The 144179-nt window shown below is 40.0% G+C and overlaps 2 protein-coding genes, 3 non-coding genes and 1 pseudogene across 5 annotated transcripts; 3 read left to right on the top strand and 3 right to left on the bottom strand.

The window, feature by feature from the left end:
- Positions 1-6012: 6012 nt before the first annotated feature.
- LOC142433632 (uncharacterized) lies at positions 6013-8118 on the bottom strand (the record flags this gene model as incomplete). Its single annotated transcript, XM_075538428.1, has 1 exon — positions 6013-8118. A coding segment is annotated over one exon (1842 nt), but the record flags the coding sequence as incomplete, so codon positions are not given.
- Positions 8119-14938: 6820 nt separating this feature from the next.
- Positions 14939-15072, top strand: LOC142435412 (small nucleolar RNA SNORA42/SNORA80 family). The gene has a single exon (XR_012781473.1). It is a non-coding gene; the product is annotated as a small nucleolar RNA SNORA42/SNORA80 family (small nucleolar RNA).
- Positions 15073-38417: 23345 nt separating this feature from the next.
- On the top strand, positions 38418-38529 carry LOC142435257 (U6 spliceosomal RNA). The gene has a single exon (XR_012781352.1). It is a non-coding gene; the product is annotated as a U6 spliceosomal RNA (small nuclear RNA).
- A 3072-nt stretch (positions 38530-41601) lies between these two features.
- Positions 41602-88886, bottom strand: ZMAT1 (zinc finger matrin-type 1). Its single transcript, XM_075538851.1, is given in 6 exon segments — positions 41602-43516; positions 45388-45487; positions 69633-69807; positions 69885-69985; positions 73920-74030; positions 88589-88886. Coding segments are annotated over 6 exon segments (2094 nt in total). The 3' UTR covers positions 41602-42207.
- LOC142435161 (U2 spliceosomal RNA) lies at positions 72388-72594 on the top strand (annotated as a pseudogene).
- Positions 88887-120080: 31194 nt separating the features above from the next.
- On the bottom strand, positions 120081-120187 carry LOC142435190 (U6 spliceosomal RNA). The gene has a single exon (XR_012781295.1). It is a non-coding gene; the product is annotated as a U6 spliceosomal RNA (small nuclear RNA).
- Positions 120188-144179: the final 23992 nt, after the last annotated feature.

Below are 144179 nucleotides of genomic sequence, written 5' to 3' on the forward strand. Positions count from 1 at the left end.
AAGGGGCAGACAGGGGCAACTGTCCCCTGTGAGTCTGGAGGTGTCCTCTTTGAGGAGAAAAACAATAGGAAAAACCTCCTCCCATTGACAGGTTCCCCACTCTGTATGAGGACCTGTGACAATGTTTCATCTTTCATGGCAACCCAAGAAATAAGTATTCATAGCCCCATTATATTAGGAACCTGAGAGGGTAAACTAATGTCCCAAGGTAGTATAGTGTGGCATAGGGACATGAGTCATCAAAGAAATAGCCTGTGTTCTAATACCTGGTAGGACAGGCAGGAAGGAAAAAAAAACCAGACACAGGTGGGTTGGGGCATGGTGGGATCTTGAGAACACAGAGGGAACAAGAATAGAAAGAATTAGGGAAATCTGGAAAGCTCTGAGAGGGATTAGTGGAAGATATATGGAAGGGACTCTACAGACACTCACCCTCCTTGAACCGACCATTGACAGAAAAGCAGGGCATCTTTTCCTGAAAAAGAAAAACACCTTAAGCTCCCAGGATGCCAATAAACCTCCTACTCACCTTGCTCACTGGGCTTGCCTCAGGGAGCAAACAGATGCTTACTGTCTGGATACATATGTCCACCATGAAGGAGCTGAAGTCATGCTGAGTTTGGGCAACACCCTGAGGAAATTGACAATGTCATGTTTTGTGTGCTTCAGCAGTTGAGCCAGGAGAACTGTGCAGGGAGGAAAAGAGGTCAGGGGCTGCTTAACTCGGTTGGTCTCTATGATTGACCCCTGCATACCTTCTGTCTCACCCAATCATCCCCCTCATACACTTACCATGGTCTTTGCAATTCTTCATATTTCTGTTACTCTTTGAGTACTTGTCCAAGCTTAGTCTAGGAACAAAAGAAGAGCAGGAGGAGAGGGACTGGCTAGTGTTTTCTGGTAAGTCACAGGGCTCAGGGCTGTCACTAGATATTCGATACTCACAGAACCGGTTCCTTGGGGTTGCAGGGCATTGTCAGGGAGAAACAGGCTTCATCATGGTATGCATCAAGGAGACTGTGTCGGTCACCGCAGTCATAGATCGAGTAATATCTATGGTGAATCAAGAGGACTAAAGGAGGTCTGGGTGCCTAAGTGGACTTAAAAACGTTTCCCCACTATGAGGATGCATGTGCCTGAGTGGCCTGTCCTGTCCTGGCTCTTCTTGCCTCTGAGTTCTAGGGGTACTTACTGCTGTAGGAATTGTAGGATTAGATTCTTCAGCATCTCAGATCCTTTATAGTTTTCCTGGAAACAAAAGACCCCTTACAACTATGAGGTTGACCAAGTTTTCCTTGTAACGTGCCAAATCTTGCTTAGCAGTGCTGACCCACCTTGGAGGGTTTCATTATCTCTGCAGCTCCAGTTTCAACATCCATTGATGGGATGACATCCTTGCCATCCTGGACAGTGAAAGAAGTCAGCAGTACAGACCAGTAAAATTAGGGACAGAGAGGAAGTATGAAAAGGCCCTGACAATTCCTATGAGCCAGGCATCACCATACATAGGGCCTAGAAACCGTTACTAGTATATGCAATATGTATGTGTTTGTACATATGTATGTGGTTTGGGGCCAGTTTTCAAGGGAGAATAGCCTTCCATTTTTCAGTATCCCATGTCTTCTAAAACAGGTAACAGTGAATCAAAATATAAGGTAAGCAAGACACAGAGGATTTGAGAGCAGGTGCACAAATCATCTGTGTCAGCAAGAGGAGTGTCAATAATGAAGGTAAGAACTTACCAGGGACAGCAACTTGGGGAAATAATCCAGGATGGCACTGTCCAAAAACAAAAATAAGTGATTGACAGAACAGAGCCTTTTCTGATCTAACAAGCTGATGTCATGAACAGAGACCGGTGTGTCCTGCTCATTCAGCAGCCTCGAGAGCTCGGATACTCAGCTTGAGTTCAAGGGCCTTGGGCCCATTTTCCCTGTGGGACACTGGGCACCCATCCTCCATAAAGACTATATGAAAGGCACAGCTTTTCAGTCATCCTCTTCCCATCCCCTTCCCTGTCTCTTTCTTCCTGGGAAGTTAACATAAGGACGGCCCTGAGCCCCTTCTCCAGTGACATGCGGGGACTTCCGGATTCATTTCCCTCCCTGCTTCACTTACTTCCCTCTCCAAGTCCCCAGGGAAGGCTTTGGAGAGAGCAAGGAATGGAGTGAAACTTGGGTTCTGCAACCTCACCAGGTGTGATCTGCCAGGCCTGGCCCTGGACAACACAGGGACATCCTCCAGGAATGGCCCAGACATGGAGAAGGGTAAAGAAGAATCTGGAGACTGAGAGGGAGTGAGAAGAAAAAGGGAATGAAGATAAGGGAGAGGAGAGCCAGGGAGACAAAGGGGAGTTGGAGACAAAAATAAAGAGAAGACAAGGAGAGGCAAAGGAAAGACATTAGCTGTGGGTGGTGGGGATTAGAGACAAAGAAAGAAGAGAGGGGAAATGACTCCTCTCCTGCCACTGTGTCCGTCCTTCATCTGCCCAGGGAATAGAAAGTGGGTACTTGGTCCCATGTGTCCCCATCTGAGATGGACATGGGAACCAGAGCAGCAGAACCTTCCCCAGGAGGTAAGGCTTAGGTCACTGCAGAGCCGGGGTTGAAGGGTCTGTGACCTCTCTTGAGAACACCACCCCTGCCTCCTCTGGTGGCCCTGTACAACAGTGCCTGTCTTAGTTGGTCCCCTGTCTGAGGGAGGAATCAGACCATCTTGGTATATCAGTGTTCTCCTGAAGGATGATGTTGGGTGGCTCATCGTGGTGGGTGGGTGGGTGGACGGTGCCTCGCCTCACCTCACCTCTCCTCACTTGCCTTCTACCCCCAGCTTTCCAAACACTACACCAGCCGTGGCATATCCTCTGTTTACTGCAGGTGACCCACCTTGATTCGGGCTTCTGGGTGCATCCTGGTGGGTGCCATGGAAGACTAGGATACTGAACCCTGGATATTCAAAGTACACAGCATGTTTCAGAGGCTGCATCATTGAAATATGATGCAGAAACCCCACTGGGTGAACCTGAGCACTTAAGATGGAAAATTCATGGTGTCTGAGAAAGCAGAAGACAGCTGCACCACGATTGTTGAAATGTTGGTAGGTTGACAAACATGGTCTTGCTACATTAGTCTGAGAATGTCTGACTGACATTCTCAGTGAATCCTATTGTGAAAAATTTCCTGAAAATTAGCCCCATTCTTTGTGAAAATAGCGTCCAGTCACGAAAGGATTGATTCTGTACAAATGAATTCAGATAATGTGATATGGAGTTAGCCTACATTGGCCCAATATCCCTCTCTCATTAGGGCTTTAAAAAAATTAGGACCAGGGGCTAATCAAAGACAATATTAACTGGAGATCGTTATTCCCAAGGGGGATGATCAATAAGATTTTCTATTATAAATTAACAAGGAAGTTTCAAAAGGGAGCCAAAAGCAGATTAAAGAACAACAGAAACAACATAGATCCAGGAATGGGTTTGGGGTTCCCATTAAGTCCTAGCTCCAGTTTAATAACAATTAGTTCTTACATCATGGTCCTGCTCAATACTCACCCTCAGGAAGGGAACACATAAGATATGGGTGCTATATCAAAGTGTGGTGAAGAAATCCTATGGTACCCGGTTATCAGATAAATTAGTGCCTGGGGGTCTTAAAGGCTTATTTCTAAACAAGCAGTCAGCTAAGTCAAGTAGGCCCACATGGAAGAAGCACACCATCAGCAGTCACCCAATGATTGTAAATCATATAATTCAAAGTTGAAGGAGAGAATAGTATCAGAGCCTAAATTGCTATGGATGACAGTGAGAACCCAAGATATGTTTGTGGGGATTGCATAGAAAAGAAGTATCTCCTGGTTGCCCTCTATCCACCATTGAGGGATGGGAGAAAAGTGGTTGCTAAACAGAGTGCAATGGAGAGATGAGTACAGAAAATCAATGGGAGAAACCTGACTTGAATAGAAAAAACCTTGTCAATTGATCTCCCCTAGGATGCACATTAGGCCTGATCTGATTTCAACATCGTCTGTTTCTTTGGCTTTTTGTTCATTCATATTGGGGTTTATCTCACATGTGTTATGTACTTTGTGGTAACCCTCTTAAATTTTTGTTACATGGTTTTCTGTTTCTCAGTATATGAAACCCGGTGTTGATGAACCTATAGGGACAGCAAGGAGAATAAGGGTTTCTGGGCAGGGGAAGGGGGTGGTATACAGTGGTGCTCAAGGTGGGGGTGAGTAAAAGGGACCTGATGTCAAGTTCAGGAAGGAAAAGAATGCTTTGAAACTGGTTGTAGTAGCAATTGTAAAATTCTGCATAATGTGATTGAAGTATGGAATGATTTTTAATATCTCTATTAACTCCCAACAAAATGGTTTTGAAGAAAAGGTGTGCTCTGATGTTGTTTGGTTGAGTGTTTTATTTATGTTATTTAGATCCTGTTATTTTTTATAATAACTTTATTGGGGGCTCTTACAACTCTTGTTACAATCCATACATCAATTATATCCAACATATTAGTACATATATTCCGTCGTTCTTTTCTAGACATTTATTTTCCATTCAGCCCTTGGGATCAGCTCCTCTTTATTTCCTCCCTCTTCCCCGCCCCTCCCCCCTCTCTGTTTAGTAATTTTACCACTTACTGGAAGGAGGGGTGTTGAATTCGTTTTCATTTCACCTCCTACAGTTTTTCTTCAAGTATTTCAATAAGTTTTTTGGTGCACACACATTTTGGGATCATTATGTCTTCCTGATAGTTTGTTCTGTTTATCATTGCATAACATTTCTCTTTACCTTTTGTAGTTTTCTTCACTCGGAAGTAGAGCTTATTGGATATTGTTGTCTCGGATGTGCTTATATAAGGTGCCTTTGCTATATTTCACCCTGTATTAATTCCTAAGGAGTTTTGTTTATGTTTCCCATCTCCCTATCCTTCCCCACTCCCTGCTAATATATCTAATTTATTGTGTGGACTGAATTGAAAGTTCTTTGGACATACTCTGACCTTTAAGAAGAACAATATATATGGAATTATATATTGATGTCTGTGATCTCCCTGGAGGCTGTCATGAAAAGATACTTGGGAGGGCTGAGGCTAAGAATGGGTCTCTTGAAGCAGGAAGTGGAGTGACAATCATTTCATATGGACCCTAGAGATCCACCAATCTAGGTCACTCATTTTCTGTTTCATGACTGTTACAGCCTTCCAATTGCCCAGTTGTGGTGAGTCTATCTAAGAAGCATCACTGAGCATTTTTTAAAAAGGGGGCAAAGCAATTACAACATACCACTCTATAATGGTATTCCTGGAAATGCAGACAAGAAACATATGACAGAAGTTATTGCTTTGTAATAATGATGAAAACACAATGAATTGAATTTTTATCGTAGTATTGGATCACAGGGTGAATAACTACTGCAAAGCATGTGTGTGATCATGATAGACATTTAGCCCCATTCTTTTTTTTTCAATAATTACAGTAAAATTTAATTATAGTAAAAACAAAAGGAAGGAAATTAATATAGAATGAGAGTCCTCGTTTGGTGAAGGCAACTTACACATTCTTTGTAATAGCTACAGAAACTAAGAAATAGCTAGCTTATAACTAACCCCCTAAATACACAAGATCATGTTTTTTCTTTGAATAGATTTGTATTAAATTTTCTTGGCATCAATATTGCTTACTAGGAAACATTGTTCTTTAATAAAACAGTTGGTGAGTTACACTTTTAAATTTTAGAACGAAAACATTGTATTTTTTAAATCTACACAGTAAATTCCTAAACATGATGTATATCAGGCCTTATAGTCCTAACACCGCTCTACTGTAAGTTCTGACACAATTCTCCCACATTACTTAGGGCTTCTCCTTCCTGTGAATTTTCCTGTGTTTTCTGAGGTTAGAGGACTGCCTGAGACTTTGCCGCAGTCATCACATTTGTAAGGCATTTCGCCACTGTGCATTCTCAGATGACACCTTAGCATTGAGGAAGAAATGAACACTTTCCCACACGGTTGACATTCATAAGGCTTCTCTCCACTATGGGTTCTTAAATGGACAGTGAGAGCTGAAGACTGAGCAAAGCCTTTGCCACATTGTTTACACTCAAAAGGCTTTTCTCCACTGTGAGTTCTTTTGTGCATAATGAAAGCAGTGGAATCCCGAAAAGCGTTCCCACATTCTTTACACTCATAAGGCCTTTCCCCACTGTGAGTTCTCTTATGTGTAGTTAGGTGTGTGACCTGTCTAAAGGCCTTCCCACAAACACTGCATTTATATGGTTTCTCTCCACTGTGGGTTCTTATGTGTGATTTGAGCACAGGTTGAGAAACAAAGGCCTTCCCACATTCCTTGCATTTGTAAGGCTTCTCCCCACTGTGAATCCGCAAATGTGTGGTAAGAGGTTTTCCCACACTCTTTACATTCATAAAGTCTTCCTCCACTATGAGTTTTTCTGTGTGTCCTGAGACTTGAGGATTGTGTGAAGGCTCTCCCACATTCCTCACACTGATAAGGCCGGACTCCACTGTGAGTTCGCATGTGTGTAGTCAGAGATGCGGAACAAGTAAAAGCGTTCCCACATTCTCTACATTTAAAAGGTTTCTGCCCACTGTGAATTCGTTGATGAATAGTTAGGGCTGAAGAAAAACGAAAGTGCTTCCCACACTGGTTACATTCAAAAGGTTTCTCTTCACTGTGAGTTCTTCTATGTGAATTGAGGTGTGGAGAACCTTTAAAGGTTTTTCCACATTCCTGACACTGATAGGGTCCATCTGCTCTGTGAGTTTTCCTATGTGAAATAATAGCTGAAGAGTCTTTAAAAGCTTTCCCACATTCCTTACATCCATAAAGCTTCTCATCACTGTGAGAACTTAAGTGGCGACAGAGAGATGAGGAATAGTGAAAAGTTTTCCCACATTGTTTACATTCAAAAGGTTTCTCTGCACTGTGAGTTCTTTTATGGTTAATGAGTGTTGAATATAGACTAAACCCTTTCCCGCACTGCTTACATTGATAAGGTTTCTCTCCGCTGTGAGTTTTTTGATGAGAAACAAGGTGTAATGAAATACGAAAGGCTTTCCCACATTCTTTACATTCATAAGGTTTCTCTCCGCTGTGAATTCTTTTATGCACATTCAGAGTTGAGGATTGACTAAACCCTTTCCCGCACTGCTTACATTTATACGGTTTCTCTCCACTGTGTGTCGTTCTATGAGAAGCAATATGTGATGATGCACGAAAAGCTTTCCCACATTCTCTACATTCATAAGGCCTTTCTTCACTGTGGGTTTTCAAATGTTTACTGAGGGCTGAGGAACTTTTGAAGCCTTTCCTACAGTCTTTACATTCATAAGGCCTTTCTTCACTGTGAGTTTTTAAATGTTCACTGTGGGTTGAAGAACTTTTGAAAGCTGCACCACATTCTCCACATTCATAAGGACTTTCTTCACTGTGAGTTTTTAAATGTTCACTGAGGGTGGAAGTACGTTCGAAACCTTTCCCACATTCTTGACACTGATAAAGCCTTTCTGCACTGTGGGATTTTAAATGTGCACTAAGGGCTGAGGAATATCTGAAAGCTTTCCCACAGTGCTTACATTCAAGAGTTTTCTCTGCACTATGAGTTCTTGAGTGTCTGGTGAGGGCTGCGGGAACCCTAAAGACTTTTCCACGTTCTTTACAACCATGCCGTTCCACACCAGTGAGTTCCGTCACAGGAGTTTCATGGGCAGAGAGACAAGGGGCATCCTTCTCCCGATCCTGACATGTAAGAGAGTTCTTTCCTTTAGGAGCACTCACAGGAGTGCTTAAGTGACAAAGGCACCTGCAGGATTCTTGACATTCCTTACACAGACTGGTGGTACATTCAGTGTGACACAGGATGTGCTGGCTATAAGATGCCTGATCCACGAACACTTTTCCACAAGTAGAACATTCAAAATGATTGAGTTGGAGGGCGTTTCTTTGTGGCACATTAAGAAATGGAAGCTGACCAAAGGGTTTCACACAAGGAAAGACTCCATTCACTTCAGCATCGCTCTTTACATTATGGATCCCACTGACTCTAGATGTTGCAAAGTTTGCACCATCACATCTCGGTAGATTTTCTTCTGAGAAGGATCAAGCAGAGCCCACTCTTCCTGGCTGAAGACCACAAGCACATCCTCAATGTCCACTGGGTCCGTATCTTGGCTGCAGTTTTGAGGTGTAAGGGTATGTGGTCTAGACAGTCAACAAAGCCCTTCAGGAGGAGGAATGGAGCGGGATAAAGAGCACAGGGCAGGCTGGAGTCCGATGAGGAATGTTCCGGCCACACACAGGTCAGAGCACTTGAAGTCCTGCCTTGACACTGGTGGATGTGCAAGATGAACACCCAGGTCCCCAGCTGCCTGGTTCTCCTGCACCAGAGGGAGAGCTCAGACGCGCGGGGAGACGCGCGACCAAGCGCGCGGCCTCTCTGGGAAGAGCACTTTCGCTAGCCCCATTCTTTAATAATCTACAGAACATGAATAGAATTATACAATTGATATTTTTAAATGACCATTTGAAATTAGTGGAAAGAGGATACTCAAGTCACTATCACCTTAGCAGAAACTGTAAATTGACTTGTAACATCACTTACTAAACAGAGAAAGGTTCTCTGTCGGGTACTCACATGTCTGAGTAAGAAGAAAGCTAACATTTAACCAATGGCAACCAATATTTGTAAAGTGTGTGGAAAACTCATGAGGTTGCTCTTGTCCTCTCAGAAACCCCATGAGATCATATCCACGCCCCTTTGCAGAGCAGAAAAATTAGGTTCACAGAGATTTAGTACAATTCCCACAATGTCATAGTCAAATAAGCGCCAAAATAGGAATCATGTCTTATATTTTCACCAATGCGTCTATCTTCACATCCCAATACTTCCATAGCTATTTCACAGGTCCCCCTTTAGTGAGTAGCTTTAAACATTCATGGACATATTTCTGTAAAGACGCTGGACATGTTGTTTTGTGCTAGGCACGTCTATTTAAATAGAGACCAGGTATCTGGAATAGATAGAAATGTATGTTTGAACCACAGGGTTGGCAGAACGGGTTGGGGAACTTTACAAAGATTTGGTATGCCAGTGTCTGGCCTGACAGTGAGTGCGGTAAATGGTTAATGTGCTTAAGGGTTAGCTATGTGTTCAGTCTCTCCAGAGGGGCCTCCCAATGAAGACACAACAATGTGTTTTCAAAAAGGGGCCTCTATAGTTACTCTAAGACATACAAGATGGTCATGAATTGGAGTTGGCTCCGCAGCAAATACTTTTAAATTAATAGTTGATAAATGAATCTATGTGTGCTGGTTTGGGCTTGTAAGCAAGATCACTTTTGAGAATGTATCCACTTAATCGTTATCTAAATCTATTTATTCCCGACCCATTTGGACTGCAAAACTTTCTCATAACATGCTTTGTAAAACTAGCATGATTGCATTTACCCTTTCCCAAATGCATACTTTTTTTATTAGGAGACACCTAGAGCAAAGTATCTCACTGCAAATTAAAACTACAAGTACCGCTCTGATGAGCTCAAAGAGCTTTTGCAAACAATGTTCGCAGAAGTGAAAGAGAAGTTTTCCCTGACTCCAGCAGACCTGGCTTTCTAGATATCTGGTACATGTAGCAAGAACGTTCTGGGCATGTAGGCTTGTGACAGGCCAGACATACCATCCCCCTCACAGGAAGGGAGGGCAGGTGTTGATTTTGTGTGTGTGACTATTTTGCATTATAATATTTTATAATTAGACTACAGGTTCACCTATTCAAAAATTTCCTCATAAATGCAATGCACACAAAAGTGGTTTCTACTGCACATTTTCTTTTTATGTGTTGTGCATTATTTGTGATAATTTTTTCCTCTTTATTTTAATGTGCTTTTAAATGCTGCTTCTTTTAATAGATTGGTGCTTGGTACATGGTTTGAAATGAGGTTTAGTAACAAAGTGATAAAGTTGTCTGTATAAAAAATGGAGTAATATTCATGATACAGGATGGTAGTGTTTGCATTGACTATGGTTACAGACCATTCACTGTGGTGGAGGCCACAGCTTGAGCTTTGGGTCCCTGCTCTGCTCTTTTACAGTTGAAGCACGTGGATATTTTCAAATGTGAGAGATTTATTTTTCCCAAAGGATACTTCATAATATCTACACTGCTCAATTTACATTGATTTTCCTACATTGGGCTTAACCATTCAAAAGTCAAGCTTCCTCTTTGTCACAGGCATCTCATTTCATGATTTTGCTTTACAAAAAATTCTCTCCTTAAATATGTATCATATGTCTGTCCTTTGCAGGATTTAGGGGAAAGAAGGAAAATGAGAGCAGCATGGCTGATGTTGTTAGGAGAGGGGAAGACGTAACTGTCTTTAGACTCAAGGACAGATGGTAAAGAAGAAACACATAAGAGTAAAAAGCAAGGGATGCACTAAGAGTAGAATACAATACAAATTGAGACAACTTCTGAGGGAGCAGGGCACTAATCCACCCAGGGGAAGAGTACTGGTCTTGCCTCCACAGAACCTGGAAGGGGCATGCAGACCCTACCATGAAGCACCAAACCATGAGGACAGCGTGGTCACATGGAAGAATGCATGAAAAGAGAGAGCTACAGCCAGAGCCAAACTGACCCCTCCTTCGAAGTGGGTGTTGTGGAGATCAGGTTGGGGAGAGGGGCCAGCATGCCAGCAGGCTGGGAGGGAGAACGAGAAAGAGAGTAACACTGGGCCCCATGCTGGCACATGATGTTCAGAGGATGGCATTCCTGCGGGAGTTAGTGGCATACAGAGGGGACTGGGAAAATGACAACAGCACCTATCATGCTGTCCCCTTACTGGAGCAGACTGTGACAGAGGACATTTCTGGGGTCACATGGTAAGGAAGTAGTGTGGTTTGAACCACCAAAACGGAGCGAATCAAAAAGGGAGTATGCCTGGATAAACAATCTGGAGGAGAAAACAATGGGGCTGACTGTTCAGGGGGATAAGGAAGAGGGGGAGTGGGGGTGGGAGGGAAGAAAGTGGTGTTAACAAACTCAGGGACAAGGGAACAACAAGTGGTCCAAAATCGGTGGTGAGGAGGGTGTAGGAGACCTGGTAGGGCATGAGAAAGGGTAATGTAGCTGAGAGAAAATGCTGAATCCCAAATGAAGGCTGAACATAATAGTGGGACAAGAGGAAAGTAAAAGGAAAAAGAGGGAAGGACTAGGAGGTAAAGGGCATTTGTAATGGTCTAAATACAGGCGTGTACATATGTAAATATAATTACTTATGATGATGAGGAAACAAATCTACGTGCATATATTTATAGGTTTAGTACTAAGGTACCAGTTGGACATTGGGCCTCCACTCAAGTACTCCTTCAACGCAAGAACACTTTGTTCTATTAAACTGGCATTCCATGATGCTTACCTTCCCGACATGATCGCTGAAGACAAATGAGTGCATAAGCAAATGTGAAGAAAGCTGGGGGTGCCCAGCTATGAAAAGATATAGCGTCTGGAGTCTTAAAGGCTTGAAGATAAACAAGCGGCCATGTAGCTGAGAAGCAACCAAGCCCACACAGAAGAAGCAAATCAGGCTGTGTGATCACAAGGTGTTGAAGGGATCAGTTATCAGGCGTCAAAGAAGGAATAATCATATCATTGCATGTTCTCCTTCCTGATAATATTGCTGTGGACAAATGGGGGCATAAGCAAGTGTGGTGAAGAAAGCTAATGTTTCCCAGCTCTCAAATGATATAACATCTGGGGTCTTAAAGGCTTGATGGTAAACAAGTGGCCATCTAACACAGAAGCATCAAAGCCCACATTGAAGAAGCACAAAAGCCAGTGTGACCATGAGATATCAAAAGGATCAGGTATTAAGGAGCAAGGAACAAAATCACATCATTGTGAATGAGGGGAAGTGTAGTGTGAGGATCCGAAGGCCTTTTGTGGGCAATTGTACACCCCCTTACAGAAGGGTCTCAGGGAAGAGACAAACCCGTCAGGGGACAGTGTAGCAACGATGAAACATACAACTTTCCTCTAGTTCTTAAATGCTTCATCCCCCCAATTATCATGATCCCAATTCTACCTTACAAATCCAGCTGGACTGGAGGACATACACTGGTACAGATTGGAACTGGAAACATAGGGAATCCAGGACAGAAGAACCCCTTGGGTCCAGTGGTGAGAGTGGTGATACTGGGTGGATGGAGGAAAGGTAGAGTAGAAAGGGAGAAAGGATTACAAGGATCTACATGTAACCTCCTCTCTGGATGTTGGTCAACTGAAAAGTGGGTGAAGGGAGACATTAGACAGTGTAAGATTATGAAGAAACAGTAATGACTTGTAAATTATCAAGGGTTCAAGAGGGAGGAGGGAACAGGAAGGGATGGAAAACATGAGGCGCTGATGCCAGGGGCTTGAGTGGAAAGCAGATGATGATGGCAACAAATGTGCACATGTGCTTGACACAATGGATGGATGGATGGATAAGCATTGTATGAGCCCACAATAAAATATTTTTTTAAAGAGGTTACGAAACAGATCAGAATTTCAGCTTATAAATTTCAGCATTTATAAATCAGTGGTTGGCACGCTGAGCACTTATACTTTTGTGCCCGTGCTTCCTTGTGAAAATGATGGGTATGGCTGGGTTGGGGTTTGTCATGTACTTGGAGAGAATGATTATTTCCATGGGTTTGTTACACAGCAGAAGAAAACAGTTTATATTGGTAACCCAATATGGACAACGTCTCTCTGATCAATTTGCAATTTCACATGAAGTGATTCACTCACACTTTCTTGATTCCAGATTCCTTGTAGATAAAAATTAGTGATAAGAAACAATTACAGCTTCATCGAGACATAAAATGAGTATACAAGTTTAGTTTCCCTTTCTTTTCCGTGACTCCAAACAATCCTTATCTGCCTTCTATCACCAGGTTTTTTAGCCTGTTCTATACTTTTTAAAAATTACATTTCTCTAAGGAACTAATATTTTAAAGTCCTCCCAGCCTTTTCTTTCTTTCTTTCTTTTTATACTTTACAAACTTTCTTTCATTTAAGTCATTAGGACATACTCTACTTTGAAAAATAGGCTCTTCTTCAGTTATATTTTCATACCTTACAACCTGAAGAGCTCATCATCTGGTGTTATCTCTGTGTTTTGTTTTTTTGTTTGTTTTTTAAAATACTTTTATTGGGGGCTCTCACAATCCATACATTCCTCCAATGTGTCAAGTACATTTGCACATATGCCACCATCATCGTTGTCAAAGCATTGTCTTCACCAACCCTCCCTCACAAACCCTTGATAAGTTATAGATTATTTTTTCCACATCTTACATCGTCTTCTGTCACCCCTCACCCACTTTTCTCTTATTTGTTCTCAGGGAGAGGGTTCTAGACAGATCCTTGTGATTGATTCCCCTGTTTTTCTATCCCCTCACTATAAAGCATTCCATTTGCTGTGTCTTTTCCTTGCTTAATTTGGGTTGTGACTGTTTTCTATAGTGTTTCCCTCTTGAATCAATTCTGAGCTCATGGAAGCTTGGCTTTAATCCATATCTGATTGAGACCCTGCCAGCAGTGCAACTTCATCACAGACCCAACCACAGTGGTCCCTGCTTTACCATTGTTCCTCACTTCCTTATTTTTTACAAAAGAGATTCTTCTCAATTCCTCACATGACTATTTCTTATATTTTCCAGTACAGCTAAGATCATGGTTGTAATTTTTAATAGAATCTTGTACCATACTTGAATTCTCATTTAAATTGATCAAGTTGTTCTCCACTTTGATTGCACATCAGAAGATTTTTGGGGAAAGAAATAATTATGGCTAGGCTGCCCCTGAAACAATTAAAGCAAGACCTGGGGTCAGACTCAGTTACCAACAGTTTTAAAACTATCCCCACAATCCAAGAGTGAAACCATGGTTGAAAACATTGCACTATGGCACCAGTTTGGGGTTTATGCTTGTAAAAGATCCTAGTAATGGCTGTCATGCCATTTTACTGAATTTCCACTTGAGTGGTGTCTGTTTGGGGGACCTACTGATTCTATTAGCATAGAGCCAAAATGTGGCTTGGTTTGTATGGCCTGCAAGTTGCGAATGATTTTTCCATATTTAAATCGCCAAAAAAAAAAGAAAAAGAGAAATCTAAGGAAGAATGTCTCCTGACACGCGAAAACTGTTTGAATTCACATTTCAGCACCAATAAAACTTTATTGGAACACAGCCATGCCATGTCTGCAGTTTTCTCAATACTACAGTAGCATTGAACAGTTACAACAGAGACTGAATGGTGTGCAAAGTTTACCTATATAATCTGGCCCTTTTCATAAAAATAACAGTTTAACTCTGATTTACAGCAATTGTCCAATCATCACTAAACATCTGATCATACACACAAACACATACAGAATTTTTACTTATTTTTGTCCCTTTTTTTATATCGTTTTCTAGCCTATAGTAGGAGCCCTGGTGGTGCTGTTGGGTGAGCATTGGGCTGCTAAAGACAACGTCGGCTGTTCAAACTCACCAGTCACTCCTCAGGATAAAGAGGAGACTATCTGCATCTATAAAGATTTACCAAGTCTCAGAAACCCTATACAGAAACTCTTACAAAGCCTGGTGAGGGACTGGATTAATATTGACCTGCTAGTTGAAAATTTGTTGCAATTTCCTGTTGATTCTCTTGAGTTTTAGTGAAGACGTATATCATACTAGCAACATTGTTTACGTTTCATATATTTACTTATGCATTTGAGCTTTTACTAAACTGCTTAGGAGAGTCAGCATGCTCCAGAAATAAGTTATCCTTATCTCTTTTTATTTTAAAGGAATGCTTTAGATGATTCAATATTAAGTATGATGCTTGATATAATTTTCTAAATACTTTTAAGTTTAAAGAAGTGTACATGGGTTTGGGTTTGTGGCAGGTCTGAATCCATGCGCCTCTCACAGTGTCCCCTGCGAAAGCAAACTGTCACCCCGAACCATTTTCTAGCTTTACCCCATGGGGTTTAGGCACTGAAGCGGAATGCACAGTGAAAAGAAAAAGGGAAAAAGTATCTTTGTATTCTTTGATAAGCTATTGTTGCTGTTCTTTGAATCATGTTTCTATTCTAAATAGATATGAGCTTCATTTAATAAAATAGCATTCGGTGTAGAAAGGAGTAGAAGTAAAAAGGAGATGGGCTTTGGAATCATGCGTATTTGTATTGACATTCTGGCTTTTTCACTTATTACCCATATAACATTAGGCAAGTACTTAGCAGCTTTGAGCCTCAATGCCTTCATGTCAGAATAGTATTTGCCAAGTATTCCCATTTCTCTCCTGTTTCAGATATCTGGCAAAAATGCCCTTCTGTAACTCCCCTGTCCCCAGTTTGGGCGGGGAATGTCTGTGATTAGTTGCAACCAGTGAGTTGAAAGTGGTCATCCATGGCTTCTCTGTGGCAACCTGATGGTGGTGGTTCTGCCAGTTCAGGTCTCTGAATCACCCCAGTGAGAATCCCGGTGATTCACAGCATCTATCATCCCGAGATGGGTATGTGTCTGCCATGGACATGCAGTGGGAGTGAGAAATACACCTGGGTTGTTTTAAACCATTGATATTTCAGCCATATTAGTGCAATCTTTCATTTATAGGTTAAATAGCACCCGCTCAGAAAATTTTAGGGTAAAAGATAATTTATATGATGAGATTATCATCTAAGGCTGAGTTCGAGAGAACCAAAACTACTGATGTTAATATACAGAGAGATTTATCTCAAGGAAATGGCTCACACAATTGTAGAGACTGGCAAATTCAAAACCCATGGTCAGAGATCAGTCTGGAAGTTTCTCTTAACTCACATAACTGTAGGAGCCGACAAACCACGATTGACAAATTAGACAGAAAATTGACTGCTGGTTTACAGTCTGCAGGCGCTGGCGGATTGCTGAGAACAGCAGGCACCATTGCAATCCTGGCTCAAGTCCTAAGAGCCAGAGGTCAGATGATGAAAGCCAGAGAAAAAGGCTACAGCGATTTGTCGGACTGTCCATATATGTATATTTAATGCAAGCTATACCTTTGAAGAAGTTCCCTTTCAACTGATTGGCTGCCCACAGCTGATATTCCCATGTAACTATAAAAACAGATATTCATGGTCCAGCAAAGTTGACACACAATCTTAACCATCACAACATATAGCACGTAATCATGAAACCTATTGCTGTGGTGTTCTGACGCATAGCAGCCCTAAAGGAATGTATACAATTGTCCCATACGGTTTGCAAGACCCTTATCTTTACAGAAGCAAACTGCCTCATTTTTCTTTTTTACGGTTGATGGGTTCAAACCACTGAGTTTTCAGTTATCAGACATGCACTCAACAACAGCCCCACCTCTAACATATTATAGGAACTCAAAAGTTGCAGCCAGTTATTAAATAAACGCCATACTTTGAAAAATTGTAGAAATGTGTGTACAGTAAGAGTATAAATTCTGCTCATCCTAAAAGCTATATTGTATCTGACTTTCAAAAGTGGACCCTTCATTTGTTGATATAGATAAAACTTCCTAATGACTTATATGCATGCACTTATTTTTGCCATCATTATATTAAAAGGAAGCTTCATTGGAGCTATCTCTGAATAATTAAAAAGTGGAAAAATTAAAGTAGAAAACTAATCAATAAAATAAGATAAAATTAATTAAAGGATAATGCATAATTTATTCATGCAAATAGCAAATTATAATTATTAGTAAACCTATAGTCCATCATTGTTAGTGAACAAAGGCTCAAGGTAGAACAAGGCTTCCCCAAATATTTTTTTTGAAGAACCCTACTACTTCAAATGCTCTTGGGGAAACTACACTTCCTTTGAGATTCATGTTGAAAACTAACATATTATTTAAAATTTCAACAGTGTATATGTCCTTTTACCTTCAGTTCTGTATGTCCTGAATTTCTTTGCTGTTGAGTACAATTTTGTTGTGGTGTTATCTCAGACCCAGAGTTTTATAGAACAAATCTGCAAATGCTGAAATGAGAGAAAACAAAGTGGATAATGTAAATTGCATATAGTATAAATGATCACAAGTGACAATCTTCTTTAACCAGCTATCAAGCACTATTTACAGTCCTCATAAATGCAAATATAATCATATTTATTAAATTTTGTTCACTCAGAACTATTTCCATGATGTTAAAAATATGAGCATCATATATTTACTTAATAGATTTTCTGAAATTAGTTAATTATAATTTTCCACTTGAAGCAAAGCAGGAAGGTTTCAAAGAGGTCCAAGAAAGCACGCTTAGAAAATCACTGCAGGGTGGGGTTGGGGAGGGGCCACAGTCAGTGTCTGGGGGGGCGCTAATTTCTAATTTAGGCTATTTGAATTCTGAAACACAAATTTGAAGCACAAAAATATTATGGTGACACTAAAAACCTCAAATTAAATGTAAAAAATTGGAATCTGCATTAGTTTACTTTAACTGTTTTATGAAACATTAAATACAAGTGCTTTCTGTCAACTTTCTGATTTCCGTAAGTTTAGAATGCTTCCTGGGAAAGGAAAGGAAGGAGAATTTCTGTAGAATAGATAAAGTCACAGAGATTAAAATTAAGTTTGAAATTTTTTCTGGTGCTCTTAACAAAAATTTGACCAGAGAAGGGGGGGTGGTGGCGGAAATGGTCATCATGTGCACCACACAATCTGACAGGGTGATAGTCAAGGGTAGATTTTTATTGTGAGGGCAAGAAAGAGAGGTCTTCTCCTCACACATGACCCATGACAAAGATCTACAAATTCAGGAACCACATGCCTCCTCTTGTGGGTCTTTTTCTTCTTCCACGTTTCTCTCTACCAATAAGAGCGCCTGCGAAGCTGGGCTTGGGTTATACACATCTACCGGTTTTCTCTACCAGGCGAACAAAATTTCACCACATTCGGAAGGCTTGCAACTTCCACCCAATCTCCTCAGGCTCTTTCCTGTCAGCCCTGATCTCGTCCTCAGCGGCCTATGCCCACCCGCCTTTGCGCCCCTCCTTAGCTCCCTCACGCCCAATGCCCAATTCTGTGTGGAAACTACAGGTGCGCGCCTTCATCCCTCTGACAGCCGACTCACAACAGTAAGATGTACAAGTTGATTGGAAAGATCAGGATTGGAGCCAATCTGATCAAAATACGGCCTCAAGCGACGCATGGAACCCTCCGGAGGAGGCTTTCCCCAGAACCTTTGAATCGTTCAATGGGGGCGTGGCCTAACACAGTACCAACAGAGATCACGTGACTGCTGGATTTCTGGCTTCCCCCCTCTCTGACCCACCCCTGGCCCTGCCCTCGCCGCCACCACTCCCCCCACCACCCGCCGCGCCTATGCCCTGTGGCCCCCTAGGGAAAATTCACTTCAGGATTCTTGAGTTCTCAGTCTTCATATTCTGAAAGAACTGAGCCAATTTTATAACCATAGGATGTCATATAACCCACACAGTACACTAAGCAAATTTGAGCACTGAGCCTTCCACACGCCAGAAGCCAGTGGGGGCCGCCTGAGGGAAGGAGTCAAGTAACCAACAAGGGTCAGGAGTCTGAAATGCCTTCTTAACCAGAATGACTGAGTCCATAGAGTAGAAGGACCATGTGCTCCAGGGCTTTACAAATCAGTAATGTGGATTTGACCAGCATTGTGCTTCCCATTCGGCCAAAACATCCACAAAAAGATAGGATCTCCTTACTCACAGTGTTCAACTCCACAGTGTTCAGAGAGGAGTCTAGGGATTGTAAATTTTTAGTAATCTGCATGATTCAGGAAACCCTAGTGTTTGTGGGATTTAGCCTTTTGAGATTACTCATGTTACTGGATTCCTTCGTGATAGAGGTACCTCTCCGCACCTTCCACAGCACACAAATTTGGCTTTTACCCCATCTCTCCATATTTTATCTGGTATTATTTGTATGTAATAACTCTTTGAATTTAATACAAAGAAATTACTGCACAACAGTAAAATATATTCTCCAGGAAGCCGTAACTATCATCATACTGTAAGAAGCATTGCAAGACCCTAAGTAGTGTATACAGGGAAGCACTGATGAGTTCACTCACAGTGTTCTAGCGGAAGAGTGGTTTTCCATCGTGCTGCCCTAACAACAAGGGCAGCAGTTGGGAATGACTAGCCACGCCTCAAAAGAAAGATGGGGCTTTCCACTTCGGTTCAGAGTTAACAGCTGCGCACCCCCATGCGGGCTATTCTCCACTGTCCTGCAGAGTTTTGAGTTTGAATAAATTAATTTTAGTTGTTAATTATGAAAAATGTGTATAGCGATTACTATTGTGACTGACAGACACTTTAAAAGGTTGATTCATTTCATACTAGAATATTTTTTCAGGATGTACTATAAGTACTCATATTTTACACATGAAGAACTTGAAGTTCAGAGTGGGTACATTACTTTCTGAAGAAGTCATGAAGCTTATACACAGTGAACTCAGGATTTGCCCTTAGGCCGTTTGGCTCTAGTCTCTGTGTTCTAATCGCCCACCTGATTCCCCAAAGAAAATGAAGATTTATTCAACCGTACTTCTTCTGACAAACTGGAAAGCCAGGTTCAGTTACTGAAAAGTGGAGCTTTTGGAAGTTCTCTTTGAAAGATACTTTAAATGCTTTCGAGTACCAACTGAAATTACTAGTATGCCTGTTATTAGAACCACAGTTGAATCTAATTTAGGACCTTAGGAGATTCATTTTAATGTTTAGAAATAATTTCCCATTAATATATGAAATATTTGTGTGTAGAAGGGGTTAAAAATGTTAGTAGATAAAAATGTTTGTAGATAGTAAAATTTCCTTCTTGTAAATGAACGCTAAACAGAGAAATACTGAAAAATTTAAACACATACCTACTTTTCTCTGAATTACATAAATTACAAAGGAGTACAATGTAAATTAATTCAATTTTACTGTCTTTCTATTCTATAGGCACCTCTTTAAAAGAACAGATCAAGAAAAGGGAGACCATACATTGTCACTCTCTAACTGTATCTCACAGCACCGCATTTGCTAATCTATGTGGGGAATCAGTGTTCTCTGCATGTCCAAAATAAATTTGATGTGATATTTCTGCTGTGTTGACTTAGAGGACTTTATATGTACACAAGTGGTGAGATTAGTTTTGCCAGATCCCTGAAATCTGGCCAGACTGCAAAAATAAGAAAACTCAATAACCTAAGTTTTTTCATTGTGGTTAAAATGGAAAATACTAGTCAAAACCCCAGATTGTGCCCTTGTTTTAGAATAAAGAAGAGATTTGGGTAAATCTGTTGACCTCAGATAATTTGGGGTAAAACTTTTTAGACACGTGTGAATGCAAGGTATAAACATGCTCCCAGCGGTTCTCCCACCCACTGCTCCTAGCAGCCCCGGCTGCCAGCAGAGCTGCAGCGGCCAGGCCACCTAATTTCCAGAAAGCTCTCTGGACCCTTCGATCCCCAAGCTTTAGGCAAACGCCCTCCCCAGTCAAGATGCCCAAAAGGGAAGTCAATTCAGCAGCCACCAAAGGGGGCAGTGAAGGAGGAGCCCAAGAGGAGATCAGCGGGGTTGTCAGCAAAACCTGTGCCTGCAAAACTGGAAATGAAGCCCCAAAAGGCAGCAGGAAAGGATAAATCTTCAGACCGAAAAAGTACCAACAAAAGGGGAAAGGGGAGGAAAGGTAAAACAGGCTGAAACCAACTAACCAAGAAACTAAAGAAGATTTACCTGCTGACATGGAGAAGCGAAAAACGAAGAGTCTAGCCTCTGATGAAGCCAGAGACAACGAAGCCAAGTCTGATGAAAGTTTATCTACCATGCCTTATCAGTGGGCCTGTTTTCTATCTCCCTTCCTGTACAATCCAGAGGAATACTTGTATCAACTATTTTGTAAATGCAACTATTTTAGTAACTCTGGAAACATTTTAAAGGCAGAAATCCCACTTCATCCCAATTTTATTTTATTTTTAGTGTAAATGTCTATTTGTTTTTAAGACGTGAAATCACTGGTTGTTTATTTTTGGTACAGCTAGAAAAGAGTGGGGTGTTTTAGTGTAGGAAGAGCTGTTTGGGACGCCAAAATACCATTCCCCATGGGGACAGTTTGGGGATTTTTTTCATGCAAAAGACTCAAGGGCAATTTGGAGTCACTGTCATGCATTGGTATGACATGAAGATTTAAAATTTTGTTTCAATATTTAAAAAAATGGAATTGTGTCTCAAAACCACTCTGTCATCATGGCTTTCTTCTCAGAAGTGTGTGCATTCTGTATCAACTTTGGTCAGGGTAGTCCAGTTTTCCTGATCACTTTGTTATGAGCTGTGAAGGATTGAACATTTGTGTGTGTGAGACATTAAATTGTCTATTAGAGTAACAGCTTATCTACATTTGAAGATAATGGTACATAATAACCTCCTTTAAAACATTGCCTCCACACTTACAGCTGGAAAGTCAATGGAATTAAGAAATGAATTGTATATACATGTCATTTTAGGATATTGGCACATGCATTAAGAATTGTGTACAGATGGCTTATAATATCTCTGTACTGACCTCAAAACACCAATGAAATGCCAGTTACACAAGAAAGAGGGAAAAAAAAGAGTTACCGTCTCAGACACCCACAGGGACAGTTCTAATCTGTCCTATAGGGTTGCGATGTGTCATAATCCATTCAATAGCACGAGTCTTTTTTAATATATGTCATTGGTTTGGCTTCTCTAGAGAACCCAGCCTAAGACAACGTCATAGTAGAGTAAATGGATATCTCATTGCAGTTCCATTTGCGTTTCCTTAATGAATCTATTTAAATATCTTTTCATTTGGCCACTGGTATATCTCTTGAGGTCAAATGTTTACTCAAATTCTTTCAACAGTTTTTTATCCGTTGATTGATTTGTTTTTATTGCTGTTAATGTTTAGGGGTTCTTCATATATTATGGATACCAAACCTTTATTCCAAACATTTTCTCTGAATATGAAGATCTTTTCTTCACTTTGTTGATAAAGTTCTTTGATAAGCAAAAATTTGTTTGCTTTTATGAAGTCCAATTTAACTATTTTGTCTCTTGTCCATACTTTTCCCATTTTCTCTAAGAATTTATTGTTTAAAACCTAGCTTCCAAAGTATTACACCTATGTTTTTGTCTAAAACTTTTACTGTTTCAGTTATTTTGGTTAGATCCTAAGGGTTACCAAGAGGCATGAGGAGACTTTTCTGGCTAACAGATGTGATCATTACCTTAATTATACACACAGCGTGTGTGCAAAAGTTAAACTATATTATATACCTTAAATATGTACAGCTTACTACATGTTAATTATACCGCAGCAACAGTGTTAAATAACTAGTGGTTGAATGGATTCATACAAATTGTTCTCAGTAAACCTACCTCAAATGTATGATTTCTGTTCCACATCTCACAATCCAGGAACTAGTCTTGGAATGATTACTCTCTTGAGGTCCTAGAAACAGGCTAAAGACATATGCAGTTTTATGGACAAGCAGATCTTATCTGGTTAAGACTAGGCAGCAATAAACATTCTTGACAAAAAAGATCTTGAGTTTTCATAGAAAAAAAAAGGGATATTTAAAGTCATACTATCTGTGCCCAAAGTGGGAGAAGATGGAGAATAGCAAGCATGTGAGGAATGCATAAAAATGGAGCACGAGGGAAAACGGCTGGCATTTAGTGATAGTAAGTTTTCAGGTAGAAGTTCAGCTGGGCTTTTTGCCATATTGTCTTAGTTTCCCACTGGTACCTTCAGAGTGGGTCCTCACAGCATGGCAGCTGAGTTACAGGGAGTGTTCTAAGCTCAGGACAACAAATGCAGGAGCAAATCCCAGGGCCGATACTCAACTTTATCTCTCAATAGGAGAACTGACACAGGTATTGTAGCCATCTCTAACCCATCACAGGAGCCCTAGGGACATAGTGGGTTCTGAGTAGGGATGCTGGCTGCAAGGCCAGCTGTTTAAACCCAGTCACTCCACTGGAGAAAGATGAACCTTCCGCTGAAGATGTAAAGCCTGAGGAATTCAAAGGGGACAGTTCTACTTGGTCCTATAAGGTTGTTATGACTCAGAATCATCTTGATGGCAGTAAGGTGTTTTTGTTTTCATTTCATTCCATCATAGACTAGTATCTTAGCTGAAAAATTGACACATGTTTTAGTTGAACTGGATGTAGCACTTAGAAATACACTAAAAATGTGCAAGATTCTAAATGGATTAGATGTAGTTTTCAAAGTGTGAGAGTATTGCTCAGTGCCAGCGTTTACAAATCAACAGAAATAAAATTACTGCAAAAGAAATACACTTTGTTCAACCTGGTCAAGTATTTAATCCAGTTTTCATAATATTTTTGGAAGCAATATTTCGTGTTTTCATAGATGTAAATATAAAGACTGTTTTTAATCTCTAACATCAGTCTTTTTTCACACTGGGTGTGATTTTTCATTTTTTTAAAAGTTATTATTGAGTCAATATATATCACATCATTCTGTGGCTCAGTCATGTCAAGCAGTATTGTACAATTGCTGCTACAATCAGTTTCCAAACATTCTTTTTCCTCCCTGGACTTTTTGACATCAGCTCCTTCCCCCACTCCCTCTGACCCCCGCCACCACCACTCTACCCGCCCCCCATCCCCTCCAAAACCCTTGTTTTTCTTGCTGTCCCTCTAGATTAATCAATCTTGTGTTTTATATACCAAAAAACAGAAAAACACGTAACACAACTTCAAGAGGGTGACCCCCAAGGACATAATACCTCTGAGATACACTCTAATGTAAACAAACAGAACACAATACACACCAAGAATACAGAAGAATTTGTAAATCCAATCAGGTCCAGCCTGCATAAGAGGGAGGGACCTACTGACAAAGTTGTAACTGTTCAAGTCAGATTTATGCCTTTGATCTTCTTTACTCCTCTCTCCCAAGCTCTGTTTAGTGACTGCTTTCTTCACATCCCTCAAATTTAGATAGGAGTAGTTCTCCGGAGGCTTATTTCGTATGTAGTCTCACAAATGAGTCTCGGGCTCCCACTGTCATCCATTGCCTTCTGCACACCAGATTCTCACAGTTTAGGGTCTGATACTGATCCCTCCTTCTACTTCAGATTATATGGATTCTAATCTTTCCATTACTGATGATGATGTGCTTCTTCCATGTAGACTTAGTGGACATCTATCTTAGATTACTGCTTGTTTTGGAGACAAGGCTTTAAGACCCCAGACGCTATTTTATTGGATAGCCGCCCACCATCGAACTACTTTGCCACATTTTCCTATAGCAACCATATCTTCTGTGTTCCTTTCTTGAGGTCTCGTATGAAGCAGGGCCAAGAATTACCATAATTTTTCTTGAGTTGGAACTAGGATTTAGTGGGAGCCCCAAACCCATTCTTGGATCAATGTTTTGTTCGTTTGTTTTTAATCTGCGTCTGACTTCCTTTAAAAACCTCCTCGTTAATTTATGGTAGGGTCTTATTGATCTGAAGCATAACAATCTTCGGTTAATATTGTCTTTGATTAGCACTTGGTGCTAATTTTTAAAAGTTCTGTGTAGAGGAATATTGGGCAAATGTACACTAACTCCATATCAGATTACCTGAATCATTCACTAGTACAGAATCAATCCATTAATGACTAGACGCTATATACACAAACAATGGGGTTAATTGCCAGGGGAAATTTACAGTAACCATCACTGAGAATGTCACAGGTTTGCCAGAGAAACACACATCTTAGCACAGCATCTTGTATTGATAAAGCTTTAATGTTGCAACACAATGTTTGTCTACCTACCAAAAGTTTAACAATCTTGGTACAGCTGTCTTCTGCTTCTCAGACACCTTGTATTTTCCAATTTAAGACCTCAAGTAACAAATGTATCTGAGGTAGAATGCAGTTCAGCCAGTGGGGTTTCTACAATAGATCTCATCGACACAGCCTCTGGAGCATGCCATGCACCTTGAAGATCCAGATTCAGTGTCCAATCATTCCACAGCACCCGGTCTGGGTCTCCAGGATGCACTCAGAAGTCTGGGTCAAGGTGTCTCATTTGGTGCATATCACCAAAGACACGACTCTCTAGGGTCCCCAAAAGCATTTCCAGTCATTTTTTCCCCAGCTAGAGGTCAGTCCTCCCTCTTTTCCTAACAAGAGGCATGCATCTGTTTCCCCCCAGACGTGTTTGCACCCTTTCTCCTCTCCTGTCTTGGTTTTCCCATCTGTATCCCTCATCCCTCTGATAGGGCAGACCTGTCCCGGGGGGACCTCATAATAGATTTACATGGCAGTCACTCAGTAGACAACATTCCCTTCTCCTCCCTTGATCATTTGATCCCAGCTGATGTGAGGTGCCATCTGGCAAAGTGACCTTCAAAATACTTATCTAGAGTGGATGGTGTATAGTTCACTGGCACCGGTCAGGCTCTCTACAAGGCTGTCTGCCCCCCTGGCCAGCAGACTGGGTGCCCTACAAGCCTGAACTTGTGCCACTCCTGCTGCTTGTTCCTACAGCAGTGGACTTGTACAGTAGTTGCCCGTTTATGATTGACTAACTTCACTCAGCATAAAGCCTTCCAGGTCCCTCCACATCTTGAGATGTTTCAGAGTGTCATCGTTGTTTTTAAAGATGTGTAGTATTCCAGTGTGTGTATCCACCAGATTCTTGTTATCCACTCTTCTCCTGGGGGGAATTTAGACTGTTTCCAGCTTCTTGCTGTTGTTAAGTGTGCTGCATTGAACACGGGGGAGCAAACATCTGTTCGTGATCAGTTTCTTTGTGGTATATCCCCAGTAATGGCATTGCTAGATCGCATAGTATTTTAATTGCCATCTGTTTTAGGTATTGCCATAATGCTTTCCACAGTGGCTATTCATATATACAAACCCACCAGCAGTGAATAAGAGTTCCAATCTCCCTACAACCTCTCCAGCATTTGTTGCTCTAAGGTTTTTAGAATTGGGCTATGTTTATGGGTGCTAGATGGTATCTCATGGTTGTTTTTGACTTGAATTTTCCAGATGGCTAGTGAATGGGAGCATTTCCTCATGTGTTTATTAGCCATTCGAGTAGCATCCTTGGTGAATTGTCTGTTCTGTTCCCTTGCCCATCTTCTCAGACGGTTATTGGGTTTTTCTTGTTGTAGGCTTGTAATATCCTATAGAATTTAGTAATTATGCCTTTGTCTGTTATGTCATTGCTAAATACCTTTTCCCTACTGTTGGGCTCTCTTTTTACTCTTTTAATTAAGTATTTCAATGTACACAAGTGTTTCGTTTTTAATGGGTCTAACTCATCTATTTTGTTTTCTATGGAGTGTTTTTACTTTGTTAATCTGATAGCTCATCTATTCCCTGCACTAGGCCACTTAGATTTATACATTATTCTTTTGAAAGAGGAAAAATTCTTTTGCAAGAGGAAAAGGGATTCCCATTTCCCCCAAATACGGATGAATACAGGGATACATTGAAATTGTGTCAGGCCTATACCTGTTTTGTGATTAAAAAAAACCGCATTTCCAGTCTTTACATTACCTTAATTTACTGAATCTGTTTTGTTCACTTTTTACATTTCACATTTATTGTGAGATCGTGACTAACAGGTATAATTTATTTTTAAAATAGAAGTTATTGAGTTCTAAGCTTAATTACAACAGAAGACCTTCAACTAAAATTTCAATGTAAATTAATTCTGAATATAAATATCTGATGACAAAAAATTCATGTCTAATAAAATTGTTCAAAATTTCAGGAGGTGGGGGGATATCTGGTAAAATTAAGTTCTAATTATGATGAAAATTTATAATATGGTTATGATGTTTTTGTTTTGTTTTTTTAATTTTAACAATTTATTGGGGCTCATACAATTCTTTTCACAGTTCATACATATACATACATCAATTGTATAAAGCACATCTGTACAGTCTTTGGCCTAATCATTTTTTTCTCTTTTCTTCTTTTACATTTTATTAGGGACTCATACAACTCTTACCACAATCCATACATATACATACATCAATTGTATAAAGTACATCCATACATTCCCTGCCCCAATCATTCTCAAGGCATTTGCTCTCCACTTAAGCCCCTTGCATCAGGTCCTCTTTTTTTCCCCCCCTCCCTCGCCATTCCCCCCTCCCTCATATGCCCTTGGTAATTTATACATCGTTATTTTGTCATATCTTGCCCTATCCGGAGTCTCCCTTCCCCCCTTCTCTGCTGTCCCTCTCCCAAGGAAGAGGTCACATGTGGATCTTTGTAATCAGTTCCCCCTTTCCAACCCACTCACCCTCCACTCTCCCAGCATCGTCCCTCACACCCTTGGTCCTGAAGGTATCATCCACCCTGGATTCCCTGTACCTCCAACCCTCATATGCACCAGTGTACAGCCTCTGTCCTATCCAGCCCTGCAAGGTAGAATTCGGATCATGGTAGTTGGGGGGAGGAAGCATCCAGGATCTGGGGGAAAGCTGTGTTCTTCATCGATACTACCTCACACCCTAATTAACCCATCTCCTCTCCTAAACCCCTCTATGAGGGGATCTCCATTGGTCGACACTTGGGCCTTGGGTCTCCACTCTGCACTTCCCCCTTCATTTAATATGATATATATACATATATACACATACATACACACACTTATATCTTTTTTTTTTTTTTGCATGATGCCTTATACCTGGTCCCTTGGGCACCTCGTGATCGCACTGGCCGGTGTGCTTCTTCCATGCAAAAGTGGCATAGGGAAAAAAGCTACTGTATACAAACATTTTAGGGGTGAAGACGGTGTAGTATGGAAGAGACCAGACCAAAACCAGGGATGTACATGGTAGACAATGGTGGAGGAGTTGGGGAAAGGAAAACAAAAGGATGAATACAAGGAAGAAAAGGGTAGTGGGGTCATGGGGCATTAATCCACCCAATGGGAGGGTATTGTTTATATCTCCACAGGAAAAGTGGGACCAGACTTCAACCCAGTGTCGCAAGGTGTGAATGCAATATCCCGGCGTGGAGGAGGGAACCGGTGGAGAGGTCTGGGAGGCTGGCCCCAGCACCATAAATTAAGTGGATTCCTGCCCCTCCCCCGAAAAGAATTTGTTCCAAAGGACGACATTGACTCTGCAGCTCTGGGAGATGGACATATTTGATCAGAGCACACGGGAGCAGATGAAGGGGCAGGAGGAGAGAGTGGATCACAGCCTGGCCCACCAGGCCGTGATGATGATGTTCCTGAGTAGAGCAGCCAGTCCACAGAGAGAACAACATGGCTGGCCCCACTATGAGACATGATGACACTCAGTGACTAAGGGCGATACAGGGGACAGCACCGGAGACACAGTGTGGGAATTGCACCTGACCTGATCCCACCACACCGAGGCAAATCACTGGGGGAGTGCAGCGGAACAGCAAGGGAATGGAGTGGCAAGGTCCCCAGGGAATGCTGAAAGTGGACTTTGGGGCCAGCGCGTGGTGCCCCAACAGACTGGACTGGAAAACGCTCCTAAGGACCAGCAAACGATCCCTGAACGAACTACAAGCTTTTCTCTTGTGAACTGTTTTGTTCTATTCTTTGTCAGTGGTTTGTTTTTGTTGTTTTGTTGTCTGGTTGTATACTGTTCCTTTGTTTTCCTCTGTCTTGTTTTCGTGCATGTTAGTGACTCCACAGGTCTGTCTGAATAGGACAGGCTGGATGAACTATCTGGAGGAAAAACAACGGGACCGACAGTTCTGGGGGGACTTGGGGTGGGGGGTAGGGGGGGTAAGGAAGTGGTGTTAACAAACCCAGGGACAAGGGAAAAACATGGGACCCCAAATGGTAGAGAAGGGGGAGTGGCAGGCCTGGTGGGAAATGATCAAGGGTAAGGGTGCTTAGAGAAGAGGTATACTCTAGCCCAGGTGGCGATGAAGCATGGTAGTAGGGCAGGAGGAAAGTCAAGGGAGATGGAGGAAAGAGCTCGGAGTCAAAGGGCATTCATGGAGGCCTAGACAAAGACATGTACATGCAAATATATATATGAGGATGGGGAAATAGATCTATGTGTCTATATTTATAGGTCAAGTATTAAGGCGGTGGAAGGACCTTGGGCCTCTACTCAAACACTCCCTCTATGCATGAATACCTTCTTTTATTAAATTGGAACTCTATGATGCTCACTCTCCCGACACAACGGCTGGAGTCAAAGTGGGTGAACAAGTAAATGTGGTGAAGAAAGCTGATGGTGCCCGGCTATCAAAAGAGATAGTGACTGGGGTCTTAAAGGCTTGAAGATAAACAAGCGGCCATCTAGCTCAGAAGCAACAAAGTCCACATGGAAGAACACACCAGCCTGTGTGATCGAGTGGTCCCAAAGGGATCAGTTACCAGGCATCAAAGAACAAAAAATCATATCATTGACTGCACACCTCCATGATAGGATCGCTGAAGACAAATGGGTGCATAAGCAAATGTGGTGAAGAAAGCTGATGGTGCCCGGCTATCAAAAGAGATAGTGTCCGAGGTCTTAAAGGCTTGAAGGTTATGATGTTTTTTAATTGTGTATTAATAATGTTATAATATACTGCTAACTGTAAGTCCAGCAGTTAAAATCCACCAACTGCTCTGTAGGAGAAATATGACTTCGTAAAGATTCACAGACTGGGAGACCTTATGGAGCAGTTCTACTCTGTCCTATAGGATCACTATGAGCTCAAATTTACTTGATAGCAGTAGGCTTTCGATAAGCAAAAAGGGATGAAGAGCTCAATCTGACTTCCTTACTTTGTGGTAATGGTTATCTTCGCAGATCTTAATTAGACTATCTGTAGACCCGAGAGAAACTAGAGAGGCAACACAACAACTCAGTTCCTTAACCTTTCTGAGATGAGCCCAAGTACCTATCAGGCCCATAGATACACTCTGATGAGCAAAGTCCACATCGAATTAAACTGTGATCAAGGATTCTCAGTAGTGTTTGCCTGGGTTTTCAGTAAGTTTTCCAAGGTATATCTGTTCTTGACCTTTCTGAAATTTATCTTGATAACCTTTGATCTCTGAACTGTCACAATCCAAAGAGAAAACACTTGTATGAAGAGGTTCTCTGTTACTGAAAAGTCACCAGTTTTGCATAAATTATTTTGTTTCCCATTATCCACCCTAGCTTGTCATTTGAGCCTGTGGGATTGCTCATGTAGGTGATTAGAGAGCGCAGTGTCTCAGGAAAGAGCAAAGGATGAGAAAATTTCATGTTTAGTGGTTTAGGATTCTAAATAGTCAAACCACAGAACCATTCTATGTCGAGTACAAATGGAAATAATGTCACACCTAAGTGCTCTGCCTCATTTTTATTTGCAAGATAGAGTCCAGAAAGTTCTAAAAAATTTTGGGAATCTACTATTATTGGCATCAGTTCTGGAAAATATTTGACGGATTTGTTGGGTTGATAACCCAAAGTCAGCAGTTTAAAACGACCAGACACCACTCTGGAGAAAGATGAGCTTTTCTACTCTCATAAAGAGGTACAGTCTCAGAAACCCAAAGGGGCCAATTCTACCTTGTCCTATAGGGTGGTTATTAGTTAGAATTGACTTTATGGCAGTGAGTTTGTTTTATTTTGTTTCTGTATGCTACAGGAGCTTCACATACTTTCATATAATTGTCCCAATATTACAGTCATTTGCTCTTTATTCTTCGGTTCCCTTCTAGGCTAGGGGCAGATCCAAAATGCATACATAAGTGCAGCTAAGAGAAGAGCTTCCCACTTCTCATTCCAGAACCACAGCTTCTGAGCCAGAGCCTTCAGCTATGGATTTGTGAGATGGCATTCTTTCATATATTTCATTTAATTCTCTTAGGGAAGAATTCATAGAAGCAGAGTCAAGAAATCAAACAATATACTGCATGGAGAAAATTTGCTACACAAGACATCTTAAAAATGTTAAAAGAGCAAAGCTGTCACTTGGAGGATTAAGATTCACCTGACCCAAGCCATAGTGTTGTCAATCGCCTATTGTGCATATGAAAGTTGAACAATAAGCAAGGAAGACCAGAGAAATACCATGGACTTCCAAAAGAACAAAGAAATCTGCCTGGGAGAAAGTATAGCCAGATGCTTCTTAAAACTAAGGATGATAAGACTTGATCTCATGCACTTTGAATATGTTGTCCGTAGGGGAGCAGTTCCTGGAAAAGGGACATCATGCTTTCTTTTCAGAAAAAGAGGCAGATCCCTGATGAGTTGCCCATACACTCAAGGGTAATAATTGTGAGAATGACACAGGACTGAGCAGTGTTTCCTGCTGTTTTCTATAGGGCTGCTATGTTGTCGGAGCTGACTCTGTGACACCTAACAACAATAGGAAATAACTCAGTTCCAGTCCTGCATTCAATAGAACAACGGGAGTAAGGGGATACATATAATGACAGATGTTTCTTCCAGCCTTTATATCCCACTAAAATCCTGCAGAGAAATAAGTTGTTCAAATGAAATCACAAGAGGGAAGCATGCTAATGGTAAAAAAGATCTGAAGACATGGATTAATTGTCTAAGGTGTATAAAACACATATATTTTTTCTTTTTCTTATGCAATGGTAATATTAAATATTTTCCTTTGTAAGACTGAATTATTTTGCTAAGCATCATGTTCACTAGTATCGCCCATGTGTTGCCATGTTTCAGAGAGCTATCATTGTTTTTTACTGATGCATCAAATTCCATAGAATGAATATACCAGATCTTGTTTATCCATTCTTCTATAGTTGGTGTTTTGGGTTGTTTCCATGTTTTTGCTATTGTGTGAATTGCAGTAAACATAGGTGTACGTATTTCTGTTCATGTTTCATTCTTAATTTCTTTGGGTATGTACCCAGTAGAGAGATTGCTGGATCACAATGTTCTTGGATTTGCATTTGTTTAAGGAAGTGTCATACTGATTTCAATAATGGTTGTATAATACGATAGTCTCACCAGCAATGTAAAATCATTTCTATCTTTCCACATCCTATCCAGCATTTTCTTTTCAGTTTTATAGAATTTTTCTAAAAGTATCATTGTGAGATGATATCTCATTGTTGTTTTCATTTGTATTCCTAATGAACGTGAACATTTCATCATATGGTTGTTAGCCACCTATATGTCATCTTTAGTAAACTGCCTATTTATGTCTTATGCCCATTTTTAAATTAATTTTGATTTTTCTTGTTATGATGTAGTTTTCTAGTTTACCTGATGTATTACTGCTGAATATTTTTCTACTCTGTGGTTTCCCAGTTGACTCTTGATGAAGTCTTTTTAAAATCTTCTTCTTTTTAATCATTTTATTGGGGGCTCATACAGCCCTTATCACAACACATCTATCCATAGGGTCAAGCACATTTGTCCATTTGTTGCCATCATCATATTAAAAACATTTTCCTTCTACTTGATCCCTTGTATCAGCTCATTTGCCCCCTCCCTCGCTCACAAATCATTGATAATTTATAATAATTATTTTTTGTCTTACACTGACCATCTTTTGTTGTGCAAAAATATCATATTTTCAGTAGGTCTAAGTTCTTTATTTTGTCTTCTGTAGTGTGGATAATTTCCATTATGCTCAGTACTGTGTTTATGCCTTATACTGGGAATCATTAAATTGCTACTTATTCTTTTTATTAATTGTCTTAACAATTGTGATTTATATTTATGTCTTTGACTCATATTGAGTTTGGTTTTGTACATAGTATGAGGTATAGGTTTTGTTTCATTGTCAGATGAGGATTCAGTTTTTCCATCACCATTTACTGAAAAGGCTGTCCCTTTTCCATTTAGTGTATTTATTTCTTTATAAAAAATTGATACCTGTAGGTACTTGGTTGAATGTCTCGGTTTTTAATTATAATCCAGTGGTCATCAGATTGATCATTGTGCCTGTATGAAGCTGTTTTGATTATTGTGGCTATGTAGTAGGTTTGAAAGTCTGGGAATAAAAGGCTTCCTACTTAAAAAAAAATTTAATAGTGTTTTCTTTATTCTAGGTTTCCTTCTTTTCAATATACAGGGAATTAGTCTTCAGGAAGAAAACTTCAACAAGGGAGGACCTGCTTACACTGTGCTGAACAGTGCTCTAATTGCTGGATGTGGTTATCAAGAAAAAACTGATGTTTTCAAGGATTTTGTTTTATTTTTATCCTCAATGAAGGCTCATGAAAGCATCAGTCGGAAAGGGAAAGACATGACAAAATAATAATTTATACATTATCAAGGGTTCATGAGGGAGGGGGGAGCGGGGATGGAGGGAAAAAATGAGGACCTGATGCCATGGGCTTAAGCGGAGAACAAATGTTTTGAGAATGATGAGGCAATGAATGTACAGATGTGTTTTGCACAATTGATGTATGTATGTACTGTGATAAGATGTATGAACCCCTAATAAAACAATTAAAAAAGAAACTAAAGTAAGCATTGCATTAGGCAAATCTGCTGCACAAGACCTCTTCAAAATATTAAAAAGCAAATATTTCACTTTGAGGACTAAGGTGAACTTGACCCAAGCCATAGTATTTTCATTCATATCATATGCACGAGAAAGCTGAAAAATAAATAAGGAAGACTAGCAGATAACTGATGCATTAGGGTTGAATTATGGTGCTGTCAAAGAATAGTGAAAGTACCATGGATTGCCAGAAGAGCAAACAAATTGGTCTTTGAGGAAGTATAGCCAGAGTGCTATAGCAAGTAAAGTTGACAAGACTTTGTCTCTTACACTTTGGACATGTTATCAGGAGGTCCCTGGCAAAGGACCTCATGCTGGGTTAAGTAGATGGTCAGCAAAAAAGAGCAAGACCCTCAATCAGATGGATTGGCGCAGTGACTGCAAAACTAGGTTCTAACATAACAATTATGAGGATGGTGCAGGACCAGGCAGTGTTTGGTTCTATTATATATATGGTTGCGATGAGGTAGGGCTGATTCAATGGCACCTAACAACGATCATGCTGACATAGTATATCAACATCTTAAGGGTTCCATTTCTGAGTTGGCTTAAGTGATGGAGCACTTTATAGAAGTATACGAGGTAATTTAGCATTTGAGAATCTGTGTGAACCAATAAATGTAGAGTGGTGCAGAGAGGTTAATGGACAGACAGGGGCAGAGGACAGACCATGAAATCAGTGAAATGATAAAATAATTTGGGGTGTTTAGATAGGGGACTGCTAACCACAAGTTCTATGATTAAAACCTATCAGCCACTCTTCAAGAGAAAGATGAAATTATCTGCTCCCATAAAGGTTTACAGCCTCAGAAAACCTGTCCAGGGTCACTCAAACACCCTGCCATTCAGTCAATGCTGACTCAGCAACCCTGTGGCTTTCCTAGACTGTAACTGTTTGCGGGAGTAGAAAAGCCCAGTCTTTCTTGTGTGGTTTCGAACTGCTGAGAATATGAATCACAGCCCAATGTGTAACCACTATGCCATCAGGGCTCCATGTACAGGGTCACTAGGAGTAACAATCAGCTCTATGGCAGTGTTGCTGTTATTGTTTTTAAAACAGGTTAAACATGGAGCAGATAGTAGAATCATTCAACTGGCCGCAGTGGTCTCGAGGGGGACTTCCTAAAGGGCGTTTTGCTTTGAGTGCGTACTGAGAGGTCAAATGTGGTTATTCAAATGAAGAGGAGCTTATCAGATGTTTACTACAAGGTCTGACTCATCTCCAGAGAAATCAAGTACACACATGCATTCACCAGGAATGGACATGTCAGGCAATCTAAATGCTAACTGGCCACTTGCAGTGCTGATGCAGTCACACTCACAATAAAACAAAGATGACGTTATCGGGAACAACTGCACATCTCAGTAAGGTATTGTCAGAAGTGACTACTTTAGGAGTTAGCTTCATGAGGTCATTTTGAGAAGGTTCAGAGAGTTGGACTTTTCTTTAGACAGGAGATGGTCAAGAAAGGGGAATTTTTTATATTTTGAGAATGTGGGAATAATAAAGTACGTCTGAAATGATAATTTTCTAAAGAATGTCTGGTACATATGCATTGTTAAAAAAAGTTGAAGCTGAAGAATCCCTAAACAACAGAGATGAAATCACAAACACCTCACAACATGGATGGACCTGGAAATCATTACGCAGAGTGAAGTTAGTCAATCATAAAAGGGCAAATATTGTATGAGACAACTTCTATAAGGACAAACACTAAGGCAAAGACAGACAACTGTTCTCAGGTCAGGTGCTCAAATAATCCAGTACACAAAGAATGTGGTGGTGTGTCTATCTAATGCTTACGATATATTTATCACTCCCTTATTTGTATATCTTAACAACCACTTCTTCAGAGACTTTACCTCAGCTGGGGAAAATTGTTTTATTTAATGGGGAAAGGAACAGGAACAAGTAGTTCTTGCCACATAGATTGTCCCACAGTCACCCTAAATTAAAAGTTCTATAAGGTGATTAGTGAATTTCAATGGAAAATTGTGAGCAGAGGAGGGGAGAAGTATCTATATTTGATAAGGTGATTTAACTTTTGTTTGTAGGTAAACCAAGGAGGAAAAACCTACCCTTTGGGAAAATGCTTCACAATATTTATGTAGACTCCCAATGAGAGCATTGGACCCATACGAAGTTGCTGATCATGCTTTATTGACCTAATTTATTTTCAGTCCTCAGGGACCCCGGCTGTGTTATAGGGTACCCCAGCTATGTGCTATAGGGTACCTGTATAGCATACTTCAAAAAGGACATGAAAATTATATAATTTGGAAACCCCACTAAGGGAACCAGACTTTACTTTAAACGTGTCTCTTGCAGATTAGAGGAACTGAAATGCTCCTTTGGACTTAATACTTAAAACATCATAGTGTGAGACGCAACAGAGGACTGTTATCCTCTGGATTTGGAAGCCAGTGAATTTTGGTTCTAACTTCTTGGTTTGGGAATATTTGCTATTTTTATGCTGTTTTAGTTTGGTTCCCATGTCTTATTCCTGCAGCCATAATTGTGCTTTAGTGAATGTGCATTAGTGAAATCTTTGCCTTTTGTGTACAAGTGAACATCCCACATATTTAAGTCTAATAAACTTTCTTATCTCCTATATGCCCACTTTTCTTTTCTCAATAGTACTTTAAAATCTGTGCCATTGGCTAGATTAATGGCACTCTTATAATTATCAACAGTTTCATGGATGTTACTGAAATTATTTCTCAACCAGCTGATACTGCTGCTGGAAAGTGGACATGGGATGCATGTAAACTCTAGATGAGTGAATTTTGAGCTCCCCCTTTATCACAGGTTTAAGCTTAGAAAATTAATTCTTACAAATGTGGCATTGTTCAATACTTTCCCCCAATGAAGTGATCACTGAAGATATGGGTGCTATATAAAAATGTGATGAAGAACTCAGATGGATTCCAGCTATGAGAATACCATCTAGAGTCTTCTTAAGTGTGATGTCAGCTAAATCCAAACAAAAGGAACATATCTGCCCATGTGACCCAACGAGCGTAAATAGTAAAACCCAAGATCAGTGGAACAAATAATAATAGAGCTTAAATTCTGAGCACCCAGTTTGCAGAAGGCTGTGGATGACAGTGAAGTCCCCATGTGGATTAAACCTTCATTGAGCTCCCTTGGACTATTGACCAGGGATGTGAATAGTCTTGCACTCAGACAGAATGCTTTGGAAAGGGAATTACTATAGATGCAGTTAGGCTAAAATTCAACACCTTATCATCTGTGCTCTTTTGACCCATTTTTAATTGTTCCACTTTCTATGATCTACCGCTTTATTTTGGAATGAGGTTTTCATTTTATTTTGTAGTCGTTGGGATTTTAGGGTACCAGGTGGAGTAGAGGTTGGTTATACATTGGGCGGCTAACTGCAAAGTCAGCAGCTCTGTGAGAGAAAGACAGGGCTTTCTCCTTCCGTAGAGTTACTGTATCAGAAGCTCACAGGGACAGTTCTCTATACGATAGTGTCGCTATGAGTCACCATTGAGTCAATGGCAGTGATTTTGGTTTTTCATGGTTGGCTTTCTTACTATGATTTTATGTATAAGAAATCCAGGACAGGTAAATTCATAGAGACAGTAACTAGACTACTGGTTCATTGGGATTATGTCAGAGGAAATTGGAAGATAATGGAAAACCAGTAATAACGGTCTCAAGAAGGAAACATATCTTCTGAAATAGGTGTGGTAATGCTTGCACAACTCTCATTAATACGTTTAAACCATTGAATTGTATCGTACATGCACAATATGCCAATGAAAGTTAAAAATAAAACTATAATTTTGAAATATTAGCCAGTGAAAGTAAATATTTAGTTATTTTTGTGTTTTGGATAATGCTCATTTTAGTCTTTGCTCAGACATAATTATAAAGCATTTTTATTTGGCTTCATCACAGTAATAGAATAGCAATGTCTAATGTTGGTATTCAGTGAAATGTTTTATGTTCAAAAGGAAAATACCCCAGCCTGGTAACACCATGGCCTCGGTATAGTACCAGGCCAACTGCTGGATTGACACTGTGCTTGCAACAATTGGCTCAAGCATAAGAACAATTGCGAGGATGGGGCCATACAGGACAGTGTTTTGTTCTGTTTTACATAAGGTTGCTATGGATCAGAGCCATCTTGGTGGCACCTAACACAATAACAAGCTGCCGGTTAGCAGGAGCTATTGTTTTTCGTTTATTATAATTATATATATGTATAAATATAAATTTCTACTTGAGTAGGAAGTGTCTGAACTTTGTAACTCATATCCATCAGAGGAACTGGAAATGATACTTCCCAATGGCCACCTTCTAACTAGTTTTATATGGACTTGGAATAAACTCATGTTTGTAAAAAGGAACAAAATTAATATGGAAAAAATGAATAAGAAGATATAGGAAGAGCTTAAAACATCATGGATGGTGTTTATGCAACCCTCCTCACTTTCGCCTTTGACTATGGTCTTCCAGGGTTTATGCTTGTGGCCTTTGAAACCTCTGTATGGTCATGTGTATACAGGTGAACATGAAAAATGGGCATGTCTATTAAAGCATTGACCATACAGCTTTGATGCTCAGGAAGGGAGAGGTCGGGTAAAAGATAGGTTCGGGTTGGCAATGATTGGCACATAGGAAACACTCAAACACTGTAATGAATGGAAAGAAGAAATGAATGAATGGATGAAAGAATGGATGGCATACTTTAGGAGACAGCATAAAGTGAATGTAAATGTTTACCTCTTCAGGGTGTTTCCACCCAAATTTATCTTTCTATCCTTCTGTAAAGATAGTACACAATATTTTGTCATTGAAAAATGTATTACTGTCTCTTGGATCGCCATTTAGATCTACTAGCTAACATTACAAAGGTTCCAGTCTGAGTATCATCACTGAGCTTTGCTCAAAACTTTTCGTAGCACATAGACTACAATGGGAACAATAGAGAGATTGTTAGCATGGCCTTGGTGTTAAGGATGGCATATACATTTGTGAAGTGTTTGTTTTAAATAGGCTATGAAATAGTTTAAATAGGCCTAAAAACACACAAGCATCTGAAGATAAACTAGGCAACTGGGACTTCCTGAGTATCATAGAGAAAAGAGGTTGGGAATAAGGGGTCCCTGCCTAATCACTAGACAGTTTTCCAGAAGCTGCCGGAACAAGAAAATTTGCCAGTGCATTCAGAAACCATGGGAGGAAGAAAATTCAGTTCATATTGCCAAAATTTAGAGTAGTTATTTTACCAGACAAATCTGAGCATTTTATTGCTGTTATAAAAATGTATGCCTAAACTGAAAAGGAAACCCCCAATCCACTGCCATTACTTATTAGTAAAAACAAAACAACACAACACAACACATGAGGTAGTGTCCGAGATGGAGTCAATGGGTTAGGATGATTTAGGTGAGGTGAATTCACACCCGTCGTCTAAAAGTGATCTAAAACAATAACAACAAAACTGGTGGTGTGTGTGTGTGTGTGTGTTTTAAGGCTTCTACATGTCCTAGGATATAGCCAATACCTTAAGATAACAAACAGGAAACTTACTATCTCCCCAGCCTCTTTGGTCTTGTGATTCTTCATTTAATCACCCAAAGGAAATTCGGACCCCAAATAAGCCACTATTTTCCTGCTTCTGTATCTTTGTCTATTATGATCCCTCTGCTAGGAACACATTTTCCTTTCCCTCTTCTATTTATTAAACAGGACTCATCCTTTCATAGGTTTCTGATTAGATGTCATTCTTTTGGGGAATCTTTTCTGAATGTTCTTTCCAAACCATTAAGCTACCCACAGCACCCTTCCTTACTATTATAACATTTAATCTTATGCAATTGACTTTTCATTGGTGCAGTTTCTTTGTTAAATAGAGAACTACTTGTGGAACAGAATCTATGTCCTTTTCCTCAAGTTCCTACCCAGCATGAATATAACTCTCGGCTCTGATTTGTTTAATGCGTGCATGCACGTTTTCTGTACCTGCAATGCTTGAAAATGACTTTTCTAGTTCAGTAAAAGTGTGCCAGTCCCTTCTACTTAATTTAGGATATATCTCGGAACCTAGGTGCTTGTTTTGAATATTGTCTTTTATACATTTGCCTATATACTGATTTTATGTTAGGATGAGCATGTGTATTTCAAACCAAGCATATAAAACCCCCAACCTTGTTTTCACATAATATAGATATCCTAAGCTATTATTTCCTCAATTATCTTTTGAATTATCTTCCATAACCAATTGTAGGTTTAATATTTATAACACCAAATTAATTCTTATTAGATCCAGCATTTTATGGTATATATATATATAACAGGATCATATCTATGTATATATGATCCTGCATTAAATACACAGACTTAAACACCTCTAGGAACTTTTATCCAATTCCAACGAAAAAACTATGGCCTGTAGTTAAAATAAACTGAATTTTATGATAGGGTTAACATAAATTTCTTGACAAAAGTATTTGTATTTAAAGTTTTAAAAAGTATTGTTCTAGTAAAAGCCACTGATAACTTCCCCAAGACTGTAATCAATACCAAATCGCTGCTCTCCTTAACCATCTAATCCAATTTAAATGGTTTTCATTTTTTTAATTGCAGTATTTGACTGAGTATAAAGTTGTTTGCTGCTATTTTCTTGAACATCTGCATTTATTTATATTGTTTTGGAAAGATCACAGTAATTTGGTATATCTTAGTTAATATTTTGTTAATATATAATGTGACTCCCCCCACCCAAACTTCAAACACAAAACAAACTTCTGAAAATAATATATCAATTCTAAAAATGTTATCAATTCAATGGACATTTTCTGTGGGAAAATGCTACATTTTTTGCGCTGTGTTCAGAAAAAGGAAACGTGACTTCTTGTTTTTAAGACTGACAGCCTACCTGTTCTCTACTGGTTCTTCTTTTCCTGTTCCTTCACCAGTACACTTAATGTGTGAAAAATAATGGAGCTGATATTATAACACAACAGAACAAGCACTTTCATGGAAGAGAATTAATGTGGGGGCCACCTCAATATCCCTGGGACAAGTCATTCAGCCAAGTATGAATCCAACCAACCAGATTAGACTTTACCTTCTATTTACCATTTGATCCAATAACAAAGGAAAGAACAACAAAAACCCTACAAGTTATTAAATATCATGCCTAAATACAGTTAAGTCATTTCGCAAATTGATTTACTTTTCTGATAGGATTACTATATCAGGGGGATACTCTATTTTCATCTTTCTCTTGATGACTTTGTGTTGGATTAGAATGTTAGTTAGACAAAGTCACACAACAACTTGATGGCACGTGGAGACCAGACCAAGGGAATTTGGATTCCCAGGCCATTCCTCTTCCTACTATATTGCAGTGGTGACTCAATGCTTACAGGAGGTGCTTATTGATAAAACGGGAAAACATCAGAATCAAAAAATGGTCAAGTTGAAACAATTGGAAGGTTGGAGGTTTTCCTTCTTTAGTTTCAAGTATTTCATTCGTCATTTCTATAGCTTAAAACTGGGCTCTAGTCTGCATAGTAGAGCTTTACTAAAACTATACATACTGAACTCCCTAGATGTCCTAAGTACAAGATGCCCAAATATTACCCTCCCACTCCCCAAATAAAAATCGTTTACATAAGACAGTATGTAGAAATTAGAACACTTTAATATAAACATTTCCAGAATATAGACTGATTTTGTAGCAGTGCTTTCTGAAAGCTTTTCAAAACTATACCATCTAAGTTTATTATTGCAGCTGTTTCACTTTATACTTTCAGAACTAGAAAATACAAAAATATACTGCCAGTTAGATTTAACAAAGGAAAAAATCAGCATAGATTACTTCATACATTTTCTTTGGAGAAAAACACAAAACGTAAACACACAACAAAAATCACACACAATCAACAATAACATGAATCCAAACAAACCATGGATTCTTCAATGTCTGGTTAAATATATTATTTTAAATAAAGTATCTCCCATGGTAAATAATGTACTACCACAGCAAGATTGAGAAAGACAATTAGAGATACCCCCACTGAGGGAAATTACATCACATGTAAGAAATGTGGAACTTGTTTTAAAAGAATGAGAGAAAGTAATTTCCAACTTGAGGGAAAGGCATATTGAATACTTTGACTTCACTTGGCTCTTAGAAGTTTCAAGTACCTGTCCAGCTAGGGAAAATCTAATAAAATGAATCATGAAACCTCAATTTTTAACAAATTCAACATTGGCGTACCAGAACTAAAACGTGTCAAGATTCAAAAATACACTCATCCCAGAGCATTGCCATTTCTATTTTTCTTTAACAGGTTTCTCTTGTCTTTTCTGCCCTTGTTGTTGTTAGGTGCTACGCAGTTAGTTCTGTCACTTGGCAACATCATGTGACAGCACAGAATTGCCACAAAGAGCTCTCCAGGATAGAGTCTCCATGGAAGCAGATTAACAGCCAGCGGTCCAGCGGAGCTGCTGGCTGATGTTTCTGCGCTTACATTCTTCTTTGTCAAAAGCCTGGCTTAGGCTTTTAAAATCTTTCTTTTTTTTTGTTCAATTCTTAAGTGTTCCTGAATTGATACTGATTATATATTCTTCTTCATTTCTTCAGCAGATGCCCCTGTCTTTAGTAAAATCCATATCCTTAACTGGCTTCTTCATCCTTGGGTAAACACAACGGAAAAGTTCAAAATCCAAGAATAGACTCATCCCAAAGCATTTCCTCTTCTGTCCTCTCTTCAACGTGTTTCTTTTTCCCTTTTCTGTGCTTACGTGCTTTCTCAGAGGCTGCACCATGGCTTTTTTTCTTCTTTCGATGCTTAAGCTTTCCTGGACTAACACAGACTTCATCTGCTAACCCTGCCCTTTGTTGGACATTCTTGTCTTCTTCTAAATTCACACCTTCAAACCTTCTTTTTCGTTTATGCTTGGAGTGCTCCTTCTCTGTCTCTTCTACTCCCTTTTCCAGATGCCTCCTTCTCTTCTGATGTCTCCGCTTATGACCTGTTCGACTGTTACTGGCATTGTTTTCTGAAGAGTGGTCCTTGCGTGATTCAGATTCTATATAGCATGGACCAAAGTCACTTTCCTGTTCACTAAGGCTCAGGTGTGCTGATTTTTCACAGTGTCTGGTGAGTTGATAGTTTATAGAGTCTAGTCTTTCTTTGCTCTCTTGACTTGGCAAGCAATGAGGTAGCTGGTTTTCTATTGTTTGTGAAATATTGTGTGATTCTCGGCATGTCTGGAAAGTCTCAAATAGGTTCTTTTGCTCACACATTTGATGGCTAGGTCTAAAATCAGTCATTTCCCTGTCCCCATGGGTTTCCACAGAGCTATGTTCGATCTTTCTGAAACACGTCTTTGGTTCTAGTCCTCTAGCTTTCTGCTCTTTGATGTAATCTTCAAGTTCATCTTGAAAAGTGTCATATGTCCTCTTAAAAGGCGGTAGTGACCTATATAATTTGTTTTCCACTGGGGAAATAGCATATGGTTCTTGGTGGGTCTGGAAAGGTACAAATGATAATCTTTGTTCAAAATTTCTATGTCTAGGTCCAGAATCAATCACTTCGTTGTACCCGTGGGTTGCGATAAAGCTTTCTTCCATCCTTCTGAAACAGGGCTGTGCCTCCAGTTCTTTGAATCTCTGCAGTTTAATGTCATCATCCACTTCATCTTGGAAAGAGTGAGGCCTCTCCTGTGAATGAGCTGGTAAATACGGAAATAACTGGTTTTCCCCTGCTTGAGAAATATTATGTGGTCTTGAGTATGTTTGGAAATTCTCATATGGGAATCTTTGCTCAAACACTCTATGCCTTGGTCCAAAATGAAACACTTCTCTGTACCCATGAGCTTCCCAGGAGCTTGAGTCTGTCTTTCTGAAACAAGAGTGTGGCTCTAGTTCTCTGGCATTCGGCACGCTGATATCCTCTTCACGCTGACCTTGGCAAGTCCCTTGTGTTTTTGAATTCTTCACTAGATTGATAACAAGGGATTCTCTGAAAAAAAAATAAAAAAGATGGTAGAATGTTCTTGTCATTAAATTATTCTGAATATTTTCTTTGTTCTCAAAATAGTGATCTTAAAAACACTCAGGGATTTTATAGATCAGCTCAATATAAAAGCTCTGAATCAAGCTATTTTATGCCAAAGTAGCTGCAGCTAGTCAAATATCTCCTGGGGACTTCACAATTTTTACACAAAAAATTTCTTAAGACTGGAATTAAAAGAAGAATGAGTATGAAGCAGATGGTATATCTGATGGTCTTGTACTAAAAACGTGAGTGCTTGGTTGGAAATATAGGTGAGGACCAAAAATATTTAATATCCTGATGGATGATCCATGAGCCCTGATGGCACCGTAGTTAAGCACTCAGCTGCTAACCTCAGTCAGCAGTTGGAACTCACCAGCCTCTCTGTGGGAGAAAAATGCAACCATCTGCTTCCACAAAGGTTCACATTACCATTGGGTTGATTCTGACACGTTGCAACCCTATGTAGGTTTTCCAAGAGTGAAAAGATGAGGGAGTAGACTTCCTCCTTTCTTCTGTGGAACAGCTGATAGGTTGGAACTGCCTGATTGACGTTGCAATTAGCAGCTCAACACCTCACAGCACTACGAGGGTTCTTTTCCATAATGGTTACAGCCTTGGATACCCTATGCAGCAGTTCTATTCTATCTATAGCAGCAGTTCTCAACCTGTGGGTCGTGACTCCTTTGGGAGTCGAATGACCCTTTCACAGGGGTTGCCTAAGACCGGTGGAAAACACATAAGTATTTGTGATTAATCACTGTGTTTTAATTGTGTTCCATTTATAACAATGAAAATCCATCCTGCATATCAAATACTTACTTGACAATTAATTACAGTAGCAAAATTATACTTCTGAAGTAGCAAGGAAAATCATGTTATGGTTGGGGGGTCACCACAACGTGAGGAACTCTATGAAAGGGTTGCTGCCTGAGGAAGGTTGAGAACTACTGCTCCAGAGGAGCATGGTAAGAATTAACTCGATGGCAATTTGTTTGGGTTTGGGTTTTGATGGATGGTCTGACCTGCTTGTCACATCACCTTCTGAAATTTCCACTGGTCAGTTTCTTGCATACATTTAAAAATGCAACAAGTTATTTATTTGGGGACACTGAGAGTCTTCTATTTGAAATCTAAATGAAAATTAATTTGGTGAGTAAGACAGTTTAGTTCCCCAAAGAATGTAAACATTTTCTACTAGAAGGAAATAATTAAACAGGAATACTTTCATTGGAGAGACAACCAACCAAATGCACAGCAGTTAAATCCCTTTCTGTTCTGCTATTGTGGTTGCCTAGTCTTTAATTGTCCTCCAAATCTTCCCTCCATAAAATAACAGAACAGGTCTGACTAAATATTTACTGAGCTTTTATTGTGTATCAGGGCCAATCACCTAACACATAGTATTTCATGTCATTAAAACAACCTTATAACAGTTGTCCAGAGTTACATACTTGTTAGAAAGAGGGATCCATATTCGACAGCAAATACTTTTGTCTTAACTTTTTTATTTCATTGGGAGAATGATGTCCACAGACTCCCTAAAACTACGTGAATCCACCAAGGATTCTCTGAATTTATATGATTACTCTGAGAATATCACCTTAACATCCTTCAAAAAGGAATATTGTTATCTGATCAAGAAGGGCACCAACTAGCCAGCTCTGCCAATACATAACAATGTCTAGGGTATTCACTGGAAGATGCTAGGATATGCAACAAATTCAGAATCAATTCATAAAGGAATGAATACTTAAAATCTGTACAATATATGTAAGGGTACTTAACAGAGGCTCTGGTCTTTGGTGTTATAGGAGAATTTGTGCAGCAATACATACGTGATTTGATGTTCATTTCCTCGCATATGGGACCGGAACATTTCTGAAGATGTAAAGATAATACTACAAATATGACAAATGTAAGGTCTCATATAAAATGCTGAAAAAACAGAAAGTTCAAGTTAAGATGGTCAGTAGAATACGCTGAGATTCGCATGATGCTACCATTGGAGGGTAATGAAATTAGCCTCTTAGAGTTCATGCCTTCTAACTTAAAGTGGAGAAACCTTTCAAGTTTATCGCATTGCTTCTCTAGCCATGATTCCTTTCCTAAGAAGTTGCTATCTTCCTGCTAACATTGCTACACGTATGTCCACCAGGCACCTGAAATTCAACATGCCCAAATAACCACTGCTTCTTATTCCTTCAACAAACAAAATTCTTTTTTTTTAGCACAAACCGTCCTCTTTACTGCGAACCCAAACAGAAATATCCCCAAAAGAATTAAAACCAATAAAAAGTATTTTTTAACTCTCTAATCTGGAATCACTGTACTGCATTTAGTTTACCCAAACTAATTTCAGCAGACAGATGTGGTTGTAAGATAGAAACCAATAGTTGAGAATGAGGGGCGTCGGAGCAGAGACTCAAAGCCCATCTGCAGACAATGGGACATCTCCCCACAGAAGGGTCACAGGAAATGGACGAGTCAACCAGGGTGCAGTATAACACCGATGAAGCACAAAATATTTCTCTGGTTCCTTGAGGCTTCCTCACACTATCCCCACTATCATGACCCCAGTCCTGCCTCTCACTTCGGACTAGACCAGAGCATGTACACAGGTACAGATGAGAGATAATAGCTCATGATACACGGAATCGAGCCACAGGAATGGGAACAGTGATACCAGAAGGGTAGGGGGAAGGTAGGGAGAGGAGGGGAGGAAGCGGGAACTGATTTCAGTGATTGAAACATAATCCCAAACACCTCTCCAGGGGGATGAACAACAGAAAACCATGGGGGAATAGAGCCATTGGTAAGTGTAATCTATTAAAATAATAATAACTTATAATTTATCAAGGGGTCATGAGGGTGGGGAGGGGAGGGAAAAAAGAGGATCTGATACCAAGGGCTCAAGAGAAAGTAAATGTTTAGAAAATAGTGATGGCAACATATGTACAAAAATACTTGATACAACTGATATATGAATTGTTATAAGAGCTATAAGAGACCCCAATAAAATGATCCTTTAATAAAAATAAAATATAACCAAAATAAAAACTGTAAGCAATTTTTATAGCATAACTACCCACCATTTCATAAGAGTCAAATACTGTAGAATAGAGACGCTATGTCATCTACCACATACTCTGCTTCTTTGGTAGAATTGGAAGCAGGAAGTCTATTTTTATGTTCTTAATATCATCCTCTCATTTTCTCTTTGGTTAGAAAAAGCAAATTAAGAACTTTCATAAGTCAAATATAAAAAGAATTTAATCCAAAGAAAGAAACCACAAAACTGAGGATATTTTAAGGACCATCAATGTTATTTTCTTTTAAATCCTACAACAATGTAATCATTTAAAGATCAACCAAGGGCTATCCCTAGAAAAGGAAGAATTACTGTAAAGAAAAAAGGAGGATGCCAATTTTGAAGAATTTGAGAACTGTGTCCACTCATGAGATGTACTCTCTTGTGGGCCTAGAGGAAGTCATTAGGTTTTACCAAAATCTGAATGAATGATTCTTCAAAACTATCATGTGCTCTGACTTCATGATCACTGAGTTACTTTCTGATTATACTTTGGTTTCCCAGATTCTCTTATATATTAAATATTAAAAGTATTCCTTGGATGACAGACACAAAACCTGAAAATCAGAAATACGCCCATGTCTCCTCCTACCACAAATAAATTATAGTTAGCAACATATTAATTTTAAACTACAATGTTTCTCAAACCACTTTGATAAGGATCACCTGAGATATTAGTATAAAATATAGATTGTTAGGTTCCTCCCCTGGAGAATATGGTTTACTTTGTCTGAGATAGAGCCAGAAAAGCTGTATTTTAACAAGTGATTATTATCAGAAAATTGGGAAGAAATTTAAACTGCCTATCTTCCAAGTTCACTGGTTATTTATCAGCCTCTTCAAAGTTTCTTTGGGGTTAGTGAGTACCTGATTTGAGGCTGGTTGATTCTGAAAATTCTGACATCCCATATAGCAAACTAAGCATTAAATCCAGGATCCAACATCCTCAGAACAAGCTTTTCCAAGGAAAGCATTAATATCCAATAGCATAGATTTTGAGAGCACTAAAGTTAGGAAAGCAAGAGTCCTAGTTGCCCCGTACATCAATGGTTCTCAACACTGGTTGCACATTAGAATCATGTAGCAAACATCATTCATTTTGAAGCTCCAGATCAGAATTGAATCACAATCCCGAGGTGTAGAAACTAGAGCTTTGGTAACATTTTAAAGCTTATCAGATATTTTACTGTGGAACCATGGTTGATAAATACTGCCCTAGATAATAAAACCAATGATCTTTATTTGATGATGAAGTTAAACTGTAATTCAGAGATTTATATATTTGTTTAGTGCTCACAATAATAAAGGTCCTCCACAGTTGAATCAAAAATGACATTGGAAATAAGAGTATAATATAGATAATTCAGGGGTTTTGAAGTAGCTGCAGTCATATATGAAATAGTCAAAAGCATTTCTAAAGAAACACGCAAATGGGGGACAGGGAAAAAGCTACTGTATACAAACACTCCAGGGGTGAGGTCCAGGTAGTATGGCAGGGGCCAGACCAAATCTAGGGGTATATATTGTGGCCAACTAAAAAAGAGGGGTTAGGGAGGAAAGGGGACAAAAAGAAACGCGTGGAAGGGGAATAGGGCACTGACCCAACCAAGGAGAGGGTATTGTTTGTGTCTCCACAGGGTAACAGGGACCAGACTTAAATCCTGTGTTCCAGGATGAGAATGCCACTTGCCTGCATGGAGAGGGGAGCCAGTGGAGGGGCCTGAGTGCTCAGGCCCCATACCAGCTATGTGGACAACTGCCCCTTCCCCCAGAAGAATTTACTTTAGAGGAAGGCACTGAAGCTGCAGCGAGGCGAGAGGGGCATATTTGATCAGAACAAAAGGGAGCAAATGAATGGGAGGAAGAGAGAGTGGAGCACATCCTAGCCCACCAGGCCTGGAGAAAGATATCCCACCCCGAAAAGCTGATGCACAGAGTGGACCATATGGGTGACCCCACTATGAGACAAGTCCCTCGCTGGCCCATGGTCCTATGGGGGACAACACTGGAGACTCAGTGTTAAGATTGGCCTGGACTGCCCTGCAACACGGAGGAAAAACACTAAAGGTATGCAGCAGAGCAATGGGGGGAGCAGAGGAGGGAGATCCCGAGGGAGTGCAAAGGAAAGACTCTAGGGCCAGAGCATGGCACCTCATCTGACTTGACTGGAGGACACGCCTAGAGGTCAAAAATCAGACCTTGATCTATTTACAAATTTTTCTTTCTTTTTAAAAATTTTTTACTTTTTTCTATTTATTTTTTAAATCAATTCATTCTTTTATAGTCATTGGTTTTCTTTTTTGTTGTCATCGTTGTGTTCTCTTTTGTTGCTTTGTCTTGCTATGTTTTAATTTTTGGTGCATATTATTAGCCCTAAAGATCTACCCAGACAAGATAGGCTGGATAAAATCTCTGGAGGAGAAAACAATGGGACCGATGGTTCCAGGGGGACTTGGGAAAAGGGGGAGGTGGTAAAAAGGTGGTGTTGACCAACCCAGGGACAGGGGAGCAACAAGTGATCCAAAATTAGTGGCAAGGAGGGTGTGAGAAACCTGGTAGCGATTCAGCAAGGGCAAGGTAACTGAGAGAAATTACTGAAACCCAAATGAAGGCTGAGCATGATAGTGGGACAAGAGGGAAGTATAAGGAAATAGAGGAAAGAACTAGGGGACAAAGGATATTTATAGAGGTCTAAATACAGGCATGTGCATATGTAAATATATTTATATAGGAGGGTGGGGAAATAGATCTATGAGCCTGTATTTATAGGCTTAGTATTACGGAAGCAGATAGACATTGGACCTCCATTCAAGTACTTATTCAATATAAGAACTCTTTATTCTATTAAATTGGCATTCCATGATGCACACCTTCCCAACACAACTGCTGAAGACAATGTGGGTGAACAACTAAATGTGGTGAAGAAAGCTGATGGTGCCCGGCTATCAAAAAAGATAGCGCTTAGGATCTTAAAGGCTTGAAGATAAACAAGCCACCATCTGGCTCAGAAGCAAGAAAGCCCACATGGAAGAAGCACACCAGCCTGTGTGGCCAAGAGGTGCTGAAGGCATCAGTTATAAGGCATCAAAGAACAAAAGAAATCATATCATTTTGTGCTCACCTCCCTGATAAGATCGCTGAAGAGAAATGGGTGAATAAACAAATGTGGTGAAAAAAGCTGATGTTGCCCGGCTATCAAAAGATATAGTGTCTGGGGTCTTAAAGGCTTGAAGGTAAACAAGTGGTCATCTAGCTCAGAAGCAAAAAAGCCCACAAGGAAGAAGCCCACCAGCCTGTGCGATCACAAGATGTCAAGAGATCAGGTATCAGGCATCATCAGAACAAAAATCTTATTATAGTGAATGACTGGGGGAGTGCGGAGTGGAGACCCAAAACCCATTTGTAGGCTACTGGACATCCCCTTACAGAAGGGTCTTAGGGAGGAGACGAGACAGTCAGGGTGCAACGTAGCAACAATCAAAAATACAACTTTCCTCTAGTTCCTAAATGCTTCCTTCCCCGTCCCCCCTCCCACTGTCATGATTTGAATCCTACCTTGCAAGTATGACTAGACCAGAGGAGGTACACTGGTACAGATGAGAACTGGAAACACAGGGAAGTCAGGGCAGATGATTCCCTCAGGACCAGTGGAGTGAGTGACGATACTGGGAGGGTGTAAGGAGGGTGGGTTGGAAAGGGGCAACCTATTTCAAGGACCTGCATTTTACCTCCTCCTCCCTGGGCGACATACTATAGAAAGGTGGGGGGAGGGAGATGTGGGACAGAGCCAGATATGACAAAATAATAATTAATAAATTATCAGGGGTTCATGAGGGAAGGGAGAGTGGGGAGGGAGGGGCAAAAATGAGGACTTGATTCCAGGGGCTTGGGTGGAGAGCAAAAGTTTTGAGAATGATGAGGGCAACGAATGTACAAATGTGCTTTACACAATTGATGTATGTATGGATCGAGATGGGTGGTGTATAAGTCCCTAATAAAATGATTTAAAAAGAAAAAAAGAAGTTGGGGAAAGTGGGAAGATGCCATAATATTTTAATTCATTTTTTCTACACTTAAAAAATCCCCTCATATTATACTTAACCTTAAATAATACATTGTTTAATTGTATTTTTAAATATTAAATGCCATCTATGTAAAAAAAGAAAGAAATGTTTTGAAACCGACTGTGGTAGCAATTGTACAATACTGTTTTATGTGATTGATGGAATGTTATGATATATGTCAGAGCTCCCAATAAAATATTTAAAAAAAAGAAAGGTGATAGTGCCCAGTAATGAAAATATATTGCGTCTGGGGTCTTAGAGGCTTGCAGATAAACAAGTAGCCATCTAGCTTAGAAGAATGAAAGCCCACATGGAAGAAGCACACCAACCTGTGTGACCATGGGGTGCTGAAGGGATCAGGTATCAGGCATCAAAGAACAAAAAATCATATCATAGTAAATGAGGGTGAGTGCAGAGTGGAGACCCAAAGCCCATCTGTAGGCAACTGGATACCCCTTTACTGAAAGGTTTTGGGGAGGAGACGAGCCAATCAGGGTGCAGGGCAGCAATGATAAAACATACAACTTTCCTCTAGTTCTTAAATGCTTCCTCCCCCCACTCTCAGGATCCCAATTCTACCTGACATATCTGGCTAGACCCAAGGATGTACATTGGTATAGCTAGGAACTGGAAACACAGGGAATCCAGGTCAGATGACCCCTTCAAAACCAATGGTGAGAGTGGAGATACGGAGAGTGGAGGGAGGGTGGGGTGGAAAGGGGAAACCGATTCCAAGGATCTACATATAACCTCCTCCCTTGAGGATAAAAAACAACAGTGGGTGAAGGGAGACGTCGAACAGTGTAAAATATGACAAAATAATAATAATTTATGAGTTATGTAGGGTTTTTAAGGGAGGGGGAGTGGAGAGAGAAGGGGAAATGAGCTGCTATTAAGCAGTCAAGTAGAAAGCAAATATTTTGAGAACGATGATGGCAACAAATGTATAAATGTGCTTGACACAATGAATTTTTGTATGGATTGTGATAAGAATTGTATGAGCCCCCATTAAAACGATTTTTTAAAGTATTTTAGAACTGGTAGTTGTAGAACTTTGTATTACCTTAGCTCTTGATATTTTTTCTCACAGAAACTTTTCTGACCTTTTTCAAAGCTACAGACCTCTTAGAATAAAAAAAGAAAAGACTTTCAAGGAGATGGTGAGACAAATTGGCTGCAAAAATGGGCTCCTGTAATTTAGCAATGGATGTGAGGATAGCACAGAATCGAGCAGTGTTTTGTTTTGGTGTACCCAGGGTTTCTATGAGGCAGACCAGACTCAAAGGCACCTAACAACACGAAGAACAAAATGTAAAGCCATTGTACGCTCCCCAGGTCAATGTTCCTGGTCTAATCCTCCTAGAACCTGCCTCCACTATGATTACCAATTTCACTAGTCTTCTATCTCAGTATCTGCTCCTTGACCCTGTCAAGTTTCATTGCCCTTGGTCTTGCTAAGTTTGTTTATTTTTGAGTTCTGTCAAGAATGCAGGATTGTCTGCACCTTGTACTTTTCAGAATCTTCCGTAACTTAACAGTTGTAGGGTCTACTTTTCCAATCCTAGCCCTATCTCATAACTTCCCAGATTATTTTCAGAACACATATTTAGGAAATGCATGCAAAAGGATCACTTTTAAAAATACCACTAGGGTTCCACTTAATACATCCATAGTTTTATACTAAACCAACCAGTTTTCTGTGATAAGTGGATGGCTGCAGACAAATTTACTGATTTACATGTCCTAGTCTCATTAGGGTACCTTTAAAAGGCAAAAGATAGTTTATGAGCCAGGAGAAAATGATTTTTAGGTCAGAGCTAATGTCAAGTTTTTAACAAAACTCAAGGGGACATCCTCCTAAATCATTGAAGCTTTGCAATAAGTTGATAGGCGTGTGGTCCACATAAAACAGCAGTTTTTAAATGGTTTGAACTTTTTAAGGAGGGTTAAGAAGATCTCAAAATCAAGAGAGGAAAGAACTAAAGGCTTGTCTTAAAACAAGCAAACAACTAAGTGAACCATCAATCAAGTCCACATGGAAGATGCACACCAGTCTGCGTGATCCAAAGGTGGAAAACAATAAAATACAAATCTGAAGGAGGGAGGCAGCTTAAATTCTGAGCACCCAGTTCGCAGAAGGCCATGGATGACGCTGGAAACTCAAAATCCATTTTCAGGGTTCTCACATGGATTAACCCTCCAGTGAATCAGTGAATTCCCAGTGATCACAATCCAGGGATGCAAATAGCCTTACTATCAGATAGCATTGTAAGGTTTATTGCAGCAGATGGAGTTAGGTTAAATATAACGTCTTATTATTTGTTCTCCCTTTGAATCATTTTAAATTTGCTTCAGCTTTTCGTGTTTTCTGCTTTCTTTTTGACTTTGGTTTTTCTCTGTTTTGTTTGTTTCTTGTTTTTGTTTTGTATGCTTTTCTGTATATGAATTCAGGATTGGTAACTCTACAGAGACAGTAACTGTATTAATGATTATCTCGAGACATGGTGGGAGAGGATGGGAGCAGATAGGAAGTTGCCAAAAGTGAGCATGAGAAAGAACAAATGAAATTGATGGTGATGATGATTTCACAATTCTAAATATTACTGAACTATTAAATGGTACTACTTACATGCCAATAAAACTATTTTTAAAAATATAAGAATGACCATTACCTGAAGAAACTGACTAAAACCCAAAATCTGCTAAAAATATGAGCATGGAATTACATCGATGAAATGGTTGCAATCTCACATGGTTTGACATTTTCAATTTTAAGCTTGCTCTTGGACTCAGCAAGTGTTGGGTGGATGAGTGCCAAAAATTTTGAATGAAATCAGTTGGCTCAGAGACTTGTTCTTTACATCAACCTTTTTTTTTTAAAATTAGGGGCTCATAAAACTCTTATCGCAATCCATACATATATATATACATCAATTTTATAAAGTACATCTGTACAAAGGAAGTTCAAAGCTAACGAAGACAACTTAATGGAAACCAGAGAAATGTCTTGGATGTTACTATACGATCCAGAGAATAAGGTTCAATCAAAGCAATGGCTTTCAATATTCACATTTTCTTAGCTTTCAGACATGTCTTAGTTCTGAAGACATAGTGAATGAATTTTATTGAACTCTGTGCCCTGTGTCTAATACTCAGTTTTTAATATGTATAATTGTACATCTCATGTACTTCAACCTAAAAATCTTAACCATATCCTCCTTATCTCAATAGTATTTTAAATTCTAGGCAATTGGTCAGTTTAATGATACTATTACTAGGTTTACCAAAGGCTGCATGGAAGTTACTTGCATTATCTTTCAAACACCTGATAAAACTTCCACTAAATTAGAAAAAGATACACACAAACCTTCGATATGTGAATGAACTTTGAGGTCCCACTTTAAGTCCTAACCAAAGAACAATCCCTTCTTATGATATAGCCCTGCTTGATAAATTACTGAATATATGAGTACTATAGCAGTGTGGTGAAGAAATCAGATGGTGTCTAACTATCAGAGAGAACACTGTCTGGGGTCTTAAAAGCTTGTCTTAAAACAGCCATCTAAGTGAGGTTTTGGCTAAGCCCACAAGGAAGAAACACATCAACCTGTGTTATCCAAGGATTGTAAATATTAAAATTCAAGATCAGATGAGAGAATTGTATTAGAGTTTAAATTCAGAGCACTTGATTTTGCAGAAAGTCCCAAATCCATTTTCAGGATTGCTACAGGAATTAGGCCTTCATTGAATTTCCTTGGACCATTGACCAGGGATGTGAATAGCCTTGCCCTCAGAGACAGGTCATCAGAAAAGGAATTGATGCAGATAGAATTAGGTTAAATTTTAAAATCTTAGCATCTGTTTTCCCTTTTGACTGATTTTTAATTTACTATATTTTATAATTTTTGTTTGTCAGCATGTCGGTGCTGCTGCTGTCGACGCCAAGTTCTTATGTGCCACTTAGGTGCTGTCAGAGCCATCTGCATTTTTTATGCACATATTACTACATCTGCAAGTCCACATCGATAAGATAGGTTGGACAAACTATGTGAGAAGAAAATAATAACCCCAAAGGACCCGGAGGGACATGAGAGTGTGGGAGGTAAGGGAAGGGAGGAGGTGTTGGCCAATCCAGGGACAAGGGAAAAATGAGTGGTTCAAAACCACTGGAGGGAGGGGATGAGAGGACTGGTAGGGAGTGACCGAGGGCAAAGTAACTGAGAGGAATTACTGAAACCAGAATGAAGGCTGAACATGGTAATGGGGCAGGAATGAAAGCGTAAGGAAATAGAGGAAAGGAGTAGGAGGTAAAGGGCATACATAGAAGCTTAAATACAAATATGGACATATGCAAATATATTTATGATTATGGGGGAAATAGACCTATGTGCATATATTTATAGGTTCAGTAGTAGGGTAGAAGGTGGACACTAGGCTTCCTCACGCACACTCCCTTAATACAATAACACCTTGATCAGTTAGATGGTCATTCCATGATACCCACCTCCCCGACATGATCACTGAAGACAGATGTGTGTATAAGCAAACGTCGTGAAGAAAGCTGATGGTGCCCAGCTATCAAAAATATATAGTGTCTAGGGTTTTAAAGGCTTGAAAGCAAACAAGCAGCCATCTAGCTCAGAAGCAACAAAGCCCACAGAGAAGAAGCACACAAGCCTAAGTGAACACGAGGAGTTGAAGGGATCAGGTAGCAGACACCAAAGAACAATAACCATCATTGTGTGATCACCTTCCCCACATAAACGCTGAAGACGAATGTGTGCATAAGTAAGTGTGGTGAAGAAGGCTGATGGTGTCCAGCTATTGAGAGATATAGCGTCTGGAGACTTAAAGGCTTAAAAGTAAACAAGTGGCCATCTAGCCCAGAAGCAACAATGTCCACATGGAAGCAGCACACCAACATGTGTGATCATGAAGGGCTGAGGGGACCAGGTTTCAAGCAACAAAGACAGGGGAAAAACTCATATCATCATGAATGAGGGGGGTGCGTGATGGGGACCCAATGCCCATCTGTAGACAACTGGACATCCCTTGCAGAGGGGTAGTGGGGAGGAGATGAGTCACTCAGGGTTCAGTGTACCAACAATGAAACTCAAAACTTTCCTTTAGTTCTTAAACGCTCCCCCCACCCCAATTATCATGATCCCAATTCTACCTTGCAGACCTGGTTAGACCAGAGGATGCACAGAGGTACAGTTGGGATCTGGAAACACAGGGAATCTAGGACAGATGAACCCCTTAAGACCAACGGTGGGAGTGGCGATACCGGGAGGGAAGTGGGGTGTAGTAAGGGGGAACCGATCTCGGGGATCTACATGTAACCTCCTCTCTGGGGGATGGGCAACAGGAAAGTGAGTGAAGGGAGATGCCAGGCAGGGTAAGCTAAGATAAAATAATAATTTATAAATTTTTAAGGTTTCATGAGGGAAGGGGGAGCGGGGAGGGTGGGGTGGGAAAAAAATGGAAAATGACCTGATTCCAGGAACCCAAGTGGAAGACGAATTTTGAGAATGTTGAGGGCAACAAATATATAAGGGTGGTTTGCTCAATTGAATGTGATAAGAGTTGTATGAGATCCAATAAAACGATTTATAACATATTTTCTTCTCTCTTTGGAATTGAAGCTTTTGTGTTTTTATTTTGTTATTTTTGTTGGGCTTGCATTTTGTATGTTTATCTTTGAATGAACTATAGTACAGGTAAATCTATAGAGACAGTAATAGACGAATATGTTCTTAGGGTTATGGCAAGAAAGTTTGGAAGAAAATGGGGAGCTGATGACTTTGAGTCTAAAAATGAAGGAAATGTTCTAAAATTGATTGTGGCAATGACGGCATATGAGGATGGGGAAATAGATCTATGTGCCTGTATTTATAGGTTTAGTATTAAGGTGGCGGAAGGACCTTGGGCCTCTACTCAAGCACTCCCTCAATGCATGAATACTTTCTTCTATTAAATTGACATTCTATGATGCTCACCCTCCCGACACAACCGCTGAAGACAAAGCGGGTGCATAAGCAAATGTGGCGAAGAAAGCTGATGGGGCCCGGCTATCAAAAGATATAGCGTCTGGGGTCTTAAAGGCTTGAAGATAAACAAGCGGCCATCTAGCTCAGAAGCAACAAAGCCCACATTCAAGAACAAACCAGCCTGTGTGATCACGAGGTTCCGAAGGGATCAGTTATCAGGCATCAAAGAACAAAAAAGTCATATCATTGGGTGCGCACCTCCATGATACGATCGCCAAGGACAAAAGGATGCATGAGAAAATGTGGCGAAGAAAGCTGATGGTGCCCGGTTATCAAAAGAGATAGTGTCTGGGGTCTTAAAGGCTTGAAGGTGAACAAGCGGCCATCTAGCTCAGAAGAAACAAAGCCCACATGGAAGAAGCACACCAGCCTGAGCGATCGCGAGGTCTCGAAGGGATAAGGTATAAGGCATCATCAGAAAAACAAAATCTTACCATAGTGAATGAAGGGGGACGTGCAGAGTGGAAACCCAAAGCCCATTTGTCGGCCACTGGAGATCCCCTTGCAGAGGGGTCTAGGGGAGGAGATGAGTCAGCCAGGTTTCGATGTAGCATCAATGAAGAATTCAGCTTTCCTCCAGTTCTTAAATGCCCCCCCCAACTATCATGATCCGAATTCTACCTTGCAAATCTGAATAGAGCAGAGGATGTACACTGGTGCATATAGGAGCTGGAAGCACAGGGAATACAGGGCGGATGATGCCTTCAGGACCACGGGTGTGAGGGGCGATACTGGGAGGGTAGAGGGTGAATGGGTTGAAAAGAGGGAACCGATTACAAGGATCTACATGTGATGTCCTCTCTGGGGGACGGACAACAGAAAAGGGGGTGAAGGGAGATGTCGGACAGGGCAAGATATGACAAAATAATAATTTATAAATTATCAAGGGCTCATGAGGTAGGGGGTAGTGGGCAGGGAAGGAAAAAAAGAGGACCTGATGCCAAGGGCTTAAGTGGAGAGCAAATGCTTTGAAAATGATGAGGGCAAAGAATTTACAGATGTGCTTTACACAATTGATGTATGTATGGATTGTGATAAGGACTGTATGAGTCCCTAATAAAATGTTTTTTTTTTTTAAGAATTTAATGGTGACTGGTTTGGCGGCCTACAAAGGGTTAATATGGATAGATGTTTCTCAAAAGGCACAGGAAAATCATGGAAACTTTTTAGGAAGACGTTTTCAGAAAACTAAATCCTGCATTTGAGAAAAACCCCATAAAGTTGTACTGAAAAATGTTTTTTCATTATGACAACTGTTTATTCTACAAGGAAAATAAGGGCTGTCCTACAAAAAATTGTATAGAGAAACCTTACCTCATTAATCCTACATCCCTGATCTTGTCCCTTCAGAATTCTTTTCATTGCCCAAATTCAAAGAACCTTGCAAAGGAACATTATTTGTGTCCCTCCAGGATGTGTAAACTGCCATTCTGATGTGGTATAAATCAGGGTGAATATTTTGGGGAGGGCGGCTACCAAAATAACAAGAATTAACTGCCATCAAGCACATTCTGACTCTTAGTGACCCTAGAGGGCAGGGTAGAACTGCCCCTGTGGTTTCCAAGGCTGAGAATCTTCATGGGAGATGATAGCCTCATCTTTCTCCCGAGTAGGGGCTGGTGGGCTCAAGCTGCTGACATTTGGTTGGCAGTCTAATGGGAAACTGACTATGCCACTAGGGATCCTTGGAAGAAGTATTAGAGGGATGGAACTAGCAACTTCAGAAGTGTATAGACCTAGATGTAGGATATGTCAGAAATGATAACTTTACATTTTGGGATTTTTGGTTTGTTTAATAAAAGTTTCCATGATGTTGTAGTAAAGTGCTTTATAATCTAATTTGGGCCCCACATTGGAATTAAATAAGGGAGTTTTACAAAGATAAAATATTGATAGCTATATCACACAGATTCTAATGCAACGGATTTAATGGGCAGCTTGAGCATTAGTGTTTCTAAAAGTTCCCTATATGATTGTAATGTGTAGCCATCACTGAGAATCACTGATATAATGCCTTAAATGGAGAAAAAGGCAACGAGAGTCATATATGTTAAAATGTTACTTATTGTGTGATTTCTCTTACAAAAAACATAGAAACATCCATGTAATTGATTTTAAATTGATAAAAGAAAACATTTTAAAAAACTAATATTCATTATCCCTCAAACCTAAACAGTGGCTTAAAGAAAAGAGGAGGAGAGTGAAACTTAAATGGACTTTGAGTCTTGCGACAATTTCACTTCAAACAATAACACATACAAAAAAAGACCAAAAAATCCAATATTCACTGATATCTATCTTTTTTTTCACTTCATCCTCATTCAATCCTGTTGAATTATTTTAATTTTATATATAAGGAACCTTAAGTGCAACTGGAAAAGTGACTCAGAACATATTTGTAACTCTATGCTAACCTTTGTACACAACACTACCTTTCAATAAACAATTAGCAAATAAGAATTGAGTTAAAATTACGTACTAGTTAGTCTACAAAACTGAGTATACTGAAGTCTAAAGTATAATTCCTTATCTCAAGGAGGTGAATTCAGTTGAGGGGTTATAACTTAAGTAATTATTAATGTACAGTAAAGCCTAGACTACTAGAATTAGAAAAGTGAGGAAATTTGTGATGGATTTTGAAATGCAGGAAGAAATTGAAGTGTAAGGAAAGCAGATAAGAGCATTTGAGAAGATGGGAACACTACCGGATATGACAGAGACAAAAAAATAGCATGATTTGTTGAATTCAAATAATCTGTTTAACAAACACTGAGCACCAAATGTGGAACCAAGCATCATATTATATGCTAGGAGTACAGAATGAACAAAACAGCCAAGTTCTCACAAACCCAATGTTAAGAAGCAGATACATGAACAGAGGATTTAAATCATATTTGTTAAAAGGTAAGTGCATAAGGATTATGGTAATCCAAACAAGCAGAGGCACTTAATTACTGAATGGAGGCTTAGCTCAACTTGGGAGAATTAAAAAACGGAAATTTGAGGAAAAGAGTTGAGCAGAATACTGCAGGCAGAGGGAATGGGATGAAAAAACACAGTTTATAAAGGATGGTGTACAGGCCAACGAAAGGACCTTGAACTACTAGCAATTTTTCTTTTAATATTTGCTATCTTTTTGCTTAGTCTTTTTTAATTTGTTTTGTTTTTTACCTTGTAAATTTTGTATGTTAGTGGCTTTTCTGCTTATCAGCGTGTCAATGTTGCTTCTGTCAAAGCCATGTTCTTATGGGCCACTTGGGTGCAGTCAAAGTCATATACATTTGTATGCACATATTACTATGTCAGCAGGTCCACCTAGACAAGATAGGCTGGACAAACAATGAGAGAAGAAAACAACAGGACCAACGGTCCTGGAGGGACATGAGAGCGTGGGAGGTAGGGGAAGGGAGGAGGTGTCGCCCAACACAGAAACAAGGGAACAGCGAATGGTTCTAAACCAGAGGAGGGAGGGGAGGGGAGGACTGGAAGGGAGTGACCAAGAACAAGGTAACTGAGAGAAACTACTGAATACAGAATGAAGGCCAAACATGGTAATGGGTCGGGAGGAAAGCGAAAGGAAATAGAGGAAAGGAGTAGGAGGCAAAGTGCATACAGAGAAGCCTAAATACAGACATGTATATATGTAAATATATTTATGTTTATGGGGGCAATAGATTTATATACATATATTTATAGGTTCAGTAGTAGGGTAGCAGATGGACATTGGGCCTCCTCATGCATAATCCCCCAATACAATAGCACCTCGCCCTGCTAAGCAGCCATTGCAGGATACCCATCTTCCCGACATGATCACTGAAGACAGCCGTGTGTGTAAGCAAATGTGGTGAAGAAAGCTGATGGTGCCCGGCTATCAAAAAAGATATAGCGTCTGGGGTCTTAAAGGCTTGAAGGCAAATAAGCGGCCATCTAGCTCAGAATCAACAAAGCCCACAGAGAAGAAGCACAAGGCCTAAGCGAACACAAGGTGTTGAATGGACCATGTAGCAGATACAAAGGAACAAAAACAATCATTGTCTGATCACCTTCCTCACATAATGGCTGAAGACGAAAGTGTGCATAAGCAAGTGTGGTGAAGAAGGCGGATGGTGCCCGGCTACTGAGAGATATAGCGTCTGGGGACTTAAAGGCTTGAAAGCAAACAAGCGGCCATCTAGCCCAGAAGTAACCGAGCCCACACGGAAGCAGCACACCAACATAGGTGACCATGAAGGACAGAGGAGACCAGGTCTCCAACATCAAAGGTGAGGTGGTGGTGAGAATCACATCACCGTGAAAGAGGGGGAGTGCATGATGGGGACCCAATGCCCACCTGTAGAGAGCTGAACACCCCTTCCAGAGGGGTAGGGAGGAGGAGATGGGCCACACAGGGTTCAGTGTAACAACAATGAAACTCAAAACCTTCCTCTAGTTCCTGAACGCCTCCTCCCCTCCCAATCATCATGACCCCAATCCTACCTTGCCTTGCGGACCTGGTTGTACCAGAGGATGTACAGCGGTGCAGTGGGGATCTGGAGGCACAGGGAATCTAGGACAGACGAACCCTTCAACACCAGCGGTGGGAGAGGCGACACCAGGAGGGAAGGGCATGTAGAAAGGGAGAACCGATCTCGGGGATCTATGTGTAACCTCCTCTCTGGGAGATTGTCAAGGGGGAGGCGGGTGAGGGGAGACGCCGGGGAGTGTAAGATAAGATATAATAATTATTTATAAACTATCAAGGGACCAGGGGTGGGTTCGGGGAGGGAGGGGGATGGGGGGAAAAAAAGGGAAACCGAGCTGATTCCAGGAACCCAAGTGGAAGGTGAATTATGAGAGTGACGAGTGCAACGAATGTATAAGGGTGCCTTGCTCATTTGATGTATGCACAGATTGTGATAAGAGCCTTATGAGCCCCAATAAAAAGATTAAAAAAAAAGAAAGAAAATGATTAGGGCAAAAAATGTACGGATGTGCTTTATACAATTGATGTATGTATATGTATATGTATGGATTGTGATAAGAGTTGTATGAGCCCCTAATATAATGTAAAAAAAAATTTAAAAAAAAGAAAAGAAAAAACACAGTTTATAAGAACTTGTTGTTGGAAAGTAGAATAGGAAGAGATGAGATGGGAAAGGCTAAAAGGGATCAGATAGAAAAGAGGCTTATATGTTATTCTAATGAACTTAGTCTTTCTTCTGTGGGTTGGAAAGCCTCAAGTGGTTTAGGCAGTATGTGATGTGGTGTGTTTTACATAGATCTCTCTTCTGGCTGCAATATGAAGGATGAAGAGGTAACCTAGAAATAACGAGGTCACAGTTTGGAGAGAAATATATAGGAAAAGCTGATGAAGGTAAGGACTTGAAAGGTCACCATAGGGATAGAGAGAAATAGCAATATTTGATCAATTTCTAGTTTTAAAAATGGAAACACGTAATGACTGATTGAATGTGGGTGATAGAATGGAAGGAAAATGAATCTCAATCAGTCTAAGACAATTCCCAGAATCCTAGTTTGACAATGAGTGGGTCGTGGTACCATTAACTGAAATCACAACTTCAGAATCATTGTTTCTGACTAAGCAATAGTGAGTGTGAATGTGGACCTATAAAGTCTGAAAAGTTAGTGAGACTTCCATGTAAAGGTGTCCAGCGGGCTATTACATGTAGGAATTCGGAAGATATAAGCGAAGTCATAGATTTTGGAGATCAATATGAAAGTAAAACCATCAGTGTTAATAAGAGCTCTTGCAGACAATGTATGGAAGAAGACAGAAATAGTAATAACATAATGATAATATCTTGGATAATGAGGAAGAGGTGTTCATGAAAAGGTCATGAAATAAAGATAGAATTGTAAGGATGAAGCAGAGTAGCGTCAAAGGCTCAAAGGAAGCATACATTTTCAAAGAGGAAGATTGGTGAATGGAGTCGTATTCAGTAGAGAGGTCCAACAACACAAGCGCATTGGATTTGGAAATGGGTTACCGAGTTGGGTTGCTAACCAAAAGACCAGCAGTTCAAAGCCACAGCCATTCCATGGGAGAAAGATGTGCAGTCTCAGAAACCCGGAGAGGCAGTTAGACTCTTCCCTGAAGAGCCACTGTGTGTTGTAAATGACTAGATGGCAGTGATTTTTTTTAACAACTCTCTGAGTAGTAGTTTCGGTGGAATGATTATGTGATACACCTGCGGATGTTACCCACACAAATGACAGTGAGTAGAGGAGGAATAGATAAAAAGTGAAGACAATAATAAGAGAGTATACCTGTAAAATAAACTTAGCTGAGAGGTGGAGGAAAAAGTATGCCAACTAAAGGAAGGGGACTCAAGATGAAGGGAGGATATGACCATGGCAAAATATTGGGTAATTCACATTTGATGGTGATTTTTTTTTTTCTTGATGAGGTAAGAAAAGCTTGTCTGAAGAGTGTGAGGAGAGAAAGGCAGAAGAAAGTCTCAGAGAATAGCACAGGTTTTAAATCTGCTGAAGGAAACCAGGGAAAGGATTAAGGAGGATCAAAACTGTAGAGGTACCTTATCTCTGTACCACCACTACCACCAGTTGTCATCCAGTCAAGAACTGTGCTCCATACAGTTTTCAATGACTGATTTTTTTTTTTTGCCAAAGTACATCATTAGGCCTTCCTTCTCAGGTGCCTCTGGGTGAACTTGAACTTCCAACTTTTCAGTTAGCAGCCAAACACGTTGACTACTTGTGCCACCCAAGCACTCCATCCAATCTCTGGATTTATATATACTTCCAAATGGCACCCAATAGCCTGAATATAGAAGTAGAAAAGGTAAAATATGAGAATAATCCAGGGTTGACATCTTGCTACTAGATATTATGAGAACAATAAAGCATAGGCAAAGCCTTGCAGAAGGTTGCTATAATTATAGAGTGTCAGGTGATGGTAGAGGAAATTGAATGGGAGAGTACAGAAAATAGAAATTTTTCTAAGAAGACTTGAGAAGACTTAGTGATTGGTAGGATATAGAAATTTGAAGAGTCAAAAATGCCCTCAAGGATTCATGCATAAATAATCGTATTACTGGAGAAGACAGACAACGTGGGAAATTCAAGTTCATTCTAGAAAAGATTATTAACTCAGTTTAGGGTATATTAAGTTTTAGGTGAAGAAAGCGTGCAAAAATAGGGCAAGTAATCAGTTAAAATAGATAAATAAAATGAATAGAAAGTGCACACATACTTTAGTCCCATAGCGCTATGGTAGGCACTCCTGCGCTAATAAGAACTGGGGCTGGATTAGAGACATGAAGAAAGCAGTGAGGAAGGTGGAGAAAAAGAGGAGAGAGATATGATATGGGGAGAAACAAAACACAGCAAATGGAGAGTAAGGCAGAGATAGAAAGAAGAGGAACATGGGTGAAGAGAAAAGCAGTTAGGATGGTACATAGCAAATCATTTTTGTAGTGCCACTTACTCACATGTAATATGGCAAGGGGCCACTGCTCATCTAAACTGTCATAATCACAATACCACTATTAAGAAATTCTCCACTTATTTAAAAATATCTACTATTCCCCAAAAGGACTAGTAAATAAGACTGAAAATGTATCTCTTGAGCTTTAACTTTAGATGTTAAAACAAAATGGTCTCAATTAAATTGTGCTGTTGATTAGTCCTGTCCACACCCAGGGCAAGATTTTAACCCAAACCTCCTTCCTTGACTCTAATAGGTTTTGAACTTCAGACCAGAGTACTAAAATGGCTCTCCTTTCAGAAGTGACCAAAAAGTACATACTTCTTAAAGCTGACACCGTTCACATTTACCCAATGCCTTTAAACTAGAAGCCACTTATTTCAGATACCTTTAGCTCAGCAGTAGCAAAAATACCCTAATTGTTGGAACTTCGTTAGTCATTTCCCCAAACATTTACCACCTACTTGCAGAAACCTTACCATTTGTATTTCTACACTTTCCTAAATAAGCATTCTTTAAAATTATACTTTAAAACTCAGATCTCTATATAGCATTATGTTGAGTGACAGAAAACCGACATAGTCCAAGTAAAGAGTAAATTTTCACTAAATAAAAAGAAATTATGTTCCGAGATTCCCATGTTGCATTAGTCTCTATAGCAGCAGGTGTACTCTGTGCCAGTTTCTGTCTTCAACACTGGAGATGAAGATGAGTTCAATGAAGCGCCTTCCTTTCAGCGATCTTACATTACAAGGAGGAAAAAGATGCATGAAGAGCTAATGAAGAGTAGTTGTGGAGGAGTGAAAAGGTTGCAAGAAGGCAGCACGTTAAAGAACGAACAGCAAATAACCCAAATAAGAACTATGTGGGGCTATCTCAGGGCAAGTGAACAACATGAACAAGGACACACAGATAAGAAATAGGAAAATGGCTCTGGAAACCATGAGTGATTTGTTCTTACTGACCCCCACAGATTGTGGGAGGAAAGAGTTGAGGATAAGCCTGGGGAAGGTAGGCAGAGACAAGATGTTAGAAAGCTGAGGGACTTGGAATTTTTCCTTTAAACATGGAAAAATAGTGAAGGATTTTAGAGCAGAGAAATGACAGAAAAGATTTCTACCTTAGGTAAAATACTCTAAGCAGTAAAATTAAGGGTGGATTTGGAGGCAGGAACAGTGGTTAGGAGACTGTGGTAATATCCAAAGACACTGCTTCTCAAAACGTCTTGTATGCGTACAAATCACTCAGGTTCCTGAGTATGTTTTGATGCAGTAAGTCTGTGTGCGTGGAGCTTGGGGGTTGTTGCTGGATTTTTAATTTTATATCAAATTCTCAGCTGGTTCATAGAGTAGCACAGCTCTAGGAATGAGCTTAAGGATCTAAACTTGTGAAAGAGAAGCAGAGCTACTCACCCACTGCCATTGAGTGGTTTCCAATGCACAGTGGTGACCTTACTGGACAAGAGTAGAAATAATCCCTAGGATTTCCAAGACTGTAAATCTTTATGGGACCAGACAGCCTCAACAAGAAATCTCAAATCTTCTGATGGATTTGAAGCACGTACTTTGTGTTAGCAGTCCAACACTTAACCCATTGAATCACCAGACTTGAGTTATAGGGATAGTACTATTTAGTAGGTAAAACAGTCATGTCTTAATGCTTCATGAGATACAGAAAGTAAAGAAGGTGGTGATTGTGGTAGATTCAAGTTAATTGTAGGTCTCTACCTTGAACAATTGTTTATTATAACCATCGACTGCTTTAGAGAATACTGGAGGACGGTTTCTTGTTGGGGCTGTCAGGTAAACACTAGGCTGCTTAACACAAGCTTGGCGCTTCAAACTCCTTAGCCCTGCTTAGCAGGAGAAAGGCTGTCTGCTCCCACAAAAATATACAAAGCCTCAGAAATCCTACATAGGGTTACTATAAGTCAGAATACATTCGATGGCAAGTGGGTATTGGGGAGGAAGTGCAAGCTTGAGATGAGACAATCATGTATTCAGTTTGGGACAAACTGCCTTCAAAATGGTCACCCGACTTTCAGTTGGTGCAGTCTACTTGGCAATTGGTTATGTGAGTCGAACATTTTACAGAAAACTCACCAGCATACAGATGACAGATGCAAGAAAACAAGGAAATCGATTAGATCATGTGTGCAGAGTGATGAATAAAAAAAGAAAAAGCCCACAAAGAAAAAACGAAGGAGAAAAGAAAAAAATAATGAACCAAGACATACAGTGTTATATAACAGAGCTTAGAGAAGGAAGGCATAATAATTTTCACATGAAGCAAAGAGGTGCAGTAAGTAAAGAGTTGAAAAATAACAGCAAGGAGAAAAGAGAGGAGTGGAAAAGAGAATATGAAAAGGTTATAAAATAGACTAGTACTGAGGAAGTGCCTGTGTGTGGTGGGGGGCAGGGGGAATGGGGAAAAAAGAAAAAGGTTACAAAAGCAAATGTATTACTTCAAACAAGGCCAGTCTCTATTGGGCCTGAGTTCTTAACACTATTTCTCAACTCCAAGGCCTTGGATAATCATGTATCTTTTTTCTCATTTTTACTGATCTAAATAATATATTTCCTCCATGCAGAATTTTTTACCATGATTTTTCATTCCTCTGAGTACCTAAAAATATGTGTACAAAAATCCACATCTATAGTCTATTACAATGAAGAGTTATTACCCTAGTTTATATACTTGTTCTTTGTGTGCAGAAGGCAGGTCTTTAATTTGTCTTCCCAAGAGATACTAGACAAGTACACAATAGACATTTAGATCATCCCTACAATAGACAAAAGTCATCCATGTTCACTGAATGACATAAACACTTACACTCATTTAAAATGCACCCTTGCGTACCTATGATAAGATGAAACCAGAGAATACTGATACAAAGTTCTGAAATTAATGGGTAAAATGAAAACTTTCCTGAGTTTTCTTTTCCAGAAACGAAACAGAGCTAGATGAACTATAAACGCCTTAAATAAACAAACAAAGAAAAAACAATTGTATGGAGTGGTCTCCTGACTCTCAGCAACCATTTAAGTCAGAGCAGCACAGCCCCAAGGGATTTTTATGGCTGCAAATCTTTCTGTAAGTCGACTGCTACATTTTTTCCCCCTGCAGAGCCATTGGTGGGTGCAAACCACATTCAAACCACCAGGGCTTCTTCTAAAGTCCTTATCCAAAATTCCACAATTCTATGAATACTATCAAGCTTTCTATCAATAGTAATAAAATGGGACATTAAGAAAATACTGTTTTAAAAATATAATCTACCTATGAAAGAGTCTTGAATTATTATGCTGTTTGCTATTTGCATGTGATTCTGTTCTCTTACTAACTTTATCTCACTACCATCAAATCGATTCTGACTCATGGTGACCCTATCAGGCAGGATAGAACTGTCCCTTTGGGTTTCTGAGACCGTAACTCTTTAGGGGAGTAGAAAGCCTCATCTTTCTCCAATTGAGTGGCTAGTGGTTTTGAATTGCTGACCTTCAGGTTAGCAACCCAACACGTAACCACTATGCCACCAGGTCTCCGCTGCTGTTCTCTTGTCTATATACTTCCTCCCAGTTTCATTTATTTTGTCCTTTTTTTTTTCATCAAACAATTTTTGGACCATCGATAGACTATTAAAGGATGTAGGACAGAACTTGAAATATTTGCTTGGATTACTGAAATCAAACCACAGTTAAAAAAAGGAAAGCATAGTTTTGTCTTTAATCGTACCTGAAGGAGGCTTGGCAACAAAGGGCTTCGTGAATGCTGGAGCTGTGGAAGCAGTAATTGGCGCACGTGCTGAAAATAATGAGAAATGATAAACATATCATGTTTGTCACATAATGAGAAGGATAAACATTTCTTCAGATATTAGAGTTGCATTAATTGTTAATTATAAGAGAAAAAACTTTAGAATTATTTTAAAACAGACTATCTCTGGACAGAAAAAGGCTGCTGGATAGAGGGACAAATAATTTTTTTTAATTCATTATGTGAGAATGGAAGTTTGACTACAAACTTATCACCAAGACTCTTCCATGGAGGCTTGCGAAGGAAGTGATCAGCAGCAAGCATGGACTAGTTATATTCATTTGAAGAATCAATGAAAGCATAAATGCTGTTTAAGGATGAGTCTTAAGATTAATGGAGATAAACAGATGGCAGCAGCATGTAAATTGGTTTCTTTCTTGAGAAGCATAGTAAGTTACTTATTTAGTCTAGATTTATGATGTGTCTTCCTGACTCAAATGTATGCAGCTGTTAAAGGCTATGAAATTAACCATGCTTTCACAATCCCAATTATTTTAGAGCTCTTTCATCTTGGACCCCAAATCAACTAGTTTGGGGGATTGGAGATATAGGTTTTACAAGATGCTTTCTCTTGTAAGGCACACTAATGCTGTCCCTCTCTGGACTAATGGACAGAAAAACAAATATACAAAAATTATAGCGAATAAAGTTTAAAAATAAGTAAGCTTTCATTTATTAAGAAAACAAAAGCAAATTTTAACTCTCCTCAACAATTTCTCCATGTATAATTCCGTGACACTGACTACAGTCTTCAAGTTGCACATCCACTATCTTTATCCTTTTGTAAACTAGCCTACCACTGTTAATATATACGCACTGTCACCTATGCAACAATTCCACCTTTCCTATCTAGATCACCCCTGGCAACCACTAACAACTTTGGTTTCTATATATTTGTTTCTCTTATTTTGCAACTAATTCCACTTAGCCTAATGGTTTCGTTGCATTAAGAAAATAAGGCGATTTAGCGGGAAATTAATGTTCATTATTTTTCCATATTATGTATCAAACCTTTACTTCTAAAGTAACAAAGCTAGCAAGAATTGCTCCAGAGACATGATTATCATTCTAGCACATAAGTTTTTCAAAATACAGGTTAGAATTTTCAATATGTACATCTCAGGCAACTTTGGGTCAGAGTTCTCATTTGCAAGGGTGGCCCAAAATCACTGGAAAGAACAGTTCATATTTCTCTTTATCTTTGGGATAGAGCGCAATAAGTACTTAGTAATTAGTGATTGATGATGTGTGTGTGTGTACATGTGCACGAGCACATGCCTTGCAGTTATCATTAGAAGATTCTAGAGTCACAGCCATATTTTGCTGGTCATTGGTTTGGACACATTTATGTTACAATGTTTTATAAAACAGTAAAGTAAAAACAAAATTAGATAAATATCAGGGGCAAGACGTAAAAAGGAATTGGCCGACTTAAGGCTACTTATTGTTGTTCCTTTATAGCCAGATAGCAAATCACTTACTTTCAATTGGATATAATAAATTCAAAAGAAGCGGTCATAACATCTCAGAAAATTCAGTTATATATTATAAACTACAAATCAAATAACAAGGACAGAGAAATTAGCTTATGGTAAAGAAATGAATGGAACCTCACCCATTTCTGGCTGGAATCCTGGTGGAGATGTCTGCTTGCATACTCCTCTTGATTGCTTCAGGTTTTTAGCATGGAATCCCCCCATATAGTGAGAATGGGCAACAATTGGAGAGTAAAAACTTAGGTTGCAAATAGCACAAAACTTGTATCTGTCCACTTCTCCACTCTTATGCACCTGAAATAATCACAATTTTGTTTAAAAAAAAAGTAAAACACCTCAATTTTTAGGGTTCATCAACACAGACCACACACTGGAAAATTCATAAGCTGTATCCTCCTTTGCGTAGCAGGCACTTTAAATTGCTCCTCATGCATTTGAAAATGAAACCTAACATGTTGAACATGGTTTCACTCTGAAAAAGATATAGTCCAACTCTATTTATTCAAGAACACAAAGCAGAGCATGACCAAATTCACTGCCATCCGGTTGAGTCTGGCTCACAGAGATCCTAGTGTTCATCCTTATGGCAGCACACAGCCTTATTTTTCTCCTGTGGGGGCATTGGGTTCAAACGGCCAATCTTGCAATGAACAGGCCAATGCCTAACCCACAGCACTACCAGGAATCCTTTAGTCAATAGCATAGTTAATTTGAATCCACTATTTTCTGACTCTGGAGACAGCACTTAGGAACTTTAATATACTTAATCTGAAGAAAAATTGTAAGAATGTTTCACATTGCTTTCATATCTATAAATTTGTTAAGATTAAAATAATGCTTCAATTTACAAGCCAGTAACTTTGGGGTCCTGGTTTGTGGCCGACTCCCTATTGCTGCCTAACATCAATTTTCTTTTTCATCAATTACAAATCTTACACAACATATCTAGCTAAACTAAAAAAATCCAAACCAGCTAAAAAGACAACATTTCTAGTCTCTCTTTCAGCAAGATCTAGCCATATAGCTAAGAAGACATATGAAGTGTTGGCTCAAACTTCGGGGACAATTTCTTGAATGCTGGTGGATGTCTTTCTTTACCCTTCTTCCCTCTTGTTGCTGGAACTAAGATGAAAAGGCTGACCTTCCAAAAGTTATCTTGAATCACAAGGGGACCTTGAGGATGGAAACCAGTGTATTAGAGCAGAAAGACAGAAAATGCCCAAGCCCCTGATGAGATCATGAATTTATCATATCAGCCTGGAATGCCTACATCCAAATTAACCAAATACATAAGAATAACCAGAATGTTGGTATATAGAGAAGTGAAGCTAACATTTCTTGAGAACATACTATAAACTAATCACTTGATCTCTACGGAATTTTAAATTATGAAATATTGAAAAGCACAATCCTATAGAAAACAGCAAATAAATAATAAATCCCAAGTCTATCAACACCACTCAGTTTCAGACAATTTTGCTGTATTTCTTTTAGATATTTAAAAAAAGAGGTAAACGTTTTTACAGCTATAGCTAAAGTTGGATCTCTTCATGCCCACAATTTTTCTGCCCAATCTCCTTCCCTATAGGTAACCACCATCTTGGATTTGGTGGATATCGTTTCTGTTCAGCTATTTATTTATTTATTTATTTATTTATTTATTTATTTATTATGAAATCATTTTATTAGGGGCTCACACAACTCTTATCGCAATCCATACATGCATCCATTGTGTCAATCACATTTGCACATTCGTTGGCCTCATCATTCTCAAAACATTTGCTCTCCACCCAAGCCCCTGGCATCAGCTCCTCGTTTTTTCCGTTTTAATTTTTACTACTACAAAATAAGCATGCAGCCATAAACAGCATTATCTTTTAATTTTTACACAGATAGGGCCATTCAATACATATCTTTTCAACTTACTTTTAAAAACTTAACATTATATGAAGGTAATTTAAAAAGTTTGCAACAGAATCATAGAAACATTTATTAAACCAAAATATGAGAATGTGAAGCTATTGTTTCTCCACATCCCCTCTACGGAAGTCCACCTCTTTCTAAAGGTAGCGTTTCCATCCTCATGCTTTGACTTATGCCACGTCAAAATGGCACTATTGAATGACTCAAATAATGTTTCTTTGTAATGTTCTTTGAGTTTGGGGAACACAAGAAGCCTGAAGAGGCGAGTTCAGCGCTGTAAGGTGGATGGAGCAAAGTTTCCTAATGAAATACTTGTATGACAGCTCTTGCTATCTTCCAAGAATGAGCAGGTACATTGTCATGATGCGAAAACTTTCCTGACCTTTTCCTAACCAGTACAGGTCTCGGGTTTCTTAAAACTTCTTCTTTATAAGCCCTGGTGATTCTCCTATGTCCTGTGAGAAAAATCTATCAAGATTACTCCTTTAGATGTAAAAGACTTGTTTTAAAGCAAGCAGTCATCCAAATGAGATGTCAGTTAAGTCCACCCTGAAGTACACCAGCCCATGTAATCCAAGGACTATTAATAATAAAACACATAGGTCCATTTAGCACAAATAAAACTTGTGCAGCCTGGCATTGGGATTAGTGATTCTGATGAGTGGATCTGTGACTTTTTGAAGAAATGTGAGCAATCTTTGCACAGTAAGGCTTGTTGTACATCAGCAGAACTTCCAGCTCCTTGACGTTGAGGACCAGGAACTTGCAGAAGCCACTGGGAAGCATGTGCTTGATTTTCTTGTTGCTCCCGTAACCAATGTCAGTCATCAAGATCTAGCCTTTAAATATTCTCCATACACTGCTGTCAATGCCTCCGGACTTGTGCCAGTTGCATTTAATCTGATTGGTTTCAGAGCCGAAGAAGAAACAGAACTTAAATTCTCAGCACCTATTGCTTCTCGGCCTTTTGGCTAAGATCAAGTGTAGAAATTCTGAGCACCTAGTTTGCAGAAGGCTACAGATGATAGTGAAAGCCCAAAATACATTTTTATAGCCCTCACGTGTTTTAAGCCTCAGTTCAATTACCTTTGACCACAGACTAGAGATGTGAATAGTCTTGTCCTCAAATAAAGTACATTGGGAGGTGGATTATCCACCTCCTGAGCAGCCCAGAGATAGACAATCTTCCTCAGGGGCTGACTTGGGCTGCATCCTTGGTGAGGCTTACTTTGTCAGAGCCATGCCCTGACTGCTTCAGGAAAGTCCTTGGGCCAACCTTGTAAACTCCCCTATTTTCCCTGTCCTAATTCCGGCCTCATCCAACTCCAGGAGTCCTTCAAATATATCTATTATATAGATGTGCTGCCCACCATGTTTATGTGACAGTCTTTTTTGACATTCCTTGTCCTTTTTAATGCAATGTTTTCTCAGCAAACCCTTGGCCACAATTATGACCTTGTGCTAATGGGCCTCCTCAGCAAGATGATTGACTCTGTAGTTGTCCTTGTTGCATTTGAGACTTAGGAAATGTTTTCTTTATATATATATATATATATATATATAATATTAATCCTTTTAAAGTATCCTAAACCAAGCATTATTAGCTTCAGAGAGACCAGTTCACCTATAATTTGTTTGGCCCAGTGGAAGCCACTGCTTTGGGTTTTTTTATGGCACTTACCATAATGAGACTAAAATAGAATTGCCTACAAGATTAGCGATGGTCAAAACTCGATGAGATCCATAAAAAGCAAAGTGACAATTATGTTTCATTTAAGTAAATGCATGTAGTACATTCAGTGACCCAGATACCAGATAAGAAAGAATCAGATGATTCAGAAATGTGAAACAACATCAAATGAAGGGAACATTGTATAAAAAAATCAGAATAAATGGTTTTCAGACTCCATGCCAATGATTACTTGGCATGCCAATAATTTTACGCCAATGACTACTTATGAGCAATTACTACTCCTCCGAGTGTCTATTTTCCAATCCATAAGGGAGTAAGAACATTAAACATTCCTTCTTCCAGCTCTAGCATCCTATGAATTATCCCCCAAAGCATGACTTGTTAAGTGCAGAGTTTGTTTGTATTTTATTATAGCCTTTACTTATTGTAAAGGAAGACCCTGAGGTTTTTGCAGTATATCTTGACTCAGATTAATAATATTCTGGTCGAGCATTATAATACTTCCTCTATATTTACTGTTAGGAACAGGGATACAATGGCTTGATGGATCTAACAAGAGGCAGAATGTGGTGGGAGTGGGGAGCTTTAGAGTACAAAACATTGCAGTCCTAAATTCTAATTCCCCAAATCAAAGGCAGGATTTTTTTTTCTTTCTCTGGCCCTTTCTCTTCAGGTAGAAAAGGGGGAGGGGAATACCACTTGCTTCATTATATTCTCATAACTATCAAATAAAAGGACTTATGTGTACTTTAAAAAACTCTTTTAAGACCTTATTCTCATTATTTTTAACCTACCTCATAATGAGAGATCTCTTGTGATTCAGACTGTAGCACCACTCCACATATTCTACAAGAGTTATCTGTAAAATGTCCAGCCATTTCTTGCTCAATCCAGGGGGCAGCTATAAATAATGTGAAGTAGGACAGAATATCACATTAGTGAATATTTAAAGGTAGTATTTTCATTCTTTAATTAGATTTCACACACTACCTGAAATATGTGTGCTTGGGAGCCCATAATAAAGTAAAATTCCATATAAGCCATATTATATGAGCAATATAATATGCACACGTCACTGGGAGAAAATTTAAAGACTTACTTTGTACAATACTTTCTCATTTTAATCTTCGCAAAAAAACATGTATGACTTCCTAATTTAAAAAGTTAAAAGATATTAATTTAAAAGTTATGTTGACTAGCCCCAACTACAAGTTTTCAATATTGCCATAACGGAGCCCTGGTGGCATAGTGGTTACACGTTGAGCTGCAATCTGAAAAGTCTGCAGTTTAAAACCACCAGCTGCTCTTTAAGAGAAAGAATGAGCTTCCCACTCTCATAAAGAGTTGTCATAGAAATCCACAGGGACAGTTCTGCTCTCTCTGATAGAGTACCTATGAGTCAGTATTGAGTCATTGAGGCCAGTATATTTGTTTTGTTAAAAAGACTAAAAGGCTCTTTTAAAACCACATGTTCCAGATAAGAATAAGTGCGATTTAGCTCTTGGTGGGCTTGTAAATATGTACAACCACTGTGGAAAGTGATACAGTGATTCCTAAAACAGTTAGCAATAGAAATACCATACAACCCAGCAATACCATTGCTGGGCATATACCGCAAAGAAATAAAAGACAGGCCATGCTGCGGGGCCAGCCTGGATCCCAGCTACATAGACACACCACTCCCCACCCCCCAGATGAATGCACTACAGAGGACAGTACTAAGGGAGAGGGGTGTGTCTGATCAGAGCACACAGCAGCAAATGAAGAGGGAAGGAGAGAGAGTGGAACCCATCCTGGCCCACCAAGCCCCAAGGAAAATTTTCTTGCTCAGAGCAGCCAATGTACAGAGAGGACCATAGGGCTGGGCCCACCAGGAGGTATGACATCCCGCTGACCCGCAGCATTATGGGGGACAACACTGGAGACACAGTTCAGGAATTGTGCCCAATCTGACAGCATCACACAGGGGCAAAACACTAAGGGCATGCAACAGAGCAGCAATGTGGGCAAAGAAAGGGAGTCCCCAGGGAATACAAAAAATAGACTTTGGGGCCAGGGTGTGGCACCCCATCAGACTCGACCAGAAAATAGTAGTAAAGGTCAACAAACAGACCTGGAACTATTTATGGATTTTTCTTTTTTGTTTTTGGTTATTTTTAATGTTTTGTTTTTGGTTATTTTTATTGTTTTGTTTTTGTGCTTATTATTGTTTGTGCATGTCTATCTAGATAAGACAGGTGGGATGAACAATCTGGAGCAGAAAACAATAGTACTGATTGTTCTGGGAGGAAAAGGGCTGCCACCAAACCCAGGAACAAAGGAACAAGTGATGCAAAATCGATGTTTAGGAGGGCGTAGGATGCCTGGGGGGCTTGATCAATGGCAATGTAGCCGAGAAGAATTACTGAAACCCCAATGAAGGCTGAGCACAATAGTGGGGCAAGACGAAAGTAAAAGGAAATAGAAGAAAAAACTAGGAGGCAACGGACATTTATAGAGGTCTAAATACAGGCATGTACACATGTAAATATATTTATATACAATGAGAGGGGAAATAGCTCTATGTACATGCAATTATATGTTCAGTAATAAGGCAGCAGATGGATAGTGGGCTCCTATGCATGTACTCCCTCAATGCATAAACATATTGTTCTAATAATCCAGCATTCTGTGATGCTCACCTTCCCAACAAAGACAAAACGGTGAATATGCAAATGTTGTCAAGGAAGCCGATGGTGCCCAGCTATCAAAAGATATAACGTCTGGGGTCTTAAAGGCTTGAAGATAAACAAGTGGCCATCTAGCTGAGAAGCAACAAAAGTCACATGGAAGAAGCACCCCCGCCTGTGTGATCATGTGACGTCGATAAGATCAGGCATCAGGCATCAAAGAACCAAAACAAAAAATCATATCAATATGAATGGGGGGGGGGAGCACAGAGTGGAAACCTACAGCGTATCTGTAGATAGTTGAACGTACCCTCAAAGAAGGGTCACAAGGAAGAGACAAGCCAGTCAGGGTGCAGTATAGCCCAATGAAACATACAACTTTCCTCCAGTTCTTTAATTCTTCCTCCCTCTCCCCCATCTATCATGATCCTAATTCTACTTTACAAATCTGGCTAGACCAGAGCATGTACACTGGTACAGATAAGAACTCGAAACACAGGGAATCCAGAACAGATAAACACCTCAGGACCAATAATGAAATTAGCGAAACAAGGACAGTAAGGGCAAGGTGTGGGGGGGAAACAGGGAACCAATCACAATAATCAACATATAATCCACTCCCAGGTGGACAAACAGCAGAAAGGTGGGCGAAGGGAGACAGCGGTCAGTTTAAAATATGAAAAAAATATATAAATTATCAAGGGTTCATGAGGATGTGAGGGTGGTGGAGGAGGGGGAGGAGCTGATAGGAAGGGCTCAAGTAGAAAGCAAATGTTTTGAGAATGATGCTGGCAACAAATGTACACATGTGCTTGACACAATGGATGGATGTATGGACTGTGATAATAGCTCTAAGAGCCCCCTATAAAATGATTTTTTGAAAAGACAGACAACAAAACATGATAGATGTACACTCTTCCATGCTCATTGCAGCAGATTACAATAGCAAGAAGTTGGAAACTCCCACATTCCCATCAATATAAGAAGAGATTTTTTTAAAAGCCTTTGGTATAAACACAATATGGAATAGTACACATCACCCACTCCCCCAAAACAAAAACACAAAAACCAGCGATGAAATACCTCATGACTTGGAGGGATCTGGAAATCATTATGCTGATTGAAGTTAGTCAATCATAAAAGGATAAATACTGTATGAATCCACTGCTGTACGGTTGAACACCAGGCTGGGAGCAGGCTCAGGCTTTCAGGCCATCCAATCTACTGGAGACGTTGATCAGGCATCCCAGTAGAGAGCCTGACGGGAGCCCACTAACCATGTAGTATGCTCTCTATGTATGTATCCTGACGGCCACTTTGGTGGAGCATGTCCTCACATCATATGGGATCAGATTTTTGCAAAAGGGAGAGGGGACGATGACTGCTTAGTGGCTGCAATGCAAAGGCCATGACGAGGTTCCCCAGGACTGGTAGACATTGCTACCAAAGTGGTGAGGAATACTGATGGCAAAATCAAGTCAGGAGAGGGGAAAGAGAACATGGTCTTGGAGAAGACAATACTCTTAAGGTTCCTGAGGTGCGAACATGTCTGGTTCTATGCTCCTAATCAACCACGCTGGTCGGAGTTTCTGTGCACATACTGTGGATGGAGGCTGTGAGCCATGGAACATTGAACCATGGATCTTTAGGGTGCTCAACACGCTTCAAAAGCCTTAACAGACTGTGGAACCCCCACTAGGGTAACTAGTCTCTACCTCAAACACACCTGTAACCTGAGGGATTAAGACAGAAACTACATGGTATATGAAGAAGCAGAAGACAACTAGACCAAGAGTATTGCACTCTCTGTAGGAGGATAGGCATATACTTACTACCTCAATGCCTTATTCTCTCTATTAAGATATATATTCTTATGGCAGACCTGTTTCTGAAATTGTCAGTGAATATTATTGTATGTTTTGCCTGAACACCAGCTCCCATAGTTTGTGTGGATAGCATCCAAGTATTGCGATATATAGTTAATCTACACTTATTCAATCTCCCCTTCTCAACAGTGTTTTAAAAGTAATACGATGGGATAACCAATGCTCCAGGGATATGACAGATAAGATTTTCTACCATAAAATAACAAGGATGTCTCTAAGGTGAATCGGAGACAGATTAAAAAAAAACATATTTGGGGATGGATTTGGTGCTCACAACGGATTTGGTTCTTACAACATTTCCATTCTGTGAACTAGCCCTCATAAAGAAACATGGAAGATATGGGTGGCACAGTAAAGAGTGGTGAGGAAATTAGGTGGTGACTGACTGGGTATCTGAAAACATGTCTGGGGTCTTAAGGGCTTGTTTTCAAACAAGCAGCCATCTAAATGAGACATCAACTAAGCCCACATGGAAGCAGCACAGAGCAAGATCTGTGATTTAAGGATAGCAAATTATATCATCTAAATTTCAGAGAGGGAATAGCATTCAGATTTCTTGCTTTTGATTAATTTTATCAACAAGGTCTTGATCTGCTTTTGTTTCATTTTGTTGTTGTTCTTTAAATGGCATATTTCCAAAAATCACTAGTTAATGGTAATTCTAGTATATACTGTTATATAATATGTAGCTCTTCCATTTAATTCCCCATCACATTACCTTATTTCAGGTCAGAAATAGCTTAAGACATCAGATTTTGATAGGTATTTAAGGAGTCCTGGTGGTACAAAAGTTAAAGATGAAAGCTTGGTGGCTCAAACTTACTCTGGAACACCACAGAAAGTGCCTCTTATTCTGCTCTCCTAAAAATGACAATGTAGAAAACCCTATTGAGCAGTTCTACTGTCATGGTGAGTGGAAATCTAACAACACTGTATGTCTGATTTGTAAGAGAGTTCACATAAACATTTCTTTTTGGCTCCACCTCAGTGCCACACATTTGAGATATGGTTTTTGAGGCCCCAGAACAAGTTTCCTATCGCCAAAGCTGAAAAGGATCCCTGGAGGCAGAAATGGTCAAGCACTCCACTGCTGACAGAAAAGTTGTTGCTTGAATCCCAACCAGAGGCTCTACAGGAGACAGACTTGGCAATCTCCTTCAGTAAAGACTGCAGACTAGAAAACCCTCTGGGGCAGTTATGCTTTGTCATGTGGTGTTAAAATTGACTTGATGGGCACTTAACAACAATAAACTCACTCACTGCCATCAAGTAAATTCTTAATCATGCCAACCCTAGAAGGTTAGGGTAGAACTGCGCCCAAGGGGTTTCTGAGATGCTAACTCTTTATAGGAATAGAATGCCTAGTCTTTCTCCTGAGGAGCGGTTGGTGGTTTTGAACTACTGACTTTCTGTTCACCAATACACGACCAGCACTCCTAATAATAGCTAAATTTAAAAGTGAAAGAGAAAACTGGTGCTATTAGATGACTTTTAGCCTGGCATTTAAAAACAACTCAAGGTGAAGACCTAAAGGGAAGACATGCCTTATGTGGTGGGTGTTAAATCATATGATGCTAAGTTAAGGGTCAGATCAGGTGAGTAGATGATATTGACTGTGAGGAAGACAGAAAAAAGAATAACTAATGTTTACTTGGCAATCCTTACATGCCATGAACTAAAAGGAATATTGTAGCAAAAATTGGAATTTAGGAAGTGATTCTGGTAGGAATGAGAACTGAAGCATAGCTGAAGACACTGGGGAATTATTATTTTCCTCTTTCCATTTATTCTTTATCCTTTCATTTATGTATCTTCTCTTCTTTAACTTATTAGAATATGAAACAAATATATTTTATTGGTTTATTTTCAAACTTAACTTTATATACACTTTTAATTTCACAAATAGTAAGAATTATTAAAAGTTACCAGAATGAGAAAGACTACATTGCTATCGCAACCTATCCATTAGCTGTATTACTTAAAACATGTTGAACCATTGATCTTTTTATTTCCAATGTGCCTTTTGTACTTGAATTGTGAGTGTTGCTGATCATTAATTGAAAATTTTATACTTTAAATAGAAATATAAAGCAGCAAATTTTGGTGAGGTCCTTACTGAAGGACCTAACTATCTGAACCAAACAACCACTCACTGCCATTGAATCGATATTGACTCATAGCAACCCTACAGGACAGAGTAGAACTGCCCCTTAGAGTTTATGACTCTAAATCTTTACAGAATACAGTGGAATCAGACTCCTGTGGAGCAGAGGGTGGGTTCCAACCATGGACCTTGTGGTTAGTAGCTCAATAAATGATCAACCAGAATTATCTTTGCTACTTCAGAATAAGATGTCTATCATAAGACATATAGAGAAGTTAATTTTAAGCAGCTATAGAATTAATTTCAGGCTTTAAATTCCTAAAAGAGGGAGCCCTGGTGGTGCTGTGCGGTAAGCATTGTTTTTACTAATCACGAGATTGGTGGTTCAAACCCAGTAGCCTCCCCAAAGGAGAAAACCCTTCTCTACTTATTTACAGTCTTCAATGCCCTAAAGGGAAATTATATTCTGCCTTATATAGGGTCAGTATGAGTCAGAATTGAGTTGATGGTAGTGGATTTGGATTTATATTTAAGAGTCTAGAGATCAAAGGCTTCCAGTATTTCTTCCCTTCCTCAGTCTTCATTATCTGCAATACCTGGTGTGTGTCCTAACCCTAATGCTGCCTTTCTTCCAAATATTTCTTTAGAAAGGCACACATAGCATTTCTACTGTCAAGTACAATTCATATGAAGGGGTACTCCCCCCCCCAAAAAAAAACAACGGAAAATAGCTCCGCTGGGCAGAAGTTTCATAATATGCATTTTTCCACTAGGGAAGCATCCAGAAACTCATGCTGAGTTAGTGCACGCTGTGGTGTCGCCTGGGAAGGTCCTTTTTATGATGGCTGATTTAAGAGAACAGCATGCAGTTGTGAAATTTTGTTTCCTGCTCGAGAAAAATGCAGCAGAGATTGTCGTGATGTTGAAACAGTGTTATGGGGAAAACTCAAGGGAATGGGTGGTTTTCTCCTTTCAGAAAAAGTTAAATATGGACTGATGACAATCCTCATTCTGGTAGTCTGTCAACTTCCCAAATGGACAAAAACGTCGACTTGTAGTGCGTTTGGAGCTCGTTCTACCAGGTCTGACTGTTAATCAAGCTTTCTATTTAGAGGTTCTGAAAACATTGCATAACAGTGTGTGACAAAAAAGGGGGATAATTTGTGGCAGACGGGAGACTGATTTTGCCACCACAACAATGCAGCAGCTCATGCGGCCATCTCAATGCACCACTTTTTGGTAAAAAAAAAACATGCACCTGACCTCACTCTGTGTGATTTCTTTTTGTTCCCACAAATGGAGAGGGGCATAAAAGGCAACGATCTGATGACTAGAAACGGCGAAGAAAAATAACAAGGGAGGTGTTGTCAGCCATCCAAATAGATAAGTTTGAAAAATGTTTCCAAGAATGGAATCACAGATTTGACGAATAAATTAAGTATAATGGAGAGTACATTGAAGGTGATAAGGTTGTTTTGTAAAAAAATAAACACATAGCTTTAAAAAAAAAACATGTTCCGAGGATACCCCTCATACTTAGTCTAGGTAGTGTCAAAATATTTTGGGGTAGAATTAGAATATAATATTGATTATAATTTAGGTGTTAAGTAGCTCATTTTCTTCCTCTATAGCAACACACATAATAACATGCTCAACCTATAAGATATGGACCTGTATCTTTTGATGAAATTCAATAAGAAGAATTAGGATAAGTGGAGTTAACAAATACAAATAGTTTTCATATTAGCCTATCAAATGATAAAATCTCAAAGACTGTGAAGTATGATTGTATATTTCATATGCTGAAAATTAACTTCTTTGTACATGGCAACATAACCTTAGGCATATCGTTTAATATTTCTACAATAGCACTTCTCAATTGTTTTCATTCTCTAGTGTATTCGAAATTTGCAGTGCTACTACCTAGAAGCTTGGGAAGCCCATATGAATAGGGGAGCAAGGTTTTATACTAGGAATCAAAGCTCAATTTATTGAAACTTGCTAGTGAGATCCTAGTATGCTCTGAAACATGGACTAATATATACTCATTACTGTGGAGTGAATTCTAACTCACATTGACTCTAGAGAACAGGGAAGAACTGCCCTATTGAATTGCCAAGTCTGTCTTCTTTACAGAAGCAGACTTTGTCATCTCTCTCTTATAGAGCAGTTGGTGAGTTCGAGTTGCCAACCTTTGGGTAGCAGTACAGGGGTTAGCCACTACACTCACCACCAAGACTACTTAGGATATACCAAAATCAACCCACTGCCATGAGTTGAATCCAACTCACAGGGACTTATATAGGGTTTCAAAGGCTGGACATCTTGACGGGAGCAGACAGCCTCATCTTTCTTCCAAGAAGCACCTGGTGGGTTTGAACTACCAAATTGGCAGTTAACAGTCCAATGCATACCCAACAGTGCCACCCAGGGTTCCTTTTGTTAGGGTAAAAGAGATTAAAATTGCATAACAAAGCTGTGGTCACCATAAACTGTACTTTCTCAAGTTTTTCAACTGTTATCAAATTAGACATAACATTAAAATCTCTTCAACTCAAACCACTCAAGCTCACAGCCATCAAGTTGATTCAAACTCACAGGGTCCCTATTAAAACTGCCCCTGTGGGCTTCCAACGCTGTAATTCTTTATTGAATTAGAAAGTCTCAGCTTTGTCCCCGTGGAGGGGCTGGTGGTTTCAAACTGCTGACCTTGTGGTTATTAGCCCAACACAGAACCCACTATGCTACCAGAGCACCTAAATATCTGTTATTTCCCTGAAGTTAGTCGGACAATAAAGTTCTTCAGAGTAAAGATGGAAGCAACAAAACTATGGCCTAAAATACTAGATATAGTATGGAAATACTAGATATACTATGTTAGATTTGGCCAAACAGATTCAAATTCCATCTTGACATATACTTATATAGCCTTGAGAAGAGTTTTAACTGCTCTGACCAGTTTTCCCTCAAAATTAGAAATTATATAAGATCACTCCCAAGATTTAAGGAATATTAAACAAAACTTTTAAAATGTTGAATCTATTTAAATCAGTACTCAATTATGGGTTGTTTACCAACCCAGAAGCTTTGGATTGCTTGAGATCATATACAACCACTTTATTTCAGACAAAGTTTGATTAGCGAGTCCACATTTGCTCACCTTTGGCCCTATTATCATATTGGGCAAAGAAATTTTTAGTTGTGAATTTTATGCAGTGTAAGTTCTTTCTCAGCATCCCTGAACTCTGCCCATGAGATTTCTGTAGCATTCCTCAGTTGTGAGAACCCAAACTATCTGCAGACATTGCCACATGTCCCTCGGGAGGCAGATTTGACTCCAGTTTGTAACAACTGCTCTAGTCTAGAATCATTTCACAAATAAGGAAACTGAAGTCCAGAGTAATTATAGGAAAGAAACAGATATGGGAAGCTAAAATTGAAAAGATTACTCTAGATTCAAGTGGATTTGCAGCAGGAAAATTCTAGTAACCTAGGGAGAGATGATAGTAATAGAAGAGGGATGATCTCATTTACAAATACGAAATACAAATATGAGGACTAATAACTCAGATTTCATGACATGGGCTTTGCTACAACCTTTTATATTACAAATAATGAACTCAGCTTATAGCAGAGTATCTATTTTCCATGCTATGTGATGTAAAGAGGTGAAGAAGTATACGGACACTCTTTCCAGCAACCTTTGCTTTGTTAAGCTTACTTCAAACAGCTAGTGTGCTAAAGTAAAATCCAATCAATTTTCTGCATCTAAAAATTCAATGAAGTATAAAATGCAAATGATCCTATAAGAAACTTTCTCCTAATATTACTGTTAACACTATTAAATTTAGGATAAGATAGATTTTAATAACAAACGAGTAACATTTATGAATTAAATCAGAGAATAATAATGAAGCTGCACCTATAATTCAGTCCACCCTAGTTTATAGACTGAGAGCCTTGGTGGTGTGATGGGTTGTGTGTTGGGTTGCTAACTATAAGGTCGGCATTTTGAAACCACCAACTGCTCCAAGGGAAAAAGATGAGGCCTTCTACTCCTGAAAGGAGTTACAGTCTTGGAAGGCAATTTGACTCTGTTCTATATAGGGTCTACATGAGTCAGAATTTGTCAATCTGAGTAAAGGAAACAAACTATAACATTTTCCAGGTGTGGAAAAGAGGCCATTTCTGTATTCAAATAGATGAAAAGTTCTTTGGTTACCAGATTTGGTAAAGTGTATAAGCTTCTTTATTCAAACTAGGTGGCTGTAGTTTAGATATAACTGGCTTTATTTGCTAAAATTAATCAAACTTGCATTTGTTAAATAATTACAGTACAAAACAACCCAAAATTTTCTCTTCAGGATAACTCAAAAGATGTATATGGCAAGAATTAGCTGTTTGCAGTGTTTAATGTTTTGCTGGTGATAATTTCCTATTTAACTGACCTTGATGAGAAAAAAGCAAACATTTCAAGGAATTCTTTGTGTACCCTATTTCAAAAGAGGGACAAGAATTGAGCAAACCTCAGAAGGGTTAACTGTAATACAATAAACATAAATTTCCGTCTTAGTTACATCTTTAAAGTCAGATATTATGAAATCCGAGTTCTAAATCACCCTAATTGCACAAAGAGCACATGCTATGCTAGGTTCTCCATGATTATACGTAACAGATAATATCCTGCAAACATTATTTTATTAAAAGGAAATTTGGTGGTAGTGGGTGGCGGAGTATGTCTTGCAAAGGCAAGCAGTATGTTATATGAGACTCTGGTAATTTGCCAAAGTATCGGACTTCTCCCCCCTAAACATTTAGGAAGTCGCCCAGCGACCCAGAATTTCACTAAAAATTCATATCTGTAAATGCTCACATTATGAACACTCATAGCTAGAACATTTACTAACATCTTCAATTTTTCAAGTTATGAAATTAATACCTGTCCTGTGAGGTTTGCAAGTTTTATCTATTTTACACTAATAATACAAGGAAGAAAAAAACATTATGGTGTCCCATGGCATATCAGTAATCACAAAATACAATTGAATTAATAGGAAATGCAAGTTAAATATTTAACATTTACTTTATGTGTATTCAAATTAAGTCTTTGACCCTCAAAATCATACTCCTGTTGTGGCTAGCTAGTTCAGGAGCCATGCTTTGAAGTTACAAATTGAATTAAGACTATTTGTAAATTCATTCATTTATTTGAGCTCAATGACAGCTATTTTGACTCAGAATGCCACCAGATAAATGCCATGCCTCCCAATAGGTTAGTAATTCTGAGTGAATAAGCAAGTCTAGTTATAGGAGAGAATCACAGTTCATATCCTTACTGTGATGAACACGTGTAAAAGGCATGCTTGATCTTTACAAGTAAAGCCATTATTTTCACATACTGATATCTTAAAAAAGGATTTGAAATGAAAAAGTACCCATTAATCTCTTTGCATCCATCTTTTACTTGCCAAATGCATGAAAATCAAAATCTGTTTCCAAATTATTCTTCCTAGATAACAATATTTTATTCATGATACGAGTTTTATGTGTTTTCAGTGCAATACCTAAGACAGCACTGGAAGAGATTTATAATAAACAATGAAGTATGCTTGATCATTATGGAATTTGACTGGTTATATTTAAAACTGCATTGTCCTTATTTATTTATAAATAGAGACATAAATGATTTATATTAATAAGAATAAATACTTTATAAATAAATTAAATATTATTTATTTAATAATTTTTAGATCAAGCCCTACTACTGATATTTTTAATAAAACTTTTTCCAATCTGTGTGTATATTCTGAGCACTGAGCACAGTGCCTGGCTTATACACATACAGGTACCAAATAGATGTATCTTGAGTAAACGAAGGGGCAGCTATTTCGTAGGTTTTCTTACAGACTTATTATCATATGACTTGAAATTTGACTTAATAATACGGTAAGAGAGGAATGCATTAGACAGTTGCTACACAAATGGTTAATGAATAAATAAAATGACAGAAATGTCCTTCAGTGCCCAAACAGAACTTATGTAATAATTTCTTATTCTAAAAAGGAAGAGGTAAAGAATCAAGAGGATTTTTTTTGCTTATTTTTGTTTTTGTCTTTGCTTTTATTTATTTTTTGTCTACTACAATTACACTGGAAGATAATTTATGGCTCAAAATTAATTTTTGATCTATCAAACTTTTTTAAAAACAACAGCTATTGAAATATGACGTTTTCTACAAAACCTCTTGTTCCTCTTTACCATGAATTCGGAGTGCATTTGTCTTTATGTCTATCTGTTCACTTGACACTTCTTTTGGCTTACACTTTGCAAGCTTATTGATCAATTTTGAATTTCTAATTCTTGAAAACTTCTTTTCTTCCTTGCTGGGAAATTTCTAATTTCCACAGACACTTGCTCATTACTAACCCCCAAACAGGTGAGATCCTCTGAAGTGCTAGCTATTGTTGAAAACGGATCAGCAAATACCTTTTCAAACCAATTTTTTCTATCATGGGTGGACTTGTAATAATAGGAATCTTGACAATTTCCCTTTGGGACCTTTTAGAGAAATCTTCTCACTCGGATGTAAGGCAAACTATTTAAACCAGAAATATCCCCTGAAATCTTCTTAAAACCAAACAGTAATTCAATGAAATTTGCCGGTAATTCAGTAAAATTCAGTAATTCAGTAAAAATTGCCTGCTTTGACTACTGTGCTCTTTTAAGATCTAAGTGGGATCTGAGCGAAAAGATTAGCTAGGAATCTTAGGAGGCAATGCCTTTACACTCAGAAAAGGAGGGATTGCCCAACTTGAAGCATACAATCAATACCACTGAGTGTTCTATGTAGAAACTGTTAAGTTAAAGTGATGCATAGTCTCACCAACAACAAAAATTAATTATATAATACAGATGCACAGCAAAGTAACATTCAAAAATCAAAATTTCTCTTTATGTTACTACCAACCAACAGTAAAACTCCAAACCCAAACCCATTGGCACTAAATCAAGTCCTACTCAGAGAGACCATAAGGGGCAGAAGAGAATTGCTCTGCAGGGTTTCTGAGGCTGTGAATCTTTACAAAAGCAGACTGCCTGGGCTTTCTCCCGTGCAGTAGCTATTGGGTTTAAATTGCCAACCTTTCACTTAGTATGCCATTCCACTACCAGTGTCCTTAACAATAGAATAGATAAATAGTAAAATAAGAGATAAGGTATTTCTGCTACTTTACAGAGTAATCTCTTAAAACCTTTAATATTTACAGAAACCACTTGTAGAGCCAGGCAAGTCACTTTTGTTTTCATGAGATATTGCATTTAAATCCTATTGTGAACTGACTATGAGGCCCAAATTGGATTACAATCTTAACACTGTTCTGCTCTATATGGTGGCAATAAGCAGGAAGTTCAGTGTACAAGCAAAAATTCCAGATTTCATGTTTCTATCCAAGAACTAACGGTACAAATCCAAGCTGACTGAAGAGGTTAACTGTCTTTTCAAAAGCCGTCGTCCCTATGAGCATGAGTAAAGAAAATATCATATGATAGTGTATTTATAATGTCCATTTTTATGAAGCGGCATTTATGTAATGCACCTATTACCAATATTAAAAGGGCTTGGTTGTTTGTTTTTATTTTTGTTTGATTTGGTTTTTACTGCTTTGTCATTCTTCTGAAGTGAAAGGCATTTGGTCAGACTGTACTCAGGATGTAACTTTTAAGAATGTGACCTGAATATTATTTTTATGACGTAACTGTAATTGGATGTGTACGAAAAAATTGCATTCGACTTTGTTGTGCACGATCTTTCCCTTTGGAGGCAAGACAGAACAGAAGGCAGAACAACGAAATAATCATGGAAAACTGCGAATAAATGAACGATGGCAAAATGCCCCTGCAGTGAACCGGTCTTCATCATTTAAGAAGCATTTCCAAAACGGCTTTAAAACACATTTCAATGGCATATTTTAACGTTTGCTATTATTAGTGGGTCGTTCAAAAGTACTTTGTGTGAAATAAATATCACTTGCTCGCCAATAACCAGCTTATGTTTTGAGTACTGCGTGTTGCAGGTTCAACAGCGCTTCCTAAAAACCAAACCATCTGAAAGGTGGACCTGGAAACACTGCTTTACCAGGTCCTCCCTTAAGGAACCAAGGAAAACTCTCCACAAGGAAACCTCCCATCTGAGCTTCTCCCACACTCTATCTCTGCAGGTTCCCCACATAGAACCTCCTCCACATGACCCTCGGATTCTCAAATACACCAGCTCCAACTTGGAAGCTCATGCAGACGCTAGCCTTAAGCCCACTCTCCTGAAATATCCTACTACAAGTTTCCACACTGCAGAGTGGGGAATTTTCCTTAGCCTTTTCTGTTTCGCCTGTCGCTTGAAGCTCAGGAGTGTTGCCCTTCAGTCCCCCTTCCCTTTCCCACCGCCGGTTTCCCCAAATCACACTTCAACTGGCTACAGAGCATAGGTAGGCGTCCTGGCTGAGAGAGAAATTATGTGGATTTTTTTTTTCGCTTTCCATTTAAACTCCTGCCTTGTGAGTACCTGCAGTTGCTTTTCCTGGGGGTCCCCATCCTTTGCGGGGGGGACAAGTAGGGCAGCCCCAGTCGGCTTCACTCCATCCGGCACTTTCAGGGGTTAAGCGGCGGGGCGGGGCGGGGCCGGTACTGCGCCACAGCAGGTGGGGTGTGGGCCGGTGGCGAACCGCGCCCAGCCTGGAGTCTGACGGGCTGAAGCCGGGGAGCGACGAAGACGCGGCCGCTCCTGGCCCCCGGGGCGGGAACTCACCTTGTCTCTGGCTAGGGCGGGGGTTTACTTTAAAACTACTGCCCCCCGACCCCGCCGCCGCCATGGCGGAGCCGCCGGAGAGGCAGCCACAGCCACCCTCAGGCGACGAGGCAAGAGTGGAGGTGGCAGAGGAGGCAGGCACTGTCTCAATTGCCGCTGCCGCCCCCGCCGCCGCCTGCGTAGGCGAGGCGGAGCACGAGGCGGCGGCAGCGGCGGCGGCGGCGGCGGCGGTGAGGGGAGCTTCCGAAGGGACCGAATCAGCCTTCGGCGGGGAGATGCGCTTGGGCACCGCCGCCATCTCGACGAGGAGCGGACAATTGCACTTGCGCCGCCTTCCGCGAAGCTCCTGTAGCCCCGCCCCGTGGGCCCGCCCCCTTAGCCCCTCTTTCCCTCGCTTCAGCCCAAGCCTCCTTCTCTTCTCTCCTCGTGTCCACCAATAAGAAAGCGTTAGCCCTACAGCCCGCCTCCTCACCTCCCCCGACCCCAGGCCCCCACCGGGCTGTGACTCCTCCTCCCAAAGAGTTGATCACCAAGGGCAAAGGGCAAAAAATCGCGGGAGGTAAAAAGCACGTGGACTTCACACAATGAGGCCTCTTCCTCTGGAGAAGTGAATCCCAAAACGGTTTGCCAGGAGCGAGAGAGCGAGCTGAAAACTTACGGATTCCACCTTCAATATCTCGCTAAAACATGGCTTCCTCTATGTGAAGTAGAAATGCTCAGAGGCGTCGGTGAATAACTTCTCGTCATTCATGAAGCCATAAGTGACTGCAGTCGAGCCATTTAAATATAATAAAGCATTCTGTGAATTCAGTGCCCCATCGAAGAAATAGAATACTACTCATAATTGAAATTTCGTCATCTTGTCCCTTAACTTTTTCCTGAAAGAAATTAATATTCTGATGTGTGTCCCTTGCTCTAGTTTAAAAGTTTTATTGACCTATAATTCATGTACCATATAATTCAATGACTTAAAAGAGTTGTGAAATCATCAGTAAAATAATTTTTGAACATTTCCTTCATTCTTGTACCTTTTATAATTAGCTCTCCATTACCTCCCAGTCTGCTGTGTCATAGACCTGTTCTTGTCGTTAGGTGGCAACGAGGCGTTTCTGACCCATAGCAACCATAGGCAAAACAGAATGAAGCATTGCCAGTTCCTGTACCATCCTCACAGTTGCTCCTGTCCCTGAGCCCATTGTGGTAGTCACTGAGTTGATTCATCTCCTAGTGGGCCTTCTCTTTTCCTCTGCCCCTCCACGTTACCAAACATGATGTCCTTCTCCAGAGAATGGTGTCTCTAGATGTGTCCAAAATCTGTAAGATGAAGCCTCTAAGGAGCATTCTGTCATCTTTTCCTCTAAGGAGCGTTCTGGCTGTACTTGTTCCATGACAAATCTCTTTGTCCTTTCAGCAGTCCATGGTATTTTCAATTTTCTTCTCCTGCACCACAATTCAAATACATCGACTCTTCTTCGGTCTTCCTTATTCAACGTCCAACTTTTACTGCACATTAGGCTATTGAAAATACCATGGCTTGGGTCAGGCTCACCTTAGTCCTCAAAGTAACATCTTTACATTTCAGTACTCTGAAGAGGTCTTGTGCAGTATACTTATCTAATGCAACACGTCTTTTGATCTCTTGACTTCTGCTTCCATGAATATTTATTGTGGCTCCAAGGAAGACGAAATCCTTGACAACTTCAGGCTTTTCTTCACTTACCATGATTGGTCTTGTTGTGAGGATTTGGGTCTTCTTTACACTGAGATGCAATCCACATTGAAGGCTGCAACCCTTGATCTTCATCAGCAAGTTCTTCGAGCCTCCTCGACTTCAGCAAGCACAGTTGTGTCATCTGCATATTGCAGCTTGTTAATAAGCCTTCTATCCAACCTGATGCCAATTCTTCTTCATATAAGCCAGCTTCTCTGCTGATTTGCACAGCACACAGATTGAATAAGTATGGTGAGAAGATGCTACTCTGATGTACACCTTTCCTGATTTTAAACGCCACAGTATTCCCTCCTTCTGTTAGCACAACTGCCCCCATGCTCCATGTACAAGTTCCTCAGGAACACAATAAAGTGTTTTAGAATCCCCATTTTCTAAAGGTTATCCATAGTTTGTGATATTCCTTAGCTATGATCCAAAGGGATGTAACTGTCTCTATAGATTTACCCACCCTGGATTTCATATAAAGAAAATCGTACAAAAAACATCAATGACAATAAAATACAGAAAAACTTCAATCCAAGAGAAAATAAAAGATAAAACTAGAACAAATATGAAACGGAAGGAAAGGAAAAGCCAATGATAGTGTGCGAATTTTTAACCTACCTACATCTGAATTAATCCACTTTCCAAGGCACTGTGTCTGACAGCAAGGCAATTCACATCATATTCTGAATTGAATCAGCAGAGGCTTACTCCATGAACAGTGCCTACAGATGGATTTGGGGTTTTCACTGTCATCCAGGGTCCACTGCTAGCCAGGTGATCAGAAGTTATATTCTAGTGTAATCTCTGCTCTAATATTGAATTTTATTATCTATAGTCCTTGAATCACATGGGCTGGTGTGCTCCTTCTTTATGGACTTAGCTGCCCCTCACTTAGATGGCTACTTGTTTTAAGATGAGCTTTTAAGACCCCAGATGGTATTATTTCTGTTAGCCAGGCACCATCTGAGTTCTTTATGCCATTTTCCTATAAAACCCATATCTTCAGTGATCGTTTCTTGCGGACAAGTATTGATATACTTGTGGTGTTTCTTTAACTTTAACTCTACATTTTGTTTCTAAGATTAATCCATGTGGTCACATACAGGAGTAATTTATTCATTTCAATTCTGCACAATATCTCATCCATTTCTCTGCTGATAGACTTGTGTCTTTGTGTACGTAGGCAAACTTTGTACAGATTTGTCACTGTCTCCTTACACTCTCTCCACAATCTCCTTACACTCTCTCCACATTTTCATTTTGCTTTCATTTTGTGATTCAGTAATATTAAATCTTTTGACAGATTCTTGTAAATGCCGGACTATTGCATGCCTCAATATTATAGTATATTTATTCCCTTTTCCTGACATCTCATTTTCTTCACATTAGACCACAATGTTACCTCACTCCTGTTGATGTGGTTAGAATGCCTTGAGTTGGCTCAGATCCCGAGTGACCTTGTGTGTGTAACAGAAGGAAGCGCCTGCACCATCCTCACACTTGTCCTTATGCTTGAGTCCATTGTCGCAGCCACTGGGTCAATCCATTTGTCAAGGGTCTTCCTCTTTTTCTTTGTCCCTCTACTTTACCGAGCATGATGTGCTTGGCCAGAGATTGGTCTCCCCTGAAAGTACCAGAGATAACGTCTCACCATCCTTGCTTCTAAGGAACACTGTGGATGTAGTTTTGTTCAAGAAAAATGTGTTTGTTCTTTTCATAGTCTCTGATATTAGCAGTATCCTTCACCAGTTCCATAATTTAAATGCATTGAATCCAGAGATTTGGAGTGCCGGCCTCTTAAGAACATATTGTGCTGTGGGTCAGTAATTGGCTTAAAAGAGCCCAACTAGCGTAATGGTTATGAGTTGGGCTGGTACCTACAAGGTCAGAAATTCGAAACCAGCAGTTGCTCTTCAGGAGAAAGAGCAAGCTTTCAACTCCTATAAAGAGTTACAGTTTTGAAAACAAATGCTGAAGAGGGTATGATGTGGTTGGAAAACTTATTCACTGCTGGTGGGCTTGGAAATTTGTGCAACCATTATGGAAGGTGAGAGAAATATTATATGATCCAGCAATACCACTACTAGTCATGTACCCCAAAGAAATAAGAAACAGAGCACGAGCAGACGTTTGCTCCCCCATGTTTATTGAAGCACAGTTCACAATAGCAAGAAGCAGCTAACAGCCTAAATTCCCATCAGTACAAGACTGGATTTTTAAAAAATTCTGGTAGATACACACAGTGGAATATTATGCATCCTTAAAAACAGCGATGAAACCATGAAACACCTTAAGACGTGGAGGGACCTGGAAGCCATTTTGCTGAGGAAAGTCAGTTAATTGCAATAGGACAAATAATGTATGAGCCCACTGCTGTAGGAACAAACAACAGAACGAGTGCAAGCTCCGGCTTTTAGGGCATCCAGTCTGCTGTCTGTGTGGCCAGGCAGCCTGGCAGAGAGCCTGACCGATGCGAAGGAAGCATCCACCATCTACTCTAGGTAAATATTTTGAAGGTCACTTTTCCAGAGGGAGCCTCATGTCATATAGGATGAAATGGTCAAGGAAGGAGAATGGAATGTTGTCCATGGAGTGGCAGCCATGTAAATCCATGATGAAGTCCCCCCAGATAAGTACACTGCCCTATCAGAGGGATGAGAGATACTGTGATGGGAAAAACAAGTCAGAAGGGGACTAAGGGAGCAAACATACCTTGGGAAATACAAATGTATGTCTGTTGGAATAAAAAGAGGGAGGACTGACCTCTAGTTTGGGGAAGAATGACGGAAAATGCTTTGGGGGATTCTAAGGGGGTTTGGAGTGACTTGGGTGGTATGCAGCAAATGGAACACCTTGACTTGGGCTTCTGGGTGTACCTTGGGGACACAGACTGGGTGCTGAGCAGCTCAGGGATAGTGAATCCTGGATCTTCAAGGTGCACAGAATGCTCCAGAGGCTGCATGAGTGGGAACCCATGTGGAAACTCACTGGGCAATTTGAACTTTTCCTCAGTCACAGCTGTAACTGGAGGACTTAAGTTGGAAAATACCTGGTGTGTGAGGAATCAGAGGGCAGCTGCTGAACCAAGACTGATGAAGTGTCGGCGGACAAACAAGGTCTTGCTACATCAATGCCCTATATGCTGCATTAAAATATGCATTATTCCGGCAAACCTATGACTGCCATTTGGTTTTATTTTTTTTTCATATTAGGATATATCTCAGAGGCATTATGTCATTGGGGGGTGTCATCCTATTGAAGTTGTGTTTTATGACTTTCTGTTTTTCAGGAAATGAAGCCCAGAATTGATAAACCTATAGGCTCAGCAAGTAGAATAAAGGTTTCAGCGGGGTGGGAGGTGGTGTAAAAAGGAGACGAGGTCAAGGAGTTCAGGAAGAAAAAGCATCTTTGAAAACTTTGGAAACAATCGTACAATTCTGCTTGATATGATATGACATATGTATTAACGCCCAGGTAATGATAAATTAAAGGGTTGGGAATGGGTTTGGGGCTCACACTAAATCCTAGTTCCAACTCAAGAACAATTAATTCTTACTTCATGGTCCTGCTCGATACTCACCCTCAGGAAGGGAACACAGAAGATGTGGATGCTATAGCAATATGTGGTGAAGAAATTACCAGTAGATGGTGCCCGGTTATGAGATAAAACAGCATGTGAAGCGTCTAGGGTCTTATAAACTTGAAGGTAAACAAGCGGCCATCTAGCTCAGAAGCAAAAAAGCCCACATGGAGGAAGCACACCAGCCTGTATGAGCACAAGGTGTCAAAGGGATGAGGTATCAGGCATCAAAGAACAACAAATCATATCACTGTGAATGAGGAACAGTGCAGAGTGGGGACCCAAAACCTATCTGTAGGCAAATGGACATCCTCTTATGGAAGGGTCACAGGCAGGAGATGAGCCAGTCAGGGTGCAATGTAGCAACGATGAAACATACAAATTTCTTCTAGTTCCTAAATGCTTCCCCCACACACACACACATCATGATCTCAATTCTACCTTATAAATCTGGCTAGACTAGAGGATGTACCCTGGTACAGAAAAAAACTGGAAACATAGGGAATCCAGGACGGATGATCCCTTCAGGATCAATGGTGAGAGTGGAGATACCGAGAGGGTGGAGGGAAGGTGGGGTGGAAAGGAGGAACCGATTACAGGTATCTACATATAACCTCCTCCCTGGGGTACGGACAACAGAAAAGTGGGTTAAGGGAGACGTCGGACAGTGTAAGATATGAAAATAATAATAATTTATATATTATCAAGGGGTCATGAGGGAGGGGGCGCGGGGATGGAGGGGGAAAACGAGGAGCTGATGCCAGAACTTAAATGGAGAGTAAAATTTTTGAGAATGAAGAGGGCAACAAATGTACAAATGTGCTTCACACAATTGATGTATGTATGGATTGTGACAATAGTTGTATGAGCCTCCAATAAAATGATTTAAAAATCAAGCAAGAATAAAAATAAAGGAAAAGAAAAGGCTTGTCTCCAAACAAGCAGCCATCTACAGGAGGTCACATTTAAGTCCACATGGATGAAGCATACCATCATTAGTCACGGAAAGGTTTTAAACCATGTAATCCAAAGTCAAAGAAGGTATTAGTATCAGAGCCTAAATTGTGAGGAACCGGTTTCCAGAAGGTTATGGATGATGGTGGGAGCCCAAAACTCATTTGAGGGAACTACATAGGAAAATAAATAAGCCTCTGGTGAACTCCTCTATCCACAATTGAGAGATGGGAGGGAAGTGGATACCACACAAAGGACATTGGAGAGATAAGTATAGGAGACCAAAGGATAAATCTGACTTGAGTACTTAAAATTTTGTCAGTTGCAAGCGGGACATGATCTGGTTTCCAACATTTTCTGTATTTTTGGTTTGTTTTCTTCTGGTTCGTTCACATTAGGGTGTATCTCAGATGTGCTCTGTCACTGGTGGTCACCCTCTTGAAGTTGTGTCCTATATATTTTTTTCTGTTTTCAGGTATATGATTGATGGGCCTGTAGGGAGATAATGTCAAGGAGTCAAGGTGAAAAAGAATGTTTGGAACTAATTACGGTAGCAATTGTACACGTCTGCTTGATGTGATTGAATCATGGACTGATATAGGTAATAACTGCCAATTAATAATAAATTAAAAACAAAACCAAAGAACTAGTCTGGAAGCTCACAAGGCTAATTCTACCCTCTCCAATAGAGTTACGATGAGTTGACATGGATTGATAGCAATGAATTGAGTAAATTTTATTGAAATGATCTGATTCAATGGGTAGTTTTCTAGTCTTCCATGCTGTGCTATTTGTTTATGTACAGTTTGGGCTCCATGCCAATGCAGTGGCCACTAGGACAAAGTGAACATGAAAAGGAGGATTACTACCATAATTCTTTGTAGTATGATGGGAGAAATTCTACAACACCATTGTTTCTTAAAATATAGATCACAAGGTTGCAAAACTTCTGCTCTTTATTAAGAAAATTGGGTACAGTATATAACCCTGTGGATAACCCAATGCCCCTGAATGAGCTGTGGAACCCAAAATGTATGAAAATACTTGATGTTTTGCAAGATAAGGAGAACAGGGGTTCAATTAAATTTTCTGAACATTATATATATACATATAGATATATACACATATAGACAAATCACAGTTCACTTTCATGAGAATTATTAAATCAAAATCTTTGGGAGGCATATTATGACTCAGGCTCAAGCAGGCAAAAATATAGAAAAATAAAGAAAGAAGGATACAAAAAAGAAGCTGTCTATATTTATAAGAAAAAATGTTAAATATTAATAATTAGGGACAAAGGTGCTTGAAGAATCAGAAGAGTAAACTTCAGGTGACTTTCTCCAGATATAATCAACTGGCATTTGGAAGTCTGTACATCTTCGTCTGTGGTCTCCTCTATATTGCAGAAGTTGGAAGCCTATGAATTACATTTCTCAATTTCCTAAGTATCTTGCTCATTAAATTCTGAATATGGTTTAGATATTCAGTTGTATACCTAAATAGTATATATAATACCAACAATAAGGATATGTTGAATAGCAGCAAAAGCCATTCCTTATGTGTGCTCTGGCAGATGTAATGCATCCATTTTGTGATAACAGTATTCTTTTGCAGGTCTTGCTCACTAAGTCTTCAGAGAGTCAATAAGGATAGTAATAATTTTCTGTAGTTCCTTGACTTATGTGAAACAATAACAGCTGCTCATCTCTTTGGACTAAAAAAAAATCACCAAGGTCACCAAGTCAATTCTGACCCTGTAAAACACAGTAGACCTGGCCCCTTGAGTTTCTGAAACTGTAATTCTTTAGGGTTTGAACCTCCAACCTTGTTGCTAGCAGCCTAGTGCTTAATGCATTACATCACCAGGACTCCATCTTTGGAATATATATATATATATATATATATATATATATATATATATATATATATATATATATATTAAGGAATTGCTTCTTATTTCTTAAGCTGCACTGAAAAGTGCATTCTCAAGTTTGCTACTCAATCAAAGAGTAAAAAGAGTGGAGGGTAGTGCAGAAGATCAAAGGAAGGAGTTAATGTTCTCCCTATTCTTTATCTCCATTTAGTGACATGATACAACATGAAAGCACTGCTATATCTCAGTCCTACACTATGACAAACAGCATACATTTGCCTTTCTTGCTGTCTATGACAATGATATTAAGTGAATGCCAAAGGAATTTCTTTCACAGGAGAGAGCAGGCAGAGAATAACAGTTGATAAAACCTGCTTCAAGCCAGAAAGCTTTCATAATCTCCCCATCTTCTCACAACAATAATGTTATATTGAGCTCATTAATCTCATTTAATGCCTCATCGGAATAACTAACTTTTCCATGGTTGTTAATCTAGTTAACAAAAATGGTCTATTTATATCATTACCCCAAAGGGAGGGGACTATATTGGTTGAAATTAATTTTAACCACCAACCCTTCCAATAATAGAAAAAAGTGGGGAGTAGCTGCATCTATAGTGGAAGTAGTTGAGACAAACAAACAAACAGCCTCATCTTTCTCCTGCTGAGGAGTTGGTGAGTTTGAACTGACAACTTTGCGGTTAACAGTCCAATATTTACCCTAGAGTGCTATTATAGAAGTAGGAGATACTAATAAGAAATAAAGGAACATATCTTTGTATATCAGAGAGATCAGCTAAAATAAAAAACGTACCAGTGGTTATTTCATTATTTTCATAGTGAAATATAATTTTTATTTGAATAACATGGGGAGAAAAAAGCCATTATCACCAAACCCAATGCATTAAAGGAATGTGAAAATAGGGGGAAACAAAGCATAATTTAGTGGCAAATATCTAATATGATTACTATAGGAATTGATGTGGCTAAACAGTTATGTTCATTTTTTCAACAAATTATTTAAAGTGAAAAGCTGTCAATCAAATATCCAAAGTAAGCAAAACAAAATTAAAGATAAATAATTAGACATATTGAAATATACAAATAAGATACATAACTCAGTTTTAAGCAAATAATATATATATACATGGGAACATTTCAGTATGGTATTTGAATTACATACAAACATGCTTAAATCACATCTAGAGAATCGGTACAAAATCATTAAGCATCAATAGCTTGTGGTGAACCAGATTTAAGATGGAAATACAACTCATTAATATAATTTTCCATTGTTTTAAGGGTAATAGTAATAAATAAGATTATAACAGTATATGATATGCCTGGTTAGAAATTATTCTTGGAGAAGTGTATTTTATTGACATGAAAAACTATTAAATATATATTACTTAATAAGAAGGCCGTAATACAGAGTTTTTACAGAAAACATATTGGTGTGCCTAATGCAATCTACTCACTCACTGCCTTTGCATTGATTCCAACTCATAACAACCCAACAGGAAATGGTATCACTGGCTTTTTGGGTTTCTGAGATTTAAAAAATATTTACAAGAGCAGACAGCTTCATCTTTCTCCCTCAGAGCAGCTGGTGGGTTTGAACCATTGATCTTGTGATTAGCAGCGCAGTGACACCACCAGGGCTCCTTATGTTTACATTTGTCCCATAGTATATACCATGTATTCTCATTTTTGTTCTCTATTTCTTCTCTCTCTCTCTCTCTCTCTCTCTCTCTCTCTCTCTCTCTCTCTCTCTCTCTCTCTCTCTCTCTCTCTGTCTCTCTCTCTCTCTCTCTCTCACACACACACACACACACACACACACACATCTTTCTTGCCAGCCTAGAGCTATAGAGAGTCTGAAGAGAGTTCACTATCATGTGATTAAGTGTCCAAGTCTCTGCTGGAGTCGTCTTTAGTGCTCACTGTGCTACATAAACATCTGGATAAGTCCCCTAGAGGTTTGCTCTCCAAACTCTTCTTTTTCCTTGGGTCATTTTTACTGATAACCTGGTCACTATGCCTAGAAAGTTCTCACTGTGTGATTTAAGCTACCCATCAAAAAAACCAAACCCACTTACATGAACTTAATTCTAACTCATAGCTAGCCTACAGGACAGAGTAGATCTGCCCACTGGGTTTCCATGACAAAATTTTTACTGGCATAGAAACACTCATTGTTCTCCCACAGAGTAATTGATTGGTTCAAAGTGCTCCCCTTGCAGTTAGCAGCTTGTTATGCAACCATGATTCCCTGTCTTTGACTATATTGTTGTTGCTGTCAGGTACCTTCAGGTAAGTTCCAGCCCACAGCAACGCCATGTATCCATGTACAATAGTACAAAACACTGCTTGATCCTCCGCCATCTTCCCAATTGTATCTATGTCCAAGCCCATTGTTGCAGCCACTGTGCCAGTCCCTCTTCTTGAGGGTATTCGTCTATTTCTTTGACTCGCGAGTTTACTAAGTACGAGTATGATGTCTTCTTGAGGGACTGCTCTCTCTTGAGAACATGTCAAAACCTTCTTTCATATTTCTTGCAGGGGAGGTCCATGAGTAATGAATTCGTTCAGTTTTTGTTTTGTCTCTGTCTTTTTCCTTCACGTTTGAAGAATAATTTCCAGATTTAGAATTCCAGATGGGCATGTTTTGTTTTCTTTTCCTTTCGGTACTTTCAAGATTTACTTCGCTTTCTTATTTCCTAGAGTAAAGTTTTGCTATAAAGTCTGTGGATATACATATATTTATATATAATTTATAGTTTCTTTTTATAATTTATAGTTACATTTCATGTAACAAGTAATCACAGTCCACTGGTCTCAACTTTTTACTAGTTCGGGTGAAGTATAAAAACCTTATGGCCCATTTAAATCCCTGTATTCTCCACCACTGATAGTTGTTATGAATATTTCTTCTATCTACACTGTGAACTACATTAGTCAATATTACATGTTTACCTAAACTATTAAATATAAGTTTGAGAGCTAAAGACGAAAATATATATTTACCTACATATTTACTATTTCTGTTGTTGTTTTTGCATCCTATCTCAATTTTAGATCCCTTGATGTTACCCTGTCCCTGAATTTGTTGATTCATCGCTCATCCCCCCTCTCCCTGACCCCTCCCCCACAACCATGGTCTCATTGTTTTCTCCTTGGGATTGTTTATCCTGCCCATGTAATTTACATAGACACAGAACTTGAATTTCTTAACTAAATTTTAATAGATATTTTTACAATTTTATTGGCACACAATCCACATGTCATACAATCCAATCATTCAGTCATATCAAGAAAAATGGTACAATCATTACCACAATAAGTTTTTGAACATTATCTTCCCCCCTAAGATTAAATTGCTTTTAAAATGAATTGTGTAATCACATTCAATTCTAGTGTTCCCTTTCCTTTCATTGTTTGTCCCCGAAATCACTTCCTGCTCACCCTCTCCTCCCCTCACACCCTACATCTCCTAGAAATCTTTGCATCAACTATTTCTATGCATCCACTGCTTCTGTGGTTCACAAATGGGGAACCCAACAGCAACCCTAATGAACAAAAGTGGTAATGATGAAACAATAATCATATAGATAAAAATACAAGCAATGAATAAGAAAGAAAAGACCACCATCAATATTTAAAAAGCTAGGGAGTAAATTTTTGTCACAGGACAAGCAAGAGATCCTTGCATCTAAACCAAATTCAGGTTGGGTCTAGAGGGAGGTCAACTGGCCAAGTATTCTCCTTCTCAAAATTCAGTAGACTCTGCTTTGGTAGGCTTAAATTAAACATTTGTAAACAATATACTATTTCTCAGTAACATGATTCTTCCATAATTGGGACACCATTGTTGTGAATCCTTATTTTTCATAACAATATGATGATTTAAATAGGCTTCAATAGGTTTGTTTCCAACCAATTAAGAAGAAACTATAGTTGTGTAATCAATGCCTTTCCTGATATATATTTACATATATTTTTTCATTTTGTCTATACAAAGTTTTTTCTAAAAATAAAATATTTTAATTTTATGTAAATATTAATATAACAAAAATCTTTTGGTGGTAAATTTGGATATCAATGGAAATAATTATTTGTAAAAATGACAGTTTTTCCAAGAATAGTATTTTTGTATAATATCAAAAGATTTATTAATTACCATAATCTTACCTAAAGGAAGCACTGTATTTTCCCCCTTTTAAAAGCAGTTTTACTGGGATATAATCCATATAACATAAAATTTAATAGTTCAAGCATATCAAGAAGAGTTATACAATCTTTATCACAATCAATTTTAGAACATTTTCTTCTTTCTTGTGTTCCTTTTTATTAGTTCTCCATTTTCCCGCAACGTTCCCTGTCATGCCCCCAATAAATCGTTAAGCCAGTTACTGTCTCTCTAGATTCACTCATCCTGGATTTCATATTAGCAAAAAACATACCCCAAAAAGATAAAAGATGACCTCTCCTCTCTCCCCATCTCTTTTGTGTTTCTCCTTTGTGCTCTAATTAGATGAGCCCCTCTCCCCAAGCTGTAGCCACAGTGCTGTCCTCTAAAGTGCATTCTTCTGAGGGGGTGGAGCCTGGCTATCAAAAGATATGGCATCTAGGGTCTTAAAGCCTTGATGATAAACAAGCGGCTATCTAGCTCAGAAGCAACAAAGCCCACATGGAAGAAGCACACCAGCCTGTGTGATCACGAGGTGTCGAAGGGATCAGGTATCAGACATCAAAGAACAAATAAATCATATCATTGTGAATGAGGGTCAGTGCAGAGTGGCGACCCAAATTCCTTCTGTAGACAACTGGAAATTCCTTAACAGAAGTCGCAGGAAGGAGAGAAGCCAGTCAGGGTGCAGTGTAGCAATGATGAAACATACAACTTTCCTCGAGTTCTTTAATGCTTCCTCCACCCCCACTATCATGATCCCAATTCTACCTGACAAATCCGGCTAGACGAGAGGATGTACACTGGCACAGATAGGAATTGGAAAGACAGGGAATCCAGGACAGATGGACCCTTCAGGACCAGTGGTGAGAGTGGCAATATGGGGAGGGTGGAGGGAAGGTATGGTAGAAAGGGGGAACGAAGTAAAAGGATCTACATATAACCTCCTCCCTGGGGGATTGACAACGAAAAAGTGAGTGAAGGGAGACATCGGACAGTGTAAGACATGACAAACAATAATAATTTATAAATTATCAAGGGTTCATGAGGGAGGGGGAAGTGGGGAAAGAAGCAAAAAAATATGGAGCTGATACCAAGGGCTCAATTAGAAAGTAAATATTTTGAGAATGATGATGGCAACAAATGTACAAATTTGCTTGACACAATGGATTATGATAAGAGTTGTATGAACCCCCAATAAAATATTTTAAAGCTAAAAGAATAGCAAAATAGAGAAAAACCTCAGTTTAAAAGAAAGAAACCAGTAATAACTAGAACAATTTAAAAATGGGTCCAAAGGGAGTTCAAATGGGTTTGAGGTTCACAATCCTAGCTCCAATCTAAGAACAATTGGTTGTTACAGGATGGTCCTGCTCACTATTTGCCCTCATGAAGGAAACCCAGAAGATATGGGAGCTACAGCATAGTGTAGTGAGGAAATTAGATGGTGCCCCACTATCAGATAGACTAGTACCTGGGGTCTTAAGGGCTTATTTTAAAACAAGCAGCGATCTCCGTGAGACATCATCTAAGCGGACATGGAAGAAGCACACCAACAACCCAGATCCAAGGATTGTAAATTATATAATCCAAATCCGAAGGAGGGAATAGTATCAGAGCTTAAATTGTGAGAATCTGGTGTGCAGAAGACTAAGGATGACCGTGTAAGCCCAAAATACATTAGCAAGGAATAAGTCTCTGGTGATTTCCCACTAACCGTAATTGAGGGATGGGAATAACGTGGTTACCAGAGAGAGCATATTGGAGAGACAACTATAGGGGATTAAAATGATGAATTTGACTTGCATGGTTAAGACCTTGTCACTTGATGTTTGTGCTTGATCTGATTTATAGGTACGACATGTAACACCTGTTGAGATATTTTCCTGCATTTGCTTTCTAGTCTCAGATCAATGAGGATTTTTGAAAAATCCAACCTGAGGTCCTTAAGAAAATACAGTAGCAAATCAACCATAAGAGGGTCTATAAAACAACTTCCTTGCTTTATCTATGTAGATAATCAGACCAAATCTAAGCAAACCAGCCTTATTTTGTGATGAAAAATAATCTTTCTTTGAGATTGAGTTTTATCACTAAGAGGAGTCTGTAGGATAAAAGGTACTTCAAAGGGAAACTGTGAATTGTCTGTAGTGCATCATTCTGTATTATCTGATTCTGAGATTATAGGAGCTATTTTATAGTTCTGTAATGTATGCAGCAATGGAAAATAAGCATTGTCTGTACACATACAATTTATCCTGGGGAAAGTCATGTGTAAAAATGGGCTTTGCCTTTATTTGAACATTTATTTCAATCTTCTCAAGCTATAAAGTATATGTTTTATAACTATATGCTTATGATAACTATCTGATTTCCTTGGTGTGAGTAAAATAAAATTTTTGCATGCTCAATTTATAACTATGTGAGAGTCATGATTTTTCTTTTTGTAAAAATTATCAATAAACAGTAGGGATGAACTCAATAAAAATGTGTGCAGACCATTTGTTTATAGAGTTTTCAGAGATGGAGTTATGAGTAGAGTTAAACCCAAGCCTTTTGGGGCAAGAAGACTCACGGTGTTCATTTTCTTCTGAATAAATCTGTAGTCAAAGCGGTTCCAAGAGATTTTCCTGATACTTATGGGAGAAATCAAAAAAGCGTTTGGAATCATTTCAAAGGAAAATTAGGAAACTCTGAAAATCTGTATAGAAGAATCAAAGGAGCATATCTTACAAAGAGGTTTAAATGTAATATATATGTGAGATTTAGAAGATGATGGAACATGAAAAATAAAGTGAGAAAATGCAGTGATATCTGTGAAAGATAGGACTTCTTGGGATTGCCTTGTTTTTACAGTTCTCACAAATTTTCCACCTTTGATAGTTTTACCACATTTTGATTGCTCTGTAATAGTGGAAAATATTTGCATTACTCTTTTCTGATGTTTCCATACTTTACTGGTTCCTGCTTTCACTGTATTACTGTCTTTAAAACAAATCTGGCCAGACCAGAGGATGTATATTGGTAAAGATAGCAACTGGAAACACCGGGAATCTAGATCAGATGACCCCTTCAGGACCATTGGTGAGAGTGGTGATACCAGGAGGGTGGAGGGAAGGTAGAGTAGAAAGGGGGAACCGATTACAAGAATCTACATATAACCTCCTTCCTGGGGGATGGACAACAGAAAAGTGGGTGAAGGGAGATGTTGGACAGTATAAGATATGACAAAATAATAATAAATTATGTATTATGAAGGGTTCATGAGGGAGTGTGTAGTGGGGAGGGAGAGGGAAATAGGGAGTTGATATTAATGGCGCATTAGAAAGCAAATATTTTGATAATGATGATGCAACAAATGTACAAATGTGCTTGACACATTGGATACATGCATGTGTGGATTGTGATAAAAATTGTATGAGCCCCCAATAAAATGATTAAAAAAACAAAACCCCCAAAAACACCCTTTCAAATTATTCCAAATAATCAGTCATATAAAAGAATCAAATAAAACAGGCATTCATTGAAAAAAAACACCCTTGAAAATAATGTTGAGTCTAATTAAAATGAATGCATAATCATATGAAAATCATATGAGAGCAATATTGGTGGGGCGTCATCCTAGCCCATCAAGTCTGGAGGATGATATCCCGGCTCTGGACAGCCAATGCATAGAGTAGACCATATGGCTGATGCCCTGACATGCCGTCACTTGCTGGTCCAGGGCCCTAAGGGGGACAGCACTGGAGACACAGTGTCGGGACTGGCCCCGACTGATCCCGTGATACTGAGGCAAACAACTAAAGGCATGCCACAGAGCAACCATGGGAGCAGAGCAGGGAGCCCCCAAGGGAGTACAAAGGACAGACTCTGGGGTCAGAGTGTGGCACCCCATCGAACCTGACTGACGGACACACCTAGAGATCAAAAATCAGACCTTGATCTATTTACAGGCTTTTCTTTCTTTTTAAAACTTTTTTGTCTTTTAATTAATTTATTCTTCTATGGATAATTGGTTTTCATTTTGTAGTCATCGCTGTGTCTGAAATGGAGAAAATGAAATGTGATTAATGTATACTTTGAGCTGAGGAGGTAAAATCGCTCCTTGAATTTCTCAGAGACCATGCTTCTTAGAGAAAAATGGTTGACAGAAGGTCAACATGGCTGACAGAAAACCTGGCCCGGGCTTGATTCAGCCAGAGGCCTAAGGCCATATTTTCTGTCAATGGAATAATTTACATAAGGATTAAGATAAGATAGATAAGGATTGAACTTGACTGTTTTAAGAATTGAGTTTTGGATTTGCCTGTACTAGGTTTATACTATTTTCTTATGACTATTGTTATTGATAAAATGAGTGATAGAAACGATTATTGGAAAGCATGAAAATAGAGAGCTTGTAGACTCAGTTGCCTACACCCATTTAAAGATCCTGTAAAGAAGGCTCTGAAAAGATAAGGCCCACCCACTGTCTTCAGTGTTCAGTTCATTAGAAGGTTAAGACTCTTGCCTAGGGTGCTGTTAACAGATTGAAGAAAAAAAATGAACTTTTAAAAAATTTTGAATTAGCAGTTTGTGCCTGAGACGAAAAAAAATGGAACATGGAAGGAATTCTCTGCTCTAGGATGTGGGCAGGCTGAAATGTTTGCTAGGTGACCACCTGGATCCACTCGTCGAGTGGAAGTAAGAGAAATGCAGCAATAAAGAGATGGGTTCAGTCTGGCCACTGACACCAGAGGACTTGGTTTACAGGAAACTGAGGAGAAGATGAGAGTGGGTTGCCTAGTCTAAGGTTCATGACCTAGCATGAAAGGATTAGGCTTGTGGAGTATTGGTGAGAGCCCATGGTCTACAGGCAAGGCGACCAATGGGCAGCCTGTGAAAGCTGAGTGAGGCAGCCCACATTGAGTTGACCATATCCTGACCAGATGAAGAGAAGATTTCTGAGCCTGTGAACTAATGTATATTGCTGCTTTAGGCAGACTAACATTTACTTACTAGTTCAATGACCTACTTGCTTTATTAAGATACATATTATTCTGACAGACCTGTGTCTGACATTGTCAGTGAATATTATTGTACACTTTACCTAACCACCAACTCCAATTGTTTGTGCAAATAGCATCCAGGCACGTTAGGATTTATTCTGTAAAAGTGAACAATACATGTATTGTGATATGTAGTTAGCCTAAACTTGTTCAATCTCCCTTTCTCAATAGTGCTCTAAAATTATTACCATGGGCCAGTCACGGACACTATAAACAGAAGGACCTTAGGTGTCAGAGAGATGATCTATAAGGGTCATTACTATAAATTAACAAGAATGTCTCTAAGGTAAAGCAGAGGTAAATGGAAAATATAAGATTCAGGAATGGATTTGGGCCTCACACTTAATCCTATCAGCTAAGCTGACATGGAAGAAGCACCCCAACAACCCTGAACCAAGGATTGTAAATTTTATTAACCAAATCCGAATGAAGGAATAGTAGCAGAGATTACATTGTGAGATTATGGTGTGGATAATGAGAGCAGAAGCCCAAAACGCATTAGCAAGGTCTCCCATGGAATGAGTCTGGTGATCTCTCTCTAACCACAATTGAGGGATAGGAAGAACTTGGTTATCAGAGAGAGAGAGTATTGGAGAGACGACCATAGGAGATTAAAATGATAAATCTGACTTGAATGGTTAAAACCTTGTCACTTGATCTTCCTTCTGATACACTTTATCCTTGATCTGATTTATAATATACTCTGCGTTGATTTTTTTTTCATATTGAGGTTTGTCTCTGTTGTATTTTCTCACTGTTGGTAGCCTTCTTGACTCCTTGTTAGGCGTTTTGCTGTATTTTCAGTATATGAAACCCAGGATAGGGGAATCTACAAAGACAATAACTAGATTAAGAGTTCCTCAGGGGTTTCTTCAGGGGATACAGCAAAAATATTTTCTTCCTTCTTGAACTCCTTGATATCAGCTTCCCCTTACTGCTATTTTCATACATTCCATTTCCAATTTTCATAAATTCATACTTTGTACATTGCAAGTCTCAATCAATAGATGATTTTTGCAGCTGTTTCACTTCACCTTAAGTCATGTTGGATCAGCAAAAAATATCCCAAAAACTCCACTCCCACAGGTTTTACCTGCCTCATATCATCATGGTTGACTCCCCTTGAAGAAATCAGCTCCTCTTCAGTCATATTTCAAGTGCTATCAAACCTGAGGTCCCTGTTTGCATGCATTTTCTCTGACAATATTTTGCTTCCTCTCTTTAGGCTTTCAGTATTTTAAAATGCTTCGAAACTATGCATAAGGTGTTCAGCAGTTCTAGCTTTCAAAGTGAGGGGTTAAATCCTATTTTATCTGTTCTTAGTCTGGAAGCTCCACTGAAACCTGATCACTTTGGGTGACCCTGCTGGCATTTGATATACCACTGACATAGCTTCCAGGATCACAGTAATACATAAGTCACCACAGTATGACAAACTGACAGAGAAGTGGTTGTGCCATGGACTGCTAAAAGGACAAACTGATCTGTATTGGAAGAGGTAGGATAGAGTGCTCCTTAGAGGCAAGGTTGGCAAGTTTTGTGTTGCATAAGTTGGGCATATTTTCAGGAGAGTTTATTCCCTGGAGGACATGTTGTTTGGTAAAGTATAGAAGCAACAAAGATGAGGAAAGCCTTGATAAGATGAATTAACATGGTGGCTTCATCAATGGCCTCAGATATAGTTCTTGTGTCAAGGGAGTACTTGAGTTGAGTCCCAACCATGAGGATGGTGGAGGACAGTGCAACGTTTCCTTCTGTTGTGCATAGGGTCACTATGGATAAAAGATGACTCAATGGCACCTAACAACAATAATACCATACGTGTTTGATTATATTTTTGGTTTCTCTGTATTATAATCTACTATTTTCATTGAATATACTTCAATACAGATAGATTAATCTCAATTAATACTATTTAGTTCACCATAAAAGGGCATATATATTTACTTATTTATTTTTTAAATGAAATATTATTGGGGACGCTTACATCTCTTATCACAATCCATACATTCATCCAGTGTGTCAAGCACATTTGTACATGTTGCCATCATCATTTTCAAAGCATTTTCTTTCTACTTGAGCCCTTGGGATCAACTTCTAACTTTTTCTCTCTCCTTCCCTCCCCCACCCACCTGCCCTCCTTCATGACCCCTTGATAAGCAAAAAATAATTATTTTCATATCTTACATTGTCCTCTGTTGCCCTTCCCCCACTTTTCTGTTGTTCTACCCCCTGGGAGGGGGTTATATGCTGATCTTTGTGATTGATTCCTTCTTTCTCCCCCCACCTTCCCTAATCCTCTTAGTATCTCTACTCTCATTGTTGGCCCTGAGGGGTTTATCTATCCTGGATTCCCTGTATTATGGGTTCTTATCTGTAACAGTGTGCATGTTCTGGTCTAATCTGATTTGTAAGAGAGAATTAAGGTTATGATACTGGAGGAAAGGAAGCATTAAAGAACTAGAGGAATGTTATGTGTTTCATCAGTGCTGTAATGCATCCTGACTGGCTCATCTTTTCCTTGTGACCCTTCTGTGAGGGGATGTCCAATTGTCTACAGATGGGGTTTGGGTCTTCACTCCACTCCCCACTCCATTCATTGGGTATGATTTTGTTCTGGGTCTTCGATGCCTTATACATGATCCCACTGACAACTCATGATCACCCAGGCTGGTGTGCTTTTTCCATGTGGACTGTGTTGCTTCTCAGCTGGATGGCTGCTTGTTTTTATCTTCAAGCCTTGAAGACCCCAGATACTATATCTTTTGATAGCCGGCACCATCAGCTTTCTTTTTCACATTTGCTTATGCACCCATTTTTTCTTCAGCTATCGTGCTAGGAAGGTGAGCATCACAGAATGCCGGGTTATTAGAACAAATAGTTCTTGTGTTAAGGGAGTACTTGAGTTGAGTCCCAATGTCCATCTGCAACCTTAATTCTTAACATATAGATATCAGTACATAGATCTATTCCCCTTATCATTATATATAAATATATTTACATATGTACATGCCTGTATTTATACCTCTATAAATGCCCTTTGCCTCCTGGTTCTTCCCTCTATTTCCCTTTACTTCCCTCCTGTGCCACCATCATGTTCAGCCTTCATTTGGATTTAGTAATTCCTTGCTGCTACATTGCCCTTGATTAAGCCTCACTAGGCATCCTACACCCTTCTCTCCATTGATTTTAGTTCACTTGTTGTTCCTTTTTACCCGGGTTGGTTTCCTCCCCCCACCCCCCATTCCTTTCTCCCACCTCCCCTTCTCCCATATTCCCTCCGGAAACATCAGTCCTATTATTTTTGTCTCCAAATTGTTTATTCTGCCTATCTTATCTAGATAGACATGATGCAGAGACATTAATAAACACAAAACCCAGGCAAAGCCAAATAAAACAACAAAGTAAGTCAAAACCAACAAAACAATAATGTCATCATCAACAACAAAAATAAAACAAAATAACAACAACAAAAAGAAAGCCACTGACAAAAATGGAAAAACCGATAGTTTAAGGTCTGTTTGTTGGCCTTTATGAGTGTTTTCCTGTTGGGTATGATGGCATGCCACAATCTGTCTCCAGTGCCTATTTTTGGGATTCCCCAGGGACTTCATCACTTTGCTCCCCTTGCTGCTCTGTTGCATGTCCTTAGTGTTTCGCACCAGTGTGCTGGGTCAGATTGGGCACAATTCCTGCACCGTGTCACCAGGGTTGTCCCCCATGATGCTATGGTTCAGTGAGGGATGTCATGTCCTGTGGTGGGCTGGCCCTATGGTCCTCTCTGTGCATTTTTTGCCTGAGCAGGAATATTGTCCTCAGGGTTTGGTGGGCCAGAATGTGTTCCCCACACTCTCCATTCCTCTTCATTTCTCCTGTGTGCTTCATTTCTCCTATGTGCACCTTGCCCCAAGCTGTAGCTTCAGCACTGTCCTCTGAAGTACATTCTTCTTGGGGGAGGGGGGGGAGATGTCCACATAGTGGGGATTGGGGCCAGCCCCACAGACCTTTCTATTGGTTCCCTGGTACATGCTGGTATGTTGTATTCACATCTTGATGCATCGCATCAGGTTGAAGCCTGGTCTCTCGCTCCCTCTCTTTTGGAGATATAAACAATACAAAATGGCATCTTAAAAGCAGTAAAATTTCACAAATCGTAGAACTGAAGTATCTCAAGTCATATTGGTCTACAAATGCTTTACCAAAAATGTGGGTGAGTCTGAAAATAGCGTTGGGATCGATTCCCAGGATTTTCTGAAGGCAACCCATTCTCAGCTGTTGTACCTAGTAAAGGTATTGGTGTCTTCTGACATATTGTCCTTGCCAATCTTCCTTAGAAGGATCAGGTTCATGATGATCCGGAGCTTCTTAAAGATGATGATTGAATGAATCATTTCATGTGTTTCATGAGTCTAAAGAGGACTTAATATACTGGTATTGAACATATAGGCTATTATCAGACTTATGAGCTTGGATTAGACTGGGTTGGAATGCTTTCTTAATGTACAATTACCCTTTATATAAAACTCTCACTTATACATATGGGTTTCTCTGGATTTGTTTCTCTAGTATACCCTGACTGAAACATTATGGTACCACGAGTCGGGTACTAGAGAAACAAATCATAAAAATGGAGAGTGGATGTTTGTTTGATATCTCCCTCATAGTAGTTTTTCTTTTTTGGCTAGCCAGAGGTCAGATATGTCCATGCAGTTTACTGGGTTGTTTCTTGGAAGGAATATGGGAAGTTCAAGATTTGATTATTTTGTTTGGTTGTAGTTTTTGGTTATTCCTGCTTGAAAAGGCAAAAATGAATGTTGTTAATGTATATTTTGAGCTCAGGGATAGAAATCGCTGTTTGAATGTCTCAGAAACCATGCTGCTTAAGGAAAATGACTGACAGAAAGTCAAAATGGCTGACAGAAACTCTGGGTTTTGTTTGATGCTATCAAGAGGCCTTATCCCATACTTTGTATCAATAAAATAGTCTAGATAAGTATTTAGATAAAGTAAATAAGGATTGATCTTGACTGTCTTAAGAATTGTGCATAGGTGCCAAGTTGGCAATGGGTGGACTGTGATAGGTAGGTTTATTATGCCAACCTGGCTAATAACATGTGGGATTAATGAAGTTGCAATTTGATGGGAGGGCAAAGAGATAAATGGCTTGGGCGAACCCAGCCTCTCTCTCTCTCTCTCTTGCTTTCTGGTGATTGGACCAGTGTGTGGTTGCCTTAGCTAGTTCTCTGCCTCGACTTGTGAGCTACACTATCTATGGGACACCCAATCCGTGGATCGTGTCACTAGAGCTTGAGGTTCTATCGAGATCTGCTTCACCATGCTGCTGGTGTATACATCACTTGAGCTTGGGACTGTCGTATTCTGTCATCTGGCTGACTGTTGGTGACCCATTCTGCTGTTTGCTGCTTGTGGGCAAACTGCCTGCATTGCTCTGTGGAATACTCAGCTGTCTGTTTCCTTGACATTGGACTGAGCAGCCCTGGTGAGTTGAAGGACTTCCGATGGATTAACTGTTCCAGAGGAGTGAGTTGAACTAAGCCTCTGTACTGTTGTGTGGACTACGTAGCTATTATATGCCTTTGTGCTCTGTATATATAGTATATACTTGAGTATAAGCCGACCCAAATATCAGTTGAGGCATCTAATTTTACCACAAAAACTGCATTGAAAATGTGCTGGAAAACTCGGCTTATACATGAGTATATACAATATGTATAATTATATATACATAATCATAAGTGTCCTGGATTTGTTTCTCTAAAGAACCCTGTCAAACACAGTGAGGAAGAGAAGGACTCTGGAAAGGAAAATTTCAAACTATACCATCTATAAAATCCACCCAAAAGATAAAAGACTTCCAAATAAACCTAGCCAGAGAAACAATATAGTTTAACAAAGAAAACTATAAAACACTTCTATGAGAAACCAGAGACTTACATAAATGGAAGAATGGCCCATGTACATGGGTAAGAAAATTTGATATAGTGGACATCAATATTACCCAAATATCCCCAAATTCAATACAATTCCTTTCCAAATCCCAGTACAATTCTTCAAAGAAATGGAAAAGCTAATCACCAACTTCATATGGAAAATAAAGGAACTAAGGTTAAACAAAATATTAATTAAAAAAAGAAAGAAAGGCCTCTAACTCCCAAATTTCAAAACCTGTTATACAGCCAAAGCAGTCAAAAGAGGTTGGTATTGGTATAATGATGAACATGTTGACAAATGTATCAGAACCGATAATACAAAAAAAAACAAGCACTTACAGACACCTGATTTTTGATAAAGAACTAAAACACATTGCATGGCAAAGAGATAGTCTTTAACAAATTGTATTGAAATAATTGGATCTCCACTTGCAAAAGGCAGCGCATTTGCAGTTGGTATACTTAGTAAAGGCATTGGTGTCTTCAGATATGGTGTGCTTGCCAATCTCCCTGAGAAGAATCCAGCACTAAATGATCTGGAGCACTCTAGAGGTGTTAATTTAATGACTATTGTAAACAGGCAAACATATGGAGCAGAATTATATGAAGGAAAGTGTGACATCAGGATTGGAGGAAGGCTTGTTAACATCTTGCGATACGAAGATGGCACAGCCTTGCGTCCTGAAAGTGAAGAGGACTTGCATTATTTGCTGATAAAGATCAAGGATTGTGGCCTTCAGTATGGATTACAATTCAATGTAAAGAAGACCAACGTCCTCACAACTGGACCAATAGGTAAAATCATGACAAATGGATAAAATATTGAAGTTGTTAAGGATTTTGTCTTACTTGGATCCACAATTAGTACTCAAGGAAGCAGCTGTCAAGTGATCAAAAGGCATATTGCATTAGATAAATATGCTGCACAAGACCTCTTTAGAATATTGAAGAGCAAGGATGTTATTTTCAGGATTAAAGTGAGCCTGATCTAAGCCATGATATTCTCCATTGCATCATATGCATGTGAAAGTTGGACACTGAATAAGGAAGGCCATAGAAGAATTGATGCATTTCAACTGTGGTGTGGGAGAATATTGAAAGTACCATGGACTGTTAAAAGGAAAACTGATCACACTGGAAGAGCGTTTGTTAGAGAAAAGATGGCAAGACTTCATTTTACGTATTTTGGAGATATTGTCAAGAGAGATCAGTCTCTGAAGAGGGACATCATGTTTAGTAAAGTGAAAGGGTGACAAAAAAAGAGGAAAGTTCTTAATGAGATTTCTTAACACAATGGCATCATCAATGGGCTCAAGTATGGGAACAATTGTGAGGATGGTGCAGAACCAGGAGTATTTCATTTTGTTGTGTGCAGGATCCTGATGGGTTGGAGCCAATTTTATGGCACCTAACATCAACAATCTGCAACATAATGAAACAGGATCCATTAGCTATAAGAGAAATATAAATTAAAACAATGATGAGACACCATCTTTTATTGTCACTAATAGTAAAATAGAAAAAAAACCCAACAAATAACAAATGTTGGAAAGGATATGGAGAAATTAGAACACTCATACATTGCTGGTGGGATTGCAGAATTGTGTAATCAGTATAGAAAACACTATGGCACATTCTTAAACAAATGCAAATAGAAATGCCATACAATCTGCACTCTTTCTACTCAGTATATACCCCAAAGGAATATAGAACAATTGTATGCACACAAACGTTTATCACAGAGCTAGCTACAATATCATAAAGATGGAAACAACCAAAAGACCATCTGTGGAAGAATGAAGAAAAAAACTCTTGACACACACATACAATGGAATATCATGCATTTCTAAAGAACAATTATGAGACTGTCAAATGCCTCATGATATTGACAAATTCACTAACAAAGTTAGTCAATCTCCTAAAGACAAATACTGTTTGACATCAGTACTGTAATAGAAAAGAATTAGAAAATCAGTTTTCACACCAAAAGAAGCAAGTTTTGAAAGCTAAGTTGAGGCTGGAAGGCAGGACTTAGGGACAGGGTGCGAGGGAAGGAAGAATGCAAGGAGGTGAGAAACAACACCACCGAAAAGAAATCTCCATGTGAGAATGAAACTCCTTTAGAGCCTTGTAGACATGATGAAGTGATGTTCTTTGAGGCACCATCTCTTTCTCTTTTTTGCTTCTACATTTTGAAGGAGGTTTTTGGAGAAGAATTCTTGATGAACACAGAAAACACAACAAGTTCAGGCATCACGGAAACACTTTTCTGTACATCTGGAAAAGAATAACAGGTTGGGTTCTGGAGACAGAATGAGGCTCATTTCCTAGCCAATGCAGCCCATGTACAGTCATCAACTGTTGGCAAAGGAGGCTTGCACGTTGCTATGATACTGAACAAGTTTCAGAGGCACTTACAGACTTAGGAAGAAAAACCTGGTGATGTACTGAAAATCAGTCAACAAAAACCTATGAATCATAAAGATGCAATACCATTGTCCAAAGGGTCTCCATAAGTAGAGGTCCAACTATATGGTATTTGGCAACAATAAAAACAACCACATATTAACAAATTTAATTTTCAATCAAACCAAATTAGTTCAAAAGAAAGAAATAATATTTTATTATAACAGCATAAAGTTGAATATGAACTATGAACTCTGAGATTAGTCTTATAGTTTATGATATATATTTTCTCTTTGATTTTCTTTCTTTCAATAGTCATTGTTACCAACAAATGTTACATGACCTTCAGTGTATGTCTCTCTGTGTGTGAGTGCACTAAATAGACAAAAACAAAAGGAATATGGAAGGGAATAAGCAGAGCAGGACACACCGCACCGTCTACGGACTTAGCCAGTGATGGACTCTTCCCCTCCTACTAACAGCAACTTTGGACATGTTATCAAGAGAGACCAATCCTTAGAAAAGGACATCAAGCTTGGTAAAGTGAAGTGCCAGGGAAAGGAGGAAGACCGCCCAAAGGGATGGGTTGGCACGTGGCTGCAACAATGAGCTCAAGCAGGGGAACGATCGTGAAGATGGCTCGGGACTGTGCAATGTTTCATTCTGTTGTGCACAGGGTCGCTAGGGGTAGGAACTGACGCAGTGGCACCCGATAACACCACCTGCCAGCCACAGTGATCCCTCAGAAGAATGTAACACAAATTGCAGCAATAAGATCAAACCATCATGAAACTTTCTATCCCATTGATTGGGGGTGAGTGGCGGGGGGCGGAGACAAACACTCAAATTTTTGTTTGTTTCTAGCACTGCCAATGAAAATGATACGTGTCTCTTGGAGCAAATTTAGAAAGTAACGGCAACAACATCAGTGAGAAAATTCCTCCACTGAGAGGAGTTTGCTCTCTCCCATTCCTTTCCGCTTTTCAAATAAACTTCAACTCCATGCTCAGGACCAAAGTTACTGCTGCCTTCTAATTTTTTCCCCCTCTAGTATTACTCCTAGGTAATTCTACTCCAAGAGACACAGACTTTCAATTTCTTCTTGTAGTTGGTTAGCTGAGTCTTTGGGATTTCCTGTATATGGCATCATAAAACCCCCAAAGCTCAGTGCCATCGATTTGATTCTGATGCGCCCCATATTGAGCTTCTGAGGATGCAGATCTTGACATGCACAGAAAGTCTCAATTTCTCCTACGACACGGAGCCCTGGTGGCATCAGAGTTCCACGTTGGGCTGCTAGCTGTTCAAACTACCAGTGGCTCCTGTGTCAGTCTGGGTACTTTAGAGAAACAAAGCCACAAAAAACCCATGTATAAGAGACAATTTTATATAAAGGGTAAGTGCGCATCAAGCAAACATCCCAACCCAGTGCTGCCCAAGCCCACAAGTCCATCATTAACCCAAATGTCCACCACCAATCCACAAAGTCCTCCTCCATATCACAAAACACACATTATGACACCGACTGCAGGAGGAAAGCCGAATCAGTGAACGTGTAAGCATGTCAGCGTTGGCTGGGGTCTCCACATGGGTGCTCCAACACCCAGGGCTGCATCGGGGTAGGTCCATGAGACTTCTCCTTGGGAATGTCTTGCAGGAAGTGAGCCTTGCCAGATGAGGCAGGGAACTGGCTAAGGCAGCTGCACCCTGGTCCGACCATCAGACAGCAAGAGACCTGAGAACTAGAAAGGCGAGACTCATCAAGCCATTTTTCTCTCCGCCCTTCAACTAACCCCACATGTGTTTATCAAGAAGGTTGGCACAATAAACCTTAACTCAGCTCCTCAGGAGAAAGACAGGACTTTCTACTCCCATTAAGAGTTACAATCTCTGGAACTCACAGGAGCAGTTCTACCCTGGCCTATAGGGTCGTTTTGAATCAGCATCCACTCGATGGCAGTCAGTAAGTGGTTTTGAACCTCAAATATCTGGGCTATCAGTCCGATGCTTACCCAACAGAGCCACCAGTGTGCATCTGCAAATAGGGATCATTTTAATATTTCTTTACCAACTTGGATACCTTTTATTTCCCTTTCTTACTTTATTGTTCTGGCTAGGACTTCCAATATAATGTTGAAGAGGAGTGGCAATAAACATCTTGGTTTGGTTCATGTTCAATCTGTCTGCATTTAAAACAATGTTGACCGTTGCCTTTGTGTATATACTATTAATTATGTAGAGTGACTTCACTTCTATTCTTATTTTGATGAGTTTTTAATGAGGAATGGGTGTTGGAATTTATCAAATGCCTCTTCTGTATGGATTGTTGTGACTATGCTGTGTTTTCCCCTTTGGTTTATTTATGCATGCGTTATGCTGTTATTCTAGTATTAAACCATCCTTTCATGTTTGCTATGAATTTCAATTGATTGTGATGGATTATTTTTTGATATAGTGTTGTATCCTATTGACTAGGATTTTTTTTGTCCCATTCTTCTGCCTACACCCATTCAGCTTGTATATCTATCAATTAATCCGTTCATAGGTCGCCCTTATTCCCACTGTTGCCTTTAATTCTTACACATTTCTCAGAGAATTCCCGTATCTTCCTCATTATTTACTGACCTCGCTCTTATCCATTCTCTTTTCCTTCACCCACATTAACACATTTACTGTGTAGCCAATAATTTACCTTAATTTCTCTCTCACCATTTGACCTTTTAACCATCAAATGAAAAAAAATGGTTCTCTTTGCATGAACTGCTCCATCTTTTGAAGTCCTTTTTAAAATAGTGGCCTCATACAATATTGTTGTTTTGTGATTGATTTATTTCACTCAGTATAATGTCTCCCAGGTTCATCCATTTTCGGAGGTGTTGCAAAATTCATCATTATTCTTTAACATTGCCTACTCTTCCAGTGTGGATATGCCATAGTTTGCATATTCATCCTTTTACTAATGATACTTAGGTGGTTTCCATCCTCTGCCTAGTATAAATAGTGCTGCAATGAAGTCAGGTGTGCATCTCTCTATTCCTGTTGAGGGTTTTATTTCTCTAGGATATAAATCATGTAGAGGGATGCTGGGTCATATGGTATTTCTATGTCCAACTTTTTGAGGATGCTCCATACAGTTTTTTGACAATGATTACACAATTTTACAATCCCAACAGCAGTGTATAAGGTATTAACTCTCCTCATACCCTTGCCAGAATTTCTTGTTTTCTGTTTTTTGGAACTTTGCTTTTAATGACGGGCGATGAGATGATATCTTATCATAGTTTTTATTTCATCTATGTAATGACTAATGAAGAGCATTTCATTTTGATACTTGAATGTCTTATTTGGTGAATTAACTGTTCATGCCTTATACCCATTTTAAAATTGGATTGCTTTTCTTTCTTTTGTTGAAATGTTGAATTTTTAAATATTTTTTAGTAATCAGGTACTGTTCAATATGTCATTGCCAATTATTGGGTTATTGTTTTGGCTCTCTTGATGAAATCTTTTGATGTATATATTTGTCTAATTTTAGGACTTCCTCGTCTTCTAGTTTGTGTTTAATTTTTAGTTTTGTCTGATAGTGTATTTTTGCCATGTCTTAGGACCCTGTTTTTCCTGATTTTTTCATTAATGATCACTATATTTCAAAGTTTTACCTTTAGGTCTTTGATCCGTCTTGAATTTGTTTTGTTATATGGATGTGGAAATGGGGTCTGTTATATTTTTTCAACAAATGTGTATCCACTTTTTGCATTAACAGTTGTCAAAGAAACTCTCTACTCATTTTAATGAGCTTTGGCCTTTTGTTAAAGATTAGCAGTTTATCAGTTGTGTTAGTCTGGGTGGACTAGAGAAACAAATCCAGAGGTACTCATGTGTATAAAAAAAGAGGTTTATATGCAAGAGCAATTGAATATTTATAAAACATGCCAGTCCAGTCCAGATCAAGTCCTTAAGTGCAATATTAACCCATGTCCTATACCAATCTATAAATTCCTCTTCAGACTCACATAACATATGCAATGATGCCAAATCCAGGAAGATCACAGGCCAGTGGGTGGAAATTCCTGTGGATCCAGTGTGCATGGAAGCATCTCAATGCTAGCAGGTGTCTCCACGTAGCTCCTTCAGCTCCAGGGCTCTAGCATCGCTCCATGTGTTTTCTCAACAGGAAGGTCTCGCAGGGAGTTAGCGTGTGTCCTGCCTCCAATGAGCTATTTATATCTTTAGCGCCTCCAAAAGAGGCATCAAGCTGCGAATTGATAAACAGGCTCAATTCCACCACATTCACTCTTAAGTTTCAACAGATTATGCAACTACCACATCAGTGTATATATATTTACTTTTCATTTCTCATTTGGTTTCTGAGTCTGTCCTCGTAGCAGCACCATACTGTTTTGATTTTGTTGTATTTACGTCATAATATGAGTTGGTAGTGTGCTGTTGCTTTTCTATATTTTGCAGTAGTTAGCATTCCCTGGTAAAATCATCTGGCTGTGGACTTTTTGTTGTTGGGCATTTTTTAATGGCCTGTGCTATTTTCTATATCAAGTCTGTGTTAATTTAGGTAAAGTTTTTCTATATATTTGCTCATTTGTTCTAGGTTTTCAAGTTTGGAGTACAAATTTTCATAATATTAAATAGTTATCTTTTTATTTGGATTGATTCTGTTGTGATGTTACCAATTTTTAACCATTTTGTTTGGCATTCTGTCAATTCTGGAAGCTTTGTTTTTCACTTATTCCTTCTGCGCAGCTTGGATTTCTTCCGTTAGTACCAGTGGTTTCTAGTCATATGCTATCTTTTGAAGTGGCTGAATGTTGACCAATTATTTTTAGTACATTGGCTTACATATTTTTTGATATTTCCCACATTGTTCAATTCAGTATTTTATCCTAAAAATCTTTGTATATTGCAACTTGAGACTTGACTTTTTGCTTCTGTTCTTTCAGCTTGATATATGCTGAGCGTGTTCTAACATTTTATTTTTTAACTCCACACATTTCTTTATAATATTCTGTATTCTCAATGTGCTCTTTGAAAAGTTGTATTCAGCTCTATTCATCATTTCTTCCTTTTTACTTAGATACTCTACAATCAAGAGTAACTTTCAGAGTCTGATATCCACTTTGATCTTTTCTTTCTTTTCGATCTTTTTAATGACCTTGTGTGTTCTTCATGCATCATGGTCTTTTCCTCATTCTGTAGTTCATCAGGTCTTCTGTCCTTAATGTTTAATGACTCAAATCTGTTCTCTGAATCCACTTGGGATATACTCAAGGTAGTATTTTGGCTCATGTGTACTTGTTTTAATTTCCTTAAATTTCAACCTGAAATTACATAAAAGCAATTGATGGCCTCTTCCACGGTCAGCCTCTGGCCTCATTTTTGCTGCTGACGTTGAGCTGCTCCATCATCTCTTCCCATAGTTGTGGTCAATTTGTTTCCTGTGCATTCCGTCTGACAAATTCCATGTGTAAAGTCATGTTTTATGTTGTTGAAAGGTGTTTTCACTGTAGAAGACCTGATAGTACACTATTCTATCCTGTGGTCTCCAGTTTAGTTTCTATCACCAAGCCCCTAATTTCTGACTACTGTTCCTTTCTAGTTGTTTCCAGCTTTCACAAAAGTTGCCAGTAATTATGGATGTATCTTAAGTGCCTGTTTGAACAATTTTGGATTGAAGAATTTGATAGACTTCTTCAGCTTCTTCATTACCAGATTTATTGGTTGGTACATAAATTTTAATAACCAGATTTCTTTTTTTTTAAAAATATGGAACGCTTCACGAATTTGCGTGTCATCCTTGCGCAAGGGCCATGCTAATCTTCTCTGTATCGTTCCAATTTTAGTATATGTGCTGCCGAAGCGAGCACATAACCAGATTTCTTTGTGTGTACATATAGATATTATTCTATCACAGATAACACTGTACTTCAAGATAGATTTTGAAATGTCCATTGTGATGATGAATGCAAAGCCATTTTTCTTTAATTTGTCATTTTGGGCATAAAGTGGTAAATAGTACAAGTTTACATTTATCCCTAGGTTTAAAGCACAAACAGTCAATGTAATCTTTTTTATTTCCATCACATAGAACTTTTTCTCCAGCATAGAAAGAAAATACACATTCTATCTGAAATCCATCAGTTTTACTGAATCCTGTATAAGCCTCCTTTGACACCGGCCTTTCAGAAAGCTTTCTGGGGTGGGTTTTCTTTTACTTCCCCGCTCTCCATCTTCCCACGCTGCCATGTTCAAGCTGCAGTCCAGACTGGTGGCACCTGATGGTGCTTTAGTACCTCCATGGACAAAGTCCACAGCCCCAAACTAAATCCACTGCTCTAGAAACACACTTTCATAATAGGACACAGTAGAACTGCTCCTTAGGGATTCTGAGAGTGCACATATGCAGAAGGAGACAAGACAGTTTCACATTTCTTCTGCAGAGCCGCTGGTAAATTGGAACCAAAATTCTAGTTGCTAGCAGCCTAACGTTTAACTTGCTGTTCCACCAGTGCTTAGAAAACAAACCACAATGCCCTCTTTAATGACTCAGGTTATGAAATTATGCCTAGAATGACTCGTGCTAACAAATGAGATGCGCATAAAATCTGACTACAGAAACATACTCAAAGGCTGACAGCTCAGAGCAGGGCAGGCAGGAAGTGATGAGAATAGCAGCCATGGATGAGGTTTCGCTTGGCTGTGTCCAGAGTGACCTGGAGACGAGAGAGAGAGAGAGAGAGAGAGAGAGAGAGAGAGAGAGAGAGAGAGAGAGAGAGAGAGAGAGAGAGAGGAATTGCCTCTGGGAAACCTTTGCAGGGATGAGGTAATGCAGGGTGAACCCCTGCACTCATAGAAGGGACGTCTCTACAGTGTGGTCATGTTAGCTGACACTGATAAGTGAAGAGATAAATCAATTAATAAGATGAAAATATGTGAGTAACATAAAATGTAACGGCTCTAATGTACACACGAGTCTGGCAAACAATTGATATAGTAAAGAAACCATTTCATGACGTGTTTCACTGTGCAAAATGCACTTTTCATTTCAAAAGAAATGAGTGCCACCTGATGGTTAGAGCCAGGATTGCAACTCGGAGCATCCCATACCAGGGAACTTAAAGGACAAATTGGATGAATGGCACCAGCCAAAGGTTTTCTGGAAAATTTCAACCACTGGCTGCAACCCTTTTGTAGCCATAATTGTCTGAGAAGGTCACACATTATACTGGAAGTGGAACTGTCTGAATTGAAGTTAAAGCTGCACCCATTAATGTGTACTTGGGTGAGAGAACTAACACACACACGCACGCACGCACGCGTGCACACACACACACACACTAGCAAAACTATTACTTTATCCAACTTTGTTCCTTATAAAACTCAATACATTGAACCTACACACACACTACTTTGTCAAGGGTTTTATATTTTAAGCTTTTTATCAAATTTCTACCCTGAATACAAGATTTCAAACAATATGTGACAGTGTATTTGGAATTTAAACTTGTCCTGCATCCACCACTGGCCAGTCTCATGCCCCCAGTCTCCAAGTGGTGTGTTGTCAACAGAATGGTGTCCATTCTCTGGACTGTTCCTGTCAGTAAGGTATACACAATCATATGCATGTGAAAGGCAAATCACATTACTCACGTGATTTTGCAGTTTATTTTTCCATTTAATTTTAATTCTTATGATTTCCATTGACCGCGTATTAGTTCTTGTGATGTTGGTATTTTTTTTTCAAATGTTTGTTGTTCATGTGTACTTTAATGTGAATTCTCTCTGATTTTAACAGAGAATCTGTTTGCTTCTCACACCAGGGGGATAATTCAACGCTGAGATGCAGTTTGCAAATGATTTCTCCTTGGTTTACACCATCTTCTGTGTGTTTTAAAAGTTTGAATAATATGATTTGAAAACAATACAGATCATCATCTATCAACAAAAGGTTGAACAACATCCTGGAAACCCTGGAAGCTTCACGACAAAAAGTGAACACTTGAGAATAGTTCCAGGTAGGTTCTAATGAGGAGATAACACAGTTTTTGTACTTAAATTCCCCTACAGCCAATACCATCACCTGAATAAAGGTCACGATATCGTAGATAGCTGGGCAGGGACATTCTGCACCTGCCCTGCCAGGTGAAGTGGGACAAGAGGTAAATCAGTAAGTAATTCTCTGGTCCTGGACGCAGTCTTGGAGCTGTTGAAGTGGGGCCTTTTATCTGGTTCAACCCCCTGTTGAAAAAATTCCATTCTACCTGGGATCTACTGAATCAGAATCTACATTTTAGCAGACCCTATCCAAGCAGCACCTAGGTATCTTGTTTAACTGTAGAAATTCAACTTTAGTGCATGTGGTGGTGCTCATGGGGCACATTTTTAGCAAAGTGGGAGCGGGCTGCCAGTGTGGTCTGCACTTTAGGGGGGAGGGAGTTTCTGCTCCCTCCTCCCTACCCAATGTTACTTGAGCTCATTTGTCTTCAGTCAGGATGTTCTAAGCTTTTTTCCTCTCAGGGTGCGTCAAAGAATAGAAGGGAGCACTCCAGAGAAAATCCTCTTGTCTCCGGGGTAAAGAGCCTGTCCTAGCACAAAGGAGAGACCAAAAGCCTCTGCTTTTTAATTTCTATAATAATGTTAGAGAGAAATATATATATATATCTTTAAATTTGGGGTTCTTTGATATGTCTATTCAGACAATCAATTCCCTTTTCCCTGGAGCCTGAGTGAGACAAAGTGATGATGCTAGGTTATGTGTTTCATTGGAAAGAGGTAATTAATTACATAATTAAAACTTGTGGGGGTCATGATAATAAGTAGTTTGTGGAGGACCAGCCTCCTCACAACTAATTAGGCCTAAGGGGCACTTGTGCATTGGATGCATAAATTAAAGAGATATCAGACAAGACAAAGCATGCAAGGGCTCACCCTTCAGCCTTGACTTCAGGAGTTAGGTCTGAGCAGAGAGGGAATAATATAATCTCAGGAATATATATATATATATATATATATATATATATATATATATATATATATATATACTATCTCAACCTCATCTCAGCTGGGAGCATGTGCATTGGACAAGACAAATGTTTTTGTACTGCTCTGTGTAACACATACCCAGGAATGAAGTACCATGCGTATTAATTTGGGGATTAGGAATAAATTTTAGCACGCATTCACAAATATACAATCTGTGTAAAATGAGAATCATATTCACAGTCTTCAGGTCGAGGTTGTCAATAATATCATTCAAATCTGCCTTATCTTTTAAGTAGAATTCTTCAGGAATTAGTATAAATGTAACAATTAGAACAAAAATAACTATTCTAAATACCAAACACAAAAAGGAGAGCCAATAAAGTGGACCATCTAATGTAAACACACACACACGTACAAGAGGGGGCTTAAGAAGTTAATGAAAAAATTCACATTCTTTTCAAGCCCACATGGCACATATTTGAAAATAGATCACATGCTGGTACACAAGCTGAGCTTGAGTAAATGCAAGCACATAGAGGTTGTACAGACCTCTCTCTCCGATCACTGTGCCATAAAGCTGGAAATGAACAGAAGGACGGTGAAAAAAAACGAGGGCACACAATTGGAGGATGAACAATTTCCTATTGCAGAAGGAGTGGGTATTGAGCCAGATCAGAGATTATATCAGGAAGTTTCTAGAAACCAATGAGAATGATAATATGACGCATCAAAACATGTGGGATACAGCAAAGGCATTTATCAGAGGAACGATAATAGCAATAAATGCACACATTAAAAAAGAAGAGAGACTCGTGGATGATATGCGGACACAAAATTTACATCAATTAGAGCAGAGTCAAATGAACAACCCTACTAATAGCAAGAGGATAGATAAAATAAAAATCAGAGCCGAGATACAGGAGAGGGTAAACAAGAAAACTGGAAAAAATAATGCTTCCAAAAGTTGGTTCTTTCAAAGAATTAACAGAATTGATAGACCTCTGACAAGCCAACCAAAGAAAGGAAGGAGCAAATGACATTTGCAAGGATGAGGGATGAAACAGGGGACATTACAATGGACCCTAATGAAATCAAAAGGATAATTACACAGTAATATGAAGGTCTATACTCTAACGAATTCAACAATTTGGAAGACATGAACAAATATTTGGAAACACAATCCCTCCATAAACTATCCCAGGTGGAGCTCAAGAACCTCAACAGACCCATAACAATGGAAGAAAAAGACAAAGTAAGCAAGGGATTACCAACAAAAAAAAATCCCCCGGGCCAGACCAGGGAAGAACTGACACCAATCCTACACAATTTCTTCCAGAATATAGAAAAAGGCGAAAAACTCCCAAACTCTTTCTAAGAAGCTAGTATAACTCTGATACCTAAAGCTGGAAAAGAAGCCACAAGAATCGAGAACTACAGACCAATATCCCTAATGAAAATTGATGCAAAAATCCTTAACAAAGTACTGGTACTGGTAAGCAAAATACAAAAGCATATTAAAAATAATTTACCATGACCAAGTGGGATTGATACCAGGGATGCAGGGATGGTTCAAAATACAAAAGACCATCAGCATGATTCACCACATTGGCAGGAAAATGGTAAGAATCACATGATAATATTGATAGATGCTGAAAAATCATTCAACAACATCCAACATGCATTCTTGTTTAAGACACTCAAGAAGATAGGAATAGAAGGAAAATTCCTCACAATTATACAAGCCATATATGAAAAACCAATATCTAACGTGGTAGTTTACTGAGAACAGATAAAAACAATTCCACTGAAAAAGGGGACCAGACAAAGATTCCCCTTGTCCCCACTCCTATTTAACATCATACTGGAGGTCCTAGCTAACAACATAAGACAAAAGAAAGATATTAAAGGTATTCAGCTGGGGAAGGAAGAGGCGAAATTATCGTTATTTGCAGATGATATGACTTTATATATAGAAGATCCCTTAAGTTCCACAAGGGGAGTGTTGGAAGCAATAGAGGAATATGGCAGAGTGGCAGAATACAAAATCAACAAAGAGAAGTCTATTGGACTGCTCTACACATCAGACAAGATCACAGAAGAGATGATTAAAAAGGTAGTCCCCTTTACAATAGCCAAGCACAAATTGAAATGCCTAAAGGATATACCTGACTGAAAAAAAATGAAAGATTTGTATGAGGAAAATTATAAAACACTACTTCAAGAAATCAAGAGTGACCACAACAAATGGACGAATATCGCATGATTGTGGATTGGTTACTCAATATATTAAACATGTCAGTTCTGCCCAAGGCACTATATAAGTTAAATGCTATCTCGATACTAATACTATCATCCTTCTTCAATGAATTGGAAAAACAGATTACTAACTTCATATGGAGGGGAAAGAAGCCCAGAATTAGCAGAGAACTCCTCAAGAAGAAGGACAAAGTGGGAGGGCTTGCTCTACCTGGTTCTAGCATGTACTATACAGCCACAGTAGTCAAAACAATGTGGTACTGGCATAATGACAGCTAATCAGACCAATGGAAAAGAGCTTAAGACCCAGATATAAAAACATCAGCATACAGGCATCTGATCTTTGATAAGGGCCCAAATATATTAAATGGGAAACAGATGCCATCTTCAATAAATGGTGCTAGAAAAAACAGATATCTACCTGCAGAAAAATGAAACAAGACCCTTATCTCACTCCATGCACAAGAATAAACTCAAGGTGGATCACAGACCTTGAGATAAAACCCCAAATAATTAGGGCCATTAATGAGGGAAGTGGGACAAACCTGAGAACCTTGGCGCAGGGAATACATAGGCTATCAGAACTAGGGAAGGATACAAATACAGAGGAGTCACAAATGGACAAGTGGGTTATACTGAAGATAAGACACCTGCGTACATAAAAAATATTCACCCAGAGAGTAATAAGAGAGTCCACCGACTGGGAAAACATCTTAACAATGACACATCAGACAAAGGCCTTATTACTAAAATCTACAATACTTTGCAAGCTTACAATAAGAGATAAAACTAATTGCCCACTGAGGAGGTGGGCAAAGGATGTGAACAGAAATTTCACAGAATCTAAATTTCCAATGGCCAATAAACATATGAGAAAATATTCCTGATCATTAGCCATAAGAGAAATGCAAATCAAAACAAGTATGAGATACCACCTAACACCCTCAAAGATAACCCAATTCAAAAAATCAGAAAGCAACAAGTGTTGGAGGGGCTGTGGGGAGACAAGAGCTCTTATCCACTGCTGGTGGACCTTCTGTGTGTACAGCCACTATGGAAATAGATTTGAAGATTTCCCAAACAGGTGGAAATTTAGTAACCATATGACCCAGCATTTCCCCTACTGGGCATATACCCAGAAGAGGCGAGAAACAAACCACGGGCAGATATCTGTGCTCCAATGTTAATTGTGGCACAGTTCACAATCGCAAGGAGTTGGAAACAACACAAATTTCCATCAACAGACAAATGGATTAAAAAACTGTGGTACATACATACAATGGAATACTATGCATCGCTAAAAAGTAGTGAGGAACGCATGAAGCATATCACTGCATGGGAAGAACTGGAGGAAATTATGCTAAGTGAAGTAAGCCAAGCACAAAAGGACAAGTATAACATGAGTCCACTGAGTTAAGTTTCCATATATATATATATATATATCAAAGAAAAGACAGGGAAAGTGTTACGGTTTACAAACACTCCAGGGGTGAGGTCCAGGTAGCATGGCAGGGATACATATGGTAGACAACTAAAAAGGGGTGGAGGGAAGAAAGGGGAAAAAAAGAAAAAAAAGATGTGTGAGAGGGGCTCAGGGCACTGACCCACCCAAGAGGAGGGTATTATTTGTGTGTCCACAGGGAAAGAGGGACCAGATTTAAAACCAGTACCAGATGAATGCAGTGTGCCAGCAAGAAGTTGGAAGCCAGTGGACGGGCCTGAGGGCTTGGCCCCCTTACCAGCTATATGGACAACTTCCCCTTCCCCCAGAAGAATTTACTTGCGAGGATGACACTGAAGCTGCAGCTAGAGGAGAGTGACATGTCTAATCAGAGCGAATGGAAGCAAATGAAGGGAGAGGACGAGAGAGTGAAGCACATCAGGCCTGGAGGATGATATCCCCGCTCTGATCAGCCAATGGACAGAGTGGACAATATGCTGATCCCACTATGAGACACGCCACCCCTTGATGGCCCAGGGCCCTAAGGGGGACAACATTGGAGACTCAGTGTCGGGACTCGCCAAGACTGACCCTGTGACACTGAGGCAAACCACTAAAATTGAGCAGCAGAGCAACTGTGGGAGCAGAGCAGTGAGGCCCTGAGGGAGTACAAAGGACAGACCCTGGGGCCAGAGCATGGTAACCCATTGGACCTGACTGAAGGACACACCTAAAGATCAAAAATCAGACCCTGATCTATTTACAGGTTTTTCTTTAATTTTTTTTCTTTTAATTAATTTATTCTTCCATGGGTAATTGGTTTCCCTTTTTATTGTCATAGGTGTGTTCTCACTCATCGCCGATCTTGCTATGGCTTGATTTTTGGTGCATATGATTATCTCTACAGATCTATCTAGATAAGACAGACTGAATGAACAGTCTGGAGGAGAAAACAACGGGACCAACGGTTCTGGGTTGACAGGGGAGAGAGGGAGGCAGGGTTAAGGAGGTGATGCTGACCAACCCAGGGACAGGGGGGCAACAAGTGATCAAAAATCAGTGGCAAGGAGGGTATGAGAGGCCTGGTAGGGATTCAGCAAGGGAAATGTAACCAAGAGAAATCACTGAAACCCAAATGAAAGCTGAGCATGATAGTAGGACGGGAGGAAAGTAAAAGGAAATAGAGGAAAGAACTAGGTGACAAAGGGTATTTATAGAGGTCTAAAGACTGGAATGTACTTATGTAAATATATTTATATGAGTATAGAGAAACAGATCTATGTGCATACATTTATAGGTTTAGTACTAAGGCAGCAGATGGACATTGGGCCTCCACTCAAGCACTTACTCAATGCAAGAACACTTTGCTCTATTAAATTAGCATTCCAGGTAAACACCTTCCCGGCATGATTGCTGAAGAAAAATGTGTGCATAAGCAAATGTGGTGAAGAAAGCTGATGGTGCCCAGCCATCAAAAGCTGATGGTGCCCGCCTGGGGTCTTAAAGGCTTGAAGATAAACAAGTGGCCATGTAGTTCAGAAGCAACAAAGCCCACATGGAGGAAGCACACCAGCCTGTGTGACCATGAGTTGTAGAAGGGACCAGTTATAACACATCGAAGAACTAAAAATCATATCAGTGGGTGCCCACCTTCCTGATAAGATCACTGAAGACAAAAGTGTGCATAAGCAAATGTGGTGAAGAAAACTGATGGTGCCCGGTTATCAAAAGATATAGCATCTGGGCTCATAATGGCTTGAAGATAAACATGTCGCCATGTAGTTCAGAAGCAACAAAGCCCACATGGAGGAAGCACACCACCCTGTGTGACCATGAGCTGTCGAAGGGATCAGGTATCAAGCATTTAGGAACAAAACATCTTATCATTGTAAATGTGGGTGAGTGCAGAGTGGAGACTCAAAGCCCATTGTTAGCCAACCGGACACCCCCTTACTGAAGGGTTGTGGGGAGGAGATGAGGCAGTCAGGGTGCAGGATAGCAATGATTAAACATATAACTTTCCTCTAGTTCTTAAATGCTTCTCCCCCCCCCCACTATAATGATCCCAATTCTACCTTACAAATCAGGCTAGACCAGAGGATGTATACTGATACAGAGAGCAACTGGAAACACAGGGAATCCAGGATAGATGAACCCTTCAGGACCAATGGTGAGAGTCAGATGCCTGGAGAGTGGAGAGAATGTGGAGTAGAAAGGGGGAACTGATTACAAGAATGTACGTATAGACTCCTCCCAGGGGGATGGACAGCAGAGAAGAGGGCTGGGGGAGACATCGGACAGTGTAACATTTGACAAAATATTAATTATTTATGAATTATGAAGGGTTCCTGAAGTGGGGTGGTGGGGAGGGAGGGGGAATGAGCAGCTGATATTAGGGGTTCAAGTGGAGGGCAAATATTTTGAGAACAATGATGGCAGTGGATGTACATATATGCTTGACACAGTGGATGAATGGATGGATGGATGGATTGTGATAAGAATTGTACAAGCCCCCAATAAAATGATTTTTTAAAGGGGAAAAAAGAAGTTAGTGAAAATTGAGATTAAGAGAGAATGGAACTGTCCCACAAACTGTTTGAAACCCCCTTGTATATCACCTCTGTGTAATAAATGAAGCTCACCTATTAAAAAAATTATTAGTTTGCCCGTTTGTAAGGTTATGCCATCTGTAGGGACCACCCTTACTAGTAACTAGATACTGAAAGTTTAAAGAAATTACCAGGGTTACTTTGGAGTTCATGGGCTTTATTATTTATGGGAAACTTATTTAAAAAGGGTACAGTGCTGCAACCCTGAAGTAACTGACAATGCCCCGATTTAGTCTGCACCCTTTTTCATGCAAGCAATGATTTTTTTTACAGTTTAGGTTAAGTAAGGGATGAGGGGAGTCTGTGAAGCAGGTCCAGAGCAGCTCCGTTGACTACAAGCCCTACATTAACACTCTTGGAACTTCTCTTCCAAAGATGTTTCACAATCACCACTTCAAAATGGTCTTGGCGATAATATATTCTCTAAAGTCAGCTCTGGCACTGTGCCTCAAACATCTCTGGTAAGATGATGGACAGGACATGTAGTAGATATTCATTTACCCTACATTCCACCCTGACACCTCCATATGGCCTGTAAAATCTTAACACCAGTCTCTCACATATCTCTTGGATTTGGGCGCTGGGGATTTGCAATCATGAGCCACAACAAAAATCTCACAACGAAATATCAAAGCAAACAGAACAATTCATTTAAGAGAGGGGAAGAATCTGAACATACCCAGACCTGGACTGGTTCTAACAATCTAGCAGGTACACTCAGGCACAACTTTCCATGGCATGATGACAGCTGAAGTTGTTAGCATTTCTCTACAGTCTGCTTGATTTTTACAACAAAAATAATTATGTCCCAGATGGCAAAAAAAAAAAAACAAAAACAATACAGAGAAAACTAGGTTCAAAAAGACAGAGAAACAATAAACACTAATCATACATATATCATGACTATCAAGCCAAATATATGGGTAGACATGCTTCATGGCAACATCTGCAAAGTGACCTCTATCCCTGTCCCCTAAGAAGTTGAAATATCATTGAGGATTACTTTGCCACATCCGTGGGAAAGAGACAGTAGTTGTCCCAGGGGTTTGGCTTTACAACAACTGAAACAATAGATTGTTGGACTTTACGGGCTGAGTCAGGGGACTTTCCTCGGGTTGCCAGACATTGAGTTCTCATGATCTTCTTCGCCCCTTGTATTAATAATCTACAGGCATTGGGTTGTATTTGAAATTGGCACTTAATCATTGACGGCAATCATTTTGTCCATTGCTTGTGTTTGATGATGTGGGTTCTCCAAACACTGTGAAATCTGTTGAGGTTATTTCATGGGATATTCTGCCCAGTTCTCGGGGTTCAGTACTGACCTTTTCCAATGCGCAACTGGGGCAAGTCCTGATTTGCTTCATAGAGAGAGACAGTCTCTTCTGCTTGGCAATAGACCACAGGGTCCACGGTCCAAAAGCCAGTTATGTTTAGGGATAGGTTTATGCATCAGGACAATTCAGGCAACCCTTAGCTATGGCATTTTTGCCTGGTTGGGGAAGGTTCCCTTGGTTTGAGCTATGTGTGTGCCAGGCCTGAGGTCTGGGCCCTGTGCTCTTGAGTATGGAGCATCCTACATAGGCGGCTCTGCATTTCAAGGCAGGTGGTTTTGACGTGCAGACTTTGCAGTTCATAGCACGATGTATAACCACTAAGCATAGATAGTGCCACTAGTTTAGCCAATAGTATAGAATTTAAAACACTGCTAAGAAAATGATACTTTATGAGTGTAGCTATGAACCGCAATACATGAATTGTTGATTTGTACAGATTAAAACATAAGTGACTGGACACTATTTACACAAACTAAGGGGATTGGTGACAGGGTAACACTTTCAATATTATTCATTCAAAACAGAACCATGCCTACTAGAGAAATGCGTATCATAATGAAGCAAGGCGGGCATTAAAATAGTAAGTATATGGTAGTCCTGGGCCACCATTCCTAGGGAAACCTCAAGGAAGAGTGAGTGCAACTCTCTACGGACATCAAGAGCCCAGTCTTTCTCCCACAGAGGCTGGGGATCTGAGACTGCTGACCTTACGGGTCACAGCTCAATACATAACCACTTCACCATTGGGACTCCTTTCAATGGGTTAATGGCTGCAATCCATGTTTGCTTGTATAGCTATTTATTCATAGACCGGAAAACACAAAGCATTAAAAAATTATTTTTCTGCCACTCAGATAGAAAGTTTTTCCAGCATAGAAAGCGAATGCACTTTCCACCTGAAAGCCAATAGTTTCCCTGAATCCTGGGTACTCATCCTTTGCCACGCAGACTTCCAAAAAGCTTTGCGGGTGGGTTTGTTCCACATCACCTTCCTCCCACCTTCCGGTGCTGCTAAGTTCAAACTGCAGTTCAGGCTTTTGACACGTGGTGGCGCCTTAATAGTTCCATGAACAAATTGCACAACTCAAAACCAAGCCCAGTGCTCTAAAAAGGATTATGACTCAATAACTCTATCATCACAGGACAATGCAGAAGTAAGTGTTCCTTAACGTTTCATAGACTTTAGTTTCACCTTTACCCCGCAGAGCACCCCAAACGAACTCACTGCTATCGGATTGATGCCAACTCACAGTGAAGTATAGGACAAGGCAGAGTTGTGACCTGCGTTAGTTTTGAGACAGTAGTTGTTTTACCGGAGTAGAAGATGCTGGCGGTTTTTAACTGCGGACCTTGTGGATTTCAGCCGATCGCTTCGTCACTCAGCAACCAATGCAGGTGAACACCAAATGCAAATAAGAAAACAATCCAAAGCACCCTCTCTTATGACGCAAGTTATGAGTTTTGCCCAGAACGACTCTATTTATGTCTGACAAAGACAATGAGTATAAACAGCGTTTCTATCAGGCAGAGACCATAGTAATATTAATAATGCTGGATCGACCCGATAGTAGGCCAGTTGTGTTCCTACAGACATGACCTGAATTTGAATTGGTTACAAGTGTCTCTTAGTTATTTCATGAGAGACAATTCTTCCTTGGCTTTTTGAGTGTGTATGGGAGTCTTCTCCCTCGTATGAATGATTTGTACTTTTGTCTTTACACTAATATGATCTTATTCTTAGCACCCAAGTACGATTCATTTTTCATTGTTTTTTGTGAGATTTGCCAGTTATGAGGAACAGGAGTGGATGTGAAATGATGATAACTGCTACAAAATGTCATAGGGAAGGTGCCGGGGGCGGGGGGGGGGGGGAGCAGGGAGATAGGAAGGGAAAGGTGATTTCAGAAGTAAATAATGAGAGGAATTTCCTGGGACGGCATCTGGGAAGCCTTTGCAGGGATAAGGTAAGGTAAGGCACACCCCTGCTCTCCCTGAAAGGTCATCTCTGCACTGTGGCCAGGTTAGGTGACACTGATGAGCTCCAGTGGCCGACAGTCGCTTCCAATTTATATAAAACTCAAACCAAACGGACTGCCATTCAGTGGATGCCGGTTCATAGCCACCCTACGGGACTGGGGAGAAGTGCTCCTGTGTGTTTCTGAGAATCTTTTTTTTTTAACAATTTATTGGGGCTGATACAATTCTTTTCACAGTTCATACATATACATACATCAATTGTATAAAGCACATCTGTACAGTCTTTGCCCTAATCATTTTTTTCTCTTTTCTTCTTTTACATTTTATTAGGGACTCCAACGACTCTTACCACAATCCATACATATACATACATCAATTGTATAAAGCACACCCATACATTCCCTGTCCCAATCATTCTCAAGGCATTTGCTCTCCACTTAAGCCCCTTGCATCAGGTCCTCTTTTTTCCCCCCCTCCCTCCCTTTTCCCCCCTCCCTCATATGCCCTTGGTAATTTATACCTCGTTATTTTGTCATATCTTGCCCTATTCGGGGTCTCCCTTCCCCCCTTCTCTGCTGTCCCTCTCCCAGGGAAGAGGTCACATGTGGCTCCTTCTAATCAGTTCCCCCTTTCCAACCCACTCACCCTCCACTCTCCCAGCATCGTCCCTCACGCCCTTGGTCCTGGAGGTATCATCCACCCTGGATTCCCTGTATCTCCAACCCTCATATGTACCAGTGTACAGCCTCTGTCCTATCCAGCCCTGCAAGGTAGAATTCGGATCATGGTAGTTGGGGGGAGGAAGCATCCAGGATCTGGGGGAAAGCTGTGTTCTTCATCGATACTACCTCACACCCTAATTAACCCATCTCCTCTCCTAAGCCCCTCTATGAGGGGATCTCCATTGGCCGACACTTGGGCCTTGGGTCTCCACTCTGCCCTTCCCCCTTCATTTAATATAATATATATATACACATACATATATACATATACACATAAATACACATACATACACACACTTATATCATTTTTTTTTTGCATGATGCCTTATATCTGGTCCCTTGGGCACCTCGTGATCGCACTGGCCGGTGTGCTTCTTCCATGTGGGCTTATTTGTTTCTGAGCGAGATGGCCGCTTGTTCACCTTCAAGCCTTTAAGACCCCAGACACTATCTCTTTTGATAGCCGGGCACCATCAGCTTTCTTCACCACATTTGCTTGTGCACCCATTTGTCTTCAGCGATCCTATCATGGAGGTGTGCAGTCAATGATATGATTTTTTGTTCTTTGATGCCTGGTAACTGATCCCTTTGGGACCACTCGATCACACAGGCTGGTGTGTTCTTCCATGTGGACTTTGTTGCTTCTGAGCTAGATGGCCGCTTGTTTATCTTCAAGCCTTTAAGACCCCAGTCACTATCTCTTTTGATAGCCGGGCACCATCAGCTTTCTTCACCACATTTACTTGTTCACCCACTTTGGCTCCAGCCGTTGTGTCGGGAGAGTGAGCATCATAGAGTTCCAATTTAATAAAAGAAGGTATTCATGCATAGAGCGAGTGTTTGAGTAGAGGCCCAAGGTCCTTCCGCCACCTTAATACTTGACCTATAAATATCGACACAAAGATCTATTTCCCCAACCTCCTATATATATTTGCATGTACATGTCTTTGTCTAGACCTCCATGAATGCCCTTTGACTCCTAGCTCTTTCCTCCATCTCCCTTGACCTTCCTCCTGCCCTACTACCATGCTTCATTGCCACCTGGGCTAGAGTATACCTCTTCTCTAAGCAACCTTACCCTTGATCATTTCCCATCAGGCCTGCCACTCCCCCTTCTCTACCCTTTGGGGTCCCATGTTTTTCCCTTGTCCCTGGGCTCGCCAACACCACTTCCTTACCCCCCCTACCCCCCACCCCAAGTCCCCCCGGAACTGTCGGTCCCGTTGTTTTTCCTCCAGATAGTTCATCCAGCCTGTCCTATTCAGACAGACCTGTGGAGTCACTAACATGCACGAAAACTAGACAGAGAAACACAAAGCAACAGCATACAACCAGACAACAAAACAACCAAAACAAACCACTGAAAAAGAACAGAACAAAACAGTTCACAAGAGAAAAGCTTGTAGTTAGTTCAGGGATCTTTGCTGGCCCTTAGGAGCGTTTTCCAGTCCAGTCTGTTGGGGCACCACGCCCTGGCCCCAAAGTCCACTTTCAGCATTCCCTGGGGACCTTGCCACTCCATTCCCTTGCTGTTCCGCTGCACTCCCCCAGTGCTTTGCCTCGGTGTGGTGGGATCAGGTCAGGTGCAATTCCCACACTGTGTCTCCGGTGCTGTCCCCTGTATCGCCCTTAGTCACTGAGGGGCATCATGTCTCATAGTAGGGCCAGCCATGTTGTTCTCTCTGTGGTAATTTTTTTAAGAGACTAGAAAGGCCCGTGTATCTCCTGTGCAGCGGCTGGTGGTTTCAACTGCTGACCTTGTGGACTGCAGCCAGCGCTTAGCCTCTAAACTAGCAAAGCTGGTGACTACAATCCGCTAGTCTAGCTGATAGTAGCCCACTGTGTAACTCACCATACCACCAGGAGACGGAAAACAAAGCATGTTACCCTCACTTAAGACTGAGGTTATGAGTTTTTCCCAGAACAACTCTGTTTATGTCTGACAAAGAAAAGAGTATAAGTAGCCTTCCTATCAGGCAGAGACAAGGGGAATCTTGATTTGGCTGGATCAAACTCTCTGCTTGGCAAGGTGTCCTCCCTATAGACATGGCCTGAATTTTCAGTGGGTGCAAGGATCTCATAGTTATTGCATGACAGACATTTCTTCCCTGGCTTTTTGAAAGTTTATAGGGGCCTTCTCCGTCTTATGCAATATTTGCGTTTTTCTCTTTACCCTACTATGATATTATCCTTACCACCCAAGTGGCATTATTTTTCACTGCTGTGAAGCACAGAAGTGGATGTATAATGATAGTATCTGAGGCAATATGTTATAGCAAAGGTTGGGGGGGAGGAGGGCGATGGAAAGGCAAAGGGGATTTCAGAAATAAATAATGAAGACGGGAGGGGGAGGGAGCAGTAGAATGAATCATGATTGCACATCTCATTTTTAGGGCGACTTAGCCATGGGTGTGGGGTCTAACACGGTCGTGATTGAACAATTCCCATTGATATGCTTGAATGTTTGAACTATTGAAGGTAAGGTAAGGTAAGGTACACCCCTGCTCTCCTTGAAGGGCCATCTCTGCAGTGTGGCCTGTTTGGAGACACTGATGAACCCCAGTGCCCCACAGCCTCTTCCAATTTGTATGAAACACAAACCAAACACACTGCAAATCTGGGGATGCGGCGCATACCGGCCCTTTGGGACAGGGGAGAAGTGCTCCTGTGAGTGTCTAACAGTATAGCTTTTCAAGGGACTAGAAAGGCCCGTCGTTCTCCCGTGAAGTGGCTAGTAGTTTCAACTGCTCACCTTGTGGATTGTAGCCAGCACTTAGCATCTAAACTAGCAAAACTGGTGACTACAGATGTCTCCTTTCGCCCACTTTTATGTTGTACACCCCCCAGGGAGGAGGTTATACAGAGATCCTTGTAATCAGTTCCCACTTTCTACTCCACATTCCCTCCACACTCCAGGTATTGCCACTCTCACCACTGGTCCTGAAGGGGTCATCTGTCCTGGATTCCCTGTGTTTCCAGGTGCTGTTTGTACCAATGTACATCCTCTGGTCTAGCCAGATTTGTAAGCTAGAATTGGGATCATGGTAGTGTGGGGAGGAAGTATTTAAGAACCAAAGGAATGTTATATGTTTCATCGTTGCTACCCTGAACCCTGACTGGCTTGTCTCCTCCCGGAAACCCTTCAGTAAGGGGGTGTTCAGTTGCATACAGATGGGCTTTGGGTCTCCACTCTGCACTCCCCCTCATTTACAGTGATATGATTTTTTTGTTCTTTGATTCCTGACACATGATCCCTTAGACAACTTGTGGTCACATAGGTTGGTGTGCTTCTTCTATCTGGGCTTTGTTACTTCTGAGCTAGACGGCCACTTGTTTATCTTCAAGCCGTTAAGACTCCAGGCACTATATCTTTTGATAGCCAGGCACCAACAGCTTTCTTCACCACATTTGCTTCTGCACACATTTGTCTTCAGCAATCGTGTCTGGCAGGTGTGCATCATGGAATACCAATTTAATAGAACAGCGTGTTCTTTCATTGAGTTAAGTACTAGAGTAGATATCCAATGTCCATCTGCTACCTTAACACTAAACCTATAAATATATGCATGTATATCTATTTCCCCACCATTCTATATAAATATATTAACATATGCACATGCCTGTATTTAGACCTCTATAAATATCCTTTGTCCCCTAGTTCTTTCCTCTATTTCCTTTTACTTTCCTCTTGTCCCACAATCATGCTCTACCTTCATTTGGGTTTCAGTAATTTCTCTCGGTTGCATTGCCTTTGCTGAATCTCTATCAGGCCTCTCACAGCCTCCTAGCCACTGATTTTGCATCATTTGTTGATCCCCTGTGCCTGGGTTGGTCAACACCACCTCTTTACCCCTGCCTGCCCCTCTCCCATGTCCCCCTGGAACCATCAGTCCCATTTTTTTCTCCTCCAGACTGTCCATCCAGCCTATCTTATCAAGATAGATCTGTAGAGATAATAAAATGCACCAAAAAAACAAGGCATGGCAAAACAAAGTGACAAAAGAAAACACAATGATGGCAACAGAAAAGAAAACCAATGACCTATAAAAGAATAAATTAATAAAAAGTAAAAGAAAAATTTTAAAAAGAAAGCAAAACCTGTAAATAGATCAAGGTTTGGCCTGTTGGCGTGTCTTCTAGTCAAGTCTGGTGAGGTGCTATGCTCAGGCCCCAGAGTCTATCCTTTGCACTCCCTTGCGAGCTCCCTGCTCTGCTCCCCCCTTTGCTCTGCCGCAAGCCTTTAGTGTTTTGCCTACTTGTCACAGGGTCAGTCCGGGCCAGTTGCTGCACTGTGTCTCCAGTGTTGTCTCCCGGAGGGCCATGGGACAGCGAGGGATGGCGTGTCTCATAGTGGGATCAGCCATATGGTCCACTATATGCATTGACTGTTCAGAGCGGGGATATTGTCCTCCAGGCCTGGTGGGCCAGGATGTTCTTCACTCTCTTTTCCTCCCCATTCATTTGCTCCCATGTTCCCTGATCAGACATGTCCCTCTCCCCTAGCTGCAGCTTCAGTGCCGTCCTCTAAATAAATTCTTCTGGGCGGGGGGGAGTTGTCCAGGTAGCGGGTATGGGGGCCAAGCCCTCAGGACTCTCCACTGGCTCTCTTCTCCATGCCGGCACCCTGCATTCGCATCCTGGAACACTGCATTTAAGTCTGGTCCCTCTTTCCTTGTGAAGACACAAACAATACCCTCCCTTTGGGTGGGTCAGTGCCCTATTCCCCTGCCACACATCGCTCTTTTCTCCCCTTTGCCTCCCTTCCCTCCCCTCCCTTTTAGTTGGCTAGCATATGTACCCCTGGATTTGTTCTGGCCCCTGACATACTACCTGGAATGTTTGTATACAGTAGCTTTTTTCCTGTGCCCTTATGCATTTTTCTATTCTTTCCCTTTTTTATAAGCTTACCTCAGCGGACTCATGTTGCAATTTTCCTTTTGTGCTTGGCTTACTTCACTTAGCATGATTTCCTCCAGTTCTTCCCATGTGGCGATATGCTTCTTGCGTTCATCACTGCTCTTTAGCGATGCATTGTACTCCACTGTAGGTATGTACCACAGATCTTTAATGCATTTGTCTGTTGTTGGAAATTTGGGTTGTTTTCCACTCCTTGCGATTGTGAACTGTGCTGTAATGAACATTGGAGCACAGATATCTGATTGTGGTTTGTTTCTTGCCTCTTCTGGGTATATGGCCAGTAGGGGGATTGTGCACAGCTCATTTTAAAGGTGACTGTGCCATGGGTGTTGGGGCTTGGGTGGCGTCTAACATCGTTGTGATTGAACAATTCCCATTGATATGGTTCAACGTTAGAAATATTCAATTGTAGGATATGTATATAATGTGTCAATAAAACGTTTGGAAAAAGCAAACAAACAAAGATATATGGAAACTAATACTCGGGCAACCTGAGGCTGAAACACCAGGTAACCAGAGGTTGTGAGGTGGAGCCAGAGGGAAACATGCACACAGCTGGGCTAGCCGGAAGCAATTGATAGGTAGAGGGCACTAGAGCGGGACGTAGTCGGCTAGGGGGAGTGTGCTGGACCAAGGGCAAGAGGGAGAGCCTGGGGCGGTGTCTGGGAAGCCTTTGCAGAGTCAAAGTAAGGTAAGGCACACCCCTGCTCTCCTTGAAGGGCCAGGTTCGGTGACACTGATGAGCCCCAGTGCCCCATATTCGCTTCCAAATTATATAAAACTCAAACCAAACGGACTACTAATCAGTGTATGCCGGCTCATAGCAACCCTGTGGGGCAGGGGAGAAGTCCTCCTGTGAGTTTCTGAGCCTATCACTCTTTAAGGGTCTAGAAAGGCCGGTCTTTCTCCCGTCAAGCAGCTGGTAGTTTCAACTGCTGACCTTGTGGATTGCAGCCAGCGCTTAGCCTCTAAAGTAGCAAAACTGTTGACTACAATCTGCTACTCTGCCACCAACAGACGGAAAAAAACAGAAAACAACTCAGTACCGTCTCTTACATCTCAGGTTATTAGTTTTAACCAGAACAACTCTGATTATGTGTGACAAAGGCAATGAGTATAAACAGACTTCCTATCAGGCAGAGACCATGGTAATCTTGATTTTGCTGAATTGAACTTGATACTTGACAAGCTGTTCTCCCTCTAAACATGACCTGAATTTTCACTGGCTGCAAGCATCTGTTAGATAACACATGACAGACATTTCTTCCCTGGCTTTTTAAAGGTTTATGGGGGTCTTCTCCGTCTTATGCAATATTTGAATTTGTGTCATTACATTAATATGATCTTATCCTTACCACCTAAGGGTGATTTGTTTTTCATTGTTTGTTGTCAGTTGTGAAGCACAGGAGGAGTGGATGTATAATGATAGTATCTGAGGCAATATGTTATAGGGAAGGTGGTGGGGAGGGCGATGGAAAGGCAAAGGTGATTTCAGAAATAAATATTTAAGGCAGGAGGGGGAGCCAGCATGAGAAGGAATTAAGATTGCACAGCTCATTGTAAAGGCGACTGAGCCATGGGTGTGGGGGCTGGGGGTGGGGTCTAACAGTGCGGTGATTGAACAATTCCCTTTGATAAGGTCCAATGTTTGAACTTTTCAATTGTAGAATATGTAAATTATGTGCCAATAAAACGTTTGGAAAAAACAAAGTAACAAATGTCTACAGAAATTAATACTCTGGCAACCTGAGGCTGAAACACTAGGTAACCGGAGGTTGCGAGGTGGAGCCAGAAGGCGACATGCGCAGAGCTGGGCTGGCAGGGAGTAACTGAACGGTAGGGGGCGCTAGAGCGGGGTGTGGTCGGCTAGATGGTGTGTGCTGGACTGAGGGCAAGCCGGAGAGCCTGGGGCGGCGTCTGGGAAGCCTTTGCAGGGATAAAGTAAGGTAAGGCACACCCCTGCTCTCCCTGAAAGGTCATCTCTGCCCTGTGGCCAGGTTAGGTGACACTGATGAGCCCCAGTGCCCGCAGTTGCTTCCAATTTATACAATACTCAAAACAAACGGACTGCCATTCAGGGGATGCAGCTCCTACGGACTCTATGGGGCAGGGGGAAGTGCTCCTGTGAAAGGCCCGTCTTCATCCTGTGAAGCAGCCGTTGGTTTGAACTGCTGACCTTGTGCACTGCAGCCAGTGCTTACCTTCTAAACTAGCAAAGCTGGTGACAACAATCCGCTAGTCTAGCTGATAGTAGCCCACTGCGTAACCCACTCTGCCACCAGGAGACGGGGAAAAAATACCCAGTACCGTCTCTTATGACTCAGCTTATGAGTTTTGCCCAGAATGACTCTGGTTATGTCTGACAAAGACAATGAGTATAAACAGACGTTCTATCAGGCAGAGATCATGGTAATCTTGATTTTGCTGGATCGAACTTGATACTCGGTCAGCTTTCCTCCCTATAAACACGACCTAAATTTTCACTTGGAGCAAGTATCTCTTAGTTAGTGCATGATAGACATTTCTTCCATGGCTTTTTGAAGGTTTATGGGGGTCTTCTCCCTTTCGTGCAATATTTGTATTTGTGTCCCTACAGTAATTTGAGCTTATCCTTACCACCTAAGGGTGATTCATTTTTCATTATTTTTCCCCAGTTGTGAAGCACAGGAGGAGTGGATGTATAATGGTAGTATCTGAGGCAATGTATTATAGGGAAGGAGTGGGGGCCGATAGGAAGGGAAAGATGATTTCAGAAGGCTGGAGGGGGCAGGGGGCATTATAATATATCAAGATTGCACAGCTGATTTTAAAGGCGACTTAGCCATGGGTGTAGGGGTTTGAGGGTGGAGTCTAATATGGCCGTGATTGAACAAATCCCATTGATAGGGTTTAACATTTGAACTATCCAATTGTACAATATGTATACTATGTGCCAATAAAACGGTTGGGAAAAAAACAAAAACTAACGAATGTCTATGGAAACTAATACTCGGGCAACCTGAGGCTGAAACACCAGGTAACCGGAGGTTACGAGGTGGGGCCAGAGGGCAACATGCGCACAGCTGGGCTGGCCAGAAGTAACTGAGAGGTAGGGGGCGCTACAGCGGGGTGTGGTCGGCTAGGCGGAGTGTGCAGGACCGAGGGCAAGCAGGAGAGCCTGGGGCAGCGTCTGGGAAGCCTTTGCAGGGATAAGGTAAGGCAAAGCATACTCCTACTCTCCTTGAAGGACCATCTCTGCAGTATGACCAGGTTAGGTGACACTGATGAGCCCTAGTGCCCGCCATATTCGCTTCCAATTTATATAAAACGGACTACCATTCAGTGTATGGTGGCTCATAGCAACCCTGCGGGGCAGAGGAGAAATCCTGTGAGTTTCTGAGCCTATCACTCTAAGGGTATTTCTCCCGTCAAGCGGCTGGTGGTTTCAACTGCTGACCTTGTGGATTGTGGGCAGCATGTAACCACTCTGTCCCAGGGCTCCTATAAGGAGTTTACAAGGCTCTGATTCTTTCTAGAAGCAGATAGACTCATGTTTCTCTGCAGAGTCTGGTGATTTTAAATCACCGACCTTGCAATTAGCAGTACAATATTCACCTCTTACTTGGTCTCCATTGATGAGGGAAGAGACAAGAGAGTATTCATGAGATAGAGATGTGGGAAGGGGGTGGAAGGGTCCAGAAAATGGTGCCACATTAATGTTCATATCAATTTTTCAAAAAGAGTTCTTATCACAGTAAGTAAGCCACTTCACGATGTGTTTCACAATGCAAAATGTACAATAAATCAGTGCTGCCTCCTAGCCAAAACCAGGACTGCAGCACTGAGGGTCTCCAACCGAGGAGCTCCGAAGAGAAACATTTGGATATTGTTGGGAACTTGGCTTAAGAGTTGCAGCCATAGAATTTCAACCAATGGCAGCATCTTGTGTCCATAAGTTTCTGAGAATTCAAACACACTGGAAGTGAAACTGAATTGAAGTTAAAGCTGCACCTGTGAATGTGTATCTGGAGTAAGAGAACTATCACACACAAACACCAACCAATCAAAGCTATTACCTTTATCTACTCCCCCCCAATAAAACTCAATACAACGAACCTACATGCACACTACTTTTGTCGTATATTTTCATTTTCAGTTTTTATCTAAATACTTTTTCCTGAATACAAAATTGCAAGCAATAAATGAAGGTGTATTTCTCAATTGCAAATATTCTGCATGCACCTCTAGTCAGATTAATGCTTCCTGAATCCAAGATATCTATTGCTAATATAATGGTGCCTATTCTATGGGTTGTTCTTGTTAGTAAGGTATCCAATAGTATATAAACCTACAAGCCCACACCTAACTGAATCACATCACATATTCTTTTGCAGCTTGCCTCTTCTACTTAACATTAAATCTCATGGTTTATGTGTATCTCTTAATTGTTCTTGTAGTCTCTGCATAGTTTAGCATGTTTATTGTTCTTATATATTTTAATGTGAATTCTCGGTTGAAATTACTTGCCAGTCTCTGGTTGATACTGTTTGCTTCACATGGATTATGGTTGTTGTCGTTGTTATGTGCCATCCAGTCAGTTCTGACACATGGGAACCTTATGAACAGCAGAATGAACACTGCCCGGTCCTGTGACCACCTCACAATGGTTCCTATATGTGAGCTCATTGTTGCGGTCACTGTGCCAAATCCATATAGTGGAGGGCCTTCCTCATGCTCACTGCCTCTCTGCTTTACCTAGCATGAAGTCCTTAACCAGGGACTGGTCTTTCCTGACAATCTCTCCAAAGAATGTAAGATGAAGTCTCACCATCCTTTCCTCTAAGGAACACTCTGGCCATACTTCTTCCCTTTGTTGTCATGGTATTTGCAATATTCTTCTACAATCCAAATGCAGCAATTCTTTGGGGTATTCCGTATTCATTGTCCAACTTCCACATGCACAGGAGGCAATTGAAAAGACCATAGCTTGGTCAGATATTCATTAGTCCTCAAAGCAACAACATTGTTTTCCAATAGTCTAAAGAGCTCTTGTGCAGCAGATTTACCTAATACAATCCATTTTGATCTCTTGACTGCTCCTTCTATGAGCACTGATTCTGGATCCAAGCAAGATGCAATCCTTGACAACTTCAATCTTTTCTTCATTTATCATCTATGGATACAAACTCAATATTTGAGTTGCAATTTGTAATGGATTTCTCCCTGATTTTCACACCATACTTGCAGTGTTTTTAAGGTGTCAATAATATTGTGGCTTGAAAATGATGCAGTTTATCATTTAACAACAACAACAAACGGTTGAATGGCATTTTTATAGCCCTGGATGCTTCGAAACAGAAAATGAAAACGTGAGAATGTTCCTGATGGGGAGATAACAAATTTGTTTCCTGGTTTACTTAAACTCTCCTGCAGCCAGTATTCTTACCTGAATATGGGTCCCAATAATGAGTACTTTGAAAGTGTTACTGTGTAAGGAGATAAAATACAAAGTGTGTCTTGCAGGAATTAGTACTGTTCCTATTATTGTCACTTGCTCTAGATCATGTGTGCCTCTGTCTGAACCGCACTCATCACTTCAGGGATCAGACAGTTGATGCGGTCCCACGACCAGGTACAGG

The sequence above is a fragment of the Tenrec ecaudatus genome, chromosome X, assembly GCF_050624435.1.
Source record: "Tenrec ecaudatus isolate mTenEca1 chromosome X, mTenEca1.hap1, whole genome shotgun sequence".
NCBI classification, from domain to species: Eukaryota; Metazoa; Chordata; class Mammalia; order Afrosoricida; family Tenrecidae; genus Tenrec; species Tenrec ecaudatus.